The 110,118-nt window shown below is 33.5% G+C and overlaps 1 protein-coding gene and 1 long non-coding RNA gene across 2 annotated transcripts; one reads left to right on the forward strand and one right to left on the reverse strand.

Moving 5' to 3' along the window:
- The first annotated feature begins 2,229 nt into the window (after positions 1–2,229).
- LOC148285742 (scavenger receptor class B member 1-like) lies at positions 2,230–97,309 on the forward strand. The gene is made up of 12 exons (XM_088231924.1): positions 2,230–2,557; positions 42,112–42,596; positions 83,954–84,045; positions 86,135–86,298; positions 89,267–89,408; positions 90,519–90,728; positions 91,937–92,064; positions 92,484–92,604; positions 92,701–92,851; positions 93,695–93,845; positions 94,430–94,532; positions 95,562–97,309. The coding sequence occupies exons 2-12, from the start codon at positions 42,290–42,292 to the stop codon at positions 95,766–95,768; spliced, it is 1,776 nt and encodes a 591-aa protein (XP_088088050.1). The 5' UTR covers positions 2,230–2,557; positions 42,112–42,289; the 3' UTR covers positions 95,769–97,309.
- Positions 97,310–102,183: 4,874 nt separating this feature from the next.
- On the reverse strand, positions 102,184–106,690 carry LOC148285743 (uncharacterized). Its single transcript, XR_015823400.1, has 3 exons — positions 106,588–106,690; positions 104,987–105,176; positions 102,184–102,317 (listed from the first exon to the last, which is right to left on the reverse strand). It is a non-coding gene; the product is annotated as an uncharacterized LOC148285743 (long non-coding RNA).
- Positions 106,691–110,118: the final 3,428 nt, after the last annotated feature.

The raw sequence follows: 110,118 nt of genomic DNA on the forward strand, positions 1-110,118 counted from the left end.
CTATGTCATTTTAGAGCGTAGATATGTGTACCGTGACGTACGCTTCCCCTTGATTCATATCGATGTATCTACCCAAAACTTAAAGGTGAGGGGTTGGTAGTATATCTTTATAATCGCTAGAGGGAATTTATCTTTAACTATACCGTCAAGGTGAAGGTATGACGTCATTATCTTCCCATCATAATCGAGGCCCTGGACTATTTATTTAGTGCTTGTTTAAATCCTCCGATCAAATTGTTCCCGGCACTCACCCTCCTTTCAATATCTCTCAGTCTCTCCATCCCGAGTAAACATGCTTCCCAGATACATGTACGGCCGTATGCACCACGCGGAAGTGAAAATAATGATATGAAAAGTAAAAACGAATAAATTAATTAGCATTTGCTAACGCTAATTAAATTACTATTTAACATCTCACTGCTAACGCAAATCGCGTCGCTAACCGACAATGTTCGTTCCAGTCCGTTAATTAGTCGATCGGCTGTCAGCGTTGCCATTACTACCGATTTTATTGAAATTCTACCGTTTTCCATATATTTCTTCGTTTTTTTTCATAGAACAAAATTTTATATAAAACGAATACATTTATTTATTTATTAACGGACATTGTCCATTAGAGTGAGCCGATGATGTATGAATTTTTTTATTTTATTAGACATGAAAGTGAAGGGGATCTAAACAGTTGCATTTTGGATCACATTTAACGTGAAAATTATTCAAAAAAATATTCCATACTACTTTTGGCCCTCAACCGAGGTTTGAAGTTTATCACTGTCTGAACATTTTGTTAAATATCTATATTGATAAAATTATTATTTTGTTAGTAAAGATATAACTTAATCACATTACAAATTCGAACACGTTTTAAAACTACCGAAATGCAAAAAGTTTACACTCCGCGCAACTGATTCCGTTGAGCGCCCGGTGAATATTGACGAAAACAACGGCTCATTAAAACAATGCTACCCATTTATTAAAAAACAAAGTGCGACTCATGCCCTTAGATGCTTATTTAATAAGGTTTAATGCACATTATAAAATTTCATTGGACTGATTTTCTTACTTAAATGCGAAATGACAGCCGGTTTAGGGCAAAAAATTGACTTTTTCGAAAACCTCAAGCTCTGGTTGAGGGTCAAAAGTAGTATCGAATACATTTTTTTTGCATTCCGAGTAATCCAAAAGGCAACTTTTTAGACCCCTTTCATTTCAAAATCTGAAAAAAAAATATCGTCCTACCCTATTGTCCATGTATACAATTTATAGGGTTTAAAAATTACAATAAAAGAATAGTTGAAAACATAAAAAAAAAAAAGAAAACAAGCATTGACAAACATAAGGGACATCGAGACAAGATCTGGACTATTTATTTAGTGCTCGTTTAAATCGCTGTAACCTAAAAAGTCTAGGTGATCTTGCCTCGAGTTAACAATACGACAAAGACGGGTCATTGGAGAATTAAGGCCATAGTTTGTTCTATGCTGATCGATGAACAGTACTTATTGTTTCTCAATCTACGAGTCGGAATATTGAATTTGACTTGTCCAGTAATGATGGAACATCGATTATAGCATTTAGTATGCCGAACATATTTATGGAGTCAATATTAGTTCTACTTTTTTGTAGACTAGAAATATTTAACATTGACTCTATTTCAGCATAAGAATAATTATCTCTCTCTAGTCCAAGCATCAACGCTAAAAACAGCCATTACATAGAAATGAGCAAATTACGATCAACTAAAAGAACCAATCAAATCAATATTCCATAGATTCTTGTCAGTTTTGTTATTGGCTGGAGAAATACAACTTACCGCGGTCAGTGAAAGTAAGAACGCAAACCGTTTCGTGACGTCACTACTGAAAAGTGACACACTGATTACAGTCATTTGGCGCGGTATTTGATAAATGTAACTCTAAAAAATTATATCTTTGTAAATTACGCACAAAAAAAAAAAATATATATTGTCACTTAGTTAAATAGTACGCTAATAAAAAATAAATAAATTAGAAAACAGTGGAATTCCTCATTGTTTATTTATCAAGCGTTTTCGACTATTTAAAGCAATGGCCTTAGGCGAAACGGCGCTTTAATTTTGAACAACAACTGTCAAATTAATTGTGCCCCCCTACCCCCGTCCTCACACCCCGAAACTACCGAAATCTACCGATTTATTTTTCTGAATCTACCTATTTCAGCTTGATCCAGTCTGGCAACCCCGCGGCTGTCAGTTGTCACGCTGTCAGGCTGTCAGTTCGAAGCGCGATTTTGGCGCGGGCGTTCGCATTTTGAATTCGACTTCAAGCCGCGAACCTACGCATTTTGACTTAACTACATTCGGAACTAAAATTCAAATTTTCGGCGTTCATTTTGATAAATATTTATGATAGTAAACAAATTGTCGTGCAATTCAGTTTTATTCGATAATATTGTGAATGATAGAGCACTTATTTTGTGATTTTGAACAGTGTTAAATAGGTTATCGCGTTTTTAGATACGCGTACTGTTAAAAACGTGATTTTTGCGCTTTAAAATAGTTTTTCGTCTTGAAAGAGAGGTAAGTTATATTTATTTAGTTTCTGTTATTTTTGTGTAGGTAAGTTTTTATATTTGTCAGTTTTACAGTGAGAAAACACGTTATGTGAAGAATTTAATAATGTTGTAATTAAAGCCATCAGCTAATGATATCATAGATAAATAAGTAAGACGAATATATTTTATTTTATTTATTTATTGAACTTTTTGTACATAATGTTAATAGTACATTGGCGGGCTCATTACCCAATGGCAATTTCTTCCAACCAACCAGTAAAATAATAGTTTTATTTTTATTATTTAAGTTACAGAACATATTCAATAGAAAGCCAATATTAAAAAGCTAAAGATATTTTTAAATATAAATAAACGTATTTTAACATATTACAACAGAGATGAAGAACATTTGAGAGAAGGTAATATAGAAGTCTAGGCACCTACCGGGCTTATGACCTGTCAATGGCTGGTTTAATAGTTCAAATATGGGCAGAATGGCGAATGTTACACATTGTGTAAAGTGGCCATTTAAACCAGCCATTGACAGGTCATAAGCCCTGTAGATGCATAGACTTATATATTAACTTCTCTTAAAGGTTCTTTTCATCTTCGTCTCTGTTGTTCAACATTCACCATTCTGCCCATATTTGAACATCTGGGCTATGTATAGCGTGTGAGCTCGCCAATATATGACAGTAAAAATTTTATTGTCTTTGAATTTCCTAGAGTTTTAACCATCGAAAAAAAAGAAGATTGCAAATAAAATCAACAGACAATGGAAATTTGATGTGTATTATTTTAATAGATTGTTTATAACAGAAAAATACATAGAGAAATATGCATTTTTATTTTTTGTAATAAAAACAGTCCAGTAAATTCGAATAAATAAAAATACGCTTTATATTAACAATATTAATTAAAATGCAAAAATAACATTAATTACTTGAAAAATAAATATTACTGAGTGTTACAAACATAATTTAAAAAACGGATAGCGATTAAAAGTAAAAACTATCTTTAGTTTAATTCTTATAGCGATAAATACATAAACATTATAAAACAGGAGTTATACAAATACAAAAATAATATTGTAACTAGGCGGCTACCTACACGGTTAAATTTCGAAACACCACGCAATTTCTTATCTCGGCTACGCTATGTAAAATGAAAAAAAAAAATTAAATTAATAATTTCATCACGTCATGAAGTCGCCCCTGGGTAGCGCCTGCTAACGTCAATCAACAAAAACATCCTCGTTTTAATTACAATATTTCGGCTACGCCATGAATCTCTTTTTTTAAATAATTTCTCACGTCACAAAGTCGCCCCTGGGTAGCGCCTGCTAACGTCAATCAACAAAAACATCCTCGTTTTTATAACAGTATTTCGGCTACGCCATGAATTTCTTATAAAAAATGTCAAAACGTTACAAAGCCACTCTCTGAGTGTCGCTACTGACATCATTTACAAAAACATAATTATTTGTGCTTTTTTCAGGTACGCAACATTTTTTTTAAATACACCTACCTAACCGATAAAATACTATTAGTAATTAAACCAAGGTGTGCTTTAAAGTTCCGTATGGCCAAATAATATTATTTATTATTAGAATATTATTGACATGTAGTTCAAGCATTGCTGCATTCACGTTGCTTTACTTCTGAGAGCTCAACTGCTATGTTTTTCTATGGTTATGTTAATGTCATCTGTCATGTATTGGCGAGCTCACAGGCTATACTTACGCCGAACATCTATATTCCTTCAATTCTTTCATCTGCCAACCAATGTCCACCAGCCAATAATAACAGCCAACAAAAACCAGCCAATGACAGGTCATAAACCCTGTAGATGCCTAGACTTTTATATCACCTTCTCTTAAATGTTCTTCATATCTGTTGTAATATGTTAATAAAAACACCTCCCCGGGGAGTTGAATCCAGTCCTTGTTTACAAAAATTTGGACAAACTCAAAATATTGTTGATAAATCCACCTGGTCCATGAAGAAGAATAGAAATTGAAAAAATAATAATTTCAGGCGTTACCTAGTATGTAGGTGAAATAATTCAATTAGATGAATCTCACCCGCATAAATAAAGGTTTCAGCTCTTAACTTCACAAACATCAACAGATGAAAGAATTGAAGGAATATTGATGTTCAAATATGGGCAGAATGGTGAATGTTACACAGTGTGTAAAGTGGCCACTTAAACCAGTCATTGACAGGTCATAAGCCCAGTAAATGCCTTGACTTCCATATTTCCTTATTTAAGGTATTCTCCATCCTTGTTGTAATTTGTTAATCTTAATGACCCCCGAGGGGGTGAAATCCAGTCTTTTGTCTATGAAAATTTTTTTGTTACAAAAATTATCAAGATACGCTGTGATTGTTGCCCTATGCACCATTTTGTGCGGAAAGGGAATGACGATGATGATTATGATTTTTCTAAAGTTTTGTAATTTTGAAATTACTCCGCCCGTGACGTCACGAGTTGTCGTCGGTGTGCCCGCGCGACGTTTAATTGTAGTACCCCGTAGCTGTCAAAATACACTAAGCGCTTAAAAAAATTACTGCCTCTAAACCAACAATCTGTCACAACACACAACAACGCTATAACTGATTGGTTTTTATAATTGATTGTATTGATATTGTTATAATATATTTATTTATACATTTTGGAGAAACTTAGCCGTGCAAAAATATAATATCTTATGATTTTTGTAAACATGAAAAAATATATTATTATTTAATTTTCCTTGATGCTGGTATAATTTACACGCTTATTGAAAGTCAATATATAAATGAACTAGCTAACCCGACAGACCTTGGAAAAAGACTTTTCATAATACGTAGGTACCTAGATACTTGTTTATGCTTAAATTCCAAAACTAAAAATTATTAATATTCAAATATTGAATTTTAGTAGGTACCTAGGTACTTGCTTATGGTCGAATTCCAAAACATGAAATTATTCATTTTTAAATAGGGATATTTTTTTTTTTGCAAATGTCAAACTCGGCTCTTCTCACCAACAGGGGTGAACTTTATTCATGAATACGATTTTCAAAGCCGTATTGAATGTCGGCTAATATTATTTTAGTATTCATAAAAATCCAATAAAAATAAATAAATGGGAAGAAATTATAAGGAATGTAATAAAAAAATCTGATTGTGATCCATAAAAAGCTAAAGTTGTTGGTTGTAAAAATTAGAAAAACATTTAAAAAAAAAAAAAAACAACATTCTTCCATTTTTTTTGTATATGCATACGAAGAGAACGAGGTCGATAAAAAAAAGATTTATATTTCTATTTTTTTTTACATATCTTTATGTCTACGAACACGCGCAGCGCAAAGGTCTACATTTCACTAAAACCCGCACTTAAATCGGTTAAGCCGTTTAGGAGAATTTCAGTGACATCACACGTACATAAGAATAATATATATATATAAAGATAAACAACACTACACAAAAATAACGTCAGGTTTTAATAAATAAATACACATTATGAAAATTATCAAATAAATTAACATAAATAAAGTCAGTTCCATATACTGCTATATTCCATGTACTCATTTAGTCCATAATAGGCTCAGAGTAGTAATGCGCCAAGCTGTAGAGGCGCCCAAACGTAGGAAAACCATTCTATGACTATTTAGTATTAAGTTAGCTACAGTTCGCAGCAAAACAATGGGCCGTACTCGGGTCGAGAATTATAAAGTGGATATTGATTAGCATTGTAAATATTTTCAAATATGAACCTGTGGATTTATTATTGCAGGGTTATTCCAATTAATTTTTCTATAATTATTTTGTAAAACTGAAAATACATGTGTGTGTTTATTTTTTTATTTATTTATTCATTTTATTCACATATTTATGTTACATTTATTGAGACATAAATCCCACCTCCATGGAACCAAAGTCCTGTGTTGATTTTGTTTGTTTATCCGTCACATCTCTAAAACGGCGAGTCGTAGCGGCCTGAAATTTTGACACGTCATTTTAGATGCGCTTTTAAGGTTAACATTGCTTTTTTAGAGTAAAATTTAAATCGACCACTACTCGATAAAAACTTACTTTATATGGATGCATAGTGCGGCCCCGACATATTGCCTATTATCAACTATCATTATCAACAGTAAACATGCTTTAATTCACAAATTTATCTCCTAAATTGAGAAAAAATAGTATCTCAAGTGAATATGCTGATATAAGCAATGTTTTTAAGCAACATAATACACGTGTCGGGACAATAAATGCCAAAAATCAATGTAAATCATGGGAAAATATTCTCAATCTCAACCCGTGAAAACTGTCTCCTTTAACAGCTTTGACGCTCCTACTGCTGCAACCAAACATACTGCAATTCACCATAGTGGATTTTTATTTATTATAACGTAAATATCCAAGTTATTTACAAACAAAGCCAAGCACAGCTACAAAAGCATCCGATCAAACCGTTATGTTTATGTTGTCAAATAAAACAAAATGGCCAGCAAATTTAATGTAATAAATAAATCATTTAACATAGATTTATTTGCAAATAATCTTAATGACGTACGGCGTTTGCTTTCGAAATAATTCGTAGTATTTTTTCTTTTCTTTTGAATTTACATTTAATTACTATTCATTTTATGTTCGAGAATCTTTTTTAACTCACTGTGATACTACTTGTGAAAACCTGTAATTGGCTTATTTGTTATTTGTTTTGTAATATATATAAAAGATAATTATAGCTGTTGGTTATCCAAAAATAAAATAAAATAAAATTGGTTGCTAACCAACAAACCAACATCGCTTGCGTTCTATGAAACATAGTGCTTCTCGATAGGGCTTCTCTCTAGGTTACGCATTATTACTCTGAGCTTTAACTACTACGTAAAAAACTTCCCAAAGTCCCGGTGTGGTAACCTGAGGTTACCCATACTAAATTCTTATTTCTTAGCTAATTGTTGGACCTTACTTTCCTAGGCTAGAGTTTTATAGTTTGGGATATGTCAATATGTCAATTGTTATACTTTATTGAGATTTTTCCAAAATTTGACCTTCAAGCATTCAGAACTTGATTTTTTTTCATTATTTTCGTATTTTTTATTATTTGTTAGTAGTCGAAAACATTCGTGAATAAAATACCTCGGAATTTCCTTCAAACAATGGTTAAAAAATAAGTTATTACGCTTTAAAAAAAAAAGGTGACGAACTAGAGAATTAACTTAAAGCAAAATATATGATTGAAACGCCTGTGTTTTTTTTATTATATCAGGTTAAATTTGATAGTCAAGTTTTTTCAAAAAGTATTTTTTGGAAATGGCGGCAAAAAACTAGCCAACAGTCAACAGATGGAAGATTTGAGGAAATGTGGATGTTCAAACATGGGCAGAATGGTGAATGTTATTTTTTTTTATATATATATATATATTTGGACCCCTGTATTTAGTAGCCTTACGTGTCATGTACAAGGCTTAGGTACTCGGAAAAAAACCGTTTTTGTTCATCTTGGAAATGGGATGTTCGATCACTGATTTTGATGTATTACCTTTATGAGTCCAATCACCATTGTTGCAAAGTCTAAAACAATGGCGCGTGATAACTACTTCTAACGACAGTGCGGATATCTGTTGAGGTTGTTCCATCTTTCCTGCATTCTGCTTCAAGATTATGGCGTTGTAAACTGAAAAATGGGCACTGAAATAACAGATGGTCGATACTCTGTGAGGAAATATCATCGCGTGGACAATAGTCATCATTCCTCAATTTAAACCTATATAGGTAACTTCTCATAGCTCCGTGTCCGGTAAAAAATGAATGAATGTTACACAGTGCGTAAAGTGGCCATTTAAACCAGTAAATGGACAGGTCAAGCCCTGTAAATGCCTAGATTTCCATATTCCCTTCTCAAATTTTTTTCCCCTCTTTGTTGAAATAAATTTAAATATGGATCACTCCCTAGGAAGGAAATCCAGCCAGTCTGCAAGCATTTGGACAAACTCAAACATTGTTGAATTAGCTACCTGGTAAAAGAAGAAGTGTAAAATATTTAAAAAAAATTTAAGCGTTGCCTAGTAGGTGATTTGGTTCAGCCGGATGAATCTCACCCACGTGATAAAGGTTTCAGCTCTTTTACTTCACAAAAGTCAACAGATGGAAGAGTTGAGGAATTGTGGATGTTCAAACATTGGCAGAATGGTGAACGTTGCACAGTGTTTAAAGTGGCCACTTCTACCAGCCAATGACAGGTCATAAGCCCTGTCAATGCCTAGACTTCCATATTCCCTTCTCAAAAATGTTTTCCCTCTCTGTTGAAATAAATTAAAAACTGGCATTTTAATTATTTGGTTCGTCGAAAATGATGAACGCAAAATATTATTATAAATAAAAAATGTACTTTTGTAAAAATACACTAATATATTACATTTTCTATACCCATTGTATTTTTTTTCATACACAACCCTTTAATCAACCTGGGTTTTTTTTTTTTTAAGTAGCGCATTTGGTTGAAATTCAATATAACGTTTTTAATAGCAACATCCTGTAGATTTAGGTTTTGCGAGCGCGCCAGTGCCTCGATTATGCACGCTATCTTCGTTTGTCTATATCGAGACGGTATACATAACTTCTGTATTATTTGTATCTTACCTCGGTATGTTCTACCTACTTGCCATATCGACCTCATATTATCGAAACAAGCCAATGAATGACCGCTTAAAATTAGTTCGCGTTCCTTACGTCATTAACACTTTAAAAAGTTCTCATTTATATTTTAAATAGGCTTCTTTGATAGAATGTGCCCACTTCAAAGCGATTAAAAATTCAAATAAATCCCAATTCAAGCAAAAAATGCTCGCTTGAACATGATTTTTAAATGACTTTTAACCATTGCCGAAACGATATGCTTAACGATCGTCTGCATTTATCTACTGAGGTAGTACTGAGTGATTACAAGACCAACTCTCGATACGTTCTCTCTATATTTTTACTTTTTTTACAGTGGTAACTTTCTAACGCCTAGATACTCTTATTTGTTAATAGGACAGAACCAAGCGACATTATTTTAACATCTAGGCGTTCGTTTTATTAAAGTGACAGTTATGTCGGAAATTTGACTTCAAAATTTACGTATTTCTCTCTCATATTTTTAATAGGGTTTTAAGAAAAAAGTTTCAGCCTCAAAACGATTAAAATTTTTAATAAATCATAATTAAAGGAAAATTTTTGTCACTTTTAATGCGTAGATAAACGTATCGAGGGGTTCTAGACCCGTCGGTATAAACCGATGTACTTACAGCAAAACTTGATGGTGGGTATCGGTAGTGTACCTTTATAGTCGCTCGGGACACTTTTATCTTCAACTATGACGTCATACTAAAGCTATGTAGTTTTAGAGCGTAGATATGTGTACCGTGACGTACGCTTCCCTTGATTCATATCGATGTGCCTACCCAAAAATTGAAGGTGGGGAGTCAGTAGTATATCTTTATAATCGCTAGAGGGAATTTATCTTCAACTATACCGTCAAGGTGGGGGGGGGGGTATGACGTCTTTAACTTACCATCATAATCGAGGCCCTGCTCTAGTAAAGCCGACAAAGTTTGTAGTCAGTGTAATTCCCGAAGTACTGTGGAGTGATGTGATATTAAAAATAATGCTAATCAGCATTAGATAAAAACAATCAATTTTCTAAGGTATTTCTGATAAAAAATACAATTTTATGCGAGTACCTAATCAAAAAAATATTAATTTACTACTTACAGATTACGCCTCTTGAAATTAGATTAACTTAAAGTCTATTCATTATTACAAGAACTTCCAAACAAACAAACCAGCTGCGTGATACCCGACGGAGAATAGCCTATTTAACATATCATCTGAATCTAAAAGGCACGGTAAAAGTATAGTGTATTGACATTAATTAGATTCGTTAGTACCTACATATTTAAATTTTATAAAATTTAAATATGTAGGTACTAACGAAAATTGGCAAAATGGTGAATGTTACACAGTGTGTAAAGTGGCCACTTAAACCAGCCAATGACAGGTCATAAGCCATGTAGATGCCTAGACTTCTATATTACCTCATCTTAAATGTTCTTCATCTCTGTTGTAATATGTTAATGTTTACAGCCCCCCAGGGAGCTGAATCCAGACCTTATCTACAAAAATTTGGACAAACTCAAAATATTGTTGTTACATTTATAGTTCTTCTTTGTGTAGAACTGATTGAAAACACCGTTCATAATTTTTTTTTGTAATTTATAAGTTATCTTAAAAATACTAATAATTAAAAATAAAATAAACTGACTATTGTAAGACGTCACTCCCCATTATGTACGCAAGAATTAAATTTTCTTTTTAAAAAAAATCAGCCTCGTGATGTAATGGTCAGAGCGTTTACCTACCATGCAAGAGGTCTTGGTTTGATTCCCGACATGGTTGATATGAAATATTTATTTAAACGGTGTTTTCACACTAGAATATTTCGCAGTCCCTGGACTGGTACTTGAAGCGTAATACTGATCATCTCACCGTCGTGTAACAAAAATAATGAAGATACGCTGTGATTGGTGTACCAATGCAGTGCCCTATGCACCATTAGATGGGTAAAGGGAATAATGATAATGATGGATGGTTCTAGTTCCCATAATAAACTATTTATCAATAAAGAAAAACTATTGAGACACGCCGCCGCCGCTGGTAAATATTTATAGTGTCATAATCCAGGGTGAAAAAACGAGAATACGTTTGTATGAAGAAAAGTCAGACCGCGTCTTTCTCTCAAGATAAAACATTATTAAGTATACTTACAAAGTTTGCTTCATAATGCTTTTATGTAACCAAAGAAAGAAGTTCGGTTTTCTTAAATAAAAACATTGACCTATTAGTACACATAGATGCACCCTGAGCCTTCTAAAATTATGACACTTAACTCATGCCCAGACGCTCAGTCATGGCCAACACGTAATAAGTCGTTCTTTAACCGTCAGCCGGTTTTGGCGTGAGCTTTATATTTTATTTGAAATCCGTTAAACTGTTCGGATAAAAGGGAAAAATATGGTATAACTTTTTGTTGATAAGTAGGAACCTAGGTACTTGTTGATGATTAAATTCCAGAATTAAAAATAATTCATTTTCAAATATTGAATTTTAGTAGGTAGGTACCTAAGTACTTGTTTTTGTTTGAATTCCAAAACAAAAAATAATTCATCTTCAAATATAGCATTTATTCTGCAAATGTCAAACTCTGCTCTTCTACCAACAGGGGTACACTTTGTGTAAGAATCCGATTTTCGAAAATGTATTTAATGTCAGTTAACATTCTATTTTCATTACTAAAGATCCATTAAATATATTTAAATGGATAGAAATTATAAGATATTTAAGAAAATACTCTGATTGGGATCCATAAAAGCGAATGTTGTCGTTAAACATTTTAAAACAAACTTTTTTATATCCAAAAAACAACATCCTTCCATTTTCTTTGCATATGCATTCTCGTCGATTGCAGCCCGATAAACGACGAATAAAACATTAAAGCTTCTAACATTTTTTTTTACTTACCAGATTGAAGATTTTAAAAGCTATAAATATGCCCATGGTAAAGCTCATCGCTTTGCTTAAAACCGCAAGTAAATTGATCCAGGCCCAAGTATCGAGGACAGACATACCAATATTGCCTTTTATATATACATAAAGCTATGTTCAAGTTCTAAAAATTAATGCCATAATAAAAATTATTTTTATAAAAACACGTTTTTAAAAAAATTACATCAATTAGTTTTTTATCAATATAACCTTACCTCGGTATGTTCTACCTGCTTGCCATATCGACATCATATGATCGAAACAAGCCAATGGAATGACCGCAAACAATTACTCCGCGTTCCTTACGTCATTATCATTTAAATAGTTCTTAATTACATTTTAAATAGGCTTCTGTAATAAAAAGTGCTCACTGGAAAGCGATTATAAACTCCAAAAAATCCTAATTCAAGCAAAAAATGCTCGCTTGAACATGAATTTTGCATGACTTTTGGAAATCACCTAGACGGTACGCTTAACGATCGTCTGTATGTATCTAGCGATCGGCTACAAAGCCGGCTCCTATAACGTCTCGATACATACACTCGGAAAGATAGCAAAACAGATGGAAAAAATATAATAACAAAATTATTTTTTTCGAGTGGTAACTTTCTGACGCATATAATCTGTGTCTGACGCCTAGATACTCTTATTTGTTAATAGGACAGAACCTAGCGACATTATTTTCACATCTAGGCGTTCGTTTGAATAGAGTGACAGTTATGTTGGAATTTAATTCGGCTTCAAAACTTACTTATTTCTCTCTCATATATTGAATAGGCTTTTAAGAAAAAAAGTGCCAACGTCAAAACGATTTTTTTTTTAATAAATCATAATCAAAGGGGAAATTGCTCGGTGGAACAAAGTTTTTGACACTTTAATGCGTATATAAACGTATCGAGGGGTTCTAGACTCGTCGGTATAAAATGATGTACTTACATCAAAACTTGATGGTGGGGGTATCGATACTATACCTTTGTAGTCGGTCCGGAGACTTTTATCTTCAACTATGACGTCATACTGAAGCTATGTCATTTTAGCGCGTAGATATGTGTACTGTGACGTACGCTTTCCATTAAAGCATAGCGATGTACCTACCCAAAACATAAAGGTTGGTAGTATATTTTTATAATCGCTAGAGGGAATTTATCTTCAACTTTACCGTCAAGGTGAAGGTATGACGTCTTTATCTTCCCATCATAATCAAGGCCCAGGAAGTTATAGCGTATCGTATAATTGATTCAGAAAGAGATAAATAAATAATTCGTAAAGTATTAACAGGGACATAATATTTTAATATGTACATTCTATTACTTTTTGCTCTTAATCGCTTACACAATTTTCTAATATGTACATGCCATTTAAAATTACAACCTATAGTTAAATCTAAATAAACATGCTGCTCAATATTTTTAATATTTTCACACATGCACGGTTGCATAATATCACTATGGATACACGTAAAGTTACGTGATAAAATTGACCGTGTTGTGTGAGTTTTATAGTTCAGTGATCTTATGTGCCTAAGTTTGGTTTTCTTTGAGTTAATTATTATAATTATGATAATAAAAATACTTTATTGTTTTATTCCACTTTTATTTATATTTTTTTTACCAGTGACCGGGTTTTGTCGTGACCGACATCGTCAGACTGATGGGAGACTAAACAAATTTCTATGTTATATACAAGTGCAAGCGGGGGGTTGTAAATCATGATTTTATATAATTATAAGAATATAAGTTTTGTTTGAATGTACATAATAAAAACTGGTGTAAAATATATAATTTTATGAAGTTTTATAATGAAAATGTATTTGAATTACATGTATTTAAATTTCATTAAAACTGTAACAGGGACCGCTGGTTGGTAGTTCCATCGACAGCTGTCTCCGGGCCCGGGGGTAATTAAGTGATTCTCTGAAATCAAAAATTCCCGGCAGTTAATTTTTATCCATTATTTAATTTTATTTAATTAACATAAATGGCAAATCTGCCTTTTACAAACATTTATAATATTAACATTTTCGGCTAAATATTTTTTTTTTTTAAAACATGAATTTCCTCATACCCAAGATTTATAAAAAAAAATTAAACCAAAAATTATACAAGATTTATATTTAAAAAATTAACCTAAAAATTATACAGCATATTCAGTAGAAAGTTTAAATAATAAAACATTCTACAGTAAAACAACAAGAAAATCATAAGTACTGTTTCACACAACTAGGCAAAGTGAACAAAAAAATGTATGTATATATATATATATATTATGAAATGCACGAATAAATAAATATATTTACCATTCACCATCTTTGAAAAAGTTCAAAAGGTTTGTTCTATAGGAACAATACACTACACTAAATATATCAGATACGTGGGAATAACTGGCGGCCTCCGTGGTGTAGTGGTCAAGACGCTTAACCCACGCACGAAAGGTTCCGGGTTCGATTCCCGGTGAGAACACAAAAATTAAAATGTGATTTTTCTCAAGCCTGGGTACTCTGTGATGTAATTCACCACTGTAATTGGGCCTCCTGGCCTGTTGTGGTGCAAAAAAAATGAAATGAAATGAAATGAAAAACTATTGCCGAGTTCATGAAGCCTATTTAATACGGCATTGCAAGTATACACTGTCCGTGAGTTGTTGCTACAAAACGGTGGCACCTGTCTAGTCATTCATCCAGGCACCCGATTAGTTTCATTGTTTGTATTTTAATGGATACAATAATGGAGAATGCACGTGTGTTACTTGTTCGTTTAATATTATTTTATCGGGGCAATTTTTTAGCGGTTAATTTCTAAAATTTCAAGTTTATCTAATTGTTTGCCTTTGCTGCATGTGTGAAGGAATTGAACATTTGTATTTTTATCAAAAACATGATTTGATTCAATCAGGTGGTTTGCAAACGCGGAGAAACCCGGTCACCGGTAAAAAAATTATAAAAAATAAATAAGTATATAAATAAAAGTGGAATAAAACTATAAAGTATTTTTATTATTATAATTAAAATGCAGTTCTACCAAGAAATGTCAATGGAAAAACTCAATATATAAATTATTATACCTGCGTCATGGGACCATTTTTGCAGGTTTAAAAAGACTTCTTGCAATCATTTCTCAGCTGTTTTGAGATCCTTGTGGGACATTATTTATTTATTTATTTATTCATTCAAAATTACAAAATTAAATATTGATGAACTTATTAAGGCTTTTTAGGCTATGCCCGTGTCAAGCCACAATAAATAACAATAAAAATACATAGTAAAATTAATTAGATCAAATTATAATGACATAGAATCACAATCTAGAAAAAAAGGTAAATGTAATAAATAATCGAATTCCAAAGAATACAATGCAAAAAAGATATTCAGAAATAATTTTTAAAATATAAATTATACAAATTAAGAATCACACATAATCAAATATACAAAATAGTGGTATCATTAAAATCAACAAAATAATAGTTTAATATAGTAGTATTAAAAAAAAAAAATAACACAAAATAAGAGCATGATTTAAATCAAAAGAAAAAGAACATATATATTTTTTATTTATTTATTTTATTTTCTTTTATTCAGGAAACATACAGTACAGTTACAAAGTTTAATATTTTACACAATTGGACTTAATTCTAATGGACCAGTGAAGTTTCCATATTAAAAAGCAATTAAATCTAATGTAAATTATGAAAGTATAAAAAAGAGAAGGAAAAAGAAAACATAAATGAAAGTTGTTTGAAAATTTAAATTTAAGTGAAAAAAATATATTTTAAGGTTTGTAGTTTGTAGTGAGTATTTACAAATGGAAATAATATTAAAAATGAAGAAAATTTGTAAGAGTAATTAAGAAATAAGAATGGAAATAAAGAATGAAAAACATACTCATATATATATATATATAAAAGCATAATTGAAATGATAATTGAGTTATGTTTTCTAGAAATTCACTCAATTATAGTAAGAAATATAAGGAATAGGAGCAATAAATCATATGCCAAATAACAGTACGTACTAAATTAAATTATACAAAAATACATAATAAGAAAAACATAAAAATTATCAATATATATAAATATTATGTCTAACGTGTTAAAATAAAAAATCACATATTCCAGGAAGCCGTTGTTTGCCGTATTTTACCGGACTACAGACGTAACTTCCCACTGTAATCGGGGCAAAGGATTAAAAAATACTAATAGGACACAAAATGTTCGGATAAATAACTATTTATCAACCAGTATTGATGTTACATCGGGTGTACCTCAGGGTGCTCATTTGGCACCCCTGCTTTTCAATTTGTTTATTAATGATGTTGCTAAATCATTCTCTTACTCTCGTTTTTGGCTCTTCGCGGACGACACCAAAATTCTCAAAATAATTCAAACTTTACAAGACTGCTTTCTTCTTCAATCAGACATTAACTCTTTTAACCGATGGTGTAAAGTCAATAAATTAGAACTAAATATTAAAAAATGCAAAATAATGTCATTTCATAGAACAAAACAACCAATTTCCTTCGAGTACCTATTAGAAAACTCCAAAATTGATGTAGTCAAGTCCATCAGAGATTTAGGAGTTGTTCTGGACTATAAACTGACATACAACGAGCATATAGATAATACAGTCAATAAATCACTGAAATTACTTGGCTTCATTAACAGAATATCCTCTGATTTTACTAATGTCCGTACAATCAAAACTCTTTATTGCTCAACTGTTCGCCCTCTTCTTGAATATGCCTCAGTGGTCTGGTCTCCATTCTATGTCAATCGCATAAATCACATTGAATCAGTCCAACATCGCTTGCTTCGAAAAATAGCGTGGATGCTCGGACTAGAGAGCGATAATTATTCTTATGCTGAAATAGAGTCAATGTTAAATATTTCTAGTCTACAAAAACGTAGAACTAATATTGACTCCATATATATGTTCGGCATACTAAATGGTATAATCGATGTTCCATCATTACTGGGACAAGTAAAATTCAATATTCCGACTCGTAGATTGAGAAACAATGAAGTACTGTTCATCGATCAGCATAGAACAAACTATGGCCTAAATTCTCCCATGACCCGCCTTTGTCGTATTGTTAACTCAAGACAGGATCTGGACTTTTTTGGTTTAAGTTTACAACGATTTAAACGAGCACTAAATAAATAGTCCAGATCTTGTCTCGATGTCCCTTATGTTTGTCAATGCTTCTTTCTTTTTCTTTAAATGTTTTAAACTACTCTTTTATTGTAATATTTAAACCTTATAAATTGTATACATGGACAATGTCCGTTAATAAATAAATAAATAAAAAAATATCTGTGTATCACCTCTTGAATCTTTCGACGGCTGTTGAGGAAAAAATGACAGGCACTTAAGCGCTTCTGCTTAAACATGACACATCATTTTTGTACGCGTTTATGATCTATGATGTCAAACTAGAGGAAAACGATGGCAAAAAGAGGAAGCCGTTTTTTGAGCAACCTCACTTAAAATTAAATAATAACATCTCGTTATATAACGTAGTGAGCTGACCGATTTTGGCTCATTAGGATCGGAAAATTCCACACGGAACGATAAAGTTACGTAACATGGATTATTTTTTATAATACTGTTATTATATTATATAGGATGTATGGATCAAATATTTGCTCTGCGAAATATGACAGAAAAGTTCCAGGCTAAACATCAGAAACTTTTCTGCGCATTTGTCGATCTGCAAAAGGCATTTGATAGAGTGGACAGAGAGAAATCGTGGAAGGTTTTATCGGAGTATGGAGTAAATGGTAACCTGACAAGGGCTATTGCGTCACTGTATAAGGACAGCACAGCATGTGTGAAGGTGAATGGGTCATTCACATCGCGGTTTAATATTCCGAAAGGAGTCAAACAGGGATGTGTAATGTCACCATGGTTTTTCAACATATACATCGATAGCTGTATGAAAGAACTGAAAGATTTAAGAATGGGAGCAAAAATGAATGGTATAACTGTTAACTGTCTTCTGTATGCGGATGATGCCGTGCTTCTTGCCAGCAGCAAAGAAGACCTTCAATTCTTGGTAACAAAAGTCTACGAGGTATGCAAGAAAAGCGATTTGCTTATGAATGTTGATAAATCGAAAGTGGTGGTTTTTGAAAGGGATGAAAATATAACTAAATGTGAGATCAGGGTGAACGGAGATATTCTGAATCAGGTAGAAGAATTTGTGTACCTGGGAAGTATGTTTACTAGGGACGGAAAGGCCGATAGAGATATTGAAAGGAAGGTGAGTGCCGGGAACAGGGTGAACGGTGCACTAAAATCTACTTTGGCAAACAAATGTTTATCGCAGGAGGCTAAACTAGCAGTTCACAACGGAGTTCTAGTTCCAACTCTAATGTATGGGAGCGAAGTATGGAATTGGAAAAATAATGATGAAAGTAGGTTGAATGCTGTCGAAATGCGATCCCTCAGGCGAATGTGTGGTAAAACGATGTATGATAGGTGCACAAATGTCGAGATCCGTGAAGTGTGTAAGGCTGAGACATGCATTATTGACAGAATCAAGAAAGGGGTGCTGCGTTGGTTTGGACATGTAGAGCGAATGGACAGCGAAAGAACGACTAGAAGGATCTACGATGCAAATGTTGATGGATGCAGAAAACGAGGAAGACCGAGAAAGACATGGCACGATCAAGTCCAGTTGAAGATGGACATGTCAAAAGTAGGAATAATCGGCGTGCGTGCATAAGAAGATGTATGAATGTAGAGGAAGCGAGGTCTGTATGCCAAGATAGAGTGTTATGGCGTTCTATCCTCTCTGCCTACCCCTACGGGGAAACGGCGTGATGGTTTGTTGTTGTTGTTATATTATATTTATAACTAGCGGGCCCGACAGACGTTGTCCTGTCCGAACTATGGATGTAAAATTACTTAATTTTACCAAAAGTCGCGGTAAAATACCGTGATTTACAGTTTTTACGGTAATTTTCGGTAAGAAATAAATTTGACGTACTAATTTTTATTTTTCAAAAATATTACATAAACGAGTAGCTTTGTTTTAGGACATTTTACATGACAGCAAAAACCAGGTTTAGATCCATAGGGCGGTTGTCGAGATTTATTAGAAGTATTCATGTCACAACTACGAGGTGCGAACCTGACTTGTGAGGATGCACAGGAGCTGGCATCTGACCGAGATGCCTGGAGGATCTTTGTGAACACCATATGCTCCAACCAGGTAGTGGACATGGAATGATGATGATGACTTTTGGTAGGTCAACTATCAAATAATTAGTAAAAAGTTAGTGCTAATAGCGCTTTTCCGCTATTTTGATAAAATGTATTTGATGTTCAAACGTGTATCTTGGAAAATATTGATCCTACGAAAAAAAAATATAAAGATTTTTATGTAAATTTTATTTTTCCCGACTTTCGTATATTTCTTTCTGTAAAATCTTCAGGGACGTAATTATAAACAAAAAACTGATTTTAAGCAGCATTTTTTCAAAATCGCGGCATGAGCGGTGGTCGTTCAAGGTCACAAACTAAAGGTTTTACCAAGGACCCTTGACCAACCCCCTAGATTTTCTCGACTCTTCCATCCGTTGACTTTTGTGAAGTAAAAGAGCTGAAACCTTTATCACGTGGGTGAGATTCATCCGGCTGAACCAAATCACCTACTAGGCAACGTCTAAAAAAAATAATCTAATTTGTATACTTCTTCTTTTACCAGGTAGTAATTCAACAATGTTTGAGTATGTCTAAATGCTTGCAGACTGGCTGGATTTCCTCCCTGGGGAGTTGCTCATATTTAAATTTATTTCAACAGAGAGGGGAAACATTTTTGAGAAGGGAGTATCGAAGTCTAGGCATTTACAGAGCTTATGACCTGTCATTGGGTGGTTTAAGTGGCCACATTACACACTGTGTAACATTCACCATTCTGCCCATGTTTGAACATCCACATTTCCTCAACTCTTCCATCCGTTGACTTTTGTGAAGTAAAAGAGCTGAAACCTTTATCACGTGGGTGAGATTCATCCGGCTGAACCAAATCACCTACGAGGCAACGTCTAAAAAAAAATAATCTAATTTTTATACTTCTTCTTTTACCGGGTAGTAATTCAACAATGTTTGAGTATGTCCAAATGCTTGCAGACTGGCTGGATTTCCTCCCTGGGGAGTTGCTCATATTTAAATTTATTTCAACAGAGGGGAAACATTTTTGAGAAGGGAGTATGGAAGTCTAGGCGTTTACAGGGCTTATGACCTGTCATTGGCTGGTTTAAGTGGCCACATTACACACTGTGTAACATTCACCATTCTGCCCATGTTTGAACATCTACATTTCCTCAACTCTTCCATCCGTTGACTTTTGTGAAGTAAAAGAGCTGAAACCTTTATCACGTGGGTGAGATTCATCCGGCTGAACCAAATCACCTACTAGGCAACGTCTAAAAAAATCTAATTTTTATACTTCTTCTTTTACCAGGTAGTAATTCAACAATGTTTGAGTATGTCCAAATGCTTGCAGACTGGCTGGATTTCCTCCCTGGGGAGTAGCTCATATTTAAATTTATTTCAACAGAGAGGGGAAACAATTTTGAGAAGGGAGTATGGAAGTCTAGGCGTTTAGGGCTTATGACCTGTCGTTGGCTGGTTTAAGTGGCCACATTACACACTGTGTAACATTCACCATTCTGCCCTTGTTTGAACATCTACATTTCCTCAACTCTTCCATCCGTTGACTTTTGTGAAGTAAAAGAGCTGAAACCTTTATCACGTGGGTGAGATTCATCCGGCTGAACCAAATCACCTACTAGGCAACGTCTAAAAAAAAATAATCTAATTTTTATACTTCTTCTTTTACCAGGTAGTAATTCAACAATGTTTGAGTATGTCCAAATGCTTGCAGACTGGCTGGATTTCCTCCCTGGGGAGCAGCTCATATTTAAATTTATTTCAGCAGAGGGAAACATTTTTGAGAAGGGAGTATGGAAGTCTAGGCGTTTACAGGGCTTATGACCTGGCATTGGCTGGTTTGTGTAAATGCCTAGACTTCCATATTCCCTTCTCAAAAATGTTTTCCCTCTATGTTGAAATAAATTTAAAGATAATTTTTGGCGCTTAACAACTGTCAAATTGACATATGAGTGTTGCTATACGTAAAAATTTCAAAAATTACTCATATTCAATTCATTCGCACAATACTGTTATATAAGCTACGCACAGAAAACTTAATTTTTTCTCTAGCCTAGTAAATTTATTTGATCACGTCATCTTCAGTAAAAATCGCAAAAAATTACAATCGGATTGTGTTTTTCACCAACTTCGAAATTACACATTTAAATTAATTTGATTTCATAGAACTGTTTCCATTAACAATATTATTTATATTTAATTCAGAATTTTATGAATCTTTATTGTTATTTTAACAACTATGCCTTACATTTTTTTAAAAGGGTATAATACAATATGTAAATTAACATCTGTATAAAATTCGCATAATAGATTTAAAAATAATATTCGACAAATCATCATATTTTTAACAAAAAATATACAGTAGCATTTGGAGAGCGAATTTTTTAAACAGCTCGAAATCAAAATTTATCAAAATAAAATAAACAACATTTTGAGTTTGTCCAAATTTTTGTAGACAAGAGTAGAAATCCACCTGGTCCATGAAGAAGTATAGAAATTGAAAAAATAACATTTTCAGGCGTTGCCTAGTATGGAGGTGAAATAATTCAATCACATCAATCTTACCCGCATAAATAAAGGTTTCAGCTCTTTAACTTCACAAACATCAACAGATGAAAGAATTGAAGGAATATAGATGTTCAAATATGGGCAGAATGGTGAATGTTACACAGTGTGTAAAGTGGCCACTTAAACCAGCCATTGATGGGTCATAAGCCCTGTAGATGCCTAGACTTCTATATTACGGCCTCCGTGGTGTAGTGGTCAAGACGCTTGACTCACACACGAAAGGTTCCGGGTTCGATTCCCGGTGAGAACACAAAAATTAAAATGTGTATTTTCTCAAGCCTGGGTGTTCTGTGTTGTAATTCACCACTGTAATTGGGCCTTCTGGCCTGTTGTGGTGCAAAAATAAATAAAATAAAAAATAAATAAAATTACCTTCTCTCAAATGTTCTTCATCTCTGTTGTAATATGTTAAAATAAAATCAATTAAACATGAAGATTTTTTAAGTAATTAATTCCGTAAATGATTGTGTGACTCTGAGAGTATTTTCATAAACTGGGGATATGATTTTTGATGTAATCGGTATTTAAAGAATATTTTTACGATTGGAACCATATTACTATCAAAATCTGAAACGAATGTTTTCATTTATAATTTCCTATTTAAAGTTAGATAATAAAACGGCCCGTAACTGGCCAAAAGGGTTGATGACGTCACGCGTGACTTATATTTCCTACGTTCACTCAAATCCTATACTGAGATACTCCGACGCGGGCGGCTTGTGGCTTTTTATTTGTTTTTTGTAGTTAAATTTCGTCTTTTCCTTTGTTTTTTTTGTTTTCATTTATAAACATCCATAGCATTATGACTGACATTGGTTTTTTACAAGGAAAATCTGATAACTTGCCCAAAATAGATATAATCATGATGGGTATTTTTTTCTCATCCAATACAAACTTTTTAAGTTCTGAGTATAGAAATGTAAAGGCCGTAAGGTAAGCAAATATATAATGTTTGCTTCCAGAATGTATTCATTTAAATAGTTGTATTATTTGCATGTACCATAAATATATTGTTTCGCGTACATTTAATGCAAAAGGGAAGTAACGTGACTTTGACACAACATAATCCATAAAATACCATTGCTTGTAAACATCTCTGATGCTCGAGTGCGTGTTAATGCCTTTTTTTATTGAATGTGATTTACTTATTAATATATCAGCTAGGGTAAATTACGGAGACAATGCCATAGGTTACATTCAAGTAAAACGGACGGGTGATATTTGAATGGTAAAAGGTCGAGTCACCCAGCAGAACATAAAGTTAGAACCAAATCGTACTCGGTGACGTTGATCTGCGATGAAGTCTAGGAAATAATAGATTCCTGCAAGTGTGAAGACTGTCCAGCATCTCAAGGTCAGTTGCCATTTTGTAAATGCAATAAATTTCACAAATAAATAAGGTAGGTTTTCATACAGCAATTTTTTTGTAATTTTATTTTTTATTAATATAGAAAACCAACGGTTCTACAAATTAAACTAAGTAACATAAGTACAGAAATATAATACAAATATAAACAATAACGTTCAAAGAATAAACTATTTGAGTATTGTTGTACCTGTCAAGCTTTATAAGTGCTAATTTCAGTACCTGCTGTTAGTCAATTTTTATAGTCTACAGTCTACATCATAAAATATAGTATTTTGTACTGAACAAGACCTACGGAAAAAAGAATAGTGGTTTTGTTTTTTTTAACATCTCGTTTCATAACGTTCAAATGCGTTCAACCATTTTTTCCGCATTTTTTCATTAGGTACTAAGAATGGCCAAAAAAGCTTTTTTATGCGTCTTCACCGTAGTGTTTGCGCACATCGGAACTAAACAGTACTTGCATCTTATAACTAAAGACATTTTAAGCGCGTTAATTAGTTAAAACAGTGTAAAACAACCGATTACAACAAAAACAACACGTAGGCTATACAATTAGTATGAATTTGTTTGAACGGTCAGTCAAATTCGTAACGCGTGACGTCACAAGCCCATACGGCATCCGAACGGTCGTTTTGGCGCCAATTCAAATGATACGTTTTTAAACCGCTCTGAAAAATTAACGCATGGACATAAAAAATAAAAAAACTGTACGGTTACCCATCGTAATTTTTTTTTTTTTTTTTGCAAAATAAAAAACGTGAAAATACCCTATTGTGTTAAACACACTATAATAGGCTTTTTTTTGCGTTTTTTATATCAATTTTCGGAAACAGAGTATCATGATTGCATGAAATAACTGATATAATCGATTTGACAGCTGTCATTCTATCAAGCTATATTTTAAGGACTACTTATAGTAGGTATCTAGCAGTGGCGAACGGTGACTTTTTTTATAGGTAAGCAGTATTTTTTTTCATAATTTGTACCTTCATGTACATACATACATATAAGTAATCTCGCAAATGAGTGGAGGCGTATAAAAAAAAAAGTATATACAGGTACACGGATTCTTTTTCTATGGTTTTTTGTAAAAACAACTTCATCTCTCCAGCTCCGTTTCACCTGCTGGCAACAGAAGACGCAATACCTACTTATTTTTAATCAAAATAATTTTAACCAATAACCCAACAAACAAACAACAATTAATGACTTTGCGTAATATGTAGGTATATTCTCCATTATTTTTAGACAGTACATGTATACAAAAGTTTTAAAAAATAAAATATGTTGAAAAATAAGTATATTCATAATTCCTTTTTGTTTGGCACTGATTAATAACATCGTATATTTGTTTGTAATTTACATTTTATACTGCAAATATTTAGGTACTAATATAAAAGAAAGTAAACATTTTATTGTAAGACGTCACTCCCATTATGTACACAAAATTATTTAAAAAAAACAATAAGATTAGATTTAAATTAATTTATTTATGCCAAAATACATAATTTTAACTTTACATATTACATTACATAACATAACATGACAATAACATTCATTAGAAATATTCGCAATAATATTGCAACAAAAATGTCACCGTCGTGACCGCCGCGCCGCGCCGAGTTGTCAGCTTCGTTTCCTTCTAAACTGAGAATGAATAATTCAAGAAATTGACGACACCGAGCGAGGCGCCACTAGCTAAAACGCGCGGACTAAAAAACTGGCGTCACATGTCAACAGAATACTATCAAACGAAAATGGTCTTTAGGAAATAACGCTCGAAATGCTACTCTCCAAATAGAGAAGCTTGAACATTTTGTATTGAAAAATAAGCTGCAATAATCGGAACCGGGCAATGCGCTGGGTGCGCATTTAGAAGCTTATATTTATTTTTTGAAGAAGATATAAACAGTGACGTTAATTTATAATAAATATAGATTGTTTTATTTATTCTCCTATAATTAAAACTACTATAAAACATTATTATTGGTAGTGAAATATAATGGTAAGCTGCGAATAATCGATTATATGGACGGTTCGCCCCTTGTATCTAGCCATGGCTTTACTACATTCAGATATTTTTCAGCTTTTTCATGTGTTCCCTTCCATGTTTTATCTTTGAAAATTATTGATGAAAAGTACATATTTTTAACGCGTCACTTACCAAACAATGAACTTTTTTGACTTCAGACCGTTTTTGTTTTCAGCGCGATCATGTTTCGAGGGTGTTCTAATATCGTGGGCTCTATATCATTATAAGCAGTACTTATTATTTACGTTGATTTTGTTACGGCAATGATTCGAATTTTCTTGTTTACTTGAGCTTCGATCTTTCCTCTTTTTATCTCATTTCCTATCCGAATAATACATAACACTTGAACACGCCATTTAAACACGCAGAGACATGAAAAACTTTATAAAACATTTAATAACAATATTTTGAGTTTGTCCAAATTTTTGTAGACAAGGACTGGATTCAACTCGCTGGGGAGCTGTTTATACTAACATATTACAACAGAGATGAAGAACATTTGAGATAAGGTAATGTAGAAGTCTTAAATCAGCCATTGACAGGTCATAAGCCCTGTAGATGCCTAGACTTCTATATTACCTTCTCTTAAATGGTCTTCATCTCTGTTGTAATATGTTAATAAAAACATTTATTATTTTTGATGTTTGAAGCATTTACTTTGTGGAACATTATTATTCAATATATTTGAATAAAATCACTTTGTTTTTATGTATTTATTACTACTACTACTACTACTACCATTACGATATCTCCCCGTAGGGGTAGGCAGAGATAATGGACTGCCACACACGTCTATTCTGGCATACAATTCTAGCCTCTTCCAAATTCATACATCTTGTCATACATGCCCTTCGATTCTGTCTGCTTTTGACATGACCAGACTTAAGATTTCGGTTTATCTGATCATGCCACGTCTTACTTGGTCGTCCTCGTCTCACGTTGCCGTTAATTTTCGCCATATATACTTTTTTTACCATTCTTTCGTCGTCCATTCGTTCTACGTGACCAAGCCATCTCAGAGACCCTTTCTTAATCTTATCAATTATACTTGACTCAGATTTACACTCTCGCCTGATTTCATCTTTCGTAACCCTGTCATACATTGATTTTCCACACATTCGTCTGAGAGATCGCATTTCAACCGCGTTCACTCGGCTTTCATCCTTCCTCTGCCAGCTCTATGTTTCACTTCCATACATAAGTGTCGGGACTAAAACTCCGTTGTGCACTGCCAGTTTAGCTTCGATTGATATATTTTTATTAGAAATTACTGTGCTTAGTGCTCCGTTCATTTTGTTGCCCGCATTCACCCTTCTTTCAACATCTTTTTCTACTCTTCCATCTCTTGAAAACATGCTTTCCAGATACGCAAATTCTTCTACTTGCTCGAGACATTCGTTGTTTACATTTATTATGCAGTCAGTAACCTCACTATCCCTTTCAAATACCATCACTTTTGACTTACTTTCGTTCATCGCCAATTCGCTCTCCAGGCATACATAATAAATTCTAGAGACTATTTGCTGCAAATCAGCCTTGCTGCTTGCTAACAGAACTGCATCAACAAGCAGATTACTGAAAAATTATCCATTTTTGCTCCAATACCCATACATTATATCTCTTTCATACATACTTATTTATTAGGTAAACCAACAGTATGTACACAAATATTGCCAATTTCTTTGTATATTGGTGTAAGAAACTCATGCACACACCAAACAAATTGTTTACGCTTAATACTATAATTTTAATTATGTTCAATATAATAAATTTAAAAGAAACGAAATGAAAAATATGCATCTAATAATAAAATTAAATATCTGCTTCATAATTGTTTGCGAGAAAGTCACAAATAAACTACGCACAACAGGCAATTGACGTTGGGTCACACCTAGAGATGCAAGGCGGTAAAATTACCGCGGTATTTTACGGGAATTTCAACAGATTTTGGTAAAATACGGTATTTTACGGTATTTTTCGGTAAGAAACGAATTTGACGTACTAATTTTTATTTTTCAAAGATATTACAAATACGAGTAGCTTTGTTTTAGGACACTTACGATTTTCAAGTCAATTTTATTTTCTCAGGCTTTCGCATGTTTTTTTTTCTATAAAACCTTCAGGGACGTAATTATACACAAAAAACTGATTTTAAGCACCATTTTTTTAAAATCGTGGCATTAGCGGTGGTCGTTCAAGGTCACAAACTTAAGGTGACCTCATGTCCACTGATTCTGTTAAGTTTCAAAACATAATAACCTTTTTTATAAAAAAAGTTAAAAAAATTACATACCGAATAACCTTGAACGTCCCATACTTCTAATAAATCTCGACATCCACCCGATGGATTTAAACCTGGTTTTTGCAGTCATGTAAAGTGTCCTAAAACCAAGCTACTCGTATTTGTGATATCTTTGAAAAATAAAAATTAGTACGTCAAATTCGTTTCTTACCGAAAATTACCGTAAAATACCGTAAATTACGGTATTTTACCGCGACTTTTGGTAAAATTACGTAATTCTACATCCATAGTCACACCACATAGACAATGTCAATTCCTTTAAATATTTAGGTACTGAAACGACTAATGATAACAATTATAGTACCGAGATTCGAGCACGGCTATCGGCAGCAAACAGATGCTATTATGACGCGGGACCACCGTGCAGTGGGGCGTACGCCTCACCGTGGGAAACACTGCTCTAAACTGTTGTAGCCGAACATACCCTGGAGAAACCCGGTCATACCCGCACTCTCATGTAGAGATATCTCAGACACTTCTTTTGGATTTTCTGTATCATAATTTATTTATTTATATATACGCCCAATGGGCATTTTTATGGACACATTTATACATAGAATATTATTATAACAAAATTAGAAAGACTCAATGGTTCATAGTAGGCTTTGTGGGAGTGGAAGTGGGAGAGAGGTGTTGATAATTGAATTCGATTCAGTGATCGTTTGAAAGAAGACAACTTGTTATCAAAGAAATCAAGACTGGTATGTTTGTTGGCAGACCTAAGAATTCTGGGCATAAGGGAATGAAAACCATAGTTTGTTCTATGGTTATCGGTATGAAAGAGTAAGTTTTGTCTGAGGTTTCTAGTTGGGATATTTAATTTTATTGAGCTCAGTAGTTCAGGCGCATCAAAGAGTGAGTTGAGAATTTTAAATAGGACTATAAGGTCGGATTTATTTCGACGGTCTTGAATAGAAGATATATTCAAGGTAGTTTCTAACTCATTATACGTATATAGGTCTCTGGATAAGCCCAACCTCCAGCCTACCTTTCTTAAACATCGATGTTGAACTGATTCAATATTCTTGATGTGAACATCATAATATGGAGACCAGATAACGGAGGAATACTCTAGGTGCGGGCGAACTAGCGAACAGAAGAGAGCTTTAAGGGTATTGGTATTTTTGACGTCAGCTGTGCTTCTGTTAATAAATCCAAGAATTTTTAAGGATTTATTGATAACATGTTCAATATGAATTGTAAAAGAAAGTTTAGTGTCAAGTATAATACAATACCCAAGTCTCGTATACTAGACACAGATGATAATATTTCATCGTTCAGTGAGTAGTCGTATATGATTGGATTTTCTAGACGAAAAAATCTCATAACCTTGCACTTACTTAAGTTGAGATGTAGATTATTGGATGAGCACCAGGTGCTAAAAGACAAGAAGTCAGATTGTAATAGTGAACAATCGGAAGGGCTGTCAATCTGTTTGAGAATTTTAGTGTCATCAGCTAACAGCCAAATTGATGAAGTAAGAAAAGCATTTTTTATCATAAGAGAGTACTTCAGTTTATGAGGCCCCCACAAACCTAAGTCACGTGAATTGGATTATTTTGCGAAAAACTGCACGTAAATCTGTCAAGTCATTTTCAAGTTTTTGCGAGACACAAGACACAACATGGCGATTAATTTTTATATATTTAAATAGATAGGCACTTGTAGCGTATGGTAAATAAATCAAATAAAATTAATAAATAAGTGTATTTTGATCCGTGTGGACTCAGATATTGCATTTGTTAATTAATGAGGAGTTTAGTTACAAAATACAGTGTTGTGTCTCATCTTTATCAAGCTCGTCATTAATTGTCTTGAAGAACTTGATAAAAAAAAGAGCGACAACAATATAATGTATGTTTTTAAATGAATTAAAATATCATTATATAAACTCTTGTATTTACATTGTAAAACTTTGTATAAAAATATCCTTCAGATAACAATAATATTAAATCAAAATACGTTTTATTCTTCTTCTTCTTCTTCAGCCTTATTTTCTCCACTGCTGGATGAACGTCTCCATTCCTTCCCATCACCCGCTTTCATCATCCACGTTTTACCGGCAATAGAGGCAATGTCGTCGACCCGTCTCTTCTGTGGCCTTCCAACACTTCTTCTGTTTGCCCGCGGTCTCCACTTTACTATTCTGGGTGCCCGCCTGCCACCATTTTGTCTCGCCGAGTGCCCTGCCCACTGCCATTTAAATTTCGCTGCACGATCATGATATCCACGACTCCGGTTCGGCGCCTTATTTCTTCATTTCTTACTCTGCCTTTTAGACATACACCGAGCATCTGTCGTCCCATATATCGTTGCGTGCATTTTAATTTCTGGCTACTTTTTGTGTTACAGACATGGTTTCTAGTCCGTATGTTGTCACCGGCAATATGCACGATTCATATAAAAAAATGGATAGTGGAGCTAGGTAGAAGTAAAATGGATAGTGGAGCTAGGTAGAAGTAAAATGGATTGTCTCGCCCATACCAATGCTGAATCAACTGCTCCACAACTGTATGGCTTACGTTAGGTTTTTGTTGTTTTCATTGTGTGTTTTGTAATATAAATAATATAGATGTATATAAATACCTTGTTTTTAAAACTGTCTGAATATTTGTTAATTATGTTTGTTTTTTAAGTGAGTCTTCTTTGTTTATTCTCAAATGTAATAAAAATAAACTAAATTGTTAAGTGTCCTCGGCACGGGGAACCCCAGTGAGGTCACATTATTTTTATTATTAATTTATAGTTTGTAAGCGAAAAATATGAATAAATAAATAAATAAATATACTAGTCTTTTCAAGCATATAGGGACTTCATTATTTAAAAAAAATGATTATGTCCAAATGGTCATAAGCCCTGTACCATATTCCCTTCTCAAAAATGTTTTCGCTCTATGTTGAAATAAACTTAAGTAATTTTTCATCTATACCACGCGGACGGAGTCGCGAATAAAATCTAGTAATTAATATTTTAAATGCCTACCGACTGTAGTAACATTACTAGACAATTATATATTATAAAGATGGTGGCAAATTAACCACTAATATATGGGTAACAGCATTTCTATACCACGCGATTCTCAAGTCACGTTTTTTTTCTACAAACCATCATTATATTCAACATATTACAATAGACACGAAGAAAATTTTACAGAAGGGATAAAGAATATGGACGTCTAGGCATCCACAGAACTTATGACCTGTCATTGGCTGGTTTTATTGATTTATTTATACATTTTATTATAAATACTAGTTTATTTATTTATTTTGTTCATTAACGCCCAAAAGGCATTTAAAAAAAATAAAAATGAAATACATGCTAACGTACTAAATAATAAACAGAATATGCAGAAAAAAATTGTGAAATTAGTTAAAAGGGATATGATAAAAAGTTTTACAAAGTAAAAAAAAATCAATAATAACAAAGGTATGCAAGAAAAAACAGTAAGCATATAAACAAAAAATGCAAAGATTATGAAATAAATTATGTAAAGCAAACAATAAATAAAGTGTTACGGTAAGCAAGAAAGACATTTTTAAGTTAAATTTAATAAACAAGCGAGCATATATTATCACGAAAAAATAAAGAATAAAAATATGTATCTATAAAATGCGTATTTGCCAATACTACAATGCAATTTGATATAATAGTAATAAATAAAAAAACAAGTATATGGTAATAAAAATAAACAAGTAGGTATTTTTTTTTTTAATTTATGAAATTGAATTGTCAATAATAGTTTGACGAGCAGCTACAAATAAACTTGACATTGTGAACTTTGCCCGGCTAACAAGGGTACACACCCCTTTCCAAATTAGGCATTTACATTTTAATACATGATAATAGTTTACAAGTCAATAGAAAGCACGGACTAATCAAATTTAAACTTACTCGTAAACACATTTTGATACATATACGCAGATAAATACACATTCACACATTTACATAAATATATATATACGTACACATAAATCAATTAAATTTTTTAATAAATCATAATTAAAGGAAAAATTGCTCGGTGGAACAAAATTTTTGGCTCGTTTAAGTGGCGACTTTACACTTCCAGCCAGTCTGCAAGTATTTGGACATACTCAAACATCGTTGAATTAACTACCTGGTAAAAGAAGAAGTATAAAAGTTGGAAAATTGTTTTCAGGCGTTGCCTAGTAGGTGATTTTTTTTTTTTTTTTAAAGTTTTATTCATTTTAACAAATAAGTAACATTCATAATTGTATTTTTGTTTCCGCAAAGCCGAAGCTTGTCTGCGGGTTACATTACATTTTTTGTTTTAATTTATAAGTAAGTACATAGTTTAATAATAATTAAATAATAAAATATACTTATACACTTAAGTTTCACTTGCTGTTTAATCATTTTTGACTATTTTTTTTAATGAAATTAGGTTTTCTCTTCACGATTTTCAGCTGGTATTAAATTGTACAGTTTTGGTACTACACTACCCATTGTTCTGTCACCATAGTAGTTTTTCTGTCGTGGTACCATCAGCCGCTGTGCCGATACTTGTCGGGTCATGATCTGGTGGTTTATTTTGGATTTAAAATTGCAATCGAGGAAATGATGGAAATGATTTGGTTCAGTCGGATGAATCTCACCCACGTGATAAAGGTTTTAGCTCTTTTACTTCACAAAAGTCAACAGATGGAAGAGTTGAGGATATGTGGATGTCCAGACATGGCCAGAACGGTGAATGTTACACAGTGATTAAAGTGGCCACTAAAACCAGCCAATGACAGGTCATGAGCCCCGTTAATGCCTTGACTTACATATTCCCTTCTCAAAAATGTTTTCCCTCTCTGTTAAAATAAATTTAAATATTGTTCATTTCTTTTTACTAATGCAATAAACATAACTAAATTCACGAAGCCAATTTATATGGCGTGTCATTTGTCAAGAAGTGGCTAAGACGCTTGAATCACGCATGGAAGGTTCCGGGTTCGATTCCTGGTGAGAACACAAAAAATAGATGTGATTAAATTAATTTATAATAGCGAAAATGGGATTTAGTCCCGTTATAGCAACAACAAAAAAATCATAAATACGCCTGTCATTGTCCATGCGTCCACCCCCCATCACTGACAATAACTGACTGAATCTGTTTCACACAAACACCGGCCACAGAACAGCGTTTCTGCGTTACTTGTTATGAGTCCTATCTTCGTGCTCTCTCTTAAACATAATATGCGTTGCTGTATTGGCGTCGTTGAAATAAATTTTAAGACATTTTAATATGTATTTCCATGCGTAACGCGCGGTTTCTATGCCATTAACCTTCTCGTAGTCCTGTGCAGCAATCTTCTTGGTTACATTGACCTATGCATCGACTACACAAATAAAGTAATATGGTCTAAACGAGTCTTGAACTAACGCAGGGCGCGCTATCTCGGGAATTTCAACGCGCGGCCGCTGACATGTGGAATATCATTATTATAATCACTGACTTAAGATGCAATAATACATGCAACGAGCTGAACCCGGCACCGCTTTGCTATTGCTAGGGGGAACTTACAACAATCATTGGAAACGGTTCAAAAATTTATATTAAAAATAATGCTTCACAAAAATCGCACTTTTCCCTCTTTCCAATGAGGAAGTTCAGTGGTTTTAAAAAAAAAAAATATTTGTTAATAGACTTTTAAACTAAGTAAAATTTTTTTTTTTTTTAATTTTTATATATCGTATTATTGGCGCTACGATTTTTCAAAGCTTTGTATTTCTGAAATAACTCCGCGTGTAACGTCAGAGGTTCATTTCCGCTTATTCTCATTCAGTTCTTCCCATTGGTCCAGAAGCGACAAGCAGACCGGAAATCTTCCATAGCTCTCAGATCATAGGTTGATTCACATGAACCAGTGACGTCATTTAAAGTAGTGCGTTTTTATCAAAATATTTTTTTTATTTTTTCTGTACATTTTCAAGAAACTTTGCCCCGCAATTTAATGCTCTAATTTTTACCCCGCGTAAGAAAAAAAAATTGTATCCAATTTCCCGTAGGGCTGACGTTCCTCATTGTTCCAAGAAGCTAAACTTGTTGATCTAAGACAGATATTGTTTTCAATGTTTAAAATATATATTTACGAACAAAAATGTATTTACAAGTAATTCAAATAGATCAAGTCAAAGAAGGAATCGTGTGTTAGAAATACCACATTGTAAAACGAGGCTCGCACAGAGACATGCATATTTTATAGGCCCAAAAAAAAATATTATTTTTTTACTGATAATATTTAATTGATTCCAAACTTTCCAAATTTTCCTTTTTTAAAAAAACACGCACTATCCTGGATTCAAACTAAAGATACGAACTCTTTTTTTCCATGATTTATTTTGTTGCCCTTTAATAATAAGGAATATTTTTGTGTTTTTTTAAAAATATTTTTTATTTCCTTTTTTAATTACTATAAAAAAAATACCATATTATCTTTTACGGAATATTTTATTTTTTCTTTCTTATGTTATACAAAAATATTATAACTGCAATATTATATACAAAAACCAAAAATGTCACCGATATGGATATTCGCTAATAACCGGAATGGGGAATGTTGTAGTATCTACATAAAAGTGGCCACTTGAACCCAACCTATGACAGGTCAAAAGCCCTGTAAACGCTCGAATATCCATAATCTTGAAACAAAAATTCTACCCATCTCTGTAGTGATATAAATAATATTATAACTGTCCATTATTTATTATAGGAGCGAAAATTCATTAGCATTTTCTTGTATACCCACGAACATGCCATGCCTTTGTGGGATTTTTTTTGTTTACTATTTTTCTATTAATAAGTATTTCATTAATATGTAATTATGCTTTATTTTTTTAATACTGTTTTATTATTATGTTTATTGTAAGAAAACAAAAAAAATAAATTTAAAAAATTTAAAAAAAGATCAGAGTACATACTCGTATATAATATACACCATGATTTGGACTGACACACGTTTTGTATATCCGAATTATGTTTCCAATAATCATGTGTTCATTGTACTATACGACATTTCTTAGGCATCCAGATGTTTACTCACTGAGATGGATATGTTCTCATCATCACTATGGCAGCATCATCTGCATGGCGTGTGATGCTAATGACCTTATCTCCCTTAGTAGATTCACTTCTTTTTATTCTTAAAGGCGTTTTTTTATATATATTTATTCTGCTTGTGTAAGAAATGGTTTTTGGCGTATATACAGGGTGTTCTTTAAACCCTGTCACATCCGAAACCTCGATGATCAGTATGAGCAAGAAGACATATTGGCACATTAAAATATTATTTTAGAACAAATAAAATATTTAAAAAAACAAATGGGTGCTTACTTCCGGTGGGGTGAAAAGAGAAGGGGGGAGGGGGGAGTCTGATATACCGTCAACCGCGCGGCGGCGCCCCCCTCGCTTCTCCCCTGCGGAAGTAAGCAACCATTTGTTTTTTTTTTAATATTTTCTTTTAAGGAAATTCTTCGTTCTAAGTATTTTTTTTAATTTGCCAATATGTCTTCTTGCCCATACTGATCATCGTGGTTTCGGATGTGACAGGGTTTAAATAACACCCTGTATAAACGCATCTCTAATAGCGTCGCTTACTTAGGTTACATACTAAATTCTTATTTCTTAGCCTTTAAAATATACTAATTGTGAAATAATCTTCACATACACTTTGATTATAACCTTGTGCATCATATATATTCATTTTGTGTTGGTAAACACTTAAAATAAAGCTTTAAATTGTAAATTATAACGCAATTGTCATAAAATAAAGTGTCATGTGACAACTCGCACATCACAACTCGTAAATTTCCATGTTACGTCCATTGCTGATAATCGCCGTCTCTTTTCGTCTTATTAAAATTATCATAAATGAGGGTAAAGCAAACTTAGAAATCTCCATCAAAGGAGTCACTGGGATATTTGAGAAAAACTTTGAAAAAATAATTGTGAGATTTGTAATTATTTTATTTTTATTTTATTTTATTAACATAACCGGCAAATCTGCCTTTTACAAAAAATTATACTACTAACATATTTGGCTTAATATTTTTTTTTTAAAACATAAATTTTCTTTTACCCAAGATTTATAAAAAAATTAAACCTAAAAATAATACAAGATTTATAAGAAAAAATTAACCTAAAAATTATACAAGATTTATAAAAAAAATTTCACAAGATTTATAAATAAAAAAAATAACCTACAAATTATACAAGATATAAAAAAAAAAAAATGACCTGAAAATTATACAAGATTTAAAAAAAAAAACCTTAAAAGCACACAAGATTTATAAAAAAAAAATAACTTTAAAATTTTACAAGATTTATAAAAAAAAATAACCTACAAATTATACAAGATTTATAAAAAAAAAATTACTTAAAAATTCTACAAGATTTAGAAAAAAAAATAACCCATAAATTACACATGATTTATAAAAAAAAATTTACCTAAAAATTATTCAAGATTTATAAAAAAAAAATAACCTGAAAATTATACAAGATTTATTAAAAAAAAATACCTTAAAAGCATACAAGATTTATAAAAAAAATAACCTAAAAATTTTACAAGATTTATAAAAAAAAATAACCTAAAAATTATACAAGATTTATAAAAAAAAAATTACCTAAAAATTACACATAATTTATAAAAAAAAATAACCTGAAAATTATACAAGATTTATAAAAAAAATTTACTTAAAAATTCTACAAGATTTATAAAAAAAAATCACACATGATTTATAAAAAAAAAATTACCTAAAAATTCTACAAGATTTATAAAAAAAAATCACACATGATTTATAAAAAAAAAATTATACAAGATTTATAAAAAAAAAATTACCTTAAAATCATACAAGATTTATAAAAAAAAAATAACCTAAAAATTTTACAACATATTCAGTAGAAAGTTTAAACAATTCAAGAATAAATGTAAAAAACAAATTATATAATAAAATATTTTAAAGTAATATAACAAGAAAGTCATAAGTACTGTTTCATACAGCTGGGCAAAGTGAACAAAAAATTGTATATATTATGAAATGCATAAAAAATAAGTATGATTACCATTCACCATCTTTGAAAAGATGTTCTATGGGAACAATACCCTACACTAAATATATCAGAAACGTGGGAATAACTATTGCCGAGTTCATGATGTAATTATGCTTCACCAACTCAATGGCGAATGCTAAGTTTGCGGTGCCAAGTAGTTTAATTGAAATCTGTTTGTGCAAGATTTAGAGACGGTTTTGAATTACGCTATTATTTTGTGTTAAGGTTTACTTGAAGATCACAAAAAATATATTTGTAATATTCAAAGTAGTTGTCGAAATATTTTATTTTATTTTATTTATTTATTTTATTTTATTTAGGAAATCAACAGTTCTACATACATATTTACAGTAAACAAAACAGATATAGTGTATAAACTCAAAGTATACAAAGTTAGTAAAGACGATGTATTACATATCAAATAAATACATATAAGTTTATACATATAAAAATGTTATTTTCATGTTCTCGTAAATATTTTTCAATAATCAAGATTTTTTAAATATTTTTTTGAGGAACAGTAAGTTATTGTAAATAGGGCGGGATTAGGACAAGAATGCTTGAAGAGAGGATAAGGAGGGGAAGAGAGATGTAAATATTTATGATTGTAATGTCTACTAAGTTACATAATGCATTTTTAATACAAATTTTAAATCTGACAGAATGATGTTTGTGTAATCTATATCTTTAAATTTTGTATTTATATTATATTTGTAAAAGTCCTACGAAAAAAGCATTTTTCACATACGAATTAAATATTAATTAATTAAGTGCAATTTGAAACGCTGGCTACATCATAGGAACGAGCGGGTTAAAACATTATTACTTATTGGGATTACAAAAAACATTTTTTCTAAAATCGAAAATAAATCACCAATACAAAAGAAAGTTTACCCATGTGTCGCATGTTGCAGAGTATGAAGTAAAAGAGTTATATCAAAATATAATGTTCTCACACTCTTTGCGTGTCACTCTCGATACAACGGGCATATTCGGAAGCGAAAAAGAATATTTTGAAACAGTTAAGTTTCTAGTACTTCTCCCAGACGCCAGTTCGTAGCCTTCGGAATTTTGTCGGGGGCAGTTCTTTCGCCCGCGCTGCAAGAATGAGCTAATGTTTTTTTCATGTTTTTAGCAATTAGATTTAAAATATTGACTTTTGAATTCAAATATAAATAATTAAAGCGATTGCTTTTGAATATTCCATTTTTCGATTTAAAATCTCTCATTTTTTGCACGTGTTAGATTACTCAGCACCGTTACCCGAGGATTTTATTGGGGCAGTAAAAGAGACGTTAAAATTGCAATGCGCGTTTGGCCTAACTTAACCGCGTCATCGACGTCAACCTTACAAAACGTTTTGAAATTAATTTTATTGGACTCAAAGATTCATATTTACCGAAACGAGAAAAAAGTAAATAGGCCATGGAACCAAACAAAAAAAAAAATTATACAACGTATTATCATCGCTATGTTTTTTTTAAGTTTTGTAATTTTGAAATGACTCCGCCCGTGACGTCACAACTTCTCGTCGGTGAATTGTACGACAATAGCCCCGTAGCGTAAAAATACACAAAACGTTGAAAAAAAGGCTACCGGAAACCGAAAAATTATCTCAACACAAAACAACTCTGTAATTGGTGGTTAATTCTGAAGAACTTGTGACGTAGTTCAAAGTAATTTTTATTCAAATCATTTCATACATTTTGGAGAAATTAGGCCGTACAATTAAATGTTCCAATTTTTACCGCGTGTAAAAAAACATTTTTATATCCAATTTCCCTAGGCACTGAGACTGAGCTTCTTCATTGTATTGACATTGTTATAATGTTTAAATTTATTTCAACAGAGAGGAAAAACATTTTTGAGAAGGGAATATGGAAGTCTAGGCATTAACAGGGCTTATGACCTGTCATTGGCTGGTTTTTTAATTTATTTAAAAAAAAAAATATTTTTCAAAAATATTTACAAAATAGTCTTAAATTAAAGTCCCGCTGAGTTGCATACACACAACTCGTCAGCAGGTTCTTATAAATTACATCGATTATGAAAAACAATTACATATTACATTATGAAAAAAGAATCGGAAGAAGTATAAAAATTGGAAAATTGTTTTCAGGCGTTGCCTAGTAGGTGATTTGGTTCAGCCGGATGAATCTCACCCACGCGATAAAGGTTTCAGCTCTTGCTTCACAAAAGTCAACAGATGGAAGAGTTGAGGAAATTTGGATGTTCAAACATAGGCAGAATGGTCAATGTTACACAGTGTGCAAAGTGGCCACTTAAACCAGCCAAGGACAGTTCATAAGCCCTGTAAATGCCTAGACTTCCATATTCCCTTCTCAAAAATGTTTTCCCTCTCTGTTGAAATAAATTTAAATATGAGCAACTCCCTAGGGAGGAAATCCAGCCAGTCTGCAAGCATTTGGACATAATCAAACATTTTTGCTATAATGTATTTATTAATACATTTTAGAGTAACTCGGCCGTACAATTAAATGCTCTAATTTTTACCGCGTGTAAGAAAACATGTTTTATATCCAATTTCCCTAGGCACTAAACGATTTGCTGTGAGATATTGCTTTTAGCAAAAGATCATGAATTTTTGTACTTGATTTCAAAGATTTCAAAACTGCAATATTCCATTGATTTCGGACTGGCAATCGAAATCTATGATGATTTTGTTTACCTATACAGTGCCCTATGCACCGTTTGGTGTGGAAAGGAGAATGATAAAGATTAGTTACACAGGAGTGTAGTCTTCATCCACCCGGACAAAAAAAACATTTCGCTATCCAAGTGACTTGCTCTTCAAAGAATTCAGAGTACTGAATATTATTCAACAGTATATATTGAGAACGGTAGTGGTTACACACATACAGAGAGACATTTACCCAAGCGTCAACCACAACCATAATACAAGATACTCTAATAGGGATCTGATACTAAGTGAAGGGGTCAACACTGTTCTGGCATCGAGACAACACTATAACGTAGGCAAAAAGGTCCATAACCTTTTGCCAGAATCGTGGAAAGACGGGAGTGTTGTCAAGTTGCGGAAGGTGTTGACCTCGCTCTTTCGTGACATTGGTCGTAGGGAGTCAGAAAAGTTGATGCATGCCACGGATTGGAGAACCTTACTGGATGTCAAAAATAAAATATAAAAAATAAGGAATAATTTAAAAAAATATATATTTATAGATGACAACCATGAAGTTTCGCATAAATAAATTGTCTATGTTTTTATGAATGTATGTATGTGTATGCGCATGGGTGTATGTACGTGTGTGTGTATGCACATGTGTATATTTATATATACATGTGTGTATATATGTGTATGTCTGTATGTATATGAATCAAAATGTGTATCCGAATAAGTTTATATTTTGTTTGTCTGTGCTCTATATTAATTTGTTAAGTATTATAATATATTAAAATGTAATTGCCTAGCTTGGAACGGGGTATGTACCCTTGTTAGCTGGGCAAAGTGAATATGGAATTGTTTTTTTATAAAGAGTGTGAATAAATAAATAAATAAACTTTAATTTATCCTTCTCGATCACGGTCTCCATCTCTGTCGTAATATATGATATATATTTTTACCTTTTAATAAACACATGATCTTGTTTTACAAAGAACAGAATACATTTGTGTAAACGATAAATAATATCACAATAAAATTATACAAACATTGTTTATTTTTAAAATATGCGAAACACAATTCAAGACCTTGTTTTAATAATCGCGAATATATATTTTTTATGATTGTATGACAATTAATTTATTTATTCATGCTTTATTATAGAACTGTTTTAATTTTTTCACGCAGGATTAGTGAAATCTCCTGCAAACATCAATTAATGACGATGTTCAGCGCTAAGGGAAATTGGAAATAAAAAAATGTTTTCCTACACGCTGTAAAAATTAAAGCAATTAATTGTCCGGCCGAGTTTCTCCAAAATGTATTAATAAATATATTATAAAAATGTCAATACAATGAGGAAGTTCAGTGCCTTGAGAAATTGGATATAAAAATGTTTTCTTACACGCGGTAAACATTAGAGCGTTTAATTGTACGGCCGAGTTTCTCCAAATTGTTTTAATAAATATATTAAAACAATGTCAATACAATGAGGAAGTTCAGTGCCTGGGGAAATTAGATTTAAAAAAGGTTTTCTTAGACGCGGTAAAAATTAGAGCGTTTAATTGTACGGCCGAGTTTCTCCAAAATGTATTGATAAATATATTATAACAATGTCAATACAATGAGGAAGTTCAGTGCCTCGGGAAATTGGATATAAAAATGTTTTCTTACACGCGGTAAACATTAGAGCATTTAATTGTACGGCCGAGTTTCTCCAAAATGTATTAATAAATATATTATAACAATGTCAATACGATGAGAAAGTTCAGTGCCTAGGGAAATTGGATATAAAAATGTTTTCTTACACGCGGTAAAAATTAGAGCGTTTAATTGTACGGCCGAGTTTCTCCAAAATGTATTAATAAATATATTATAACAATGTCAATACAATGAAGAAGTTCAGTGCCTTGAGAAATTGGATATAAAAATGTTTTCTTACACGCGGTAAACATTAGAGCATTTAATTGTACGGCCGAGTTTCTTCAAATTGTTTTAATAAATATATTAAAACAATGTCAATACAATGAGGAAGTTCAGTGCCTCGGGAAATTGGATATAAAAATGTTTTCTTACACGCGGTAAACATTAGAGCATTTAATTGTACGGCCGAGTTTCTCCAAAATGTATTAATAAATATATTAAAACAATGTCAACAGTTGATAGCCTTTTCATTGGTAAATATTTGCGAGTGATTAATTAAGCTTTAAGCAATAAAATTAAAATTTAATGTTCAAATATGCATTTTTTGTAAACGTCAAACTACGCCTAGAGGCGCAATTGCAGTGATGCACTGATAGGAATACGTTTTTAAAATAAAGTTTACGTGAGTTGATGTTATATTTTCGTGCCTGAAAATCCAGAGGAAAGAAATAAATGGGTTGAAATTATAAAGAATTTATGGAAAGAACCTGCTTGGGATCCACCAAAAACGAACTTCGATTATTAACGTTAAAATACAAACTTTTTATGTACGAAAAACCAGTATCCTCTGATTTTTCACAACATATGCATGCTCGTTGAATGTAGCCCTGGTATAAATAAACAAACTTACTAACTATGGGTACATTTTCGGGTCAGTAATTTTGAAAATATTTAACTCTATAGGGCGTGTCTTTGTTTAATATGTCAATGGTGGAGAGCATTAAAATATTTTCTTAAACTAAATTGCAGTTAGTAAAGGAATTACCGGTGAATTTTCGTCAGTGCAGTTTTGACGCTCCCCTGAAAAATAGCTGTTTTTTGACATATCAGGCTCTTGTATCAATGTCTTCAATTATCATTAATTGATTAAATTCAACACCTATACAAATATTTCATTGTATTGCTTATTTTTGAGTTAATCGTGTTTTTTTGTTTACAGCCTTCGAGTGATTGAAATTAACAAAAAAGGTCGAGGAAAAAGGTATTTTGGCGGTTCGCGAGACGCAAACGTCAAGCATACGTCACGTTGACAGGTCATAGATAAAGTGCGCGGGAACCGCACGACAATCGATTTGAAAAGTGACTCATACGCAAACCCTGAAACGGGGCAAGTTGACATGAAAACAGATAACAACAAAATGGCCATTGAAAACAGGAATCTGTCGAATCGGGAGTTGTCAGTCAAAGACCTTCTACGCAAGGATGAAAAGGATTTAGACGAGGAAGGACATGAACTGCTGGACAGAACGGTCGGGGATTTGCCAGCAAAAGTAATACCGGGAGAACGGATTTTGATTCGCGAAGATACTATTGTGGGCGGGTGTGCCACGTGCTCGGGCGGGAAGCTTGTGGGGTATTCGAAAATCAAAATTGGACCAAAGCTGTGCTGGAATCACAGGCGAACAAAGAAGGAATCAGCGTGCCGTAAGTACCTCCTTTTCATAACCCAGCCGGGCCGAAGAGGGGGATCCGAATCCCCCATAGACCGTTTTAATCAATTTCACTTTATGTACATAACAAAACAACAACAACAAACAAAAAACCATCACGCCGTTTCCCCGTAGGGGTACGCAGAGAGGATAGAATGCCACATCACTCTATCTTTGAATACAGATCTCGCTTTCTCTACATTTGTGGCGGGTCGACAACGACGGCACGAGCCGAACATTGCCGAACGCCGACGTAGAGCGTACGAACGGGCCAAACCGGCTTCGAGAATACTACCGGATTCCGACCTCACCGCACGCGTCTTCGAGGCACAAAATTACCGCCAATTTAGATTTACCAACTTCATTTTATTTTGCCTAATATAGTTATTAGAATCCTTCTTTCAATGTGTTAGCTTCAGTAGTTTAGTTTCGTGAATAAATCTTTGTGTAAAACGTAAGTACCCTGTTTTACTTGCTCTCATTCTGTGCACCCACATAACTTTGTACATCACAAAATTAGGCCACCAACTAGGTGCCTACATAAAGGTGGTAACAACACCACTAAAAGTGGTATACCCCGACGTTTGAACACGAAAACACAACATTAAACAATCAATCACGGTGACCCCATTCAAATTCCATAAAAATTGCGCAAAATTTCAGACAGAAATATCTTCGCTTGACAAAATTGTACAACAATTACTTTTTTTCGGTCGGTACATGAAAAATTTAAAATTTCATTTTTAATTTGATTGCACTTTTAATTTATTTGTAATTAATCAAGGTTAATCTATTTCAAGGTTAACTTATTGTAAGGTTAATTAATTTAGTATAATAGAATTATATTATAATAATTACAATATATAATAAATTAGATTTTTCAAAGACCGAGCGAATCGAGTGAATTTTTCTGTCGGTAACAATCTTCAATGTAAATGTAACTAATGTAAATGTAATTAATGTAACTAGTGAATTGATTAAACTGTGATTAATTTCTTAACAATATTACTCGGCCGGGATTAATTCAAACAGGTGATTCATAATTTAACTAAAATTATTATAAACAAACATAATATAATACGTTCGAGCGACTCGCTCACCAAAAATCGCACGCCGAGTAATACATTCCTACAACACATATAAATTTTATTTTTTTTTTTATTTTTCTTGAGTCGAGCACACAAACAATTCACACGAACATTTACATAGGGTGCCAGATTGAGTAGAGGTACTTACAGGGTACCGGAAAATAATTGTTATTTATAGTTCTTAAATTTTGGTTTTTTTTTTTTTTTTTTTCAAAAATCCGGTACATAATTATTTTTGACAAATATTATATGGCGAGACAAGCGTGACGTAGGCATCCGAAAGTTTTCTCCTTGTGAACGCACTGCGGGAGTAAGTTTTTTTTTTACCAGCGAAATCTATCGGAAATATTTTTCAGCTGGCGCAGTCGTTCACAATACTTGCAATTTGTAAAATTTTATTTTTGTAAACAACTTGAAACTATCAAACAAACAGATATTCGGGCGGCTAAGCCGACGAATGTTTAACTTAGTACGTGGACATTAGTATCCATACTTTTTTTCTATATACATTATATCGTGTGACTGTACTATATATGTTTATATTTTTAACCTAGGCTATGCATGTTATTATGTGTTACAGATTTGAAGTTTTACCATAAACATTTTTAAACTTGATATATTGTACAACGGACAATCAAAAGGAATATTAATATTGAGGGGACCACTCAGGCTTGGAGAATACAAATACCTAATAGTTGGAAAATGTGTCCCGCCGTATGGTAAAATAATTATTTAAATTTTCTGTTTTTAATTTTCTTTTCTATAACTTGCACAGTACATACATAACAAATAGTGACTCTGACATTTAAAAAATAAATATTTTTGTTTGAAATTTAAATTTAAATTTAAATTTAAATCTAATAATTTAAACTTAACTTTTTAATACAACTACACTCATTATTGAATACTTTTATTTCAATATTTTAACTTATACTGTAATCATTATTACATACATTTTTCTGAATTTTTTTTTTAAAAACGAATATTTTTAAACTGTAAACAATGGCTAACAAGGACAACACTGACTTGACAAATATCAACACAGCAAACAACATGTTCCACACGGATAGGATTAGCGTTAAACTACCACAGCTATGGGTGAACAACATCGAACTTTGGTTTAAACAGATAGAAGCACAATTCGAGTTGGCAAACATAGTTTCAGAAGACGCACGTTATAGTCACTTAGTGTCAAAACTTGAACAAACGCACATAGAACAAGTTTCAGATATTTTACTCATGGAACCGAACCGAGCAAAATATACGAGGCTGAAGGAAGCTATAATCCAACGCATGGGCTGTCCACAGGACAGAAGGAGAGAAAAACGGTTTTCTTCCTTACAGCTTGGGGATCGAAACCCATCCAGCCTACTTAGAGAGATGCGGACGCTAGCAATAGGTTTACAAATAGACGAAACGACGTTGCAATACTTGTGGATACAACAACTGCCCAAGACGATCCAAGCGCATTTAGCCATAAGCGAAGATGACTGGGATAGGCAAGCGACGATAGCAGATCGCCTAATACAGGTGTACACACAGGATAATGTAGCGGTAGTAGGTACCAACAATAAAAATAACATTTGTAGTTTAGAACAGTCCGTACAAGCTCTAACCCATAAGGTAGAGAGTTTATTTCACACAATCAACAAACAGCATAGTCACAACAACAATAACAATAGATTCAAACACACAACAAGTAACAGCAGTAACAATTTCAATAACAACAAATACAACAACAATTTCAACAAAACAAGCTATAGGGCCAACGGAAATAACAAGAAAACTATTCTTTGTTACTTCCACACAAAATTTGGCGATCAAGCTAAGAAATGCGTCACACCATGTGAATTTAAACCGCATCTAGCTTCAAAAAACTAGATGGTCGAATCATAGCGGAGGCGGCTGATTCAACCAACACAACACGTCTCTTTGTTAAAGATCGTGATACCGGTGTGTCATACCTCGTTGACTCCGGATCGGAAATATCATTAATTCCTAGATCTTTACACAAACGCCATGGAGAAAAGTCTAAACTAATTCTCTATGCAGCGAACGGGACTACGATCCAGAATTTCGGAGTTACCACGGTAACACTGAATCTGGGATGTAAACAAATGTTTACATGGAAGTTTATAATAGCGGATACGACACGCCCTATTATAGGAGCAGATTTTCTCCACAACTTCCACCTGTTAGTAGATGTTAGGAACAAACGGTTAGTAGACAATACAAACGGCAAGATAGTCAGAGCATTTGACATCTCCACAAACAACAACATAACATGTTCCATATCATTAACAGACAAAACCAACATTTACCACTCACTCATATTGAAGTATCCACAACTAGTAGATATCAATAAACCATACGCAGGGCTGGATAAACACAACACAATCCACCATATAGATACCCGTGGCAAACCCGTTATGTGTAAGACTCGTCGGCTGTCCCCAGAACTACTGAGGCAGGCGAAGCAAGAGTTCGATCACATGGTGGCTCAAGGTATTTGTAGACCCTCCAAGAGTGAGTGGGCCTCTCCATTGCATATGGTGAAGAAGAGCGATGGTAATTATCGCCCTTGTGGCGATTACCGTAGCTTAAACGCACAGACGGTACCTGATCGTTATTCCTTGCCACATATCCACGATATATGCAATGACTTATTTAACTGTAAAATTTTTTCCAAAATTGACTTACAACGAGCATATCACCAAATTCCAATTAATGAAACTGACATTAAAAAGACAGCTATAACCACACCATTCGGGTTATTTGAATTTGTAAGAATGCCATTCGGACTATCATGCGCTGCACAAACATTCCAACGTCACATCAACGAAGTCACAAGAGGTCTAGAAGGAGTACACGCATATATCGACGATATATTGATCGCTTCACCAGACGAAGAAACACATGTGGAACACTTAAAAGCTTTGTTCCAGCGACTTCAAGATCATGGAATGGTGGTAAACCCATCTAAATGCGAGTTTGCCAAGAAAACACTGTTATTTCTTGGTTATGAAATTTCGGCTGAAGGCATCGGACCCTCGCCAACAAAAGTGGAAGCCATCACGAACCTCAACAAGCCAGAAACCATTAAGCAGTTGAGAAGATTCTTGGCCATGGGAAACTTCTACCGAAGATTCATACCACGAGCAGCACACAAATTGATACGACTACACGATTACCTCAAGGGAGCAAAAAAGAATGACAACAGAAAAGTAGAGTGGAACGAAGTCACTACACACGATTTCGAAGAGGTCAAGAACTCGCTGATCAACGCCACTAAGCTTAGCTACCCAGAGGAAAGCAGCAAGATGTCAGTGTGGACAGACGCCTCAGATTACGCAATCGGAGGCGTGCTACAACAAACCACAGACGGCACCAACTACAAACCGATAAGTTTCTTCTCAAAAAAGTTGAACAAGGCTCAGTGTTCATATAGTACGTACGACAGGGAACTACTAGCCATTTTTGAGACTGTAAGGTACTTTCAACATTATCTGGAGGGCAGAGAATTCTGTATATACACGGACCATAAACCACTACAATTCGTGTTTAGAAGGAAAAGTCACGACAAAGAAAGCCCCAGACAACTCAGATATCTAGACTACATCTCACAGTTCAGCACGGACATCAAATACATAAAAGGAGAAGACAACGTCGTCGCCGATACCTTATCAAGAATCGACATGATCGAACAAGAGGCAAACATATCGTTCGAAAAGATCCATAAAGAACAAAGGCAGGACAACGAACTACTCGCACTCTTGGACGACAAGAACACTGCTCTGAACCTGATCAAAACCAACATGCAGGGACAAGAAATCGTCTTCGATCTCAACAAAGGCAACATGCGACCGTACATCCCAAAAACGCTACAGAGATCTTTCTTCAACCAAGTGCATAACCTCAACCATGCAGGAGCCGACGCCACGACCAAGACCATCAGTCAAAGAGGCGTCTGGAAAAATATGAAAGCAGACTGCGCAGCTTGGACGAAGGCCTGCATACCCTGTCAGAAGAGCAAAGTCAACAAACACACGAGGACACCGATCATCAAGATCGACATGCCGAGACAGAAATTCTGCGTGGTCCATGTCGACCTCATCGGACCTTTTCCACCATCAGAGGGACTGAGGTACTGCCTCACATGTATCGACCGATACACTCGATGGGCGGAAGTAATCCCTATCGCAGATATCCAGACCCACACAATCATCAGAGCCATCTGGGACAACTGGATTGCGAGATACGGCGTACCGGAGAAAATTATAACTGATCAGGGTAGGCAATTCATGTCTACGGACTTTAACTTGTTTTGTTCCAGATCAGGCATAGCACACTCCAACACGACGCCTTACCATCCACAAAGTAATGGCATGATCGAGCGATTTCATAGAACGCTGAAGACGGCCATTAAAGCTCACCACCCTGTTCCGTGGACAAAATCGATCAGCACAATACTACTCGGACTGAGGGCCACACTGCGCACGAATGCAGAGCACTCAGTAGCAGAGATGCTGTATGGGTGCAAACTAAAGTTACCAGCAGACATCCTGGAGCAGACGAACGACTACATTGACCCGGACTCCTACACTAGGCAACTGGTAAATTTCATGCAAAACGTCAAACCAAGGCCAGTCGAGCACCACAATAAAGGTAACGTTTTCATCCACCCGGAACTAAAGAGAGCCACACACTTGTTTCTGAGGGACGACAGAGTGTACAAACCCCTGATGCCGAACTACAAGGGGCCCTACAAGGTCATCACCAGGGCGGAAAAGACGGTAACACTGGACGTGGATGGCGAACATAAAAAGGTTTCGCTGGACAGGTGCAAGCCGGCGTTCCAGACAGCGGAAGAACGAGCCAGTCCAGCAGAAACGGAAACACCAACAGAACAACCGGCATACACAACGCGTAGCGGCAGGAGGGTGATACAGCGTCAGTTTTGAAAAACAGATTTCAAAACTTGGAAGGGGGCTGTGTGGCGGGTCGACAACGACGGCACGAGCCGAACATTGCCGAACGCCGACGTAGAGCGTACGAACGGGCCAAACCGGCTTCGAGAATACTACCGGATTCCGACCTCACCGCACGCGTCTTCGAGGCACAAAATTACCGCCAATTTAGATTTACCAACTTCATTTTATTTTGCCTAATATAGTTATTAGAATCCTTCTTTCAATGTGTTAGCTTCAGTAGTTTAGTTTCGTGAATAAATCTTTGTGTAAAACGTAAGTACCCTGTTTTACTTGCTCTCATTCTGTGCACCCACATAACTTTGTACATCACAAAATTAGGCCACCAACTAGGTGCCTACATAAAGGTGGTAACAACACCACTAAACATTCATACATCTCATGCACGCACGCCGATTATTCCTACTTTTGACATGTCCATCTTCAAGTATTTTTTTTTTTTTTAAGAAATGTTTGCGTTCTTATGATTTACTCAAATATTTAATTTTGAGGGCCATTTTCAACGAGTTGTAAATAGCTCACTATTATAAAATGGGAATCAAGTTGGGGTAGAGTGGGATTTGAACCACAGACCTTTGGTCCGTGAGTCCGATACACTAGCCACAAGACCACAACCCGATTCAATTCATTTGATGGACTTGATCGTGCCATGTCTTTCTCGGTGTTCCTCGTTTTCTGCATCCATCAAAATTCGCGTCGTAGATCCTTTTAGCAGTTCTTTCGCTGTCCATTCGCTCTACATCTCCAAACCAACGCAGCACCCCTTTCTGGATTCTGTCGATAATGCGTGTCTCAGCCTTACACAGCTCACGGATCTCGACATTTGTGCACCTATCATACATCGTTTTACCACACATTCGCCCGAGGGATCGCATTTCGACAGCATTTGACCTACTTGAATTTTTCAACATTTTTCCAATTCTATACTTCGCTCCCATACATGAGAGTTGGCACTATAATTCCATTGTGAACTGCTAGTTTAGCCTCCTGCGATAAACATACACACGAACATAAGCATTCGGCAAACTAACAAAAATGAATAAAATACACGAATGAGTAAAATATGTGTACGCGAAAATATTAATAAATTATTGCACGGCCATAAACACTTCCAATGTTTAATTAAATATAAAAACAAAAGAATTAAAAAAATTAAAAAATAATATACAATAAACTTATGTATGTAAATAAATAAATCAGACCCTGAAATATTTGTTGCCTTGTACGTCTCTGTTGTAAATGAAACCTTATTAATTGTACATTTTTTGGGCAATCAAATAGAGAGTTGGCTATTTTATACAGTAACATCAAACTAAACTAAATCCGTAAAAAGTCTAGGAGTACAAATGGATGAACATCTCTGCTGGCGAGCTCATACTAATGAATTAAGCCGCAAAATATTTTTCAGTCTACACTCACTTAGAAGGTTGCAAAAATTCTTACCCATTAATACTAAATGCACTCTTGTACAAGCATTACTACTACCCATTCTAGATTACGCTGATGTTTCCATGACTGATTTAAGCTGTGAGCAACTCGATAAACTTGAACGACTTCAGAATACATGCATAAGGTACATGTTTGGTCTTAGGAAATATGACCACATTTCTGATTATCGCAGGCAACTGAAATGGCTCAAAATTAGACAACGGAGAGACTATCACTCCCTCTCACTTCTGTGCAATGCACTTCATAGTCCTAACGCTCCTATATACCTGTGTGAAAAATTTCAACGCTTATCAGTTCATGGTTTACCTCTTCGTTCTCATTCTCAAGGCACTCTCTTAATACCCATACACAATTCCTCTTTCTTCTCTAACTCATATAGTGTACATGCGGCTCGACTGTGGAATCATCTCCCATCCACCATCAAAGATGTTACTACATTATCTCTGTTTAAATCACGTCTGAAGAAACATCTCCTTTCTCTTCCTTAATCTCTCCTCCTTTCCTTTTTCCTCTTTCCGCTTTTTTCCTTTTTCGCATTGAGTAATAGTTTTGATTTAAGGTAATTTATAAACAAATAAGTTTATTTCTATTTTAATATATTTTTAACTTTTTAATATTTTTTTTTTTCTATTGAATATGTTCTGTAACTTGAATTATAAAAATAAAACTTTTATTTTATTGGTCGGTTGGAAGAAATTGTCATTTGGCAATAAGCCCGCCAATGTACAAATAACATTATGTACAAAAAGTTAAATAAATAAATAAACATCTCTCCGCGGTCTAATTACATAATTTAAGAATATACGAAAACGTCAAGAAACCATCGTATCTTAAAAAACGGCCTTGGGTTTGAAGAAGTAACTAAATAATTCAATAAAAACAAATTAATTTATTTCACATTTTTTTATGAATCTGACGCACTTTAAAATAAGATCTGTTTTCAATGTTTTAATTATAGTTTTGCTTGCAATGGTGACTCGTTGTTTGATAATATTTCTATAATGTTTACACTTCTTCAGGCGTACCGCGTACATATCATTATGCATTTTAATGTTAAATCTTCACCGCGTACATAAATTTACATATGATTTGATTTATCTATTTATTTACGAGCTGAATCCGGCAATGCTTTGCTATTGCTAGATTTGAGTAAACACTCGTATTTAACAAAGTTCTATGATGTATTTATTTATTTATTCATTCAAAATTACACTAGTTTAAATATTAATGAACTTATTGAGACTTTTTAGGCTATGCCCGTGTCAAGCTACAAATAATAATAATAAAAATACATAGTAAAATTAATTAGATTAAATTAGAATGACATGTGATGCAATATAATAACAATCTAGAAAAAAAGGAATAAGTAAAAAATAATAAAATTCCAAAGAATACAATGCAAAAAAAATAGTCAGAAATAATTTTTAAAATATAAATTATACAAATTAAGAATCACATATAATCAAATATACAAAATAATGGTATCATTAAAATTAACAAAATAATAGTAAAATATAGTAGTATTAAAAAAAACAAAATATGAGTATCATTTAAATCAACAGAAAAAAAATGTATACATAAAAACATAATTGAAATGATAATTGAGATATGTTTTCTAGACTCACTCAATACTATAGTAAAAAATATAAGAATAAACTCACTCAATACTATAGTAAGAAATATAAGAATAAACTCACTCAATACTATAGTAAGAAATATAAGAATAAACTCACTCAATACTATAGTAAGAAATATAAGAATAAACTCACTCAATACTATAGTAAGAAATATAAGAATAAACTCACTCAATACTATAGTAAGAAATATAAGAATAAACTCACTCAATACTATAGTAAGAAATATAAGAATAAACTCACTCAATACTATAGTAAGAAATATAAGAATAAACTCACTCAATACTATAGTAAGAAATATAAGAATAAACTCACTCAATACTATAGTAAGAAATATAAGAATAAACTCACTCAATACTATAGTAAGAAATATAAGAATAAACTCACTCAATACTATAGTAAGAAATACAAGAATAAACTCACTCAATACTATAGTAAGAAATATAATAATAAACTCACTCAATACTATAGTAAGAAATAAAAGAATAAACTCACTCAATACCATAGTAAGAAATAAAAGAATAAACTCACTCAATACTATAGTAAGAAATACAAGAATAAACTCACTCAATACTATAGTAAGAAATATAATAATAAACTCACTCAATACTATAGTAAGAAATACAAGAATAAACTCACTCAATACTATAGTAAGAAATACAAGAATAAACTCACTCAATACTATAGTAAGAAATATAATAATAAACTCACTCAATACTATAGTAAGAAATACAAGAATAAACTCACTCAATACTATAGTAAGAAATACAAGAATAAACTCACTCAATACTATAGTAAGAAATATAATAATAAACTCACTCAATACTATAGTAAGAAATACAAGAATAAACTCACTCAATACTATAGTAAGAAATATAATAATAAACTCACTCAATACTATAGTAAGAAATATAATAATAAACTCACTCAATACCATAGTAAGAAATATAATAATAAACTCACTCAATACCATAGTAAGAAATAAAAGAATAAACTCACTCAATACTATAGTAAGAAATATAAGAATAAACTCACTCAATACCATAGTAAGAAATATAATAATAAACTCACTCAATACCATAGTAAGAAATAAAAGAATAAACTCACTCAATACTATAGTAAGAAATATAAGAATAAACTCACTCAATACTATAGTAAGAAATATAAGAATAAACTCACTCAATACTATAGTAAGAAATATAAGAATAAACTCACTCAATACTATAGTAAGAAATATAAGAATAAACTCACTCAATACTATAGTAAGAAATATAAGAATAAACTCACTCAATACTATAGTAAGAAATATAAGAATAAACTCACTCAATACTAAAGTAAGAAACATAAGAATAAACTCACTCAATACTATAGTAAGAAATATAAGAATAAACTCACTCAATACTATAGTAAGAAATATAAGAATAAACTCACTCAATACTATAGTAAGAAATATAAGAATAAACTCACTCAATACTATAGTAAGAAATATAAGAATAAACTCACTCAATACTATAGTAAGAAATATAAGAATAAACTCACTCAATACTATAGTAAGAAATATAAGAATAAACTCACTCAATACTATAGTAAGAAATATAAGAATAAACTCACTCAATACTATAGTAAGAAATATAATAATAAACTCACTCAATACCATAGTAAGAAATATAATAATAAACTCACTCAATACCATAGTAAGAAATAAAAGAATAAACTCACTCAATACTATAGTAAGAAATATAAGAATAAACTCACTCAATACTATAGTAAGAAATATAAGAATAAACTCACTCAATACTATAGTAAGAAATATAAGAATAAACTCACTCAATACTATAGTAAGAAATATAAGAATAAACTCACTCAATACTATAGTAAGAAATATAAGAATAAACTCACTCAATACTATAGTAAGAAATATAAGAATAAACTCACTCAATACTAAAGTAAGAAACATAAGAATAAACTCACTCAATACTATAGTAAGAAATATAAGAATAAACTCACTCAATACTATAGTAAGAAATATAAGAATAAACTCACTCAATACTATAGTAAGAAATATAAGAATAAACTCACTCAATACTATAGTAAGAAATATAAGAATAAACTCACTCAATACTATAGTAAGAAATATAAGAATAAACTCACTCAATACTATAGTAAGAAATATAAGAATAAACTCACTCAATACTATAGTAAGAAATATAAGAATAAACTCACTCAATACTATAGTAAGAAATATAAGAATAAACTCACTCAATACTATAGTAAGAAATATAAGAATAAACTCACTCAATACTATAGTAAGAAATACAAGAATAAACTCACTCAATACTATAGTAAGAAATATAATAATAAACTCACTCAATACTATAGTAAGAAATAAAAGAATAAACTCACTCAATACCATAGTAAGAAATATAATAATAAACTCACTCAATACCATAGTAAGAAATAAAAGAATAAACTCACTCAATACTATAGTAAGAAATATAAGAATAAACTCACTCAATACCATAGTAAGAAATATAATAATAAACTCACTCAATACCATAGTAAGAAATAAAAGAATAAACTCACTCAATACTATAGTAAGAAATATAAGAATAAACTCACTCAATACTATAGTAAGAAATATAAGAATAAACTCACTCAATACTATAGTAAGAAATATAAGAATAAACTCACTCAATACTATAGTAAGAAATATAAGAATAAACTCACTCAATACTATAGTAAGAAATATAAGAATAAACTCACTCAATACTATAGTAAGAAATATAAGAATAAACTCACTCAATACTAAAGTAAGAAACATAAGAATAAACTCACTCAATACTATAGTAAGAAATATAAGAATAAACTCACTCAATACTATAGTAAGAAATATAAGAATAAACTCACTCAATACTATAGTAAGAAATATAAGAATAAACTCACTCAATACTATAGTAAGAAATATAAGAATAAACTCACTCAATACTATAGTAAGAAATATAAGAATAAACTCACTCAATACTATAGTAAGAAATATAAGAATAAACTCACTCAATACTATAGTAAGAAATATAAGAATAAACTCACTCAATACTATAGTAAGAAATATAATAATAAACTCACTCAATACCATAGTAAGAAATATAATAATAAACTCACTCAATACCATAGTAAGAAATAAAAGAATAAACTCACTCAATACTATAGTAAGAAATATAAGAATAAACTCACTCAATACTATAGTAAGAAATATAAGAATAAACTCACTCAATACTATAGTAAGAAATATAAGAATAAACTCACTCAATACTATAGTAAGAAATATAAGAATAAACTCACTCAATACTATAGTAAGAAATATAAGAATAAACTCACTCAATACTATAGTAAGAAATATAAGAATAAACTCACTCAATACTAAAGTAAGAAACATAAGAATAAACTCACTCAATACTATAGTAAGAAATATAAGAATAAACTCACTCAATACTATAGTAAGAAATATAAGAATAAACTCACTCAATACTATAGTAAGAAATATAAGAATAAACTCACTCAATACTATAGTAAGAAATATAAGAATAAACTCACTCAATACTATAGTAAGAAATATAAGAATAAACTCACTCAATACTATAGTAAGAAATATAAGAATAAACTCACTCAATACTATAGTAAGAAATATAAGAATAAACTCACTCAATACTATAGTAAGAAATATAAGAATAAACTCACTCAATACTATAGTAAGAAATATAAGAATAAACTCACTCAATACTATAGTAAGAAATACAAGAATAAACTCACTCAATACTATAGTAAGAAATATAATAATAAACTCACTCAATACTATAGTAAGAAATACAAGAATAAACTCACTCAATACTATAGTAAGAAATATAATAATAAACTCACTCAATACTATAGTAAGAAATATAATAATAAACTCACTCAATACCATAGTAAGAAATATAGTAATAAACTCACTCAATACCATAGTAAGAAATACAAGAATAAACTCACTCAATACTATAGTAAGAAATATAATAATAAACTCACTCAATACTATAGTAAGAAATACAAGAATAAACTCACTCAATACTATAGTAAGAAATATAAGAATAAACTCACTCAATACTAAAGTAAGAAACATAAGAATAAACTCACTCAATACTATAGTAAGAAATATAAGAATAAACTCACTCAATACTATAGTAAGAAATATAAGAATAAACTCACTCAATACTATAGTAAGAAATATAAGAATAAACTCACTCAATACTATAGTAAGAAATATAAGAATAAACTCACTCAATACTATAGTAAGAAATATAAGAATAAACTCACTCAATACTATAGTAAGAAATATAAGAATAAACTCACTCAATACTATAGTAAGAAATACAAGAATAAACTCACTCAATACTATAGTAAGAAATATAATAATAAACTCACTCAATACTATAGTAAGAAATATAATAATAAACTCACTCAATACCATAGTAAGAAATATAGTAATAAACTCACTCAATACCATAGTAAGAAATACAAGAATAAACTCACTCAATACTATAGTAAGAAATATAATAATAAACTCACTCAATACTATAGTAAGAAATATAAGAATAAACTCACTCAATACTAAAGTAAGAAACATAAGAATAAACTCACTCAATACTATAGTAAGAAATATAAGAATAAACTCACTCAATACTATAGTAAGAAATATAATAATAAACTCACTCAATACCATAGTAAGAAATATAGTAATAAACTCACTCAATACCATAGTAAGAAATACAAGAATAAACTCACTCAATACTATAGTAAGAAATACAAGAATAAACTCACTCAATACTATAGTAAGAAATATAAGAATAAACTCACTCAATACTAAAGTAAGAAACATAAGAATAAACTCACTCAATACTATAGTAAGAAATATAAGAATAAACTCACTCAATACTATAGTAAGAAATATAAGAATAAACTCACTCAATACTATAATAAGAAATATAAGAATAAACTCACTCAATACTATAGTAAGAAATATAAGAATAAACTCACTCAATACTATAGTAAGAAATATAATAATAAACTCACTCAATAATATAGTAAGAAATATAAGAATAAACTCTCTCAATACTATAGTAAGAATAAGAATAAAAGTATGGAAGGGAAGCGATTTGCTGACGAATGTCAATAAATAGAATGTGATGGTTTTTGAAAGAAACGAAATTAAGGCTAAATGTGAAATTACTGTGAGTGGATTTATACTAAAACAAGGAGAGGAATTTGTGTATCTGGAAAGTATATTTACCAGGGATTGAATGACTGAGAAAGATATTGAAAGGAGGGTGACTGCCGGGAACAGAGTGAACGGTGCACTTAAATCAACCTTGGCAAATAAATGTTCGTCGCAAGAGGCAAAATTAGCCGTTCACAATGGAATTCTGGTCCCGACCCTGATGTTTAAGAGCGAAGTATGTTACGTGTGGTTAAAATATGTACGACAGATACGCAAATGTTGAGATCCGTAAAAAAATAATTTAGTTATTATATTTTTTTCATCTGTTTTACTATCTTTCCGAGTGTATGTATCGAGACGTTATAGGAGCCGGCTTTGTAGTCGATCGGTAGATACATACAGACGATCGTTAAGCGTACCGTCTAGGCGATTTCCAAAAGTCATGCAAAATTCATGTTTAAGCGAGCATTTTTTGCTTGAATTGGAATTTATTGGAGTTTATAATCGCTTTGAAGTAAGCTCTTTTTATTACAGAAGCCTATTAAAACTATAAATGGGAACTATTTTAAATGTTAACGCGGAGTAATTGTTTGCGCTCGTTCCATTGGCTTGTTTCGATCATATGATGTCGATATGGCAAGTGGGTAGAACATGTCGAGGTAAGATACAGATAGTCCAGAAGTTAAGTATACCGTCTCGATATATACAGATAAAGATAGCGTTCATAATCGAGGCGCAGGGGGTAAAATCTAGTCCCTGTCTTCAATGATTCGGACAAACGCATAGCTTATTTGTCGGCTTAATAATGTCGTCTGACAGTCACCCACGCATACGACATATGACCCGTCCCATAACGAGGTGGCTCTGTACTCTGCACCGCGAATGCGCGACATCTAAACCAATTTCGACAATCACCGCCAAATGAATCTGGAGGTGCGCGTGGGATGGCACTTTGAGCACCAGCAAAATACACATACAATTTACGCTGTGCCCGGCCCATTTTTGTGAAATTTCATGCTTTGTGAAGGGTTTCTTAAAAGTGTCATAATTATGAAAATACTGGGTTTAATCAATTGTAACTTCTCATATTTATTTGAAACAATTTAATAAGTCATTTTTGCATGAAAGTTAAGCCAACATCGGTCTTTATGGAAAGCCACATTGCAAGTTCTAGATAACATTTTTTTTATTTAGAATTCTTCAAAATTGTTCAAATTTGTTTATAAATGTTTTTTTTTCTTTTCTTTTCTTGATTTTATTTAAAAGTACAAAATATTTATCTTATTTTTTTTTATCAGTATGTATTTATATGTATATTTATATAAGTTACCTAAGTGGTAGTTTTAAATAATAATACATGTAATTTGTTTTTTTAAATCTTCGTTTAGTGTTATTCAAAATTGTTATATTTTTTTTTATTGACACTTTGAGTACCGGCCGGATACACAAAGAGTTTACCCTGTGCCCGTTTTTATATGAAAGTTCATACTTTGTGAAGGGTTTCTTAAAAGTGTCATAATTATGAAAATACTGGGTTCAATCAATTGGAACTTCTCGTATTTATTTAAAACAATTCAATATGTCATTTTTGTATGATAGTTTTGCCAACATTTGCCTTTATGCAGAGCCACACTGCAATGTTCGCACATATACGGGTCTCACTCTTTTTTGTGCTTTGTATCCCGGAGCCGTGTAAACACGTGATTATAATAACCACCCGTTGTGTCCCGGTCCCGTGTTTCCAGGTGGTTTACCAGCAGCAAAAGAGTACTAATAAAAGTCACTAGATGTCAATAAAATGCACTTGTTTAGACGGCTGGAAAACCACGTGAAAACACGGGACCGAGACAAAACGTGTGGTTGTATAATCACGTGTTTACATGGCTCCGGGATCAAAGTGTTAAAACTTTCAGTATATTAGTTATACAGTAAACCCCCCTATAACGTAAACTAGAAAGGTTTTCTTTTCCTATAACGTTTGCGGCAGTTTTTCCTATAACGGTGGTCCCCCGTATAACGTAATAGGTCCGCGTTCCTTGACCAAATGATGGAACTAAATTCCAAGCGACTTCTTACCAAGGAATTATACAATGTTTTCAAAACCTGATTACTTATTTGAACAAAATCTTGGCATTTCTAAAAAAAAATCCAAGCATTTTAACACTTTGTATCCCGCAGTCGTGTAAACACGTGATTATATAACCACGCGTTGTGTCCCGGTCCCGTGTTTTTACGTAATTTACCATATGTTCAAAAGAGTGCATTTTATTGACATCTAGTGACTTTTATTAGTACTTTTTCGCTGCTGGTAAACGACGTGAAAACACGGGACCGGGACACAACGGGATTTAACCTAGCATTTTCAAAATTATGACACGTTTAAGAAACCCTTCACAAAGCATGAAATTTCACAAAAATGGTCCGGGCACAGGGTAAATTCTATGTGTACTCCGGTACTCAAAGTGTAAATAAATCTGATATGTATATTTTGTAATGTGTTGAGAATTAATTGGATTCTCTGGAATGCTCTTAATGTAACTAAAAATAAATAAAATGGCTTATCAGCACATTGCTGCTGTCTCGAGGATATTCACAAGATACAGAAAGTAAATATGTTCTAGTTGGAATAAATTATGATCAAGTAAATCGAAGTACAAAATGCCTAGACATTGCTGGAGCAACTTTTAGCAAGATGCGTGTTGTCTGGAACTCTAGTCTATACTCGGTCAAAACGGTCGGTGTGATTTTTGATCAGAAATTGTCTTTTATCAGTCACATTAATGATATTAGTAGTAGATCTTTGAAGACGCTTGGGTTTATTTTGCGCATAACTAAGGACTTTAAAAATATAAACACTTTAAAAATTTTATACACCTCCTTGGTGAGAAGCATCTTGGAGTATAATTCCACAATATGGAGCCCTTATTATGCCTTTCACCAAATTACCATAGAAAGAGTTCAGAATAAGTTTTTTAGATGTGTTAATTTAAAATTAGGAATACGTAATGAATTTCGTAACTATAATTATTAATTAAATATATTAAATTTGATTAAATGAAGGGACAGGAGAACTATTAATGATTTATTAGTTCTATTTAAAATCGTTAATTCAGTATTGGACAGCCCTGAAATTTTGGCCCTCGTTGGTTTTAAAGTACCAGTTAGAGTGACTAGGCTATATTTTTTATTTATATCCCTACAGAGATGAGGTAAAATTTTAATAACTTCAATATCAATACATAGATGGCGCTCCAACTCGCTTGTGGATGGTCTCTCGATTATTAACATATATACAAAAATCAAAAATGTTACCTGTGTGGATATTCGCTAATAAGCGGAATGGGGAATGTTGTAGTACCTACTTAAAGTGGCCACTTAACCCAGCCAATGGCAGGTCATAAGCCCTGTAAACGCTCGAATATCCATAATCCTGAATTTGAAAAAAAAAAAAAAAAGAAATTCTACCTCATCTGTGTAGGGATATAAATAAAAAATATATACCTACTCCCCCTTGGGAGAAAATCCAGATTTGTGTATGTACAAATACACGTACCAAAATAATGTTGTGACTAGGCTAGTTCAATTTTATCTCTGCAACAATCATATCTCAATATATTCTAGCAATTCAGTACTGAATCGTCTACATGCACTGGGTGTAATAAACATTCGGATTTAGGTGACATATTTTTATTGAAATTTCCAGCTTATAAACAATTACTTGTAAAACATTTTAGTGTGGAATCAATATTTTAATTATGTTCTTTCTAAGTAAGCGTTGAAAAAGCTGTTAAATACACAAAAATAATAATATACTCGTATACTTACATATCTAATCTGGACTAAATACAATAATTGACATAAAAAACAAACAAAACTAACCATCACGCTGTTTTTCCGTGAGGGTTAGCAGAGAGGGTAGAACGCCTTTATTGGCTTTAAATTGCAGCGTATCTTGATATCTACTATGCAGTATCGGCGGCGGCGGCCTCCGTGGCGTAGTGGTCAAGACGCTTGACTCACGCACGGAAGGTTCCGGGTTCGATTCCCGGTGAGAACACAAAAATTAAAATGTGATTTTTCTCAAGCCTGGGTGCTCTGTGATGTAATTCACCGCTGTAATTAGGCCTCCTGGCCTGTTGTGGTGCAAAAAAAAGTGTAAAAAAAAAATGTAAAATGTAAAATCACTATCTTAGCATACAGATGTTGCTTCCTTTACATTCACACGTCTTCTCACGCACGCGCGCTGACTATTCCGATTTTTAACATGTTCATCTTCATGCATTTATTTGATTTGGTCATGCCATGTCTTTCTCGGTCTCCCTCTATTTCTGTATCCATCAATATTCGCAGTGTAAACAGTTTTAGCCGTTCTTTCGCTGTCCATTCGCTCTACATGTCCAAACCAACGCAGAGCTTTCTTGATTTTGTTGATAATGCTTATCTCAGCCTTACATAATGTACGGATCTCAACATTTGTGCATCTATCGCCTGAGAGATCGTTTTCGACAGCATTCGATTTTGTCAGTTTAATCTATATACGAGTGTGAACACAAATCAAGCAATAGCAAAGCATTGCCGGGTTCAGCTCGTGATAAAAAAAAATAGCAGTTTTGGAATATTTTCCATATTTACACCGGTGAAATTCAAATATGCGATTACTGTCGATAGTTATTTGTGATTGAGCCTCAGACGGCGCAGAATAGCCCCCATTCGTGCACCTATCAGCGAGTCCGCATTTTCACATCGTTACATGCACCACGCCAAACAACAACTCTCGGATAATATTAATTACATGAGCGATACTAACGCCAGAAGATGATAGCTTTTAGGGTTAAAGACGATAGTCAAGGTTATCGGAACATATTTATTTAAAAACTGTGTCTAGACAGTTAACCAAGACTGAGAAAAATATAACACGCAATCTCCAGCCTTCAATCTACATGCTATAATATTATAACAGTGACTACCGACAGTACCGACTACTAGATTAGGGTTGCCATTTTTCGCTGTTCTGCAATGGAGATATGTAGTTTAAAAAAAGGAAATTTCATAACGGTTTTTCACAAATACAATAGAAGTGTTTTTCTCTCATTTTATGTGGTGTTTCTTGCGGAAGAACATTAACGTAATACTGCAAAATTACTGCTTTACATTTTCTCAATTTCTACTTTTTGCCGATGATGCCAAGATCTTTGCGACGTCAACGATATATCTCCCTGTGTAAAAATCCAAAAATATCTTGATTACTGTAATAAAAACCAGTTGTACATTTTATTTATTTATACTTTTACATTGTTTGTATTCTTTTTTTGATACAGAATAATGTTCCCTCACTGGGGTGTCCCGTGCCGAGGGAAACATTTAACAAAATGTGAAACATGCCAAAATAATAACAATAAAAATAAACGTAATTAAACCAATTAACCTAATTATAATAAAAAATAAAAAACAAAAATATTCATAAAAAACATAACCAATTTATATAGACTAATTAATAAAATTCATAAACAGTGCATACATTTTACATATTTGTCTTGATCCACTCACCGATCCGTGCGCAACCCACCTCCACTATCCATTTCTTAATGGCAATTTTATATTGTGAGAACTTACTAACTGTCCTTATGGATAATGGAAGTAGATTGTACGCTTTAACCGAGTAGTAGGCCAATCCTCTTTGACCGAAGGTTGTATTTATTTTTTTATTTTATCGCAGCATCAGGGTGGAGTATCCAATAACTCTCGTATTTGTAACGGAAGGTAGATAATAATGTTTACGTGCGTATAGTAACAAAGCTTTTACATAAAGTTGTTTCATAGATTTGACATTAAGATTTTCAAATATACCGAGGGAGCTAGTTCTGATTGCGACTCTTAAGATAATTTTTATTAAAGCTTTTTGTGCAATTTTTATTTGCTTGATCAGTGTGTCATTTGCACATCCCCATCCAATTATCCCATATTCCAAAACAGATTGAGTGATTGCGTAATATATTTTTACAAGTTCTTTTATGCTAATTATATATCTTATAGTTTTAAAAAAAGAAATTTGATTTTTAATTTATTTTTAATATGATTAATTTGATTAGTCCATCCTAAATTCCCATTTATAAAAATTCCCAAATATTTAATTGAATCTACTCTGTCCAACGATTTACAAATACATTCATTAATACCTCAAAATGTTATTCAATGACATTTACTAAAAGTATATTTTTTTTACGCACAATTATACGATCAAAGATAATTCTATATCACGATGTAGCGAGATTAGAGACTTAGGAGTTGTTCTCGACAATAGATTGCTGTTTGGGTCTCATATAAATTCTATTGTTGAAAAAGCTTACCAAATGCTGGGCTTTATTTTAAGAATTTCCAAACCTTTACAAAAACCAAATACATTAAAAAATTATACAACACTTTTGTACGCAGTAATTTAGAGTTTGCATCCGTTGTGTGGAGCCCACAATACATAACAAACATGGAAAGGATTGAAAATGTTAACAAAATTTTTTAAAATACCTAAATTATAAAAACAATAAAACGCTTAGTACTTACAGCCAATCTGCCAAACAAAATGGATTTTTTACCCTTGAAAATAGACGCACTATATCTAAATTATGCTATTTACATAAATTATTAAATAATAAAGTAGACTCTTTTAACCCACTCTCCAAAATTAATCTCAATGTGCCCTTTCGCGTGACAAGAAATAAGTATTTGTTCCACCAGCCAGTCTGTAGCACTAACTATGAACAACATTCTTTCCTCTATCGTTCTTGCTCTAACTATAATGCTTTTTTTCATCTATAGATATATTTTAAATGCCCCTTAATTTATTTAAAAAAAAAATAAAAATAAGACTCCTTATTTCTGGCTGCGATATGATCCCACTTGCTGTTTATGATGCTCACACTTACACACGCCTGAACACTTACTCCCACACTAATACACATAAACACACATCTACACTTACTCTCATAAAAATACACATAAACACACCCTTGTGTTGTAACACAATTAAATAATATGTGTGATTCTTTTTTAGAAAATTTGCTGGTCTGTCTTTAAACTGTATTTTTTTTAATGTTACTATATCACTGTTGAATGATTGTTTCTTTGAAATAAATAAATAATAATATTGATTCTACAGTCCCTGGGCCGCGATTATGAACGGCTATCTTCATCGGTATATACTGAGACGGTATAACCTAATATCGATATTTATGTAAGGTGTGTATATTTGTATGAAAATTCAAAGTATCTTCGTCGTTAACCGGTAATTGAACATGTTTAGAAAAAAAATTGTAAACATACTATATTTTTCATACAGAAAACTTAATTTTACTTTCTGGATAAAATTGTAGATAAATTTGAACTTCCTATCAGAATATGTGCCCTGGCAGCAGAAGACATTTTTTATCATTATGTTTTCATGAGCAGGGATGGAATTACTGACTTTCACTATTTCGAGGCAAGTTCAGCTTCCACGAAGTTCTTTAGATACATCAATTGCTGAAAGCATTTTCCACCTTATTTCCACATTCATAGTCAATACGGCAGTGGAAGATTTTTGTTGATTGACAGCGTTGCACTGTGTAAGTTTAAATCGGGACATCATAAGTTCGGGATATTTTTTTACAGTACTTTTTTTAATTCGGGATGAAAAGTAAGTACCCTATTTTACTTCTCACCTCTCCGGCTATCCCTATGCAAAAAAACACGTCAATCGGTCGCTCTGTTGAGACGTGAAGGAAACAGAAACAAACGCACTTTCGCATTTATAATATTAATAATATATTGATGTGGATAGATGGATGTATTGATTTGGATTATATTGTATCACTCGTATTGTGTTTGTGAACCTTTTTGTGGGTAATGTCTGTTTATGGGAAGTATGTTTACCAGGGATGGAATGACTGAGAAAGATATTGAAAGGAGGGTGCGTGCCGGGAACAGAGTGAACGGTGCACTTAAATCAACCTTGAAGAGAGACAGGCAAAATTAAACTCGCTAGAGGCAAAATTAGCAATTCACAACGGAGTCCCGGTCCCGACCCTGATGTTTGGGAACGAAGTATGGACTTGGAAAAACAGTGGTGAAAGTTGGCTGAAAGCTCTCGAAATGCGATCTCTCAGGCTTATGTGTGGTTAAACCATGTACGATAGATGCACAAACGTTGAGATCCGAACATTATGCGAGGCTGAGACAAGCATTATCGACAAAATTATCACAATGGGCAATTATCATGGATTTTTTATTAGCTTATAAATTAATCTAAAAAATCACAAGCCGATCGGTACTTCTCCTATTAAAATCTGTCAAGAAATAAGGGAGATATAAACGATTAAATTCTAGTAATTTGAATGGTGTCAAATGTGACGTACTCGGATGTTTTGCGACGTCATCAGATTGTTTTCATCAATGTCTATGAATTTCATAGAGTATTGTAGAAAGCTTCCTTTTTCTGTGTCGTTTGTTTACATTTTCGGCGTGCTGTCACTTATCAAACGCTACGAGTTGTAATTTATAATTTTCACGATAAATTGAATTAACGTAGAAGAGGTTGAAAACCATACAATAATAAAAGAAATTAGAGATGTAAGATGTAATCCGTTTTCACTTTCATCTGTCAGTGCCTGGAGCTAGAGTGTGGAGTGGGTAAGGGGGGGCTTTTTTTTTTTTCTTTTTCGGGGGGCTTAAGATAATATGTATAGACAACTCTCCTTTTTTTTTATCTGTGGCCTGTAGCATTACCAACATTAAAATGAATGCATTACTCGTTAACTTCTGTGACAAAATTTATTACCAACTTACGAAACGATCGTTTTCGAAAGACCTTATTTTCGAAACAAAAATAATGAATGAAAATATTCATTATAAGGGCTTGTATAAACACTGGGAGAATCTTTAAAAAATCTTTTAAATGTAGAGTAGGTAAAATCCGATATTCCTCCCGGGTGATAATACCCTTTTGTCGTAGACACATTATAAACGGCTTGTTTTTGCGTTTTTAAAACAATTTTCGGAAACAGAGTTTCATGTTTGCATGAAAAAACTGATAAAATCGATTTGATGATGATCAGTGATCAGTAATTTCCCATCACTATTGACATTAGGGTAAGTTTATGATGCCAGAGTGTCGTTATACTCGTATTATACAAATAACGACATGGTTAGAGATAATATGGCGGTGGGGTGATGTTGTTATCGAACAGAAATGAATGAAAAGCATGCCGGCCGCGGCCGAACAAATCGAATCAGCTAAAATCAGTTCTGAGAGGCGAAAGGTCAAACTAATGATAGCCTTTATAGACAAACTTATAAATATACATACTAGTCACTGACGTAAAACACACATACACGCGTTAATGCACATAGACACGCCATGAGCCTTCAAAACTTGACACTTAACTCATGCCCAAATGCTCAGTCATACCTGTAGCTCAACCACAAATAACAATCGACGTGCTAATAAGCGACGTGACATCAATTTTTCACCATGGTTGTTCATTATAAAATAAATAAATTTTGAAGTCGAATTACATTCTGACATAACTGTCAGTTTAGAAAACGAGCGCCTAGATGCAAGAAATAATGTCGCTAGATTCTGCCCTATTAACATATAAGAGTATTTAGGCATTCGAAATTTGCCAATGTAAAAAATGAATTTAGTTGTTTTATTTCTTTCGTCTGTTTTACTACCTTTCTGAGTGTGCATATTGAGAGTCGGCCTTGTAATCGCTCGGTAGATAAATGCAGACTACTACTACTACATCACGCCATTTCCCCGTAGGGGTAGGCAGAGAGAATGGATCGCCACACACATCTATCCTGGCATACAATCCTAGCCTCTTCCACATTCATACATCTTGACATGCATGCCCTTCGGTTCTGTCTGCTTTTGACATGACCAGACTTAAGATTTTGGTTTATCTGATCATGCCACGTCTTCCTTGGTCGTCCTCGTCTAACGTTGCCGTTTATTTTTGCCATATATACTTGTTTTACCATTCTCTCGTCGTCCATTCGTTCTACGTGACCAAACCATCTCAGAGACCCTTTCTTAATCTTATCAATTATACTTGTCTCAGATTTACACTCTCGCCTGATTTCATCATTCGTAACCCTGTCATACATTGATTTCCCACACATTCGTCTAAGAGATCGTATTTCAACCGCGTTCACTCGGCTTTCATCCTTCCTCTGCCAGTTCCATGTTTCACTTCCATACAAAAGTGTTGGGACTAAAACTCAGATAAATACAGACGATGGTTGTTTATCGTATTCGCGATCACAATGGAACATCCGTGATCACCGAATATTAAAACAACCACAACAACAAACCATCACGCCGTTTCCCCGTAGGGGTAGGCAGAGATGATTGAACGCCACGGGATTGAAGCTGTACAATGAGTTACATGAAGAAATAAAGGAGATAGAAAAGATTGAAATATTTTAAATTAATTTAAAAAAATGTTATTGAGAATATTTTATAAAAATATTGTAATGTTATCAAAAGTTTATATTGGTTCTTAAGATGTTATGAACTAACTTAATAAAGCATGAATAAATATCACTCTATCTTTGTATACAGACCTCACTTCCGCTACATTCACACATCTTCTCATGCACGCACGCCGATTTTTCCTACTTTTGACATGTCCATCTTCAAGTATTTGATGGACTCGATCGCGCCATGTCTCTCTCGGTCCTCCTCGTTTTCTGCATCCATCGAAATTCGCATCGTAGATCCTTTTAGCCGTTCTTTCGCTGTCCATTCGCTCCGCATGTCCAAACCGACGCAGCTCCCCTTTCTTGATTCTGTCGATAATGCATGTCTCAGCGTTACACAGTTCACGGACCTCGACATTTGTGCACCTATCATACATCGTTTTACCACACATTCGCCTGAGAGATCCCATTTTGACAGCATTTAACTTACTTTAATCACCATTTTTCCAATTCAATACATCGCTCCCATACATTAGAGTTGGCACTAGAACTCCATTGTAAACTGCTAGTTTAGCCTCCTGCAATAAACATTTGTTTGCCAAAGTAGATTTCATCCAGCCTAATATGAAATGTCAAAATATTTACTTTTCACGGCGTATAATCCTGCTGCGCAATCACATATTTGAATTTCACCGGTGTAAATATAGAAAATATTCCAAAACGGCTATTTTTATTTATTTATTGCATTTAGCCGGCGGTTGGAAAGCCGAATTTCAAGAAAAGCAGTCGCCATAGTAATTTTATTTTTTTTGTATTAGATACTCCTTACTATTTTGCAAATGCATTTTATTATATTTTTTTTTAAGTAAACGCCGATTTTTTGCCAGTGAACTGTATTTTTTTACGCGGAAAACAAAAAACATACCGACTCGAGCGTTGACTTAGAGATTACACACGCGTTGACTTATGACTGCGATAGCTTAAGCATATTCATTGTGATCGCTTAAATGCTTAGCATGTTTTAAGGCGCGTCGATAGTTATTTGTGATTGAGTTACAGAAAGCGTATTAAGTCGTTTTGAAGCGAAAACAAAATGGGCGGAAAAGCTTTAACGGTCACTGTTATCAATATGTTTCTTTTTTGGGTGATGATTTTGGATTTGTTCCGACGTTTCGGCCACCATTGCAGGAGCCATCTTCAGGGTAAACTGAGTATTTTGTAGAAAAAGTATGTGTTTAAGTACTAGTAATTTGTACCGTGTCGCAGTCGGCAGTAGGCACATTTCTATTTATTTTTGTAGTATGTAGTGCTGTTAAAAATATTAAACTCAACATGGTTTTCAAAAGGTCTGTTTTCAAAGCTTATTTATTTATTTATTAACGGACATTGTCCATTTATACAATTTACAGGGTTTAAATTTTTATATTTATAATTCCTCTGTACGTGTGATGTCACCGTACTCCTCCTAAACGGCTTAACCGATTTACGTGCGGTTTTCAGAGAAATATAGATCTTTGCGCTGTGCGTGTTCGTAGATATCAAAATATTTCATCGAATATGTAAAAAATAAGTTAGGAGCATAAATGCTTTATTCATCGATCTAACAGAGTTACAAAAAAAAGGAAAGACATTGTTTTTTTGTGTTTAAAAAAAGTTTGTTTTTGAATGTTTACAAACAGCATTTGTTTTTTGTGGATCTCAATCAGATTCTTTCCTTAGATTCCTTAAAATTTCTACCCATTTATTTATTTTTATTGGATTTTTGGCAACATTAAAATAATATTAAATTCAATACATTTTTAAAATTCGTATTCCTACATAAGTATAAGTACACCCTTTTGTTGGTGAGACGACCGGAGTTTGACGTTTGCAAAAAGAATGCCGTATTTGAAAAAATATTTATTTTATGTTTTAGAATTCAACCATAAACAAGTACCTACTTAAATTCAATATTTTTTTAATATTGACAATTTTTAGTTTTGGAATTTAATCACAAACAAGTATCTAGGTACCTACTTATCAATAAAAAGTCTTTTGCCAACGTTCGGCGGGACTACGTCTGTCGGGTCCGCTAGTATTACAATGAAAGGATAATTAAAAACAATGTTTTAAAAAGAACCATTAAAAAACATAACGGACACTAAGATCTTGACTGTTTGTTTAGTTCTCGTTTAAATCGCTGTAAACTTAAAACAAAAAAGTCATGTCTCGAGACGGGTCATTGGAGAATTAAGGCCATAGTTGGTTCCATGCTAATCGATGAACAGTACTTCATTGTTTCTCAACCTACGAGTCGGAATATCGAATTTTCCTTGTCCCAGTAATGATGGAACATCCATTATACTATTTAGTATGCCGAACATATATATGGAATCAATATAAGTTCTACGTTTTTGTAAACTAGAAATATTTAACATTGACTCTATATCAGCATAAGAATAATTACCTTTGTCTAGTCCAAGCATCCACGCTACTTTTCGAAGCAAGCGATGTTGGACTGACTGATTTATGAGATTGACATAGAATGGAGACCAGACCACGAAGGCATATTCTAGAAGAGGGCGAACAGTTGAGCAATAAAGACGGTTAAATATACGGACCATAGAATTAAGAAGAGTCCTGAAACCGCATACGCGCATCAAACAGAAGGCGACTAAACTACTCGTAAAGGAGTAGTTTTACGCTTTGACACATTAGTTTCTTTGTAGACGTCGCTCAGTACGCAACTCCCGATTTGAATTCAACTATGCTGTGTTGAGTCATTTTAAAGTGTAGAATTACTGCTGGGATCAAAAAGAAACAGGGTGGGATCACATTTCATGTGGAAGTGGCAAATGCATGTGTAAGTAGCAAATGTATTACTTCAAAAATTTATTCTTTTTCCTTCTGTCAGATTGTTAAAGAAAACAAAATGGACATTTTGTTAGTGTTGCCAGGGTAGTGAATTTTTTTACGCTGCTTTATCATCAAATATTATTTAACATGACATAAAAATATCCGCTTTAGGTAAAATATAATTTTTACATAATTTAAATTACTCTTATTAATTGTATATTAAGTGTATATCAGTGTTTTCGCGTATACAGTACAATTTTAGAGAAATTTTCAAAAAATATAATTACATTTGTGTTATGATTTTATTATTCACGATCTGGCAACATTATGCGGCGACTTTAAGCATGCGCGCGGTGAAAGTGGGGCAGAGGGGGGGGATTTTCGGACACAGTCCGATGTATTCAAATATGATTCTACGCTCCTTCTGGACTATTCTTAAATCTGTAATACTGACATTAGTAAAATCAGATGATATTCTGTTAATGAAGCCAAGTAATTTCAGTGATTTATTATGTAATTTAATTATATATTGACTGTATGTTTCTGTAAAATAAATAAATAAATCAAATGTATAGGCGTTCGTTCTATCTATACTGTCCTATATAGTAAATAATCTTACTTGGATTACGAAAATAATATTTTGACATGTGTCAAAATAAAGGTTATATTTTGTAATCAGTAAATGTTTTAGACTAGATTATACTAAAAACATAGATTGTTTGTGGGTTCCTATTAAGACATGTTACACAAATAAGGTCTTCAAATAGGTCAATGTAATGTACAATCAATGGTGCGTGTTATTTTTCATACTTTTTTATGTATATTAAATAATGTCCGAACCATCGGAGCACTCTAATCTTGATTACGTCAATAATGCGCGTCTCAGCCTTACATAATGCACGGATCTTGACATTTACAGTTTGTTTGTTTTTTTGTTTTTTTTTTATAAACTGTGCACGCATCACTATAGTCCTTAAAATAAAGCTTGATTAGAATGACAGCTGTCAAACTAGTTTCATTAGTGATGGGAAATTACTGATCACTGATCAAATCGATTTTATCAGTTATTTCGTGCAATCATGAAACTCTGTTTCCGAAAATTGATATTAAAAACGCAAAAACAAGCCTATTATAGTGTGTTTAACACAATTATTCACCGAAAAATGAGACATTTATTCTTTTTTCATGAACAATTTGTCTCGTCTCTAACGTTTTTGCAAAATGATGTAACCTTGTAAGAACGTCGTTAATAATTAGGTTTATTGTAGTTTTCTTTTAGTTTTAAAGCTGATTTTATATATTTGTGAATTTATTTTTCAAGCATTGTATTTAAAAAAAAATTGACACGCCAGATACAAATTATTTTTCATGTGTCAATATAAATAACTCCTTTGACGTTACTACAAAGTTATGTCGTCACTTTTTCTGACAACTGTCATTCTAATCATCTTACATTTTAAGGACTATAGTCATTCTTTAAAGTGCTATGCCGTGTGCTTAAGCTATAAGCCTTACTTATAAATCAGTAGCTCAGTCACAAATAACTATCGACGTGCTTAAAAACATGCTAAGCATTTGAGCGATCACACGAACAATAATAGACATTCAACAATGTTTGAGTATGTCCAAATGCTTGCAGACTGGCTGGATTTCCTCCCTAGGGAGTAATTCATATTTGAATGTATTTCAACAGAGAGGAAAAACATTTTTGAGAAGGGAATATGGAAGTCTAGGCATTTACAGGGCTTATGACCTGTCACTGGCTGGTTTAAGTGGCCACTTTACATACTGTGTAATTATATAAATAACTCCCTAGGGAGGAAATCCAGCCAGTCTGCAAGCATTTGGACATACTCAAACATTGTTGAATTAACTACCTGGTAAAAGAAAAAATAAATAAAATATAAATAAAAATTCAGGCGTTGCCTAGAAGGTGATTTGGTTCAATCGGATGAAGCTCACCCACGTGATTTTTTCAGCTCTTTTACTTCACAAAAGTCAACAGATGGAAGAGTTGAGGAAATGTAAATGTTCAACATGGGCAGAATGGTGAATGTGTATAAAGTGGTCACTTAAACCGGCCAATGACAGGTCATAAGCCCTGTAAATGCCTAGACTTCCATATTTTCTTCTCAAAAATGTTTTCCCTCTCTGTTGAAATAAATTTAAATAATGAAGATGCTTAAGTTATCGCAGTCATAAGTCAACGCGTGTGTAATCTCTAAGTCAACGCTCGTGTCGGTTTGTTTTTTGTTTTCCTCGTAAATAAATACAGTTTATTGGCGTTAATTTTATAAATAATACAATATATTGCATTTGCAAAGGAGTATTTTATACAAGACAAGACATATTGGCATATAAAAATATTTTTTTAGAACGAATAAAATTTATAAAAAAAAAAATTAAAAAAAAAAAATGGTTGCTTACATCTGCAGGGGAGAGACGAGGAGGGGGAGAGGGGAGTCTGGTACATTGTCAACCGCGCGGCCGCGCTCCCCTCGCTTCTCCCCTGCATAAGTAAGCAACTGTTTGTTTTTTATTTTTTTTATTTTTTTAAATTTTCTTCGTTCTAAACATTTTTTTAAATATGCTAATATGTCTTCTTTCCCATACTGATCATCGTGGTTTTGGATGTGACTAGGTTTTAAGAACACCCTGTATTATATCGATTGTATATCCATTATTATTAGCAATTTTTTATTAAATTTAATCCATTTTCTAAGTTATGTTTAGAAAGAGGAACATTTATTAAACTATGCAAAATTGAATGGAATGCTTAATGTTTTTGGAAGTAGGGTGGTTGGATGAGTTATCAATGACAATATCCGTGTAAGTTGGTTTTCGGAAAATGTTAAATTTTATTTGATTATTGATGTTCGTTAATGTCAAATCTAGAAAATTTAATTTATTCTCATTTTGGTCTTCTTAGGTAAATTTAATTTTGTCATCAAAAGTATTTATAAAATTAAGAATTGAAGTTAATTGACGTTCGTTTCCAGTCCAAATACAAAAAATATCATCAACATAGCGTTTATTTTTATTTATATCCCTACAGAGATGAGGTAGATTTTTTTCAAATTCAGGATTATGGATATTCGAGCGTTTACAGGGCTTATGACCTGTCATTGGCTGGGTTAAGTGGCCACTTTAAGTAGGTACTACAACATTCCCCATTCCGCTTATTAGCGAATATCCACACAGGTAACATTTTTGATTTTTGTATATATGTTACTAAACGAGAAACCATTCACAAGCGAGTATAACATAGCGTTTCCATAAGAAGACATTAGTGATGTTAATTAAAGTATTATTAGAGTTTAATATTTTATTCTCAATGTTATTTCAAGACCAGTGCAACCAAAGGGCTTGTTGGAATTCCCGTCGCGAGTCCTGAAGTTTGGTTATAATATTTAATATTAAATTGGAAATAATTTTGATTTAAGCAAATGTTAAACTAACGACTTAAATCATTTGACTTTTTTCCTGGTAAATCCGATGGTTTTAAGGTATCTTTAATAATTAATATGTTTTTTTATGGGTGATACCGTGTGTGTTGGATTTGTTGCTACGTTTTGGCTACCTTTGCAGGAGCCATTCGCGGTAAACTGGGAGTTTTGTAGGAAAAAAAAGTATGTGTGTAAGTACTTGTAATTTGTACCGTGTCGCAGTTGGCAGCAGGCACATTTCTATTCATTTTTGTAGTATGTAGTGCTGGGAACCATGTTGAGTTTAATTTAAGCCCGTCGTCTTTGTTTGTGTTATTGTGGTCTCTCTTACTGGGTTTATGCAAAATTTTCTGTTCATTTTCTGCCAAAAAATATTCCGGTGTCTATAATATATTTCTCTATTGCAGATTTGTCAGGATGCCCAACTTTACACGCTCTTTTGTGTTTGTCAATCCTTTTCTTTGCTATGCGCACTGTTTGTCCCATGTACACATTACCACATCCTTGGCAACTTAGTTTATAAACAGGTTCCGTTTCCAAGGCATTCTTATCTTTTAGGTTCAATAAATGGTTCTTTATTTTTCCCACAGTCCTGAACGTTGTTCCAATATTATGTTTCTTCAGCACTCTGGCTATCCTGTCAGCTGTCAGCTATCAGCACTCTGGCTATCCTGTCAGCTGTCAGCTATCAGCTGTCAGCTGCCAGTAACATTCTGTACATATGGTAGGTATGCAGTTCCTCTGGTAACATCTTCGTCCTTGTTCTTCCTTGTAGCTTGCGATTTAATAATGTAGTCAATTTGCTTCTTCTTGTATCCATTACTATAATAGAAATGTGCCTACTGCTGACTGCGACACGGTACAAATTACTAGTACTTATTCACATACTTTTTTCTACAAAACACTCAGTTTACCCCGGTTATGGCTTCTGCAATGGTAGCCGAAACGTCGGGACAAATCCAACACACACGGTATCACCCAAAAAAGAAACATATTGATAACACTGACCGTGAAAACCTTCGCATCTATTTATCTTTAATAATTGCTTTCGATGACTGGACATAAACATTAGTGACTAGATTTACGACGTCAAATAATATTTATTTGGAATTGTTGGGGTTTACCAAGTTTTAAAGTGCATCAATTAGCTCTAATGATTTTTAAACGGTGTATTTAGGTTGGAAAATATTAAAATTATATGTTGTATTAATTATGCTTATTTAAAAGATGAGGTACTACAAGAAGATACTACAGGACTAATGGGATTATCATCTTGATGATTTTTTTTTAATCCATACAATTTGGGAATTTCAGAATAAATTTGAATTATTTGTATGTTAGTTGAAGAAAAAAGTTCAATTTTACACGATTTCACAGCATTTTTTACATCATCCTGGAATTTGTTTTTTGGGTTTTTATGGAGGATTTTAAAGGTACGAGTATCTTCCTTCAAAAAATTTTCTACGGAAGCGAAATACTTTAATTTTTAATTTAGCATCGAACCCGTAGTAAAGTTTCAGCGTCACTTCTTGGTCGAATGTAGATCGGTGTAGTGATGAGAACTAGTGTAAATTTATAAATAAAGTTGATAACATAAAATATTTAGGAGTATTCATAGATTCGCATTTAGACTGGGCTGCTCAAATTCACAATTTAACAACAAAAATTGAATGTTGCACAGTGTGTAAAGTGGCCACTTAAACCAGCCAATGACAGGTTATAAGCCTTGTAAATGCCTAGACTTCCATATTCCCTTCTCAAAATATTTTTTTCCCTCTCTGTTGAAATACTTTTAAATATAAAAAACTTGTGTTTGTTTTCAACTCTCTAAGAAACATTCTGGACAAAAAAACTTCGAAAAAAGTGTATTTCTCATTGTGTCAAAGTCTTATTGAGTATGGTATTATTGCGTGGGGTGGGGCCAGGAAAAATGCTATTCAAGCATTAGAAATTGCACAAAAGTGTTCTCGAGGCTCTACTCGGGGTCCATCAGGACACCTACAGCTGGGGTGTTTGAACGAGTAGGTGTTCTGAACGTCTGGCAACTGTATGTTAAGGCACTTCTCGTTCACACTCATAAACACGGTGGAAATAAATTTTACAATACGAGCTATGTAAAGCTATACGTGGCACCTAAAATGACAACATCATTTGGTCAAAGGAGTCAAATATACCCTGGACAAAGGATACATAACAATATACCATTTGCCACAAAAGCAGATAAAAATCTTGAGCAATTTAAACTGTTTGTAAAACAATGGCTACTTGATTTGGGTCTCGAGAACTGTCTCGAGATGGTCACCCCACCAAAGCAGTAAACTTGTTAATATATAATTATTTTTGCATTTCGTGTTTCGTATTTGTATCCACACAGTGTCTCTATGAAGATATGTCATATACTCGTATATTTGGCATTTGTGCGGATGTTGGGCCACCGGGAGCTGACAGTAGCTTGTTACTTGACCTTATGTCTGCACAGTAGTTAAATGTGTGAGCTGTACTAATAATATAATGTTGTTTTCTTTTTCTTTCTTTTTAATTTTTTTTCTCTCTCTCTATCTATTATATATGTAAATATTTGTGTGGATTTAAATATGAATATGTAATATTTTATATGTATTTTATATATATTTTTTAGACACTATAAGTAAAATATATTAACAACTCGAATTCGCTTCATTGGTATGGTCCCCTCAATATAATGTATATATTAATCAAATTGAAAACATTCAAAAGAAATTTATAAGGAGCCTGGAATATCGTTTTGGCAACATTGAAAATGATTACGGCGCATCTTTGATCAATTTTAATATAGAATCACTACAAAAAAGGCGCCTTACATATGATTTAATTTTTCTTTTCAAAATTCTCAATAATATAGTTGATTCGCCGTATCTTTTACAAAATATTGGTTTCCGTTGTCCTCTTCGCTATACTAGATTAAATTCCCTTTTTTATGTACCAACTTGTAAAAACAATTATACCTCGAAATCATTCATTAGACGTACCTGTAGAAATTATAACGGACTCAGTATTGATGTAGACATTTTTAACTGCACGTTGCATTTGTACAGAAAATTTCTTCATGGGGTCGATTATTTGGGATAGTTGCTGAATGTGCATCTTGAGTGGTTTATGCTATGTATATGTGCCGTATGTAATGTATATGTTTGTGTATGTTTTATATGTGCGTTCATGTGTGTGCGTGGATGGCTCGGAGTGTACATTCGGTATTTTTATTTATTTTAATTTATTACCTCCATGGAAAACGCAAATGTCAACAATTATTATTTTCTCCCTTAAAATTCTTATTTATTTTTTTATTTTTTTTCACATTTAATGTTTATATTTTTTTTAATTTATAAAAACTTAATTGGTCTTTTTATGTTAAAAAATTGTTGTTTTTAATACTTATTATGTATAACTGTATGTTTTCTGAATAAAATAAAATATTAAATCATGTAAATGAATGCCTCGACACGGGTTGTGCCCAGTGAGGTATTCATATTTAAAAAAAAAGTTTTATGTAAAACGTGAAATAATAAATAAATAAATTCGATCAAATCACGTCTGAGGTGACGTAGTGAAAACGCGTACCGACATGTCGGTAAATTACAATTCGCCATATGGAGGAACGTACAGGTAGTTCAAAAGTTAAATATACCGTCTTGGTATGTACCGATGAGATAGCGTTTGTAATTGCGGCTCAGCTGCTATGACCGCAACGAAAATAACAACCACTGGGAAAAAAAAGATGTCGTGGAACAGTAAGTTGTTGTCAATGACTTGGATTTGTGCGCCTTATAGGCCGGATATAGCTCCCCTGCGACTTTTCGTTTTTTCTATGGCTCGAATTACCGCTTCGTGGTATGCGTTTTGACTTTGATCGCGCCACTTGCCTTTTGGCAGATGAACACTTGTAATTGTCTGGTTCGCGGAATGTGCTATCTTTATGCTTTGCTCTAAACCCTAATACCATATAATTAAGAATAGTTCAGAAACCGCATACGAGCATCAAACAGAAGGCGACTTAACTACTCATAAATGAGTAGTTTTACGTTTGCACCCATTAGTTTATTTGTAGACGTCGCTTAGTACGCAACTCCTGATTTGAATTCAACTATGCCGTGTTGTGTCCTTTTAAAGTGTAGAAATACTGCTAGGATCTTAAAGAAACAGGATGGGACCACATTTCATGCGTAATTAGCAAATAAATCACATAAACATACTTCCCAGATGCACAAATTCTTCTACCTGATTCAGAATATCCCCGTTCACACTGATCTCACATTTAGTTATATTTTCATCCCTTTCAAGAACCATCACCTTCGATTTATCAACATTCATAAGGAAATCGCTTTTCTTGCATACATCGTGGACTTTTGTTACTAAAAATTGCGGGTCTCCTTTGCTGCTAGCAAGAAGCACGGCATCATCAGCATTCAGAAGACAGTTAACACTCATTTTTGCTTTCATTCTTAAATGTTTTAGTTCTTTCATACACTTATCGATGTATATGTTGAACTAACATGGTGGCATTACGCATCCCTGTCTGACTCCTTTAGGAATGTTAAACCACGATGTGAATGACCCACGTGCTTCGCACATGCTGTGCTGTCCTTGTATAGTGACGCAATAGCCCTTGTCAGGTTACCATTCACTCCATACTCTGACAAAACCTTCCAGAATTTCTCTCTGTCAACTCTATCAAATGCCTTTTGCAGATTTTATGAACTATTTAAAACATATAAATTATGATTAATTTTATAAACAACTCTTTGCTCTATTAATTTTCTGTTTTATTTTATCTCCCTATGAGTAAATTATTGTAAACATCTTACTGGCTATCAATTCAAACATTTTTTAATCATGAATAATTATTTTTTGCCTTTGAATTGCGCCGTGCAATTACTACGATGACGTAGGAGCTTATATCTGTGTGACGTTCGTGACGTTTGTATACAAATACATGTAAGCAAACCTTTGCGTTGTACCCTGTAGAGATAGGCAGAAACAGGCAGGCTGCGATGTCACACTATAGTCCTTAAAATATAGCTTGATTAGAATGACAGCTGTCAAAATAATTTCATTAGTGATGGGATCACTGATCACTGATCAAATCGATTTTATCAATTATTTCATGCAATCACTAAATGTTTCCGAAAATTGATTTAAAAAACGCAAAAACAAGCCTATTATAGTGTGTTAAATACAATTATTTACCAAAAATAAGACATTTATACTTTTTTCGTGAATTATTTTTTCATTCGATCAAATTACATTGATCAATTTGTCCCATCTCTAACGTTTTTGCAAAATGATGTAACCTTGTAAGAATGTCGTTAATAATTATGTTAATTTTAGTTTTTTTTTTTTAGTTTTAAAGCTGATTTTATATATTTATGTTGATTTATATGTCAAGAATTGTATTTAAAAAATAAATTTTCTTACCAAATACGAATGATTTTTCGTGTGTCAATATAAATCACTCCTTAGACGTTACTACAAAGTTATGTCGTCATTTTTTCTGACAACTGTCATTCTAATCATCTTACATTTTAAGGACTATAGTCTACATACGATGCAAGACTTGATATACTGCCGTCATAAGAAAGAAACACGTTTCTACATAAAACAAAACGGAGAAAATAAATATTGTGTAACTCGGAAATTGACAAATTCGCTGTGTGAAAAATACTACAAAAATGAAGTATATTATTATGCGACAGTGTGTATTATGTAGGTGCGAAGGTTTTCACGGTCACTGTTATCAATATTATGTATCTTTTTTGGGTGAAACCGTGTATGTTGGATTTGATCCGACGTTTCGGCTACCATTGCAGGAGGAACTTCAGCCCTACGGGAAATTGGATACAAAAAATGTTTTCTTACGCGGGGTAAAAATTAGAGCATTAAATTGTACGACAAAGTTTCTTGAAAATGTACAGAAAAAACAATAAAAAATATTTTGATAAAAACGCACTACTTTAAATGACGTCACTGGTTCGTGTGAATCAACCTATGATCTGAGAGCTATGGAAGATTTCCGGTCTGCTTGTCGCTTCTGGACCAATGGGAAGGACTGAATGAGAATAAGCGGAAATGAACCTCTGACGTCACACGCGGAGTTATTTCAGAAATACAAAACTTTAAAAAATCGTAGCACCGATAATACGATATGTAAAAATTTAAAAAAAATAATTTTGACTTAGTTTAACAGTCTATAACAAATAAAAAATTTGAAAAAAACCACTGAACTTCCTCAATATGTATGATTCTTATTTAGAAACTTTGCTGGTCTGTCTTTAAACTGTATTTTTTTTCAAATGTAACTATATCATTGTCGACTGTTTGTTCCTTTAAAATAAATAACATTTAGCACGATTTAAACATACTTTCAGTTTGAAAAATCATTGTCTTATAACGAAAAATGCCTTTCAAAATAAAATATCCTGCATACTATAATCCGAACGCTTCGTACATCCAAACGTGGTATAAATTTTGCGCGTCTGGACTATCGAGGCCCTGCTGTATCGACGCAGGAAAGGAAAAAAATACCAATTGACATGTAGAAACGTTAACGAAGAGCCAATTCAAGTTTTTTTTTATTTAATAAAAAAAACTTGAATTGGCTCTTCTGTTAAGTAGCTGCTTGTCGCTTCGTATGTTTTTAATACTTTTATTTTTTTAATTCTTATATCAAATGTGGACTAACTGGTAAATAATTAATATGTATTTATAAATGTAAAATGTAATAATGTATAAAGTATCAATGATGTGTATAGACTTAATATATATGAATATGTATGTATAAAATATAATATAAATATGTATGTGCGAATATATATGTATATATGTGTGTGAATGTATGGTTATGAATGCATTACAAGTTCCCCGACTCAACACGGATTTTCTAGCGAGTCGGAGCAAGTTCACAGACATGGGTTGTTCCTGATTGTGTCGCTATAAACTGTGTCTCTGTCCTTAACAAATGTATGTATAATGTAATTAATAAATAAAAATAAATAAAAATTGTTTTATTATTAATATTTAAAGCATTAACTTTGTGGTCAAACATTTTACTAAATGTTATTAAATATCTATATATAAACCACTTACTGACTTTTCTATGGTGAAGGTGTATAGTGGGTATTGCATGTTGGTTTGCATGTTGGTTTAATTGATGTCCTGACAAAGAAACGAGTACGTCTCGAAACCGGTGGACATAGAAAAGTCAATAAGTGGTTATATTCAAATATTTTATAACATTTAGTTATATTGTTTTAATGGACAAATTATAAACAATATCCGATACGCGGATGATACTGTCCTTCTAGCAGTTAGTATGGAAAGCCTGCTACTATTATTGGACAAAGTTTACACGGCAAGTTTGAATAAAGAGCTAGAGATGAATATTTCCAAGACATTTCAGATTTTTCTAAGGCATTTGACAAAGTAGATCATAAAATTCTCATGTATAAATTACATGCCTTGGGAATAAGAGATCCATTACTATCATTTATTAAATCGTATCTAACTAGTAGGACACAAAATGTTCGGATAAATAACTATTTATCAACCAGTATTGATGTTACATCGGGTGTACCTCAGGGTGCTCATTTGGCACCCCTGCTTTTCAATTTGTTTATTAATGATGTTGCTAAATCATTCTCTTACTCTCGTTTTTGGCTCTTCGCGGACGACAACAAAATTCTCAAAATAATTCAAACTTTACAAGACTGCTTTCTTCTTCAATCAGACATTAACTCTTTTAACCGATGGTGTAAAGTCAATAAATTAGAACTAAATATTAAAAAATGCAAAATAATGTCATTTCATAGAACAAAACAACCAATTTCCTTCGAGTACCTATTAGAAAACTCCAAAATTGATGTAGTCAAGTCCATCAGAGATTTAGGAGTTGTTTTGGACTATAAACTGACATACAACGAGCATATAGATAATACAGTAAATAAATCACTGAAATTACTTGGCTTCATTAACAGAATATCCTCTGATTTTTCTAATGTCCGTACAATCAAAACTCTTTATTGCTCAACTGTTCGCCCTCTTCTAGAATATGCCTCCTAGAATAGTGGTCTTCTCTCCATTCTATGTCAATCGCATAAATCACATTGAATCAGGCCAACATCGCTTGCTTCGAAAAATAGCGTGGATGCTTGGACTAGAGAGAGATAATTATTCTTATGCTGAAATAGAGTCGATGTTAAATATTTCTAGTCTACAAAAACGTAGAACTAATATTGACTCCATATATATGTTCGGCATACTAAATGGTATAATCGATGTTCCATCATTACTGGGACAAGTAAAATTCAATATTCCGACTCGTAGATTGAGAAACAATGAAGTACTGTTCATCGATCAGCATAGAACAAACTATGGCCTAAATTCTCCAATGACCCGCCTTTGTCGTATTGTTAACTCAAGACAGGATCTGGACTTTTTTGGTTTAAGTTTACAACGATTTAAACGAGCACTAAATAAATAGTCCAGATCTTGTCTCGATGTCCCTTATGTTTGTCAATGCTTCTTTCTTTTTTCTTTAAATGTTTTAAACTACTCTTTTATTGTAATATTTAAACCTTAAAAATTGTATACATGGACAATGTCCGTTAATAAATAAATAAATAAATAAGACTAAATGTATGGTTATTCGGAAAAAGACACAAACTTTCCCAACGACTTTAAAACTTGGAGCGCAGTTTATTGAGTAAGTTCATCAATATAAATATTTAGGATGCTGGCTGAATGATAAATGGGATAACTCGCAAGAGATCAAAGTCAGAATAGAGGTGGCGCGAGACTGCCTTTTCAGGATGCGTGACCTTCTTTGCAGTAGAGACTTTAATTTAGACCTCCGAATGCGCATTGCTCGATGTTACGTCTTCTCGGTACTTTTTTACGGCGTCGAAACGTGGACACTCACCCAAAACACTTCAAAAAAGATCGAAGCCTTTGAAATGTGGTGCTACAGGAGGATATAAAAATCTCCTGGGTGGATAGAGTCCGAAACGATGATGTTCTCCGACGGATGGAAAAAGATAAATAGGTACTGAAGACCATAAAAAAAAGAAAACTCGAGTACTTTGGGCATGTGATGAGAGGCGAAAAATATAAAATTTTACAAGTCATTCTACAGGGAAGGATTGAAGGGAGACGCAGTGCAGGTAGAAGGCGCATCTCTCGGCTTAAGAACTTGCGCGACTGGTTCCATTGCAGCACCCAGTCCTTGTTCAGGGCAGCTGCCAATAAAGTAAGAATCGCAATGATGATTTCCAACCTCCATCGGGGAGAGGAACTATAAGAAGAAGGAGAAGAATGTCTGTTGTAGAGTTCAGCGTGTGTAAGAGTTAATGGGGGATTCACATCTTAGTTTACGATCTCAAAAGGCGTGAAACAGAGTCCTTCAATTTGGACAAACTCAAAATAATTCATTAGATACAGGTGCAAAAGTTAAAGTTAAGCAAGAGATAAATTTAAAATGTCTTTAAGGACTCCTGCAAAACTATTTACAAAGCAATTATTGAACCACACGTTAACTACTGTAGTAGCATTTTATTTTTATCAAACAAAGAAAACATAGATAAACTAACTGTATTACAAAATAAAGCCTTTAGAATCATTTTGAAAAAAAACAGATATACGAGGGTAAAGTCGATGGTAAATGAAATGAAATTATTAACATATAAACAAAGAATATTTTACAATACAATGATATTTGTTCATAAAATTATTAACTCTAATAAAAAAACAGAATTTTGGAAAAAAATTGATCGGAACCAGCATGAACACGATCACAATACTAGAGAAAAGAACAAAATTAGACTTCCATTTAGGAAAAAGGCAAAGTCACAAAATTCAATTTTATTTAAAGCAATTAAAAAGTATTACGAAATGGAAAAAAATATTTATGAAGAAAAAAACATATCAAAATTTAAAATAATGGTCAAGACATATGTGATAAACAATTTATAAATTAAATATATTTGCAATGTTATTATTAGAACACACATAACAATATGTATGATATGTGTGCCCTATTTTAAGATTTAAATAAATGTTCACTAAACAGATCTGATAAAACTATAATATTTACAGTGTAATAATATGTCCATATCACTTTAACTGTCACTATAAGTAGATAGTCTGTATTTTATTAATGCAATTAATTTATTTTTGTTCCAGTAATGACCTCGCTAGTGGTGATATTCCTCCTCAGCCTCATAGGGACCATCACATTCTTTTTCACCGACACGTTTAATACCACGCTTTTATCCGTAAGTTAAAATCACATTTATTTACTTTTTTGTCTGTTGCGTGTGAAAAAAATCCAGAACCCTGAATGAGAGCATTCAACTTGATGGCTACTCTCAGGTAAATATACGAATCGAGTGGATAAAAGTCCGCCTCGTACTGTAGTGGTGGGCGTTTTCGCCTACAATATTTGAGGTCCCGGGTCGAATCCTGGCAGTATTCTAAAAAAACTAAAATCTATCATATGGAAGTAATTTTTTTTTATTATTAGGCTTCCTAGCTAATGCGGAACTTCAGCCCTACGGGAAATTGGATATAAAAATGTTTTTTTACGCGCGGAAAAATTAGAGCATTCAATTAGCTTATAGTCATTAAAATATAGCTTGATTAGAATGACAGCTGCCAAACTGATGTCAATAGTGATGGGAAAGTACTTATCACTGACTATGTACCGATCAAATCGATTTTATCAGTTTTTTCATGCAAAAATGAAACTCTGTTTACGAAAATTGATATAAAAACGCAAAAACAATGGTGTGTTTAAAACAATTAATCACCAAAAATGAGGCATTTTATACTTTTCTTCACGAACAAAACCAAATGAATTATTTTTTTATTTGATCGATTGACATTGATCAATTTGTCTCATCTCTAACGTTTTTGCAAAATGATGTAACCTTGTAAGAACGTCGTTAATAATTAGGTTTATTTTTGTTTTAAAGCTGATTTTATATATTTAAGTTGATTTATATTTCAAGCATTGTATTAAAAAAATAAATGAACATGCCAGATACTAATGATTTTTCGTGTGTCAATATAAATCACTCCTTAGACGTTACTACAAAGTTATTTCGCCACGTTTGCTGACAACTGTTATTCTAATCAAGCTATATTTTAAGGACTATAAATAGAACCAATTGCCTTCAAACTTACGAATCATCTACAGTCCCAATCAGTTCAGATCCCAACTAAAATCTCACTTCTTTAGATTATCATACCCACAATCTTAAATCAGGAAATATAATATGTATTCTTATTTTTTTTTTTTATTAATGTTTATATGTGCAAGTCATATAATTAAGAATAGTCCAGAAGGAGTGTAGAATCATATTTGAGTACATCGGACTGTGTCCAATAATTCCCCCACTTAAACACACTTTCGCCGCGCGCATACTTGAAGTCACCGGGTAATATTGCCAGATCGCGAAGAATATAAACATAACACAAATGTAAGCTAAAAAAAACTATTTGTTAATTTTTCTAAAAATGTATTGTGCACTTGAAAATATTGATTGACACAACAGAGTCGATAATTAAAGGGTCATTTAATAAGAGTCATTGAATTAATAAACTTTGAACTTAAAATATAAAACAAATTTTATTTTACATAAAACGGATATTTTTATATCATGTTAAATAATATTTTATGCAATATTATTTTTTTGGTATGTGTATATATATTAACATATTTATACACACACAATTCTGGGTTCTATCCCAAGGGGGAGTAGGTATATTATTATTTATATCACTACAGAGATGGGTAGAATTTTTGTTTCAAGATTATGGATATTCGAGCGTTTACAGGGCTTATGACCTGTCATAGGTTGGGTTCAAGTGGCCACTTTTATGTAGAATTCTACAACATTCCCCATTCCGCTTATTAGCGAATATCCATATCTCGTGCTTGCGCGAAAATCCCAACAATTTTAGGGTGAAACTTGAACCTTTACAGTGGCAACATTCTTAACTTTAACTTATCCAAAATAAAGTTGATGCAACGGAATTTTTGTTACCAGATTTTGAGCCTTAACTAAGTTTAAATATTTAACTTTAAACTAAATTTATACCAACTTTGATGCAACCGGCCCTAAGTGCCCTATATAAATTTGCCAATTATTATTATTATTATTGTCAGGTTCTCGACGTCCTGGACGTCCACTGCTGACTGTTCGTCGGCAGTTTATGTCAGAACGTCGGGACGAGAACCTGACTCAGGATGACGCAACTCCGATAGAGATGCATGGAGGCTCTTTGTGGATACCAAATGCTCCAACAAGGAAGCGGACATGGAATGATAATGATGATGGTTCACGTGTGTTTTTCTTTCAGAATATGATGCTAATCAACAACTCAAAAGCCTATGAACTATGGAGTAAACCCCCCGTGCATCCGATACTAAAGGTTCACGTATTTAACTACACCAACGTGGATGATTACATGGCAGGAATCGACGACAAACTGAGAGTTGAAGATCTTGGCCCGTATGTTTACAAGTAAGTCCTTTATATAAAGTATCTTTTACAAGAGCTGGACATCTCGGTTTTTTTTATAAAAATATCAATAACAGTTACCGTTTCACAAATTAAGCTGTTTCGCGAAGACGTTACAAAAATAACAGTTTAGTGCAGTTCCCTCCCAAATCTCAATTTAAGTACCGCATGGTGTAGTGGTCGGCGCGTTTTCCTACTATGCTAGAGGTCCGGGTTCGATTCCCGACATGGTTGACATGAAATATTTACGTAAAAAGGTGTTTTTTCACTAGAATATTTCATAGTCCCCGGACTGGGACCTGAAGCGTAAGACTGATCGTCTTACCTTCATGCAACAAAAATGATCAAGATACGCTGCGATTGGTGTACCAATGCAGTGCCCTATGCACCATTAGGTGCGGAAGGGGAATGATGATAAAATTTATTTTTTCTTCCCATTTCCCTTATCGCATTAAATTTAATGTTATGAAAAAAAAAAAAGTTTTTTCCTTTGCTCAATTTTTGATAATTAAGTTTTATTTAATATATTTTATGGAATGACATTCATATTTTTTAGCTTAAAACTTTTATTAAATGCAAATTAAGACCTTTAAATTTACTAAATGTCATTTCATTTATTTTATTTTATTTGGGATTTTTACAGCTATTACATGAACAAAATAAGTAGAAAAATATTAACAATACTAGAGCCAATAAAAAAAATCCACTGTAAATCTAGTGACACATAATATATAAGAAAAGAGCTTACGTAATTGTATGTGTGTGACGTTTGTATTCATGTGTGTGTATGTGAATGTGTGTATGCGTGAATGAATGAGGGAGAGGGTACATGTGCGTGTGGGAATAAATGAAGGAGAGGGTGCGTGTGTGTGTGTTATACTATAATTACGTTTTCATTCGGATTATATGCAAAATAAATGTATTTAATTATTAATTTAACATTTATCATAAACTAGCGGACCCCACAGACGTTGTCCTGCCCGTCGTTGGCTTGCCTACTATTAGCTGGTTGAAAAAGCATTTTTTCGTAAATAACGACACACGTTATTTATTTTTGCCTTATTTGAGCTATTTTTATATTCGTAATATGGGTTAGTTTTTTGTTTTATCTTCTCGTGTGATTGGTTTAGAGGCCTCGTCATGCTCAAATCAAAATCGTGTAAAAATCACTACTGTAGCGCCATAACCCATGGAGAAAATACGAGAATATGTGTTAATGATGATAATTCAGAATGCGTTTTACCCTGAGCCTTCTAAAATTATGACACTCAACTCGTGCCCAACGCGAATTTAGTAATTCTTTAACCGCCAGCCGTGTTTTAATGTGAGCTTTACATTTAATTCGAAACCAAAATAAATGAAATGAAAAATGCCTGAGTGTGTCAGGACAAAAAAATTATAATTACTACCTCAAGACAAGATCCGGTCTATCCTAATGATTGTTTACATCTAAAAAGACTTACACTAACAAAGTCCAGATTTTGTCTCGAGTTTACAATGCAACACAATCGGGACATTGGTGCATGCAAGCCATTGTTTGCGCTGTGCTGATCGAGGAACAGCACATTATTATTTCGCAACCGGCGAATCGGAACATCGAATGCTACTTGTTCCAGTAACAATAGTACATCAATCAAGCCATTTAGTCAATTAAACATGAATATGAAGTCAATGTTATTTGTACGTTTTTGAATTTGAGATTTTGAACATTGAGTCCACTTCTCTGTAAGTGTGGTCTCCCTTCTTGAGGCCAATCATCCATGACGATATAGACGATGTCGCACCGGTTCGATATGATATATCCTGCCTACATATAAGGGAGACCAGATCACGGAGGCATATTCTAAATGAGGACAAACAAGTGATCAATAGAGCGCTTTAGCTGGGAACATTTTTAATCATAGTGTGGCAACACTATAGACGTCACACGTGACGTCGTGCGCCAGGTCCGAGCGACGGACAGGACGAGAGACGTTTTGGCTGTGTTCGGTGACGCACGATCTTTAGACAAAAACTTGATTTAATTTTAATTGTTACGATTTCATACTTTTCTTAATTGCTTTATTTTACCTTTTACAAATTACATTCATTGAGTTATTTTAAAGTATTTCCATTATATTAAGTTTATATATTGTATAATTTTTATTAATAAAAGATATTTATTTATTTATTTATTTATTTATTAACGGACATTGTCCATGTATACAATTTATAAGGTTTAAATATTACAATAAAAGAATAGTTTAAAACATTTTTTAAAAAAAAGAAAGAAGCATTGACAAACATAAGGGACATCGAGACAAGATCTGGATTATTTATTTAGTGCTCGTTTAAATCGTTGTAAACTTAAACCAAAAAAGTCCAGGTGATCTTGTCTCGAGTTAACAATACGACAAAGGCAGGTCATTGGAGAATTTAGGCCATAGTTTGTTCTATGCTGATCGATGAACAGTACTTCATTGTTTCTCAATCTACGAGTCGGAATATTGAATTTTACTTGTCCCAGTAATGATGAAACATCGATTATACCATTTAGTATGCCGAACATATATATGGAGTCAATATTATAATATATTAAAACTGTAAGTACAATCTTTTACTCTATCTGTCCATTTCACATACCATGTTAGTCTGAAGATTTATCCAAAACGAGCGTGAAGTAAAAAACGTTCTCACGAGACGATTTTTACGGAATGATATCAACGCGGATAAATATTTAGCAATTTATGTGGAACCTACTAGGCAGTCGAAATAACCCGACGTTTAGTAGGTAACAAACAACACCACCATGATAGTATCAATGTGTTCATTAAAGGCAAGTTTACAGACATGATAACTCCGAGGTCTTTAATAGACTTGACGACATCTAAATTAATATTTTCGGTTTGTAATTGATCTCCTTTGAAGGAGATGTATATTTTTGCTATTTGTGTTGAATTGAACCGAAAAGTATAAATCTTTTTGTTTTCAGGGAGACGTTGACAAGAGTGAATACTGTCTTCAACCCAAATGGAACGCTGACGTACCAAGACAAGCGGTCCTACCAAATGTTACCAGACGAATCCATCGGTGCTCAATATGATAAAGTTGTCGTTCCAAATCTTCCTATGCTGGTACGCCCATCTCAACATAATGTTTTATTTCTCGCGACGTCTTCCTACAAAAAATATCAATGAGCAAGTTCAGTGCCTAGGGAAATTGGATAAAAAAATGTTTTTCTTAAACGCAGTAAAAATTAGAGCATTGAATTGCACAGCTATCATCATCATCATCATTCCATGAAGTCAGAATCACGTCTCATAGTTAGTGTAACATTGAAGAATTGAGGAAATGTGGATGTTTAAACATGGGCCGAATGGTGAATGTTACACAGTATGTAAAGTGGCCACTGAGACCAGCCAATGACAGGTCATAAGCCCTGTAAATGCCTAGACTTCCATTTTTCCTACTCAAAAATGTTTTCCCTCTCTGTTGAAATACATTCAAATATGAATAACTCCCTAGGGAGGAAATTTAGCCAGTCTGCAAGCATTTGGACATACTCAAACATTGTTGAGTGTCCATTATTGTTCAGTGTGATCGCTCAAATGCTTAGCATGTTTTTAAGCACGTCGATAGTTATTTGTGATTGAGCTACTAATTTATAAGTAAGGCAGTGTAAGCACACGGCACTTTAAAGAATGACTATAGTCCTTAAAATGTAAGATGATTAGAATGAGAGTTGTCAGAAAAAGTGACGACATAACTTTGTAGTAACGTCAAAGAAGTTATTTATATTATGTCAATGCATGATTATATGTACAATATTTAATTATTTTTTTTGTAAAAGAGAAATATTTGAGTTTTTATTATTTACTCAAATTTTCAGACCATTTCCAAAAAGTCGTAATTAACTTGTGCTGGAAAAATGGAATTCGAGTTGTGGTAGAGTGGGATTTGAACCTCGGACCTTTGGTCCGCAAGTCTACAATACTTCCACGGGACCACAACCCGGTTCATTATGTCTGAAATAATGTGTAATAAACTGCCTTTAAGTAAATAAATAAATAAATGACTAGTCATCAGCCCTGTTAATGTCTAGACTTCCATATTCCCTTCTCAAAAATGTTTTGTTTCTCTGTTGCAACAAAGTTAGATCTGAATAACTCCCTAGGGAGAAAATCCAGCCTGTCCGCAAACATTTGGACATACTCAAAACATTGTTGATTACTTTTTCTTCACAGAGCGCAATAGCAATGGCCAAAGACACGTATTATATGGCCAAAGTGGGTCTGTCTACGCTGTTCAAGTCCCTGAACACCCAGGCCTTCAGGAGCCTCCCCATCCACCGGTTTCTGTGGGGATATGAGGATGAGCTGGTCAACCTGGCCAAACCGTTCCTGCAGTTCTCGAGCCAGTTGCCTCAAATGGATCAGTTTGGAGTTCTATCAACAGTAAGTATTTTATTCAATTTATCATTCTAGCCCTAATAACAGTAAGTAATTAATCAAATTGATCATGCTAGAACCAATTCAAAGGAAGAGGGCGTAATTCCACTAAAACACATTTTCGATTTATACACAACTTTATTTACAAAAAACACACAGGTTTTATCGAACAATTTGTACCGTGTCGCAGTCAGGTACGGTACAAGACAGCATACATAAGCCGCAGGAGAAAACGGGAAGGATTCGGGCTGTCCCAGATTAACTCGGAGCGCTCTCTTCCATTGTAGGAACGTTTTTACATTGTGTTTCTTCATTTTAATTTTGAAACTAAATAACTCTCTAGAAATATAGTTAACATACGAATTAAGTATGTAGGCGTCTTCCCCGTGTCTCAATTGACGCATACACAATACAGGGAAAGATCCTACATATTTAGAAAAGGGTGTCACAAATTTTAGTGGGATTTGGTGAGGCCTAGTACCTCACAATCCTATACATATTTGTGGCTAGAGTCCCGATATTCTAATGGCTGCCCCCGCAAATGACATAATTAACCGTCGTTATTAAAGGGGCAGCTCATTAGATTGCAAAATCAAGCCAAAATAAAAATAAAAAACAACATATAAATAACTTCATAAAAACACTTGCACAGTTTATTATCATTAGAGCGCCGCGTGTAGCCCTAGCGACAGCTCGCGAAGCTTCAGCCGCCATCGGGGGTCTAAAAAATTTTCGGCGCCCAATCGAGCATTTTTTCCCGTGCAGCTACCATCTCCATCTATAAGCCCGAACAAGGGCTGCAAGGCTTGATGTTAATTTATGTTCGCGCTTGTCGCCACGTTACAGGCCGCATTCCGCCTTCTTTCGCTTACAAGCGGCGATGTTTGATACATGCAATATCCTCAATAATTCAAAAGGCAATAGTCCTAGAAGTTCTTCTGTAGAACCTGTCAACCTGCGCTGAACCGCAGTTTGCCTACCACCGCTCAAAGGGATAGAGAATGTTCATAAATGCACCCCTGGTGTTTACTGATTGCCCTTGTGGACAACGGAAGCTGGTTGTACACTTTAATGGAGAAGTAGACCGATCTTCTTTGACCAAAATCTGTGTTAATTTTCGATTGCTTTAGCATCAGGGCGGAATGTCCAGTAACTCTAGTATTTGGACAAACTCAAAACATTATAACTAATAAAATGCTGATGTGGTTTTTTAGCGCAACGGGACCGGAAGCGATGTGGTGACGATGTTCACCGGAGTACGCGACATGAACAAGTTTGCCATGATCGACCGGTACAACGGACTGAGCAAGCTCTCTCACTGGGGAACCGACGAATGCAACAGGTTTGAATGAGATGCAATATGTTTTTTACTCGTAAAAAGTGTATATTACCACTTACCTACTTTTCTGTGTCCTACGGTCAGGACACCAATTAAACCAACATGCAAAACCCACTACACACCTTCACCATTGTTGTTGCACAGATATATAAAACCAGTACGACGTGCATTTTAATAACCACATGCACTGATCAGGTTATGAAAATGTAATATTTTATGTTTTAGGAGAATTAGTTGAAAAAAGAGGCAGGGTATGAAGGGAGGGGCGTGAGTTTAATAATTGAAATAACGTGAAATTTCACAAAAAATGGGCCGGGTACAGGGTAAATTCTACGCGTATTCGGCTGGTGCTCAAAGTGTTTATCATTGTTTACAATTTTAAAAAAAAATATTGATATAAATAAAATTTATCATACTTTCAGAGTGGATGCATCAGATGGGTCAATGTTCCCCCCTAATATGGTAGATAAGGAACAGACCCTTTTTGTTTTCAACAAGGAATTGTGTAGAAGATTGCCTTTCATATTTGAAAAAGAACTGGATGTAAGTCAAACAAAACCCTTTTGAAATCGAAGAACAAAGTTATGTAGATAGAACCTGACGATGCCATTTTGATTTTTGTTTGTTTACTCATCGTAGGTGCTGCATGGAATCAAAGCTTATCGTTACTCCGTCCCTGACGACGTGTTTGACTCTCCGGAAACTAATCCTGCCAACCAGTGCTACTGTCACATGGACTCCGGAGTGTGTCCCCCCAAAGGAGTGTCCAACTCTAGTCCTTGTGCATTCGGTAAGTCTGAGCCTAAAACTTCCTTTCCAGCAGGGTAGTTTCAGGCTGGAATAAATTACCAAGTCTAGTCGTCCATTCCATTTCAGTCAACCAGTTCAAAGACCGTTTGGATGCTTTTTTGAAGGAAGAAGAACTTGGACAAAAAGCGAAATACAAGATATGGGCACATCAGCAAAGGCTGCCTGCCTATAATAAATAATAATTAAATACGATCATTGATATCAAACTTTAGATTGTGTTCATTTAATACGAGTATATGAGGGTATTAAAAGCACACATAAAAATCTCCGCCAAAAGCGGAAAATTAGTTATTGATGTCAAAATAAACTATACATAAAAACGTACCTACCTAAACAATAGCGTAATTCAAAACCGTCTCTAAATCTTGCAAAAACAGATTTCAATTATACCACTTGACAGCGCAAACTTAGCATTCTCCATTGAGTTGGTGAAGCATAATTACAAATCTCACAATTCTTTTTTCAAAGTTTTTCGCAAATATCTCCGTAACTCCTTCAACGGAGATTTCTAAGTTTGCTTCTAATACCCTCACATGTCGAATTTCGTGCCAAAATATCACGAGCAGCTTTGGCAGCTTTATTACCTTGATTGAACGCGAACAGAAGGTCTTGTCGACCATGCTCACTTTAGTCTGCTTGACATTCCATTTTGGAGGCTTGTAATAAAATAAGACACATGTAACGTATAATATAAGCAAAAATATATTGTAGGGCAGAAAATTTTCTTTTGAATGAAATATACTCAAATCTAGCAATTGCAAAGCATTGCCGGATTCAGCTAGTATTCTCTAACAGTCACCTAATAAATTTTGATCATTCACAGGAGCTCCTGCTTTGGCTTCTTTCCCCCATTTCTACCTGGGGGATCCCATTCTAGTCAACGCCGTGGACGGCCTGAACCCGACAGCAGACAAGCACGCTATGAACATAGACTTGCATCCCACACTCGGCTTTCCCTTGGCTGGGATGAGCAGGTAATCCGACAAGCTTTTATCTTACATCGCTATACAAAATCCTTGACGCGTCACTATTCAACGGAAACATATTATTAAAAAAATAGTGTAGGTATCTAATTAACTTTATGAGGCCAAGAGCCCTGTGTCGAGTTGGGATACAACATAATGGAAAGGGGAAGCGTGTACATTATAAAATAAAAGCAAAAATATAAATTATTACATTGTAACGTATGGAAAAAGATGTTACAATCTCTCTCTCAGAATTAGAACATGGAATAGCAGATCATAAAGTGTAAGAGTTGAAAGAATCTGATGTAATCTCTTTGTTCTATTCTGGGCCCGTTGGAGGACGGGGTTACCCGGAATGCCACGCTGTGGTTGGTTAATAAACCACGCTCTGATTGGTTCGCTTGTCTATGGTCAGTCATAGATATTTCAGGTTTAAAACATTTTTAGTACTTGTTTGTCAAAGAAAGACTGGGTAAGAAGTAGATATAATTAAAGGTCTATTTATTCAGGATTATTTCCTGACAACATTAACATGAATCCTACAGATCATTTATTGATCCAATTTGATACATGTGTATACATTTTGCTTCTAGGATACAGATAAATTTTCAAGTGAAGAAATCCCTAGGAATATCTGGTGCCGGCCTAGAAAGATTACCTGAAGACATTATTCTTCCGATTATTTGGATGGATTTGGTAAGCCAAACATTTACCACTATGCTTTATTAATTTATTATATATTAATAGAAAAAAAAGCGATTTGCTTATGAATGTTGATAAATCGAAAGTGATGGTTTTTGAAAGGGATGAAAATATAACTTAATGTGAGATCAGCGTGAACGGAGATATTCTGAATCAGGTAGAAGAATTTGTGTATCTGGGAAGTATGTTTACTAGGGATGGAAAGGAGAGTGAGTGCCGGGAACAGGGTGAACGGTGCGCTGAAATCTACTTTGGCAAACAAATGTTTATCGCACGAGGATAAACTAGCAGTTCACAATGGAGTTCTAGTGCCAACTCTAATGTATGGAGCAATGTATGGAATTGGAAAAATGATGACGAAAGTAGGTTAAATGCTGTCGAAATGGGATCCCTCAGGCGAATGTGTGGTAAAACGATGTATGATAGGTGCACAAATGTCGAGATCCATGAACTTTGTAAGGCTGAGATATGCATTATCGACAGAATCAAGAAAGGGGTGCTGCGTTGGTTTAGACATGTACAGTGAATGGACAGCGAAAAAACGGCTAAAATGATCTACGATGCCAATGTTGATGGATGCAGAAAACGAGGAAGGCCGAGAATGACATGGCACGATCAAGTTCATCAAATACTTGGAGATGGACATGTCAAAAGTAGGAATAATCGGCGTGCGTGCATGAGAAGATGTATGAATGTAGAGGAAGCGAGGTCTGTACGCAAAGATAGATTGATATGGCGTTCTATCCTCTCTGCCTACCCCTATGGAGAAACGGCGAGATGATTTGTTGTTGTTGTTGTGATAGTGATGCTGGTGATGTAACATCACATGTGTACTACAAGCAAAAGATGGATATTCTTAAGTTCATTAAATGTGATGCTTTACATCATAAAAGAATCCTCCACTTCGAGGATCACTGGTTAAACCTGAGGTTAAAGAGCTTAGAGAGTCACTGGTTAAAGAGCTCGCCCCCTACCTAATAGCCCAATACTGTTGTATTTTCTAATATTTATTTTTGTTTTCAGTCTGTGAACGAGCTGCCCCAAGAGTTGAAGACTCTCGTGTACCATGGGACATACAGCGCTAACGCCATTAGGATGACGTTAACATGGGGTTGTACGATAACCCTCATCATCTCCGGGTATCTGCTCATCGTCACAGCAAGAGGGAAGATCGTGGAACGAAAGCGGAGCAGGAGGACTCCTCTGCCAGTCATCACCACTAAGTCGTAGAACAAAACGTCGCCATCATTCCCTTCAGTTCAGTCAAAGTGAAGCTTATTATTTATTTAAAATAATCAACATTACAATGAGGTATCATATTTGTTTATAATATATCAGATATCAAAAGGGTATTTTTTTGAATATCATCATTGCTAAGATTGACGTTAGAAATAATGAAAAACTAAATCCACAAATCTGTGGCATTAAGCGGAAACACGGTCTGACTTTTCTTCATACAAATGTATTTCCATATTTTCTCCCTGAATTATAGAACTAGAGCAATGCGTTTTTTTTCACACCATAGATATACCATTGACTACACCATAGATATGCAATTGTTTCTTATGGGAGCTAGGGTCATCCAAAAACCCGTAAAAGCTCCCTGTTTTATCTGCCTTCTTTGGATATGTAATATCATACAATTTATAATTCTAAGGCTAAAATAATACATTTTTTGAAAAACACAAAATTTTTCAACACAGAAAATCTCATTTGATACTCTTTATTTAAAAAAATAAGAATTGGTTATGTTTTGGGGTGTCGAAATCAGGAATACGGGACTCGATATTGTTGATTTTTCTTCTTCTGCCTTATTCTCTCCACTGCTGGATGGCGGCCTCTTCCAAACGTCTGCATTCCGTCGTATCACCCGCTTTCACCATCCACGTTTTACCGGCAATAGAGGCAATGTCGTCGACCCGTCTTTCTGTGGCCTTCCAACACTTCTTTTGTTGCGCAATCAAAAGAAGTGTTGTTGATTTTAGCTAGGCATAATAAGTTCAACGTGCAATTGTCTTTTTTGCACTGTATCGGGGAGGCATCTGCAAAAGAAAGACATAAAAACTATGTTTATATACTTCATCAAACTGCTAAATTGGATCCTAACGTCACTGCGACCTGTGTAGATCGTTTGGGAGGCCGTAAATCAATTCTCGCCGTCCTAACTCAGGTCTTTTAAGAGCCAAGCAACTATAGGGCGAGTGCTTTCAAATCTATAGCTAAATCTCATCCTGCAAAACTTAAAGTATCTGGTTGTTAAGTAAGGGGCGAGTGCTCTCATATTGTCGGGTTTAGTGAGTTGTCTTTTGAATGTGCGGCTTCTTTTGTGATATAAAGCATCACATTCACATAGAATGTGTATCGGTGTATCATCATCCACCCTGCAGAACCTACATCTAGAAGATTCAGAAAGATTCATTCTCGCAAGGCGTTTATGGAGTCTACGGGGCCCTGTAAAGGCTCTAGTGATAACCCTCGGTTACGGTTAAGTTTCATTAGGTCGAAAGCAAACCATTGCTGGTACCGCTTTCGTAGTTCGTTATTTAGAATGGTGTTTTTCAACCTGTGGGTCTCGATCACGAGCCAGGCAAAAGTAAATGCGAGGGTTTTAGATCTTACACTACAATAAAATACAATAATTTCAGTGAGAAAGCTGTGCTCAATCCAAAAGGTCGAAAAATACTGATTTAGAATGTAGTTATAATTAAAGATTTTAATGTAAATATTGAAATTAGTAAAATTAATTAATACACTTGCAACATTCCCGCCTATGTTTAAGCATCTTTATTTCTACCTATTTGTAATTGTCGATTTGAGTTAAGTATGCAGAAATGTTCCTTAATATACGAGGTATATTCAGAAAGTATCTTCCGTTTGACACTTGAGAATTTTTAGACCTTAAACGAATTTTTAGAATCGAAACAAAAATGTCTACTTGTGTCATGAAAGCGTTTTAAAACCTTTCGGTTAAACATTGTAAAAAGTTACAACAGGGATGGAGAATACCTTAAATAAGGGAATATGGAAGTCTAAGCATTTACAGGGCTTATGACCTGTCATTGGCTGGTTTAAGTGGCCACTTTACACACCGTGTAACATCCACATTTCTTCAACTCTTCCATCTGTTGACTTTTGTGAAGTAAAAGAGCTGAAACCTTTATCACGCGGGTGAGATTCATCCGGCTGAACCAAATCACCTACTAAGCTTGAAAACAATTTTCCAATTTTAATACTTCTTCTTTTACCAGGTAGTTAATTGAACAATGTTTGAGTATGTCCAAATACTTGCAGACTGGCTGGATTTCCTATATCTATTTTGCCTTTGTTTAAACATCCATATTTCTTCAATTTGTTGATTTTAGTGATGTTAAAGAGCCGAAACCTTTATTGTTGTGAAGAGATTCATCTGACTGAATTATTTCACATACTAGGCAACGCCTGAAAACAATTTTTCAATTTTTAAACTTCTTCTTGGACCAGTTGGTTTCATTACAATATTTGAGTTTGTCCAAATGTTCGTAGACAAAAGACTGCCTATTATGTGAAATAATTCAGTCAGATGAATCTCTTCACAATAATAAAGGTTTCAGCTCTTTAACTTCACTAAAATCAACAAATGGAAGAATTGAAGAAATATGGATGCTTAAACATAGGCAAAATGGTGAACGTCACACAGTGTGTAAAGTGGCCACTTAAACCAGCCAATGACAGGTCATAAGCACTGTAAATGCCTAGACTTCCTTATTCCCTTATTTAAGGTATTCTCCATCCCAGTTGTAATTTGTTAATTATAAAAAGGATTGTGTAATTTTTAATTAGTAAATATTTGAAGGTATTAGAAGCACGTACACAAATTCTTCAACCTGATTCAGAAGAAAATCTCCATTCACTCTGATCTCACTTTAGTTATATTTTCATCCCTTTCAAAAACCTCACTTTTGATCTATCAACATTCATAATCAAATCGCTTTTCTTGCATATTGTTGATTGTTAACGTTTAAATATAAACTTTTTATGTACCAAAAGTAAGCATCCTTAAATTTTTGGTAGCATATGCGTGCTCGTTGACTAACTTATGTAAAATTTCAAAAAAAATGAATTTACAGATATAATTAACAGCCGGAAATATCAGTAATATATTTACATTGGGCTGGGCTGATAATTTTTTCTCCGAATTTCGAAATGAAAGGGGTCTAAATAGTTGCCTTTTGGATTACTCAGAATGCAAAAAAGATTCGATACTTCTTTAGGCCCTCAACCAGAGCTTAAAGTTTTCGAAAAAGTCGATTTTTGCACTAAACCGGCTGTCGTGTCGTATTTAAGTAAAAAAATCAGTCCAATTAAATTTTATAATGCACATTAAATCTTATTAAATAAGCATCAAGGGCGTGAGTCGCACTTTGTTTGGTAATAAATCCGTAGCATTGTTTTAATGGGCTATTGTTGTCGTCAATATTAGCCAGGCGCTCAACGGAATCAGTTCCGTGGAGTGTAAACTTTTTGCATTTCGGTAGTTCTAAAACGTGTTCGAATTTGTAATGTGATTAATTTATATCTTAGCTAACAAAATAATAATTTTATCTTTAAAGATAATTAACAAAATGTTCAGACAGTGATGAACTTCAAACCTACACTAACTTGAGGGACAAAAGTAGTATATAATATTTTTTAAATAATTTTTACGTTCAATGTAATCCAAAATTCAACTTTTTTGACTCCCTTTACTTTGATGTCTAAAAAAATAAAAAACTCTATCATTATACAAAACCATCACGCCGTTTCCCTGTAAGGGTAGGCAGAGAGGATAGAATGCCACAGCACTCTATCTTTGCATACAGATCTCGCTTCCTCTACATTCATACATCTTCTCATGCGCGCGCGCCGATTATTCCGGCTTTTGACATGTCCATCTTTAAGTATTTGATGGACTTGATCGTGCCATGTCTTTCTCGGTCTTCCTCGTTTTCTGCATCCATCAACATTCGCATTCTCAGGCGAATGGTAAAACTATGTACGATAGATGCACGAATGTTGAGATCCGTACATTATGTAAGGCTGAGACAAGCATTATCGACAAAATCAAGAAAGGAGCTCTGCGCCGGTTTGGACACGAAGAACGAATGGACAGCGAAAGAACAGCTGAGAATGAAAAATATTCATATTATCGGCCCACTCTAGTAAACATAGTAATAAACTGTTCAAATATGAGCAACTCCGGATGAAAATATAAGCGAACACACTTTCTGGATATACCTCGTGCTATATTTACTTTCTAAAGAGTTTTTTATTTATGTTTAAATATCTGTCAGCAATATTAAACTTTTTATAAAGATAAATCCAGTTGTTTATTGAAAAAATTTCAACGTACTCAATATATTGATCACTCAAATCATGCCACATGTAATTGATTTTTAAATGGTTTATATTTTGTATTTTTATATTGATATCATAAATATGTTTAAAACACAAATCGTTTTACTTTTCTTATTTTTATTACCAACATTTTTGTTACCGTAACCAAATTTTGGCTTCGGTTCTAGTTTTGGTCTGAATTTATTTATTTATTTAATTTTACAATACGCCCAAGGGGCATTTACAAAAATATACAGGTAAGTACAAACATAGTAAGTATATTTAAAAGAGATAAACAACGCTTTTTGTATGCATGTAGAAGCAATAAAAAGCATACTGCCATGCAAAATAAAAAGTGAAACTTTAGATACTAAAAAAGAAGAAAAAAAATACGAATATTAGAAAAGTAATTGAATTAAAAATCTAATTGTAAAGAATTTAAACAAAAATAAATATATATATTTACATATACTTATACGTATATAAAAAAAATGGTATTAACAAATTATTGTTAAAAACAAATAATAAAAATTAGTTTACAGTAAGTATATATAAGATAATAACATTAACATATTACAACAGAGATGAAGAACATTTAAGAGAAGGTAATATAGAAGTCTAGGCATCTACAGGGCTTATGACCTGTCAATGGCTGGTTTAAGTGGCCACTTTACACACTGTGTAACATCCACCATTCTGCCTATATTTGAACATCTATATTCCTTCAATTCTTTCATCTGTTGATGTTTGTGAAGTTAAAGAGCTGAAACCTTTATTTATGTGTATAAATGAAAGGAGGAGAGATTAAGGAAGAGAAAGGAGATGTTTCTTCAGACGTGATTTAAACAGAGATAATGTAGTAACATCTTTGATGGTGGATGGGAGATGATTCCACAGTCGAGCCGCATGGACACTATATGCGTTAGAGAAGAAAGAGGAATTGTGTATGGGTATTAAGAGAGTGCCTTGAGAATGAGAACGAAGAGGTAAACCATGAACTGATAAGCGTTGAAATTTTTCACACAGGTATATAGGAGCGTTAGGACTATGAAGTACATTGCACAGAAGTGAGAGGGAGTGATAGTCTCTCCGCTGTCTAATTTTGAGCCATTTCAGTTGCCTACGATAATCAGAAATGTGGTCATATTTCCTAAGACCAGGTATTGAGGCGAGGGAGGACAAAGTATGATACGACAACAGGAATGATGACTCAACATGTTATTGCTGGAGAGACAGCATGATCGTGTAAGGAACACCGCAATCTGAGAGTTATAGTCCGGATAATTACCTTAGACAGCGTCAACATAGCCTGTTCCACATTCCAATGTACAGGACCAACCTGCCGATCAAAGCGCTACCTCTACGTTGAACAATATTACTTTGGACATTGAAATTTTTCTCATCTCAGGGAGTTTTTTCGTTACAAGATTTTCTTATCTTTTAACAAATTATTTTAAAGATATTATGTATACCTACGTGTTATTTTTATTATTATATTTTAACAAATTGTTTTAAAGATATTATGTATACCTACGTGTTATTTTTATTATTTCTTTATAAAGGTCAGAATGAAATATTTATAAAAGGGTGTTTTTACACAAAAAATATTACATAGTAATAATAATATAGAAGGACTGGTACCTGAAGCGTGAGCCTGATTATCTTACTTTCATGTGAAGGGTCCATAGTCCATAGTCGATGACACACACGTGTTAAATTAGTTCACCTGAAGTAGACTAATGACCGATGATGCAATGTCATCATTTTCAATCGAATCCAATACATTTGTAAAATGCAACTCTGAGTATTTCACATGAAATCGGAGGTCATCGTTCTACAGTACATTCACATCGTCCCTACCATGAAGAAATGAACTACAAAGGAGCGTCGTCTATAAAGAGACCACCTCTGGTCACGCAGCCAACGTCAGTCAGCTCGTTCAATCAGCCTAACAAGATCAGTGCAGTTCACACAGTTCCAGCGTGTAGTTCAAGTGCAGTTACTTCTACCCATCATCGCCGCTACGCTCGCGCTACACAACCAAATTCTGTATCTTATTCGCCATGTAATAAATACGCATTAAACAGCAACCTCGTGTCTTCTCTGTCAATCTCTAACTGGGGTAGGAACTCCAACCAAAGCCTCAATTACTTATCCTACACATGTAACAAAAATGCTCAAGATACTCTGCGATTGGTGTACCGATGCAGTGCCCCATGCACCAATAGGTGCGGAAAGGGAATGATGATTATGGTGATGATGATATGAAGTTTAATTTATATTTGTATCAAAATTATTTACATGGATTTTTATTTAGAAGTATTTACAAAACACATTAATATTACAAAGTTAGTGTTTCAATTTTCTTATTATTTCGTCCTTGGTTGAGTGGCTGCAGGCAAATGTGAGACTTCACATAGTAAATTCCTGTAAGATCAAATAAAAAAAATAAATTAAAATAGTCATTTACAATGCGGCGTTGAAGGAAAATCCTTAAGCCCACCATCCACCCGCAGCTGTTATAGGGGAAAGTTATATAAATATTCCTAAGGAATACAAACTCTATGCAGATTAAGGAGGGGGGAGGAGGACTTATGGACAGAGGCCAACACGTCGTCCCCACCCCTCAGGATCCCCTCAATGCCTCTGTTTTTTTTTTCTTTTTAAAAATATGTATGTACACGAACAATTTACTTAAATAAACGTATCCAAATATACAAAAACAATTTCTTAAAACTGTAGTAACATAACAAACTTAACTTACACAACAAACTTAAGTAAAAACACGGATATTTACAATAAGAAAACGGCTTTGAATAAAGAAGGACTCCCTGGGTGGTCAGAGGCAGAGGATCCGAATACCAATTTAAACTATTTGTAAAAAAGTGGCTACTTGATTTGGGTCTCGAAAACTGTCTCGAGATAGTCACCCCACCAAAGCAGTAAAATTGTTAAAATATAATTCTTTTTGCTTTTCGTGTTTTGTATTTGTATCCACACAGTGTCTCTTTGAATATATGTCATTTACTCGTATATTTGGCATTTGTGAGGATGTTGGACCTCCGGGAGCTGACAGTAGCTTGTTACTTGACCCAATGTCTGCGCAGTAGTTAAATGTGTGAGCTGAACTAATAATATAATGTTGTTTTCTTTTTCTTTCTTTTTAAAATTTTTTTTTTTCTCTCTTACTATTATATATGTATATATCTATGTGGATTTAAATGTGAATATGTAATATTTTTAGACACTATAAGTATAATATATTAAATCATGTAAATGAATGCCTCGACACAGGTTGTGCCCAGTGAGGTATTCATATTTTATAAAAAAGTTTTATGTAAAACGTGAAATAATAAATAAATAAACAATGAACATTACAAGTGGGTGATGTCAGGGAAGTTAAAGCCTTACCTTTGAATTGTAAACATGCCTACTAACAGAGATGTTTCAATTTACGAAACAGTGGCAATTATTTGTAAAATAGAATGTGGCGTAAAATATGTTGAAGTGTGGAAAAATTGTTCTCCATCCTTATCACATTGTCAACATTGTGAACAAATACTAATGTTTATTTATCTGAATTTGAAATTTAGAAACTGGTATTGAGTCAGGCGACGTGGAGCGGTTGGTTAGACGGCTAACTGTGAAACTGGCGTCGCGGGTTCGATTCCCGCCAGTTGCAAGAAAAAATCCAAGAAAGGTTTTTTTATCAATTGGTCTGGGTGTTGTGGTGTATTTTTCATTACCTCCTTCCATATCCCCTCTATCCCACCTGCTGACAAGCCTCAAAATAGAGGCTTTGCGGGTTATTCCTTTGAAATATAAAATAAATAAATGTAAGCATTTATTATAATTTTCAATATTGACAATATGCTATGGCGATTGGATTTAAAAAACCTTTCTCCGGTTATAACGAGTAATCTTTACAGCGAGCTAATTCATTCAGTCTCGCCTTCCTCATAACTGAAAGAGATCAGTTTGTATGTTCCCAATAATTATACTAGAGCGAGATCTCATGCCCTGTCTAACACACCCAGAAGCACGCACACGAATGCAAGTCAGAATTCACCCAATCATCGGGTATTTCGCTTGCTAAATACGGCTTCTGCGGATAGTATGGATCTATTTTTCTGTACATATCGGCAGTTTAGCAGCTATCTGCTTTCTATTCATTAACTTATATTTACAGTCTACATTACGTGATGGGTTAAACAGCACACGAAGTAATGCAGACTTCAATAATTGTCAAATTAATAAAATAAAATAAAATATGTTCACAGTAAGTACATTCATAATGGGAATAGGAAGCCTGTAGCTCAATCACAAATAACTATCGACGTGCTAATAAGCGACGTGATAATGATTTCTCACCATGGTTGTTTATCGTATTCGCGATCACAATGCTATATCCGTGAACACCTAATATTAAATGTCAAAATATTTACGTTTCGCGACATATAATCCTGCTGCGCAATCACATATTTGAATCTCACCGGTGTAGATATGGAAAATATTCCAAATCAGCTATTTTTATTTATTATTTATCATGCTTTTTATTGCATTTAGCCAGAAGTTGGCCAGCCAAATGTCAAGAAAAGCAGTCGCCATAGTAATTGTAATTTTATTTATTTTTTTTGTATTGGATACTCTTTACTATTTTGCAAATGCAATATATTGTATTATTTTTTATGGTAAATGCCAATTTTCGCCAATGAACTGTATTTATTTACGAGAAAAACAAACCGACCCGAGCTTTGGCTTAGAGATTACACACGCGTTGGCTTACGACTGCGATAACTTAAGGATGTTCATTATTGTTCATTGTGATCGCTCAAATGGTTAGCTGTTTTTAAGCACGTCGATAGTTATTTGTGATTGAGCTACTGGTTATGTTTGTAGACCTCTGTAAAAGAAAGCGTGGATATCAGAGAAACCTCTTTATAAGAGAAAAATGTCCCGGACTCTTTGGCTCTCTTACATCGACTGTATCTAAAAATTAACTCGTTATGGAGAAAAGATCAAACTGAAATCTCAACAAATGCTTCCTCGTTACATCGGAAATCTTGCTGACTGTATTAGTAATTTTTTTTTCTTACGTTGGCTATTCGCTCCTGGAAGATTTGACTAAACTCCCGAACTCTCTCCAGCGTCCTACGCTGTTCTTCTCTGACTGCTTCAGAAATTGAATCAAAATTCTTAACAGCGGATCCAGTCTCGAATGTCTCTTCCGATGTTTCGTTCTTCGCTGTCGATCCGTGGGCGGACATTGTGATCTGCAACCTGGTTCTGGAAATGGAATACTGTTTTTTTACACCTCAGGGAGCATAGCACCCATGCAATAAGATAATTTTTTATTTTGTACATCGAAAGCCAAGTGAACGCGGTTGAAATGTGATCTCTTCGACGAATGTGTGGGAAATGACAACTACACGTGGACCGGACCATCTTCTAGGAATTCAGCAAAAACATGTGTTTGCACATGTGTGATACTGCGACAGTGACTAGTGACTACGAAAGCTACCCTCCGGATATTTTTATCAGTAATGTTATCCACAGTGTTGAAGTGCTTTATCTGTTTAGTTTTTTATTGTTTACTTTTCAGCACGAACACTTTGCAAATTTACTATTATGCTCAATGTTTGTTTTTGTAAATTTATTGATAATTTTAAGTTGCCAGAATTTCACTCGTCCATGCACTTTGTAGCTGCAAGACGATTAGTAATCTAGCTTCAATAGGTAAATGTTATCAACTATCAAATATCCAAATTTAGTAAGTGAGGTCTAGAATTCCAACCGTCCATGCGCTCAGTAGCTGCAAGACTTGTTGTTATCTAACTTCTATTTTTATAAATTTGTTTTTATTATTATTTTTTAAATATCACGAAATCTCTAAACTTTATTGTCAAATAAAAAATGTAAATAGGGGCTAGATTTCTTATTGTCTATGCGCTCTGTAGCTGCAAGACGTGCTGTAATCTAGCTCCTGTATATCATAATTGGAGACGAGGAACAAGAATCCCAACCGTCCATGCGCTCTGTAGCTGCAAGACGTGGTGGGATATTTACTTATTGTACAGCGCCCTTGAGGTGATTTTCACAAAAAAGGCGCTATAAAAATTATCCATATATAAATATATGACAGGGTTACAAATGATGAAATCAGGCGAGAGTTTAAATCTGAGTCAAGTTTAATTGATAAGGTTAAGAAAGGGTCTCTGAGATGGTTTGGTCACGTAGAACGAATGGACGACAAAAGAATGGTAAAACAAGTATATATGGCGAAAATGAACGGACACGTGAGACGAGGACAACCAAGGACGACGTGGCATTGAATGTAAACGCGGAATAAGAGAGTGTCATGCATAGTCAGTACCTACGTATGTAGTTGCAAACAACTCTGTATTTCTAGAAACTCAATTCGGTATTTTGAAGTCAATAAGATTCAGGAGTTCACAACAATCTAGCATCGAATTTAAAATTTTAAACAAATAAAGAATTTATTTGCCAAGGTTGATTTTAGTCCACCGTTCTCCCTGTTCCGGGCAATCACCCTCTGTTTAATATTTCAATCCGTAGTAAACATACTTTTCCTAGATTTTCCTAGAAATAAATGATCTACCAGTATTCATTTTTAGCTGGGAGCCGCCCGTGATACAGACACAATAGCCATGTACAGTAATTGTATAATACTACTCACCTATCTGGATACAATTATAGTGAATAAATACTCAAATTTAGACGATGGTAGTCATATTTATTGTCTTTGAACAATTCATTGACACAATTGAATAAAAATTTGCACAAAGAGTAATTTATGCTGTAGTTAAGCGAGAAAACAAATCAACTTTTAAAAAATAATAAATGGGGTGGTATTATTAACGCAAAAACGCGCATAGAAAACACATTTTTAACGCGTATTTAAGTACTAAATACACGCAAACTGAGTTATCTCTTCGCGCGCGATTCCATTCGGAATACCAGCCAGGGGTACGTATACTGAAGAGAAGTTTAAATTTATCGTCAATTTTATCTACAAAGTAAAATTAAGTTTTCTGTATGAATTGGGGTTCGAACTGTCAATAAGGTCACAGTGAGTCACATCTTGCTGGAGGATGTGATTCTATAAAATGCTGCAAAGCCCAGTTGCATTCCATCGGCCGCACTACTGACTAGTCCAACTCGTCAGCGAACCCTGGGTAATGGGATCACACTCATAACGGCTTGATCCCAGCAGATAACGAGGGGATGAAAGGACAGATACATATGCCTTCGCTGTTGTGATCGCCAATGCCAGGGGGACCCGGCAAGGCATTAGAAGAAGTATTAAATATAGACTATGTTTAGATTTTTTTTTCTAAACATGCTCAATTAACCGGTTACCGACAAAGATACTTTGAATTTTCAAACAAATATATACACTTTCGTACATAAATATCGATACTAGTTTATACTGTCTCGATATGTACCGACGAAGGTTCAATGTTAGTTATAAAATTGAACCACCTTATACCTAATATTCTTACTGAGCGACGTCTACAAAGAAACTAATGGGTCAAAACATAAAACTGCTTGTTTAAGAGTAGTTTAGTCGCCTTCTGTATTCTGTGGTTTTTACATCACAATTTTTTCCATTTTCGGAAGAAAGTTTTTGATTTTGATAAAAGACTCGATAATTTATTTATTTATTAACAGACATTGTCCATGTATACAATTTATAGGGTTTAAATAAATAGTCCAGATCTTGTCTCGATGTCCCTTATGTTTGTCAATCCTTCTTTCTTTTTTTAAAAATGTTTTAAACTATTCTTTTATTGTAATATTTAAACCTTATAAATTGTATACATGGACAATGTCCGTTAATAAATAAATAAATAAATATTACAGAAAAAGAATAGTTTAAAACATTAAAAAAAGAAGAAAAGAAGCATTGACAAACATAAGGGACATCGAGACAAGATCTGAACTATTTATTTAGTGCTCGTTTAAATCGTTGTAAACTTAAACCAAAAAAGTCCAGATCTTGTCTTGAGTTAACAATACGACAAAGACGGGTCATTGGAGAATTAAGGCCATAGTTTGTTCGATGCTGATCGATGAACAGTACTCCATTGTTTCTCAATCTGCGAGTCGGAATATTGAATTTTACTTGTCTCAGTAATGTTGGAACATCCATTATACTATACGATTATAATTTCGGCACTTTTGACACTTTTCACTTTTCGTCTTCACCCAATGCTATGGTTCGGATTACAGAAACTATAATTCTTTATCTACAAACATTTTGAAATAATCAAATTGTTGTTGGAGTTCAGTTGTTTTTTCTTGTTTCCAAAGACCAAAGGTTAACAATATACTAAAAAAGTCATGAATAAATTTTGCCATTGAACAATAGAGAATAAATTAATTATAATTGCAATAATGTGTTATCGTTCTTTAAAAACTTGATTATATAAATATTTATAGGTATTTCCATGAAGATCGTCATCATTCCCCTTTCTGTACCCAGTAGTCCATTGGGCACTGCATTTGTTAACCAAATGCAGCGTATTTCGATCATCTGTTCTGTCTAGACTCCCAAAGACAAGCCGAGAGTGAGTATGTACATGGTGCTCTCGTCGTGTCTAGCTCTCTCGCGCCTCGCCTCGGTCGGTCTCGGTCGAGTCAAAGGATCTCATTGGGTCTCGCGAGGGAAACGAGAGCGAGCATGTACACACTTGTTCAAAAAGAAGAGATATTCGCTAATGGCCACATACCGTAGCCACAAACGAAAGGTTATTGCATCTATGCAGTCTGGAGCAGCAGCTGAATTAGTTTATAAGCCGATATGGGCCTCAATTATGATGGGAAGATAAAATTTATCTACAAAGTAAAATAGAGTTTTCTCTATTTAAAATATAATATTCATGTATTTATTCATATTTTTCTCTTAGAAACTATACTTACTATATTTTATGATGTAGACTGTAGACTATAAACATTTACTAACAGTAGGTACTGAAATTAGCACTTATAAAGCTTGACAGGTACTACAATACTAAAATAGTTTATTCTTTGAACGTTATTGTTTATATTTGTATTATATTTCTGTACTTATGTTTCTTAGTTTAATTTGTAGAACCGTTGGTTTTCTATATGAATAAAAAATAAAATTACTAAAAAATTGCTGTATGAAAACCTACCTTATTTATTTGTGAAATTTACAAAATGGCAACTGACCTTGAGATGCTGGACAGTCTTCACACTTGCAGGAATCTATTATTTCCTAGACTTCATCGCAAATCAACGTCACCGAGTACGATTTGGTTCTAACTTTATGTTCTGGGGTGACTCGACCTTTTACCATTCAAATATCACCCGTCCGTTTTACTTGAATGTAACCTATGGCATTGTCTCCGTAATTTACCCTAGCTGATATATTAATAAGTAAATCACATTTAATAAAAAAATGCATTAACACGCACTCGAGCAACAGAGATGTTTACAAGCAATGGTATTTTATGGATTATGTTGTGTCAAAGTCACGTTACTTCCCTTTTGCATTAAATGTACGCAAAACAATATATTTATATTACATGCAAATAATACAACTATTTAAATGAATACATTCTGGAAGCAAACATTATATATTTGCTTACCTTACGGCCTTTACATTTTTTTACTCAGAACATAAAAAGTTTGTATTGGATTAGAAAAAAATACCCATCATGATTATATCTATTTTGGGCAAGTTATCGGATTTTCCTTGTAAAAAACCAATTTCAGTCATAATGCTATGGATGTTTATAAATGAAAACAAAAAAAACAAAGGAAAAGACGAAATTTAACTATAAAAAACAAATAAAAAGCCACAAGCCGCTTGCGTCGGAGTATCTCAGTATAGGATTTGAGTGAACGTAGGATATATAAGTCACGCGTGACGTCATCAACCCTTTTGGCCAGTTACGGGCCGTTTTATTTCTATCAAACTTTAAATAGGAAATTATAAATGAAAACATTCGTTTCAGATTTTGATAGTAATATGGTTCCAATCGTAAAAATATTCTTTGAATACTGAATACATTAAAAATCGGATCCCCAGTTTATGAAAATACCCTATAAGTTTTGTTCCAATTTTACTCTTTTATATATTATTTAAATATAGTAAGATGTTAAGTGCTCATTTAAGAACATGTTTTCGATTTTTCGTTTCTTTATTTTATATTTAGTAAATATTAAGTTATTTAAAGCT

This window comes from Micrasema longulum, unplaced genomic scaffold (genome assembly GCF_059751315.1).
Source record: "Micrasema longulum isolate JH-2025_06_02 unplaced genomic scaffold, ASM5975131v1 h1tg000008l, whole genome shotgun sequence".
In the NCBI taxonomy this organism is placed as follows: domain Eukaryota; kingdom Metazoa; phylum Arthropoda; class Insecta; order Trichoptera; family Brachycentridae; genus Micrasema; species Micrasema longulum.

Excerpts from the sequence above, each read along its gene's own strand:
- LOC148285742 (XM_088231924.1), top strand. The coding sequence starts at position 42,290 with ATGAAAACAGATAACAACAAAATGGCCATTGAAAACAGGAATCTGTCG. Across the intron at positions 42,597-83,953 it reads AAAGAAGGAATCAGCGTGCC|TAATGACCTCGCTAGTGGTG; the intron begins GTAAGTACCTCC and ends TTTTTGTTCCAG. Across the intron at positions 90,729-91,936 it reads AGTTTGGAGTTCTATCAACA|CGCAACGGGACCGGAAGCGA; the intron begins GTAAGTATTTTA and ends GTGGTTTTTTAG.